The 144,179-nt window shown below is 37.3% G+C and overlaps 3 protein-coding genes across 7 annotated transcripts; 2 read left to right on the forward strand and 1 right to left on the reverse strand.

The window, feature by feature from the left end:
- Nucleotides 1-8,561: 8,561 nt before the first annotated feature.
- LOC150041784 (40-kDa huntingtin-associated protein-like) lies at nucleotides 8,562-10,538 on the forward strand. The gene is made up of 2 exons (XM_090325583.1): nucleotides 8,562-8,747; nucleotides 9,029-10,538. The coding sequence occupies exon 2, from the start codon at nucleotides 9,181-9,183 to the stop codon at nucleotides 10,393-10,395; it is 1,215 nt and encodes a 404-aa protein (XP_090181709.1). The 5' UTR covers nucleotides 8,562-8,747; nucleotides 9,029-9,180; the 3' UTR covers nucleotides 10,396-10,538.
- A 5,033-nt stretch (nucleotides 10,539-15,571) lies between these two features.
- On the reverse strand, nucleotides 15,572-73,618 carry Tmlhe (trimethyllysine hydroxylase, epsilon). 4 transcript variants are annotated; one of them, XM_090326189.1, is made up of 8 exons: nucleotides 73,506-73,618; nucleotides 57,482-57,663; nucleotides 45,065-45,241; nucleotides 27,676-27,955; nucleotides 24,713-24,832; nucleotides 19,550-19,786; nucleotides 16,386-16,524; nucleotides 15,572-15,750 (listed from the first exon to the last, which is right to left on the reverse strand). In XM_090326189.1, the coding sequence occupies exons 2-8, from the start codon at nucleotides 57,660-57,662 to the stop codon at nucleotides 15,619-15,621; spliced, it is 1,266 nt and encodes a 421-aa protein (XP_090182315.1). In that variant the 5' UTR covers nucleotide 57,663; nucleotides 73,506-73,618; the 3' UTR covers nucleotides 15,572-15,618. The 4 variants fall into 4 exon arrangements, with proteins under 4 accessions (XP_090182315.1, XP_090182317.1, XP_090182316.1 ...); XM_090326191.1 differs by lacking the exon at nucleotides 57,482-57,663; XM_090326190.1 differs by lacking the exon at nucleotides 45,065-45,241.
- Nucleotides 73,619-129,242: 55,624 nt separating this feature from the next.
- Nucleotides 129,243-139,145, forward strand: Spry3 (sprouty RTK signaling antagonist 3). Of its 2 annotated transcripts, XM_090327240.1 has the most exons (4): nucleotides 129,243-129,606; nucleotides 130,888-130,966; nucleotides 133,827-133,902; nucleotides 135,312-139,145. In XM_090327240.1, the coding sequence occupies exon 4, from the start codon at nucleotides 135,418-135,420 to the stop codon at nucleotides 136,282-136,284; it is 867 nt and encodes a 288-aa protein (XP_090183366.1). In that variant the 5' UTR covers nucleotides 129,243-129,606; nucleotides 130,888-130,966; nucleotides 133,827-133,902; nucleotides 135,312-135,417; the 3' UTR covers nucleotides 136,285-139,145. The 2 variants fall into 2 exon arrangements, with proteins under 2 accessions (XP_090183366.1, XP_090183367.1); XM_090327241.1 differs by lacking the exons at nucleotides 130,888-130,966; nucleotides 133,827-133,902.
- Nucleotides 139,146-144,179: the final 5,034 nt, after the last annotated feature.

Genomic DNA, 144,179 nt, shown 5'->3' on the forward strand with positions numbered 1-144,179 from the left:
TGTCTCCACCCCTCATTCTGCTGCCCACACAGCCAAATTTCTTGCCTGGGTTGCAAATTTCACTTCTCTTATCTGGAAATATTCATTGAAATGATAGAGTCCTAGGGCTTCTTCATTGTGTTCCTACTAGTTGTTTTTTTATTTCCTGGAAGTGTGTACTGGCTCATATTTTTCTTGGTGTCTGTATCAGGAACAAGAACTGCCTCTGTATTTTGGCTTGTCAACTCTGGGAAGGCCAGAAAAAACTATCCAGACTGATCACTCAGTGTGTACAATATTTCTAGCAGCTCTGTTTTCTGCCTGCCACAGCTGGCAGGGAGAACCTCTGGATCAATAAACCTCCTTGGTGGGAAATATCTCTTCCTGTTTTGAAGCCAAACTGAACACGGACCTACCAATTGGGCTGCATTGTGGCCCTCTTTCTACAACCCTGTGCTCATATGGGCTGTACATGAGCCTGCCATTGTCCCAGTTGTAGGAAAGGAGATGTGGGAAAACCCAGCCTTGGGACGCTTCTGCCTGTTCCAGGCAAACCGTGCCTGAAAATGAAGGAGGTGTTCTGACTGAGAGAAGTACCTGATCTCAAGTGATCTCAAGGGAAAGTGTGCTGGACATCTCTTGAACTAACCTTGAGGGTGAGTTTAGGACTGATTGTTTGGTAGGACCTGGTGACTGCTTTGTTAGTCATAGTTTAGTTTATTCATCTCTTTTCTATCCATCATACTTTACTTACTTCAAAGACTTTCAGTGAATGCCTACTCTGTACCGACATGTACCAAGATGGAAAACCACCACTCCTACATCACTGCTGCCATGACCATTGCCATTGCCATACCCTAACAAGCTCTGGATGGTGGTTCCTCCCTAAGAAATTATCAAAGGGATGTGTTTTTCTCCTTTTCCCTTTGCTTCCGGGGACTTAATAAATCTGCAGGCTATAAAGTTGACGTGATTTCAGTGTACATCTCAAGGACTTTAATTAAATTCATCACGTGGTGCAACCATCACAGCAAGGCAAATGTAGGCATTGCCATCACTTAAGTGTCATCTCCCTTACCTATTTGCAGTCCATCTTTGTTACCACCCCAGCAATCAGACAACCTTAAACTGCGTTTTCTCTCCATGGATTTAGCTATACTAGATTTGGTATGCAAATGGAGTCACACAGTGCGTGGCCTTTTCTGTGTGGATTCTTACATTCATGTTTCCAGGGGTCACTCATGTTATAGCATGAATGGCTGCTTAGTTCATTTCACGGCCGAATAGTTTACCATTACATGACCGGAACACATTTTGTTCATCACTTGACTGACCTGTGTATAAAGCTACTATGAATGTCTATGTACAACTTTTTGAGTGGATCTATGTTTTCATTTCTCTTGGGTAGATGCATATTAGTGGAATTTCTTGGGCATATGGCAATTCAAAGTTTAGCTTATGGGGGAAATCTCAAAACTGATTTTCCACAATAATTGTACCATGTTGCATTTCTAACAGCAGAATGTGAGGATTCCAGTTTCTCCAGTTTCTCACAAAACATTTCTTTTTTAACCCTTTGATTCATAAGAGTTACCTCATTGTTATAAAATATTCTCTCATGATGATTTGGTTTTGCATTTCCCTAATGGCTAATCAGTCTTTCATGTATTGTTGGTCATTTGTATATCTAAACTGGAAAAATATCTATGCAAGTATTTTTCTGATACTTAATTGCATATTTTTGTTGTGGAATTTCAAAAATTCTTCTGAATGCTATACTAATGATCAGATATATGATTTGAATTTGCTTTGGACAAGTTTGTAGTTTGTTAATATTTTAAACCAAGTTACCTATTTTTTTCTTTTATGTCCATATTTTAGTGGAATTTTAAACAATTTATTACTGAACTTAACTTTATGAAAACTTTTCTTTTTCTTTAAAAGTTTCAATAATTTTTAATGTCTCATTTAAGTATTTGATACTGAATTAATTTTTGTTTATAGTATGAAGTAATGGTCTACATTCATTTTTCCCATGTGCAAATCTAATTATTTTGTTATTATATTGTAAATAGAATTGTTTTCTTAGTTTTCCATGAGTTATTAATGCACAGGAAATAGACTGCATTTTGTAAGTTGATTTTGCATCCTTCTACTTTGCTGAGTGGTTATTACATCTGGTCAAATCTTTAGGGGTTTTTGTCTGTAGTGTCATATCATGTGAAAAGTTGAATAATTTGAATGCCTTCTATTTGTATTTCATTCATTCATTTATTTATTTATTTATTTTTGCCAGTCCTGGGATTGAGCTCAGGGCCTGAGCACTGTCCTTGGACTTTCTCAAGGCTAGAGCTCTACCACTTGAGCCTCAGCACCACTTCCACCTTTTATCTATGTATGTGGTACTGAGGAATTGAACCTGGGTCTTCATACGTGCTAGGCAAGCACTCTACCACTAGGCCAATCTCACGGCCCTATTTCTTTATTTTTTTTAGTCGAGTCATGGGGCTTGAATTCTGGGCCTAGCACTGTCCTTGATCTTCAGCTCAAGGCTACCACCCTACCCTTGAGCCAAGCCCCACTTCCTGTTTTCTAGAGGTTAATAGGAGATAAGAGTCTCAGGTCCTTTTGTGGCCAGGCTGGCTTTGAACCTTGATCCTCAGATCTCAGCCTCCTGAGTAGCTAGGATTACAGGTGTGAGCCACCAGTGCCCAGCACCCCCCCTTTTTTTCTCTTCCCCAATTGCTATAAGAATTCAGGGCCTACTTTGAAAAAAGAGTGGTAAGAGCGAATATATTTGTATTGTTTATGATTTTAGAGGAAGTGTTTTTACTTTTTCCTGTACAGCACAGTTTTGTCTATATATTTGTCATATATGATTTTTATTATGCTGAGACATGTATCTTCTACTTCGAGTTTCTTGAGGTTTTTTTTTATCATGAAGGCCTATTGTTTTCGTAGATACCTTTTCTGTAGCTATTTTGTGAATTTCTTCTTGATTTTATTTATATGCTGTATTACTATACAGATTTACATGTGTTGAACCATCCTTGTTTTCCTGGAATGAAATCAAATTAACCACGAGTATGATCTAATTAGTATGTTGTTGAATTTTGTGTCCAAGTATTTCACTGAGGAATTCTGAACCTATATTTACTAAGAAAATTGGTGTATAATTTTTTGTTGTATCCATATCAAATTTTGGTAGAAGAGTAATGCTGCCTTCATAGAATGAGTTTAGTATCATTTCTTTCTTTTCCTGAAATATTTTGTGGAATATTGGTATTAGCTCTTTTTTTCAACATTCTGGTAAGTTTCATCAATGAATCCAGGCCTAGAATTTTCTTTTTTGGGAGATGATTACTGTTTCAATCTCATTGCTCATTATAGATGTTTAGGATTTTTCCCCCTAACTTCTTAGGTTAAATGTGGCAAGTTGTATGTGTCTGGGAAAGTTCCATTTCTCCTACCTTTTCAGTTTATTAGAGCATTACATGAACTGAGGGCCTGGGCACTGTCCTTGGACTTTCTCAAGGATAGCCATTTACCATTTGGACCACAGCACCACTTCTAGCTTTTTCTATGTATGTGGTACTGAGGAATTGAATCTGGGTCTTCATGCATACTAGCCTCTTTTCAAAGAAGAAACTATTTTTTTGTTGTTTTTCCATTCCTTTTATTTTCCATTTTTTTGTAGTATTGGGTTTTTACTCAGGGCCTTGTGTTAGATATTGTACTGCTGAACTATGCTTCAGTAAATTTTTTATCAGTCGTGGAGCTTGAACTCTGTTCCTGGGCACTATCCATTAGCTCTTCAGCTCAAGGCTAGTACTCTACCACTTGAGCCTCAATAATTTTGTGTGTGTGTGTGTGTGTGTGCTCTCCACTTTATTTCAGATAGAGCATTGTTTCCTTCCCAGACATGTGCCTGGACCAAAATCTATTTTAGGCTTCAGGTAACAGTTGGGATGACCTACTCATATCACCATATCAAGTTCCTTCTGTTGAGATGGCGTCTCTTAGAAATTTCTGCCTGTGCTAGCCTGGCACCATTACCCTCTGAATCTTAGCTTCCCACACATCTAAGATGACAGGCATTCATGCACTACCAGCACTTAGCATGTGGTGTTTATCTCTGATTAGCTTTGTTTTGTTGTTATTTTTTGTTGTGTTTGGGATCAAACTAAGGGCCTTACATATGCTAGATTAGTACACTACCACTGATACATACCCTCAGCCCTGGTTTCCATTTCCTTTTTTTTCTTTATGCCAGTCCTGGAGATTGAATTCAGGGCCTGGGCACTGTCCTTGGGTTTTCTCAAAGCTAGAGCTCTACCACTTGAGCCACAGTACCACTTCCAGCATTTTCTATATATATGGTACTGAGGAATTGAACCCAGGGCTTCGTGCTTGCTTAGCAAGCACTCTACCACTAGGTCACATTCCCAGTGCCTGGTTTCCATTTTTTTAAGTTCTGTTATGATCTTTATTAATTTTCCTTCTATTAAATTTAGATATGGAGTCATAACTTATGTTTTTCTATTATTTTACAGTGCATGATTACCTATTGTCAAGGTTTTTAGTCCTTGGTCCCTCCTGACCTGCAGGAGGGATAGAGAGAACAGGCCCCAACCAGGACCAGTTGAGAAAGGAGCGGGCCCACTGACTGCCCGCACCCACCCCCCCCTCACTGGAGGACAATCAGACTTGTCAGGGAGACCCATCAAGGCAGGAGCCCATTTATTGAGGAAGTACATTCAGCAAATATAGGGTGCAGGAGTCTATCAGCATAAAGGTGGGAAGGGCGGGAGATGTCCATGTGTTTACCACCACTATAGGTAAAGAAGGGGAATCATGTGCTGTCCCTGAGGGCGGAAGGGTTTGGGGCCTATCGCAGAGTGGCCTTCCTTTACATCACAAACCACATTCCGACCAGGCAGCAGGCACCATCTCAGCCAGGTGCGGTCCCAAGACCAGGAAGTGAGTGCTAGGCCACGAGTTAGGCCTTTTCTATAGCATAGGTTTCCATTCCCCTGATGTGATGTGCTCCACACCTATTAATTGAAATCTCACTGACTTGTCAATGTAGGTACATATATCAAATTCCCTCATAGAAGTGCCCTTTCTTACATTAAGGTCTTACATTAACTTTGATTAATCAGAACTGTAAAAGGTACAGTTCGGATATCAATCTTATACACATGGACATCCAATTTTCCTACAACCACTTGTTAAAGAGTTTGTGTTTCTTCAAATGTGTTTTTTGTTACCATTATTAAGAATGACATGGCTGTAGCTGTACAAGCTCATTTCTGGATCCTCTATTCTGTTCATTTATATTTGTGTTTTAATACCAGTTCCATGTTGGATTTGTTGTTATAGCTCTGTGGTATAAAGTGTGGTATTGTAATACCTTTAGCACTTTTATTATTTTTTATTAAAGAATTTATTAACATGGATTTTTACATCCTATTTCAAATGTTATGTTTAAGAAACAAGTATTCAAGAAGGGACTCTCTATATACAATCACTGGCACTTAGGTTTTAGAACATAATTAAAATTAAGCTGAGGGTTTGTATGTCATAGATACATATTAATCTGTGTAATAAAATATTATGTGTATAGAGTATATAGCCCACCATAGATTTTTTTATGTCTATGTATAAGTTTATATCTCCAAGACCATGTCCATAATATCGGGTACCTAAATATTGAGTCATCACTCTTGAACTGTTTGGATCTAATATCCACATATTAAGGATACCACATACTTTTTACACCTTTGGTCTTGGCTTATCTCACTCAACATGATTTGCTCTACATTCATCCACCTCACTGTGAATGCCATTATTTTGTCTGTTGGCTATGTAGAATTCCCTTGTATATATGTACCACATTTTTTGTATCCATTCATCTGCAGTAGGGCATGTGGTTGTTTCCATCACTTGGATATTGTGAATAGTGCAGAGATGAACATAGCTGAGCAGGTGTCCTTATCATATCCTGGGTTGATATTCAGGATAGATACCCAGGAGTGGTAGGGAAGGTCTATTAGGGAAGGTCAGTTCTTTAAGAAACCTCTAAAGTGCTTTCCAGAGTAGCTGAACTTGTTTACATTCCAATCAGCAGTAGCACTTTATTTTTGCTTAATATAATTTTAGCCATTTTGCATCTTTTGTGCCTCAATGTAAATTTTAGGATGATTTTCTATTTCTCCTAAGATTGTGACAGAAATTTCTGTAAGATCAAGTTCACAAAATCCCCTCTAATCCCATGGTTTTACAATCAGCTTACTGCAGAGATCCCTACCTGTGTTTACTGTGGCAGTATTTCCAAAGCCAAGTTATGGACTAAGCCTAGGTTAACCATCAATGAATGAATACAGAATATGTGGCATATATTTATAATAGAATTTTATTCAGCCATAAAGAATGAAATTATGTTATTTGCAGGAAAATAGATGGAGGTGAAGATTATCATGTTAAGGAAAACAATCTAGTCTCACAAAGTTAAGTGTTGCACTTTTTTATATGTTGAAATGAAATTAAATGGAAGAGTATTAAACATGTGGAAGAGGGGAACTTTGAGGGGAGATAAGAAAGGGAGCTGAGAAATGAATAGGAATAAAGATCATTATATTCAGGAGCTATTGTTTGAATGTAAAATGTTCCTCACCACCTCATGTGTTGAATTCTTTGTCCTCACTTGGTAGCACTGTTTTGGGAGGTTCTGGAAACTGTAGGAGATGGAGAATAGCTGAAGGAAGTAAGTCACGTCAGGTATTTCTTTGAAGGTTTTCCTGGTCCTTGGTCCGTTCCTCAAACTCTATACTTCATTTCTGCCATGAAGTAAACACATTCCTGTGCCACAAACTTCCATCAAGATAGCATTCTGCTCAAGTATATGGGGACAAGTAACCATAAACTGAACTAAAATAAATCTCTTAGGTATTTTGGTGTCAATTATGCCAAAGTAAATAGCAGAGCATGTTTGGAAATAACATATGCAAACAATTATTTGTACAATTAAGATATGCTAATAAAATGTTTTAGAGAAAATAACACTGCAGTTTATTTATGAAAAGTGGTCTAAGGTTTTTTTTTTAAAAATATACTTTATGGTTTGTTTATAAACGTTTGCAAAACACTTTCTGGAATTGTGATAAAGGATGTGAAGAATATTGCTTCTAATAAACAGACTTTTAAAGTCCGTGCTGGAATTCTCCTTTGGCCTTTCAACTTTTCTGTGCAACAATACATGCTTTACATTGCATAAGTATTACATTTCTTTTAATAATTTGTTCCTAGTTGTTATGGGTTTTTATGTCATAACTGAAAACATTTCATTCACAAAAAGTTTCTGTGCTTGGCACGGTGTGCTCCCAGGCACACTGTCACAATATTGAAAAAGTGACTTTCACCAGCTGCCCATCAGTTTCCAAGTAGACATACAAAATTCATGGAGTGGCTCATGCTGCCATATGAATGCACCATAAGGAAGTCATGATGCTAAAGTGAAAGGAGACAAAAAGAGACATATGCTTACAATATGATTCATCTATAAAAAATGACCAGCACAGGCAGTCCAGTAGTCACAAAAACAGATTAGCGATTGCCAAGGGTGAGGAAAGGAAGGGTGGGTATAGAGATTGACTACATAAACCTTCAGGGATTTGGAAAGATGGAGGAACAGACATACATTTATTTAGGCTACCCATCCCACAGCCTGTATTGATTACTGTATATAGCCCAGTAAGTAATGTGATAAATACCCAAAAGGTCCCCAGCAGAAAAAAGGTTTCCCATCACTGAGCAGGTTGTCTGTGGGGGCACTTTTTGGGTGGGGAAAATGGTTTGGTAGCATTGGTGGTGATGATTGCATGGCAATGTCCCTGACTCTGGCTGACCCTCTCCCAGCCCCCTTCCTCGGCTTAGATTAACAAAAAGACAATGGAGAAAGCTTATAGAATTAATGGTTCACTAACCACCCAAACATTCTACATGACAGGAGCCTTAAAGGAGAGAAAAGGGACAAAGGACTCTCAAGGAAATAATGGCTTGGACCTCCACTAACAGACGGAGGAAATTGGACACCCCCTCTCACAGGTTACCCCGGGAGAGGTCTGTGCTGAGCTGAGAGCTGAGGGTCAGGGCTGAAGGGCAGCCCCGCAGGAAAGGCCGGGAGTCTCCCCTCTGCGGTCCACCACCCGAAAGCCGGCAGTGGAGCTGTGGCTCGAGCGGTGCGGCGCCGGCCTGCAGAGCAAAGGCTGAGGAAAGGACGGGCGTGCAGGCCGTGAGGCCAAGCCCGCAGGCTGGCGCACTAACTTAAAAGCCGAAGTTCACGGGGCTCCATCCCAGCCAATGGCGGGGCACAGTGGCAGACACCAGGGCGCTCAAGTAGGAGTACGGCCAAAGCCAGCCAGGGCTCGCGGCAAGCGCCTAGGGCTGAGGGAACGAGGCTGGAGCCGAGCACTGCGCGGAAGAGGCTCCATGGAGCCCGCCGGAGGGGCTTCCTCGTTCCCAGCATGCTCCGGTCCAGGAAGAGCGTGGGAAACTCGGCTTCCCGGGGACGGCGGGGCGGAGTGACGCCATCCGCGCGCGACGGGGTCTGAGCGCGGAGCGTGCGCCCGGGCTCCCCTCAGCTACGGGAGGCGTGGGGAGGCCATCACGCGCCGCCGGCCCGCGTGGAGGTGGGCGCGAGTCACCGTCGTGGCCGGCGTCCGAGACACTTGGCTCGCAGAGAGCCAGGGCGCCCCTCGTCAGGCCAGGTGAGGTTCCCCGAATGATGGCACCCCGGAGGCCGCGACGGGGGTCCCACGAGGGATGGTGGCCGTAGCCGCCTTTGCTCAGGGGCTGGGGCGGGCCCCGTCCCACCAGCTCGTGCCCCCGGGTGGCTGGGCGTGGACCCCGATTTGCATTGCGCTGGGGGCGGCGCCAGAGCAACCCCCGTCCCGGGCCCGCCTGCAGCACGCTCCCCGCCCGCTCCCCTGCAGCTCGCTGGTCGCCAGGTAACGGCGGGGCGGGGCGTGAGCTGGCGCTCTTCCCACAGTGACGCGGTGACGCAGATCGCTTCGCGGCGGAGGTGACGCAGGGCAGGTGGTTGCTCGGCAGCGGTGACCCAGAGCTCGTGGCGGCGCGGCGGTCCCGCAGGCCTCTGCGTCTGCGCTTGCGCGCTCACTGGGAAGCCACGGGGTGGCGGACATGGCGGCCTCCTCGTCTGGCTTGGGGCTGGGCCTGGGCCTGGGCCTGGGGGGCGGCGGCGGCGGCGGCCTGGGCTCGGCCTCCGAGCCCGGGGACTTTCTGGCTCGGTACCGGCTGGTGTCAAACAAGCTGAAGAAGCGGTTCCTGCGGAAGCCGAACGTGGCCGAGGCGGGCGAGCAGTTCGGGCAGCTGGGCCGGGAGCTGCGCGCCCAGGAGTGCCTGCCCTACGCGGCCTGGTGCCAGCTGGCCGTGGCGCGCTGCCAGCAGGCGCTGTTCCACGGGCCGGGCGAGGCGATGGCCCTGACCGAGGCGGCGCGCCTCTTCTTGCGACAGGAGTGCGATGCCCGGCAGCGCCTGGTCTGCCCCGCCGCCTACGGAGAGCCACTGCAGGCGGCCGCCAGCGCCCTGAGCGCGGCTGTGCGCCTGCACCTGGAGCTGGGCCAGCCGGCCGCCGCGGCCTCCCTGTGCCTGGAGCTGGCCGCCGCTCTGCGAGACCTGGGCCAGCCGGCCGCTGCCGCTGGCCACTTCCAGCGCGCCGCCCAGCTGCACCTGCCCCAGCTGCCCCTGGCCGCGCTGCAGGCGCTCAGCGACGCCGCCTCGTGCCAGCTGTTGGCCCGCGACTACACCGGTGCCCTGGCGGTCTTCACACGCATGCAGCGCCTGGCGCGCGACCACGGCAGCCATCCCCTGCCTCCATCCCCACCGCCGCAGCCCCTGCCGCAGCAGCAGTCGCAGGCCCCGCCACAGCAGCTGCAGCTGCCCCCGCCACTGCCCCTGAGGCCCCAGCAGCAGGGACCTGGGGCGGCCTCTGCTGTGCCCACCGCGCCACTGCCCGCAAATTCGGGCCCAACCGCGCCCTCCCCTGCCATGCTGGGTGCCTTCTCGGATGTGCTGGCCAGGTGCGAGGTGTCCCGCGTGCTGCTGCTGCTGCTCCTGCAGCCGCCACCCGCCAAGCTGCTGCCCGAGCATGCCCAGACCCTGGAGAGGTATTCCTGGGAGGCCTTTGACAGCCACGGGCAGGATAGCAGCAGCAGCCAGCTTCCCGAGGAGCTGTTCTTGCTGCTGCAGTCCTTGGTCATGGCCACCCAGGAGAAGGACATGGAAGCCATCAAGTCACTGCAGGTGGAGATGTGGCCACTGCTGACGGCCGAGCAGAACCACCTCCTTCACTTGGTTCTCCAAGAAACCATCTCCCCATCGGGACAGGGCGTCTGATGACGAGTCACATGAACCAAGATGCCCTTTTGCCACAGACCCCCCCCACCCCACCGCGCACCCCCCATCCCACACCTTCTCCAACTCTGCGCACTCCCCGCCCCCTTTGCTACTGGGGAGAAATAAAAGACAGTCTTTCTGCTCCTGTGTGGTCTGTCATTCCCATCGCCACCGTGGGGGCAGTTCACAGGCTGAAAGTTAGCTTCTAGGTGCCCATTTTTAAGGCAACAGAGTGTGAAACAGGTGGGATAGGTAGGCCGCTTTCATGTATGTGTGTGCTGGAAACCCAGGCCTCTGGCTTTCTTGGCTTCTTCCCTCAAGGCTGATTCTCTACCACTTGAACCAAGGTTCCCCTTCAGACTTTGTGGGTGAATGAGAGATGGGCTCACAGGCTTGTCTACCTGGGCTGCCTTAGAATCCAATCTCTGCCTCGTGAGTAGCTAGGACTTTACAGGCCACAGTAGCTCCTTTGACAAATCAGTACAGTATAGAAAGTGGCTCTGTTCCACAAGAACTATAGCAGGTGAGGTGGGGATTCTTCAGGCCCCTTCCTCCTCCAGTCCTATTTTCTAGCCAGTGGTTGGATTCCTGGTCTTTTAAGTGCATCAAGGCTATGTCCTGTAACTTGTAGCTGCCAGTAGAAGCAGCTTGGCTTTCTTTGTACGGTGGGATCCCTTATATGCAAGTCAGCCTCCCCACCCCACCACCAAACAAGACTTTATCCCTTTGTCAAGTGTCATGCGTTTGTTGACATATCACCTGATATGTCATTATGCACAATTATTAGATGTTCATTAAAAAGTAAACATGTCAACACTTCTTTTGGTCCAAGTGTAAATCAACTTAGCTATTTTCTATCAAATTCGTATTTACACTTTTCAGAGCATTAAAATAGGAACTCTAGAATGTAGCTTCTTTAACTGTCTAGCTTTGGGAACATGCTGAAATCATACCTGGTACTTTTTTTTTTTTTGATCATGTGGCTTGCACTCTGGGCCTGCACGCTGTCCCTGAGCTTTTCAGCTCAAAGCTGTCGCCCTACCCCTTGAGCCACAAGCCCTCTTCTAGTAGTTAATTGGAGATAAGAGTCTCATGTTCTTTAGTGCCCAGGCTGGCTTTGATCCGAGATCCTCAGATCTCAGCCTCCTGATTAGCTAGGATTACAGTTGTAAGCCACCGTGCCGGGCTCTGTTACTCATCTTTTGAGGGTGATATTTAAGAACTGAATTCTTTGCTTTCTAGGGGAGAGGTTATATTAAGTGTCTCAAAATGGATGGACTGCTTTTCTGATTCCATTTCTACATTTATTTTTTATTTTTATTATTTATTCTTATTTTTTGCCAGTCCTGGGGCTTGAACATAGGTCTGGACACTGTCCTTTTGCTTTTTTTTTCTCAAGGCTAGTTCTCTAGTACTTGAGCCACAGCACCACTTTTTGCCATTTTTAAGAAGGTACTGAGGAATGGAAGTCAGGGCTTAATGCATGATAGGCAAGCACTCTATTTCTACTTTAACTGTGAAAGTAACAAGAAGTCCAAGAGAAGCCCCTGAGAGATTGACTCCAGTCATAATTTTCATTCTTCTACTGTCACTTGGATACTTGAAGGGGTCCTACAGAATCCTCAGACCTAATCCAACTGGTTGCAAACGTTGATAAGGTGCATCTTGGTTTTTCTGGAATGCACTTCTCAACTGTGGCTACAGACCTGGGTACTCATTTCTATTTCATGTAGCACAAAGATTTATGGTTATGGTTTGTACCTGGTGATGATGATGTTTGGACTTAGATTTCTTATCTTGCTTGCAAAGCGGGGGAAAGTGAGGAATGAATGCAGGAATTTTTCACAGAATATATGATGTGATTAATGTCATCTCTCTGATAGCTGAGGGTATAGATGTTTCCATCATCTTGGTTTTTCTCTTTCTTTCTTTCCCTCTCCCTCTCCTTCTCCCTCTCCCCCCCATCTCTCTCTTCTCTGGGTGGTGTCCCTGAGCTCTTTCAGCTCAAAGCTTAAGCCCTATTTTTTTGTCAGTACTGGGTCTTGAACTGCCCTTGGACAAATTTTGCTCAAGGCTAGTCCTGGCTTTTTTTCTGTACATGTGGTACCAAGGTATCGAACCCAGGGCTTTTTGCCCACTAGGCAAGCCCTCTACCTCTAGGCCATGCTCCTGGCCCCTTTCTGGACAGTTTTAAGTGTTAAGGCTTACAGCAAAGTAAACAATTGAGTGAATATTAATCTATAATGTTATAAATTATTCATCATGTATACATTTGAAGCAGTGGTGATACTTACAATATGTAAGCAAACCACAGAGTTCAATAAGAACAATATCAGCGATGTCATTAAAAATAAGCAATTGCTGCTTTGGTTATACAGGTCTATAATCCCATTGTGTGGTAGGTTAAGTCAGAAGTATTTGAGTTTGTTTGAGGCCAGGTTGGAGCTCCATAGCCAGTTCACATTCAGTTTTATTTATTTAGTGGGAACTTGTCTTAAATGGGTTATTGAGATACAAAAACAAACCCCAATATCCCTAAAACAAAAACACTAGACAAAAAAAGACTGTAGTCCTAGATTGGCATTTCTTTTTTTTTGCCAGTCCTGGGCTTGAGCTCAGGGCCTGAGCACTGGCCTTGGACTTTCTCAAGGCCAGAGCTCTACCACTTGAGCCTCAGCACCACTTCTGGCCTTTTTCTATGTATGTGGTACCAAGGAATCAAACCCAGGTCTTCGTGCATGCTAGGCAAGCACTCTACCACTAGGCCAAACTCCTGGCCCCAGCATTTCTTTTTTTTTTTTTAAGAATTTATTAATATTGATTTTTACATCATATTTCAAATGACGTGTTTAACAAGTATTCAAGAAGGGAATCTGTATACAACAATTGGTACTTAGATTTTAAAACATAATTAAAATTAAGCTTAGTCTTTGTATGTCATAGATACATATTAATCTATGTAATAAAACATTATGTCTGTAGTCATAAATTTTTATGTCGATGTAATTGTGTTTATATTTCTAATACCACGTCCATAACATTGGGTACCCAAATATTGAGTCTTTGCTTTTGTACTGTTTGGATCTTGTATCTACATATTAAGGATACCATGCACCTTTTGTTCCTTTGGTCTTGACTTACCTCACTCAACATAATTTGCTCTAGATTCATCCACTTCCCTGCGAATGCCATTATTTTACCTTGTCTGGTAGCTATGTAGAATTCCATTGTGTATATATTTTGTATCCATTCATCTGCAGTAGGGCATCTGGTTGTTTCCATGGCCTGGCTATTGTGAATAGTGCAGAGATGAACATAGCTGAGCAGGTGTCCTTATCATATCCTGGGTTATGATGTTCAGGGTAGATGCCCAGAAGTGGTATAGCGGGATCATAGGGAAGGTCTATTTTCAGTTCTTTAAGAAATCTCCACACCGGGGCCAGGAACTTGGCCTAGTGGTTAAAGTGCTTGCCTAGCATGCACGAAGACCCGGGTTCCATTCCTTGGTACCACATATATAGAAAAAGCTGAAAGTGGTGCTGAGGCTCAAGTGGTAGAGTTCTAGCCTTGAGAAAGTCCAAGGACAGTGCTCAGGCCCTGAGCTCAAGCCCAGGACTGGCAAAAAAAAAAAAAAAAAGAAATCTCCACACCGCTTTCCAGAGTGGCTGAACTTGTTTACAATCCCGCCAGCAGTGCAGTAGGGTTCCTTTTTCTCCACAACCCCACCAGCATCTGTCATTGTCTGAGTTCAGAATCTTGGCCATTCAATTGGGGTAAGGTGGTATCAGAGTTGTTTTTATTTGCATTTCCTTTATGACCATGGATGATGAGCATTTTCTCATATGCTTTTCTGTAGATTGGCATTTGTTAAGATGTACAAATTTCCAACACATATATGAAAAATAAATATGAATAATTACCAGGAAGAAAACTAAACCACAACAAGAAATACTCTTTTTTTTTTTTTGCTAGTCCTGGGCTTGGGCTCAGGGCCTGAGCACTGTCCTTGGACTTTCTCAATGCTAGAACTCTACCACTTGAGCCTCAGCACCACTTCTGGCTTGTTGCTATGTATGTGGTACCGAGGAATCGAACCCAGGTCTTCGTGCATGCTAGGCAAGCACTCTACCACTAGGCTAAACTCCCGGCCCATCAACAAGAAATACTCTTAACTTACCTAGTCAGAATGGCTGTTAACAAAAATACAAAAAGTGTTAGTGAAGGGCCAGGAGTTTGGGCTAGTGGTTGAGTGCTTGCCTAGCATGCACGAAGACCCGGGTTCGATTCCTCGGTACCATATACATGGAAAAAAGCTGGAAGTGGTGCTGAGGCTCAAGTGGTAGAGCTCTGGCCTTGAGAAAGTCCAAAGGACAGTGCTCAGGCCCTGAGCCCAAGCCCAAGACTGGCAAAAAAAAGTGTTAGTGAATTATATAAATAAAGCAAGTAATACATATTCTTGGTAGAAATGTAAATTATAGCAACTATTGAATACAGTTTGGGAATTTCTCAAAAATTTAGTAATCTATGATACAATCCAGCTTCTCCTTTCTAGGTATACACCCAAAAGAAATCAGTACATCATAGAATACCTACATACTCTTGTTTATTGATGCATTATTCACAATAGATAAGGTATGGAATCAACCCAAATGCCTGTAAATGGATGAAGCGAACAATACATATTCAGATATAAAAAAGAAAATTGATAACCTGTCATTTGTTGAAATGGATAGGACTGGAAGACATGTTAAGTGAAATAACCACACATAATAATACAATTAGCTTAGGCAAAAATTTATCAAGTTTCACTTTATCAATACTTTTTATTTCTAGAATGCATTGTATTTTAACTGATTTAATTGAAAGAAGTTTTTATTCAGTAATTTTTCTTGGTTTCCTTTCAATATAGATATTATATTGATAAAGTAAAATAGTTATATCAAAAGGTTTATAAAATAAGTGGTCTTAAAACTTGAGAAAACAACTCTTTTACTAGATTGCTGATGTTAGATTAATCAGAAGCTTCTTTAACAGGTATCCTCTGTTAGAGAACTACGTAGCTTCTCTTTTGTTGGATAGATTAAAGAAACCATTTAAGGTAAATTCTGATATATTACTCTGTTGATAGGAAATTCTGGTAGCCAAGATATACATATACATATACATATACATATACATATACATATACATATACATATGCATATACATCCAATGCTGTCAATTTTAAGCCTGAAGCCCCATGAGGCGAGCAGTGTTTAATACATCATCTCGTGTTAAATAGCAGCCACAGAGTTGCCGGTTGCCAGTGAAGGATTCCCTACCATGTAGGACTCGCCAGTTGTCTATGAATAGTACCTGTGAATGGGTAAAAGATAGAAAACACCATCAAAACTCCTTAACCAGGAGAGAGAAAATTAAAGTTGTTCTTTGGTTATACTCAATGAGATATTTTTCTTTTGAGATTATGTAGACTTTTGGAAACTAAGATTTGTATAATCCTGAATATGGTAGTCTCAGGAGAAGCTAAAAAAGCAATTGTTGTTAATAGGCCATACATTTAGAAGCTTATTTCTTGAATAATTTTTCTGTTTTCAAAAGTAAATTATGCAACTGGATTCTGTCATTTTTTTTTGCCAGTCCTGGGACTTGAACTCAGAGCATGGGCACTGTCCTTGGGCTTTTTCCTCAAGGTTAGAGCCCTATCACTTGAGCACCACTTCTGGCTTTTTCTGTGTAGGGGGTACTGAGTAATTGAACCCAGGGCTTAATGAATCCTGGTCGAGCACTCTACCACTAAGCTGTGCTCCTGGTCCATAGCTTTTTAAATTCTTACTCTATACTTTCTCAAAGGGTAAAATACTGTTTATGATAACACATAGGATTTGCTTCTCTTTTCCCTTTGTAGCACTGTGATACATATTAAACAAATATCCCACTTCTCTGCTTTGGTATAACAAATTTACTAGACATCTTTAAAGTTTAGGACCCACCTTTCCAGGTTTTAGCTTGATCCAAAGCTCATTTTCTGGTCTTCTCAACTCAACTGTCAGAGTCCGGTGTGCTCTATACCAACGATGGACAATATCATAAGGTACAGTGTTGATGACAGCCCGGTCATAGTTGTTGTATCTAACATAGAATCATGAGAAAGATCATGAAGACATCATTGGCTTATTGAACTAATTTTTGGATAATATTTCTCTGTTAAGTACTTCTTTCATAGATGATGCTAGAGAAAGTGAACATTCTCTTAGGAATTAAGGATCAGAGAGGACTTTTACTATCTGATGGTCATATTTTGTTTTTCTTTGGAGAATCTTGGCATAGGGAATATAAATTCAAATCCAGATTGTTTCTTCCATCTTAGGCTACTTTATCTAAACAATACTTCATGTAGTAAGTTCTTTTTTGGGGGCCAGTCCTTAGGCTTGAGCTCAGGGCCTAGGCACTGTCCTTGAGCTTCTTTTGCTCAAGGATAACAGTGCTCTACTACTTTGCCACAGCACCATGTCTGGCTTTTTCTGTTTGTATGGTACTAAAGAGTCAAACCCAGGGCTTTATGCATGCTAGGCAAGCACTCTACCTCTACGCTACACTCCCGACCCACATGGAGTAAATTCTTGTTGGTCAAAGTTCATTGAAGCATTGCTAAAAGATTCAAGCTTCTTGTTCATTAAACTGAGGTGGGAAAGGGAGGCTACATAGACAAAGCTTTTTCTTGAACAGAATGTTAAACTTCTCAAATATATCCCTTTATAAGATAACCACAAGTACAAAGTCTTGGGGTGGTAAAGCATTTCATTGTGTTTGCAGAAAAGCAAGAAGGCCACATAGATTGTATCCAGTAAGCATATCTTCTGTTGAAGATATGAAGTGGTAGAAGTAGACAGAGGCTAGACCATATACAGGGCATGGTTTGTACTTTATTTCTGAATACTATTAGAAGTCACTGAAGATCATGTATTATTGTGCATGTACTGGGGCTTGAAGTTGTTAGGAATGCTTGGGATGTTGAGCTTTCAGGGATTAGAACACCCACTTGAAAGGAGATTAGCAAGGCAAAGTTTACTTCTGTAGAAAGGTGTGTCATCTCCTGAAAATCTAGCAAGCAAACAGCTTTATCCCTAAAGCAACAGGCACTGCCTCTCTATTAGGATTCACTTGTCTCAGATTCATGATTGGCCCCAGGACTGGCAAAAACAGAAAACAAAAAACAAAGCAAAACAAACAGACAAAAAACACCTGTCATTGTAAGATTTCAGCTTCCTTAATAGCTAGGATTACAGGCATCAGCCATAAAGTGCCTGGGTAAAAAATCTTGCCTGAGATTTTCCTTAGTTTTAACTAAGGAAAATTAGAAACTATTTTTGCTAGGTGATTACTCTACCAGGAGGATATACTCCCGACCCCAGAAACTAACTTTTCTACTTATACATATTATACCTAGAGAAAAACACAAAGTTTAATGACTTTTCATGATGGAATTACGTCACTGAAATACAAATTATTGCCAGAACTTCACCTATGTACCTTTCACTAGTCATGCCCCTTCCCCTACCCAAGTGAAACTACCATCCTGATTTCTATCACCAAAGATGAATTTTTGTCCATTTATAAAAATCTTTATATGAATAAAATTGTACACTAGCTACTTTTTTCTCAGTACTGCTTTTTTGCTTAGGAATTTACTTAATGCAGAGTAGAAGTCAGCTTAGTGCCAAGTGGGAAGGAAAGTTTATGCAAATACAAAACAGTGTATTAAAAATCCTGGCTGCAAGATGGAAAGTAACTGGCTCTAGAAATCTAAAGCACTGTAGAAAATGTATGGCAGAATTTTTTTTATCAAAAACATCCATTGTAGGGGATTAGATTATATACAGCCTTGTAGGCTGTAAGTCATAAGAACAAAACTAATCTTTCCCTGAAGCATATTGACAATACAAAGGATCTTAAGAAGGTAATTGCAAGCTAAGACTTGTATTTCAGAACGACTCTAGCAACAACACAAAAAGTGGACAGAATGTTGCTCATAGTGGAAGCAAGATCAGTTAAAAGTCTCTAGCAATGGTACAGTAGATAACTAATACTGGTCTCACTAATAAATATGGCATTGTAGATAGGAAGTAGTTGGTGGTTTGGGTAAATTGGTAGATGGTGGTGTCATTCAATGATCCATGGGGAAAAAAGTAGAGGGAAAGACAAAGTGAACAGGGACTGTGAGTTCACTGTGAGGGACTGTGAACAGGGACTGTGAGGGGTTTTTTTTTGTCAGTTGTGGGGCTTGAACTCTGGGCCTGGGCATTGTCCCTGAGCTCTTCAGCTCAAGGCTACCACCCTACCCCTTGAGCCACAAAGCCACTTCCAGTTTTCTTGTGATTAATTGGAGATAAGAGTCTCTAGATCTTTACTGCCCAGGCTGGCTTTGAATCAAGATCCTTCGATCTCAGCTTCCTAAGTAGCTTGGATTGTAGCTATGAGCAACCTGCTTGGTTTTTGTTTTTGTTTTTGTTTTTTTTTTTTGGTCCGTCATGGGACTTAAACTGTGGGCCTGGGTACTGGCCAGTGTTTTACCACGTAAGCCACAGCACCACTTCCAGTTTTATGGTGGTTCGGGATTTTCATGCTTGGGCTGGCTTTGAATCATTATCCTTCTATCTCAGCCTCCTGAGTAGCTAGGATTACAGGCATGAGCCACCAGTGCTTGGCCTTAGTTCAGTTTTTAATATGACATATTTCATGAGTCTCCAAGATTTCTAAGTGCTCGTATCTAGGAGAAAATTGTTAAACTGATCAGAAATTCTTCGTAAATTATTCTAGAGAAATAAAATTTTATCAGGGTTTACTATGTAGTTACTGAGGACAACCAGCTATTTTTTACATGGTTTCATTTTAAGAGTATCATCTCCAGTATGCATCAGTCCTCCAAAGTGTATTATTCACTGACATTGGCCTATTTATTCGTTTTTTTTTTTTTTACTATTTACTGTTATTTGGCTATTTTGGCCTATTTATTAGAATTATACTAAGAATATAACAAAGAGCTATAGAATAACTTACTAAAATATGCCAGCTAGAAAAATTTTAGGAATTATTACATTAGAAGTTTAATATATGGTAAATGCATTATAATGTAGCATAGCTCTTTGGTACTTACCTGATCAAATAGAGCTCTTTGTTCCATGGGTAAATATTTAAGATTGGCCCAACCCCAACCATGTGGTTATGACATTCTCCAACATTTTCAATATATTCATGCTTCAATGGCACTTTGCTAAGGAGTTCAAATTCCTCAGGTGCCTTTTGAAGTACCTTTTCTGCTGCATAGAACCCATCTACTAACAGTGTTCTGCCACCTGTTCCTTCATGCTTAAGACAGTGAAACACTTGAATGCTAAAAAAGGAAAAGAAAATAAAGTATTCAGTGAATAAAAGAGAACACAAAAATTTTTGAATATTCTATTAGAAATGATTACTGAGGGGCTGGGAGTTTGGCCTAGTGGTAGAGTGCTTTCCTAGCATGGATGAAGACCCGTCCTCAGTACCACATACATAGAAAAAAGCCAGAAGTGGTGCTATGGCTCAAGTGGTAGAGTTCTAGCCTTGTGAAAGCCCAAGGGCAGTGCTCAGGCCCTAAGTTCAAGGACCAGGGCTGGCGCAAAAAAAAAATGATTACTGAAACATCATAGTTTTATCTATGTTTTGTTTAAACCACAGCAGTTTAAGTTTTTATTTAAATCATTTAATGATACATTAACTTTAAAACTGTTCAGTGTTATTAGATAACTTTTATTTTACTTGAGTTTTGCATTTAATTTACATGTTAAAATTAAGTCAGTGGAGGGGCCGGGAGTTTGGCCTAGTGGTAGAGTGCTTGCCTAGCATGCACGAAGACCTGGGTTTGATTCCTCGGTACCACATACATAGCAAAAAGCCAGGAGTGGTGCTGTGGCTCAAGTGGTAGGGCCATAGCCTTGAGAAAATCCAGGGACAGTGCTCAGGCCCTGAGCCCAAGCCCAGGACTGGCAAAAAAAATTAAGTCAGTGGAGTTGGCATATCACAAATCTATTTTACCTTCTAAACAATCCTTCTGTTGTTAGATCCTGAATCTAGAATTATTAGATGCCATATTTTATATTTTAGCACAGAATACCCACATATCCACAGAGCTGAAAGCGAACTATGTACATGTTTGAAACTGAGAAGGAACTAGTATTGAGCTAAAGGTCCATTGGGACCAGAAAGCTGCACTGAGAATCTACTGGTAACATATACCATGTATGCAGGAAATTCCCCGAATCCTTGATCTTTGAAGCATGGTTCAAAAGAGAACAAGATGCCTATGTCTCTGTGTGTGTGTGTGTGTGTGTGTGTGTGTGTGTGTGTGTGTGTGTGTGTGTGTGTGTGTATGTATGTGTGTATGCTCATGTGTTCATGTTCTTCAGTTCCTGAATCCCTTGACTCTTGGCACTTGCCAAGGCTCTGGGTTTGATCCTCAAGAAAAGAGGATGGAGTAGGACAGGAAGGAAAACTATTGAAATGTCACAAATATGAGACTCCGGAAGTTCAAGTCTGATGGAACACTATATATTCATTGGGGACATGGGAGCTACTCCCTACCAGAAGGCAATGATTTAAGAAGCAACAATGACAGAGAAGGAAGTAAAAGAAGTTTTAGAAAGTAATTAACCACAAAATACTAATGAAAAAGGTTTGTATCTCAAAAGAAGCTAGAAATAAAATATTCTACAGTAATATAGAAGTCATAAGGCAGAAGGAAGTTCTGAGAGTTGTATTTCGGTTTGTGGTACTTACCCCTCCTCCATTCTGGGGCTTAAACTCAGGGCCTAGGCACTGTCCTTGAGAGTCTTTGTGCTCAAGGCTAGTACTCTACCACTTGAGCCCCAGATCCACTTCCAGCTGTTTCTGAGTAGTTTATTGGAGAGAAGGGTCTTAAGGACTTTTCTGCCTGGGTTAGCTTCAAACTACTGTCCTCAGATCTCAGCTTCCTGAGTAGCTAGGATTACAGGTATGTTCTAATGGCATCTGGCTATTTTAGAGAAATTAACAGATGCTGAAGTTATGAGGTAAAACTACCAATAGGAGGTAGTATTAGAGACAAAAAGGAATATCATTTTCAGAAACTGCTAGGTCAGGGAGGCCAAATTGAGGAACCAGTTATTTGACGAATCATGAAAGTAGAAAAAGTTCTGTCTTGTTCTCCCATTCAGATTATGTGGTTCAGTCATCAATTTGCTTTACAATGTGATCCAAGTAATTCCCCCATATTCAGTCCATTTTCAGTTCTCCAAACTTGAAACAAGTTCTTTTTCATCTACGGCCTTCCTGTATGCCTCCCTTCTCAAAATTCCTCCACCCTTCAGAATGATATTACATCCTCAGGAAATCTATCCCTTTGCCATGGTCTCCAGTGACTCCTGTGATCATCCTATTACATTCCTTCCCCTCCCACTAAACACACACTTCCCAGGCTTTTGTGCAGCACATTGTGCAGCTTTTGTTGGCACATTGTTTTACAGTCCTGGAGCTTGAACTCAAGACCTGGGTGCTGTCCCCTGAGCTTCTTTGTGTTCCAGGCTAGCCCTCTACCACTTGTCCACTTCAAGCTTTTTCTGAGTAGTTTTTTGAAAATAAGGGTCTTCAAGACTTTTCTGCCTGGCTGATTTCAAACCAAAATCATCAGATCTCAGCTTCTTGAGTAGCTAGGTTTATAGGCATGAGCCATGGGGTGCCAGGCTCTTTTTTTGTAAATGAGAATGAACACAGGACTGATCATAAATTGACCATGTGAGGTCAAGGGTGACAGGAAATTGAGCATCAAGTTTTGTGTAGTGTATGTGGCAACAAAGGAGGAGGAAGTGAGGTGAAATAGAGATTGGGGATCATTAATGGAGTCTAAAATAATAACGTTTATAGGAAATGGGTAGCCATAAGAGATACATTAAACTAGAGCACTCATAGCATATTTAAAATTGTTCTGTTTGGAGCCACATATAGTGACATATCGACAAAATTTAGGCTACAAGTCTAAGGAATTTTTCTCCTTTCACTATCATGGAAGCATGAGTCTTGGGTCTTTGAGAGCACATACTTGGCATAGAAAGGGCCTTTAGTTGTTCATAGACTGAATAAAACCTTTTTTTCCTTGTCAGTTGTGGGACTTGAACTCTGAGCCTGGGCGCTGTCCCTGAGCTCTTCAGCTCAAGGCTACCCCTGGAGCCACAGTGCCAGTTCATGTTTCTAGTGGTTAATTGGAGAGAAGAGTCTCGTGGATTTTCATGCCTAGGCTGGCTTTGAATCACAATCCTCAAATCCCTAGCCTGTAGCTAGGATTACAGGCATGAACCACCAGTGGCCTGCTAAACCTTTGATAATTTAAACCTGAGATATATTGGTTATTATGTCAGCAGGATGATGACAGTTCTGACTGATATGGCTGTTTTTAAAATCTGGCCTGGCACTAATTAGAACTCAAGGCCAGAAAGAAAAATTAGGAGATTATTCCAAAAGAGAATTGATTACAGAGAAGGTGAATGCAGTGTAAGCAGAAAGGCAAAAAAACAAAATACAAAAAAGGTGTATTGGTTTTGCTAATTCTCTACTTTGTTCCAGTGCCTGGCACATTTTCTGGAATAAAAGAAAGGTACAGGGGAAACCCTTGTTCTCATTCCCCCAGGATGTGTTTTCTGTCCTTAACAAATGTATGTCCTTGTCTTCTGATACCCTTGAATGTGGTATTATACGGAAATTGTCTTTGTAGAAATAGTTAAGAAGCCAGGACAAGACTCCCAAGTTTATAGAGTAGGCCTTACTTTTAGTGACTGCTGTCATGCCCTGAAGAAAGGGAATTTGACACTGTCAATTGTTAAGTTTACTCCTTGGGATTTCATTCCTGCATACATTAGACTTTAATCAACTTGATTGTGTCTACATGCCTATGGCCCTTAGTGTGTTTTGTATTTGCGATCTAAGATTCACATTTGAGAGAAATATGTGCCGTTTGTATTTCTAGGTTTGAATTTGTCCACTCAGTAGAATGTTTTCCAGATCCAGCAGCAGATTTTCTTTCATGAGATTGTGTTACAAAAGACATTAATGAAGACTAAAGGTCTTTAGATATGAAAGTCCTGGACTTTTTGGCATTGGTGAGGACAATTTTCGGGGCACCATGACAAGGTTGGGGGACTAGGCTGGATGAGAACTGATGTGAAGCAGAGATGGGTAATTGTCTTGCAACTCTGGGCTAGAAGGGATTAGGAATTATAAAAAGAATCAGTTTCTCAGTGGGAATCACAGCCTTACATATTATCCTAGAAGACAGATGTCACACATAAATATTCCATTAGTTTACGTACTTCTAAGGAAGAAAGATAAATTTACATGAGAACAAAAACTTCAAAATCTCATGTCACCTATATTGGCCATACCAGCCTCTTACACTGTTTTAAAAATGATTCTTATCCATTCCAAGGTTTTGGCAAATTATCCTGCCTTGGACTGTCCACTGAATACAAAGATATGACCCCATCAATGTATTAACATCTTCTTAGCTCATATAAAGCACTTGGCTATGCCTTTTTAAGAAAACATGGAAATGTAGTCATTCCTTCTACAATAAGTTTTTCCCCCTCAATGCCAATGTATTATTTAATTAATCACACATGTATACTCCACTTCTCTGTGTCTAGGACTTTCTACAGTTAGCCTTTTATTGAATATCATATTGCAATATTTTTGGTCATAGATATATTTCTGAAATATATATAGTAGGTTCATAAAATGATTTCATTACATGAGAAGGTTAAGATAAAAGTAAGAACCAAGAAAGTTGGGAATGTACTTTACAACCTGGGGGAGGGGTAATAATTGTGGGAAGGGAGAGTGACAGAAAATTGAGGACAGGGGTAACAATGTTTGACAACAAATCTATTCATGACCTTTCTTTTGTGGATCATCTTTAAAATAAAATTTGATTAAAAAAGAAAAATATATTACTGATAAGTATTCACATTTATAAGAGAAAATACTTGGTGTAATATGAGTGGATTCAATACCTATTTAAAATGTAAATTTAAGAAGGTTAAGACGATTTTTGTAGCAAGGTGATTAGTTTTCAATCAGGTAAAATTTTATTACATGAATCTAAAGAAGACTGAGCTATGGTATCTCAAGCTGCTCAGGTTTCTAGGAAGAAAAAGAAAGTCATATGAATTCAAAGCAATTGATATGATAGAATGGAAACTGATTTAAAAACTCAAGACCATTTTATATAAATACTAGAGAAGCCTAATCCACTTACCCACAGGGCTCTTGAAAATAGGAAGTGTCAGTATGTCGGTCCAGAGCTAGCTTGGTATATGCAGTGTCATCTCTGGAAAAGTCTGAAGTAAAATACCACATCCTCCCATAGATGGTTTCTCTGTTAAATGGAATAAAGGAAGACCTATAATAGTATTTGTGGTTCCATCTAACAGGTGAAACTGACAGCAGTTAAGCACAGTTTCAGTTTTGACAACTCTGTCACTGGTTAACATTCTAGAAGTTGAAGGAGAACTGTGGAAGCGGAATGTATTTCAAAAGCTGAGAGAATGATTACACTGTGCTTATACAGCTAATTCTGATTTTATTTTTTGATCTACTGAAGTTTGAATTCAGAGCCTCACATTTAGTAGTCACTCATCACTTGAGCCACAAATTCATCCATTTTTGCTCTGGTTATTTATTTATTACTGTTTCTTTTTTTTGGTGCTAATCCTTCAGCTTTATTTTCCTCAGTCTTGCTTGTGTTCTGCCACTTGAGACACAGCTCCACTTCTAGTTCTCGATTGGTTAACTGGAAATATGAGTCTCACAGATTTGCCTGTCTCAGCTGATTTTAACTGGGATCTCAGCCTCCTCAGTAGCTAGGATTACAGGCATGAGCCATTGCCACGTGGCTTGCCTGGGTTATTGTTGAGATAGGGTCTTTGTTTTTGTTGGGATTTCCCTGGCCTGTGATCCACTTATTTTATTATTTTCACTATATTTGGGATGACAGGTGTCTACTGCTGCACCCAGCTATTGGTTGTGATAGGAGTTTCTGAACCTTTTGCCTGGACTGGCTTCAAACTATGATGTTCTCAATGTCCACCTCCCAAGTAGCTGGGATTATAGGTGTGAGCTACTGGCACTCAAATTATATACTTAGTTTTAATAGACCTCTCATTCAAGGTCATTGTGCTTAATTTAGTTTCACAGGAAAAGATAACATAGCTACTCCTAGAAGCAATGTTACTTAATTTTAATAGCTGTCATCTTCAGTATTATTTTGTAATAGTAGTGCTAATTTTCTAATATCATGGATAATCTGGTCTTTCAAGGCAACTAAACAGTTACATAGAAGTGACTAATGGTAGGTCTTCATTTATCTTTTGGACATGGATGAATAAGGAGAATAAAAAGGGTGCTTTGTAGTTTGGAGGTTCCTGAAAAAAAACTAAAAATAGACACACCTTCCCTGTGACCCAGCCATACCACTCCTAGGTATCTACCCTAACCATCATAACCCGGAGTATAGTAAGGTCACCTGTACAGCCATGTTCATTACTGCACTGTTCACAATACCCAAGGGATGGAAACAACCCAGATGCTCCACTACAGATGAATGGATACAAAAAAATGTGGTACATATATACAAGGGAATTCTACGTAGACAACAGACAAGATAAAATAACGGCTTGCAGGGAAGTGGATGAAACCAGAGCAAAGGAACAAAAGGCACATGGTCTCCTTGATATGTTGTTATTAAATCCAAACAGTACAAGAGTGATGACTCAATACTTGGGTACTCAAGGTCATTGACATGAACTCAGAGATATATAACTATATAGACATCTATGATGGGATAAATATTCTATAGATATAATGATATGTAGATAAATATGTATCTATAACATACAAGTCTCAGCTTAATTTTAATTTTGTTCTTGAATTTATGTTCCAGTGATTGCATGTAGAGTCCATTCTTGAATACTTGTTTATTAAACTTGACATTTTGAATTATGATGTAAAAATCAGTGTTAATAAAATCTTTTAATGTAAAAGGGTGCTTGGTATTACAAGTATTTAGTGAGATTTGCTATATTGTGATTGTACTGTTCTTTCAGGTATGTAGGTATGACAGATTTTGATTATGCACATACTTTTCCAGCTTAGATATACCTAAAGGTCAGTTTAATTTTTTAGTTTTCAGAGTTTATATTATTTTCTTAACTGAAGTGCAAATAGGAAATGTTCTTTTTGAAGAGTTTTAAAGTCCTTTCAGTTTATTGCTTACCATCAGTTAATTTTACTTGAAAATTTTCAATTTGTGTTTCAAACAGAATACTTTGCAAATTATGCTCTACTAGGACAGGGAATGTATATATATGTATATATATACACATACATACGTATGTATATACATATACTTAATACATACATATATATTATGCTATAAAATGTACTAAATCTGGGTCATAATAGATAAAAGACAAAAATTAAAATGAAGTAGGTTTACAGCACATTTAATAACACAGAAGATAAATCTATATACCAACTAGAAATGCAGAATGGTAGTAAAACCAACACCAGGTATCTCATGAGTAAAACAGGAGACAAATCTCACAATTATCAGGATTACTATAGTGACCAAAATAAAATAATAATGTGAATGTGCCGATTAAATTCCACATGATTTAAAGGAGCATAGGTAACAATCAATCTCTGAATAAAGACCTAGTTATCACAGATCAAAATTGTATGATAGCATATTAGTAAATCCTTTTTTAGGGATGGGAAAATAGAGGATAGTATGGGATTGAGTGTGCATGCATGTGTGTGTGTGTGTGGGTGAGAGAGACAGAGAGAGACAGACAGACAGACAGACAGACAGACTTACCTATGGTAACACAACTACTTAAAGGCAGAATTCAAATTACTTTCCAGTTCTCTTTACTTGCAGTGTTCATGCTAATCTAAAATGATAGCTCAACTTTGAGAACCATGATGGTAACAGCTATAAAAATATACCAATGGTTTTAAAGAATTGATTACATGCAGTGTATAAATGCCTTTAGAGATTAGAAATCCAGTCCTTAAAGCTCTGTAAGTGGGAGTCTCCTTATTGAGGCCACAAAATATGTTAGATTGTAAATGAGTGGCCATTCATTTTACTTTATTAAAAAAATGGTGTTGATGCTCTGGAACTTAGTTACTGTACATTTCATAAATCTAATACATTACCTGATTAAGCTGACCCTTTCTGCCAACTTCTCTGTGTGCTCTTGAGTGGGAGGAACATTTTCTACAAATGCAATTCCATACAGCAGAAAGTTTTGTAGAAATGTCTTCAGTCCCTCATTGGTTTCTAAGAAACTCTGGAAATCTACAGATGGAATTTGGGCTCGCTGGTAGATTTCAGCATTCCACAATATTCTAGGTTGGATAACCTTTTGTTTCTGCCCTTCATAGCTGTTTTTCACCAGCCAATCCAAATCGTATCTAGTCACATGATCATCTGGCCCTTTTTAGGAAAGATAAAAAATAAAATAAAATAAAAAGGCATTTAATTTACTGGTTAAGAATGTTGATTCATTTTTTTTGTTGTTGTTGTTGGTCATGGGACTTGAACTCTGGGCCTGGGTGTTGTTCCTGAGCTCTTCAGCTCAAGGCTACCACCCTATCCCTTGAGCCACAGTTCCACATCAGTTGATTTTTTGCCAGTTCTGGGGCTTGAACTCAGGACTCAGGCACTCTCCTTGGACACTTTTGCTCAAGGCTAATGCTAAGCCACAGGGCCACTTCTGGCTTTTTCTGTGTATGTGGTACTGAGGAATTGAACCCAGGGCTTCATCCATGTTAGGTGAGCACTCTACCACTAGGCCATGCTCCTGGCCCAAAAATGTTGATTCTTATGCCTGTAATCCCAGCACTCGATTGTGTGTATGAAGCCATCCTAAAGTATATAATAAATAATAGCCAAGTATGGTCTACATAGGAAGACGAGCTCAAAAAAAGTTCATTCTTAGTAGTTAGTTATAATGTATGGTATTGTTTATGAAACCAAATATAGTAAGTGCCTAAAATGTTTCAGTGATACAAATGATTGTGAGTTGAGTGGCATGTAAGAATAAATGACTTCATAAACAAATAATCTTCCAAGAAGTTAAATAACTTGATGGTTTTATAGTAAAAGATCTTTTGGCACATGCATTAGGTCACCAAAGAATGACAAACTCAGTTTTTAGTGTAATCAATAGAGACACCTGCCATCAATCTTTATCTTCCACTTAAATACCAACTTAGAATCTTTGACCTAAAAAGGACTAATCACAGATGGTGAAAAAGTCAGTGGCTCAAGATCACACTACTAGTAAGTACAGGTTGATTATTGTATGGGATCAGAAGTGTTTGAGATTTTGAATTTTGTCAGACTATGAAATCTGGGATCACTTCAGATCTCAGATTTTCAGTTTAAGGATGCTCAACCTGTCCCACAATCATGTGAAGTAGAATTTTAGATACTTCAGTACTATTCTATATTATCTTCTACATTTCAGTGATTTAAGGTAATTCTAATAATATGAGATCAAAATAACATGATAAAGGGACTTCAGAAGTGATTTTGCTCACTGTGAAATGACACTTAAAATTAACACCAAAATACTCTAGAAAAACTTTAGGATAAGTAAAAGAACAATCAAGAGGGATAAAAGGTATCTTTTCTTTTTCATTATCCCTCCTTCCCTCATTCCCCTTGACAAAAGGTATCATGGGTATTGTAAATGATTTGAAAAAAATAAATATGGGAAATTAAAAGTCACTGGTCTTAGGGCCGGGAATTTGGCCTAGTGGTAGAGTGCTTGCCTAGCATGCATGAAGACCAGGTTCCATTCCTCAGTACCACATATGTATGTATTTTTCTATATAGAAAAAGCCAGAAGTGGTGCTGTGGCGCAAGAGTAGAGTTCTAGCTTTGAGACAGCCCAAGGACAGTGCCCGGGCTCAGAGTTCAGGCCCCAGGACTGACAAAAAATTGTCACTGGTCTTAACTCATGATAGCACCAGTTGAAATTATGGCTGAAGTACGACAGTATTGTTTTCCTATGCATTCCTATACTTTATATACTATTTAATAAAATACATGTATATATGTATATATAAAATTATACCATATCAATAAAACAATACTTAAAATTATCGCATCATTTTTACATGTATATAATTTTAGTGTATATTATAGTATATATTAACTGTAAAGCAATAGTTTCCCTGTGACATTTTCATACATATATGTCTTTTTTTGCCAGTCTTGGGGCTTAAACTTAGAACATGAGCACTGTCTCTGAGATTTCTCAAGGCTGGCTCTCTACTACTTGAGCCACAGCACCATTTCTGGATTTTCCTGTGTATGTTTTACCAAGGAATCAAATCCGGTCTTTGTTCATGGTAGACAAGCACTCTACCACTAGTCAAAACTCACAGCACCATACATGTCTTGAAAAAATAGATTCTATGTAATAAGAGAGAACATGTCTCTCTGCTGTCTTCTTGAGTATGGCTAATTTTACTTAACATGATAATCTACAGTTTCTTCCATTTTCCAGCAAATGTTATGTCTGTTCATTTTATGAATGAACAAAACTCTACATGTATATACAACATTTTTCATGATTATTTCATCAACTGATGGGTATCCAAGCTAATTCTACAACTTGGCTATTGAAAACTGCCACAGTAAATTAGGTATGCAGGGATATTTCATGTATATATATAAACATGATTTTTATTGTAAAGGTGATGTGCAAAGGGGTTACAGTTACATAAGTTAGGTTAAAAAGTACATTTCCTTTTCAGCAATGTCACTCCTTCCCCAACTCTTTCCCAGTTTTTCCCTCCCATCCCCAACCACAAGTTGTATAGTTCGTTTTCAACATAGTATCTAGTGATTTCCACTGCTGCATTTGTGCATCCTTTGTTCCTCCACTTTTGTGCCTCCCCTCCCCTTCCCAAAGACAGATAAACTAACAAACAAGACATAAGAAAAAGAAAAAAAAACAGTAACAAAGAAAAAAAATCTCTTGTTTCCATTTTTTGGAGTTCATTTTGATAAATATTTTATATGATTATGTGCACAAAGATATTGAGCCTTTGTGATAATCTCCTAAGAATATATATATACACACATTGGAATTCTACTCATTCATCAGAAAGGATGATATTGTACTATTCATAAGGAGATGGAAAGATTTGGAAAAAATTATATTAAGTGAAGTAACCCAGACCCAAAGAAACATAAGTTGCATGATTTCCTTCATTTGTAATAACTAGAATGTGCCTATAAATGTACAAGTAGCCATGTGTGGTGGCTCACGTCTGTAATCCTAGCTATTCAGGAGGCTGAGATTTGAGGATGGTGGTTCAAAGCTAGTCTGGGCATGAAAGTCTGTGAGACTCTTATCTCCAATTAACCACCAGAAAACTAGAAGTGGTGCTGTGGCTCCAGGGGTAAGGCAGTATCCTTGAGCTGAAGAGTTCAGGGACAATGCCCAGGACCAAGGGTAGTGCGGCAGCCTTGAGCTGAAGAGCTCAAGGACAGTGCCCAAGCCCAGAATTCAAGCCCTATGACTTACAAAAAAAATTACAAAACAAGTAAACACACTCGACATAAACTGACACTACTGGACCTACATACAGACATTCTCTATTTTCAAGAGCCCTGTGGGTAAGTGGATTAGGCTTCTCTAGTCCTTATATATAATGGTATTGAGTTTTTAAATCAGTTTCCATTCTATCATATCAATTGCTGTGAATTTATATGACTTTCTTTTTCTTCCTAGAAACCTGAGCAGTTTGAAATAGCATAACTCAGTCTTCTTTAGACTCATGTAATAAAATTTTAAGTGATTGAAGCCATGCAACAGACCAAAATATACATGTAGCTCAAAAAATTAAATCTTCCAAAAAACAAAACTTCAGAGAAACAAACACCCCATTAAAAGGTGGTCTAAAGAATTGAAGAGATGTTTCTCTGAAGAGGAAATAAAAATGGCCTATACACACATGAAGAAATGCTCAACATTTTTGGCCATAAAAGCATTGCAAACCTCACTTCTGTTAGAATGGTCATTATTGAGAAATCTAATAAAAACAGATGCTGGTGGGGATGTGGACAGAAGGGATGACTACCGTTCTGTTGATGGGAGTGTAAACTTGCCCAACTACTCTGGAAAGCAGTATGGCAGTTCCTCAAAAGAATAAACATAGAACTCCCCTTTGACCCAGCAATCCCGCTCCTAGGCATTTACCCGAATGTCCACAAACAAGGCCATACTAAACCCACTAGCACAACCATGTTCACTGCAGCATTATTTACCATAGCTAAGATATGGAACCAACCCATATGTCCCTCAGTAGATGAATGGATCAAGAAGATGTGGCATACTTACACCATGGAATTCTGTGCTGCCATCAGAAAGAATGACATCGCCCCATTTGAAAGGAAAATGAAAGACTTCGAAAAAATCATATTAAGTGTAGTAAGATAGAAACATAGGCTCCATGGTCTCCCTCATTTGTAATAATTAGTAGGTATCTAGGATTCTCCTAGCAGAGGATCATAATAGCTCAAAAGCTATGTGCATAAGTCTATATAGGATGAGGCTAAGTGAAATGAACTCCAAAATATGGAAACATGATGTTTATCTTTGTGGTTTTTTTTCTCTTTTTTTGCCAGTCCTGGGCTTGAACTCAGAGTCTGAGCACTGTCCTCGGGGTTTCTCAAGTCTAGAAATCTACCAGTTGAGCCACAGCACCATTTCTGGCTTTTTCTATGTTTGTGGTTCTAAGGAATCTTACCTGGATCTTCCTGCATGCTAGGCAAGCACTCTACCACTAGGCCAAACTTCTGGCCCCATGGGTGTTTTTAATGCAACCTTATGGTTTATCCTCTGTTCTTAATCTATCTGACTTTGTTACTTGGTGCATTGCAGTTACCTTTATTTCTTTATTTGAATCAAGGAAGGGAATGGAAGGGGAAACAAAATGATGAGACTAAGGACAAAGGGTGAAACAATGTAAGCAATATTTACAAGAGGTTATGTTGGAAATGAATTTTATAACTTGGGAGGGGGTGGGGGAAGGAAAGTGGGAGAAAAACATGGGAGGGGGTAACAGTGTTCAAGAAGTAATGTACTCATTACCTTATGAATGTAACTGTAACCCCTCTATATATCACCCTGAAAATAAAATAAAAAAGTACGTGATTGAAAAACAATGACCTTGCTAGAAAATTGCCTTAATCTTGTTAAATTTACATTTTTAGAAAGTATTGATAAAGTTTCTCCAATTCTCACATATTGACAAGAGAATTTACATTGTATGATTTTTTGAGTTCTTTCCATGTTACAGATATTTCATTCTTTTCAGATGAACATCTGGAAAGTAGAATCTCCTCCCAGTTTTTGGTGCTATTACTGGGGCTTAAATTCAGGGCGTGATCCAGTCCTTTAGCTTTATCTGCTCAAGGCTAGTGCTCTAGCAGTCAAGCTACAATTCCACTTAGGGCTTTCTGGTGGTTAATTGGAGATAAAACTCTCATGGTTTTCCTACACAGGATGCCTTTGAACCACAATCCACAGATCTCATCATCCTAGCTAAGTTTAAAGGTGCAAACCACAGCACCAAGCTTCTCCCATTTGTTTGTTTGCCAGTTCCAGTGTTTGAACTCAGGGCCTGAGCATTGTCCTTGGGCTTTGTCAAAGTTAGAGATCTACCACTTGAGCCACAGTACTACTTCTGACTTTTTCTATGTATATAGTATCGAGGAATCAAACTTCGGTCTTTGTGCATGCTAAGGAAGCACTCAACCACTAGGCCAGATTCTCAGCTTCTCCCAGATTTTTATTATTTATATTTGTTTATTTATTTAGCCAGTCTTGGGACTTGAACTCAGGGCCTGAGCACTGTGCTTGGGTGTTCTCAAGGCTAGAGCTCTACTACCACTTCTGGCTTTTTCTGTGTATGTGGTACTAAGGAATTGAACCAGGGTATTTGTGCATGCTAGGCAGGCACTTTACCGCCAGGCCAAACTCCTGGCCTCTCCCATTTTTGAAAGACAATCTTTCTTCTCTGTTGACTGTTTCTTTTGATATATAGAAGTTTTCTAATTAGGTACATTGAATTCTGTCAGTTCTTTGCTTTATTTCCAAACCAATTGGATTCTTATTCAGGAATTACTTGAGCCTATATCCTAGAGTTCCTCCTATATTTTACCCTAGATATTAAAAAGTTCTGTTTTATATCATGGCCTTTGATCCACTTTAAGTTAACATTTTGTATAAAGTGAGAAATAGAGGTTTAGTTTCAGTTTTCAGTCTTACATAGATATCCAGTTTTCATATAATTATTTGTTAAAGAGGCCACCATTTTTCTAATTTATGTTTTTGGCATGTTAAGAGTAAGATGACTATATATAGGCTTCAGCTGATTTCTAAATGTTCTACTTTATTGCATTGTTCTTTTCTAAATACATTATTTCTTAATTTTTGCAGTACCAGAGATTTAGCTGAAGGCCTTATGCCGCAGACCGACTTAGCGGGAGTGCGGGGAGACCAAGTCTGGATTCACAGGTCAGGAATGGATTCGGCGATGACAGACAGACACAAACGCAAGGGAGGTTTGAAGTCTGCTGCGAAGTTTTACTTGTTGAGTGTGAGATTATATACAGTCAAAGTAGGAGTAGTTTCTTTTAGTTGGCATAAGGTCAAAAGATTACAATCACGTTTAAGAATGGTTACAGGGTACATTTTTCTGAGTAGAAAAGAAACTTCTCCCTTCATTTTAAGAAGCCATGGTTAATAAGTCAGACATTATGGTTAGGCGTCATCCGCCTTGGCATTAATCACTATTAGCTTTGTTTACCATCTGTTTTCTAGTTCTTCCTATGATTCTGTTTTTAAGTTAGTAATTATTACCCTGTGCCAGGAATTGTAAAACCTTAAACCTAAGAGTCCATTGTTGCTGTTCAGTTAGAGCACACCACGGTGCTCTAGCCCTTCTAATCCTTTCCCATGTGATTCATTAGGTACTTGTGACATTTACACAAGTAATGCAGACGCATTAAAGGCATATTTAGGTAAACTAACATTTATTACTAATTTAGAGATTATGTTTTCCGTTTAGTTTTTAATTCTGTCTTATTATTAATAGAATGCATTGAGGTCATTAAGGCTGCTGTGGGTATGTCTTGCGCCAGAGTAGCCAGGCATGCACTTTTAGTTCCTGGAGCATTTAGTCGCTCAATTAATTGTTTAGGCCAGTAGCTGGCACAGAATATTACTGCCATACCATCAACTATCAGAAATGAAAAGAGTGATAAAAGAATCCCAGCACCCAGCATTATGAGCATTCCACGCATATGTCCCGGTCTCTGCCAGGGACCTCCAGGAGGCCTGATCACCATTGGTGCGAACCTTAGGACTGGCAGCCATTCAAGCTCTTTCTGCTCCATGCTGCACAGACTCCACTGGAGTGGGTGTGGCAGTTCCCCGTTTTTTATTTTTTAAGTGATATGTGTAGAAGTTATGTTTAATGGTGTGTAGGGAAGTTAAAATAATTTTGAAGATAATAGGAAATATTAATAAAATGATGATTAGGACAGTAATACCTACACTAAGAAAAATAAAATATTGAATTTAATCCAAGGGATTTAAGTTTTTAAGATAAAGTTGTGGAGAGAGTAGAAATGTTCCAGGACTTCAAGTGTTGTTGACTTATGGCTGTAATTTGTTGTTGTAAGGTAACTATATTATAGGTAAGATTTGTATTTTTTTAGACACTTAATAAATGAGACGTTCATACGGAGTTATGTTTTTTAAAGTAAAATAAATAGGTAAAGTATTACACTTCCCCTCATAATTGACGTAAGAGGAGGTATTATGGCCAAAATGAAAAGTTGGAGATTTTTTTAAGATGTTAGAAACATTAATTATAACCTTAATATATTTTGAGTTTTTTCAGCCTACTGGATGTAAAGGCAGAGGCTTTGGAATATAAGTCCAGTAACTTTGTGTTGAGGTCACCGGGGAGTTTACAGTAAGGAGAGATAATAATGTTAAAAGGAGAGTTAATGTAGTCTTTGGCTGATGGGTTGTTTTTAGTAATGTTTTTGTTTTATGTAGAAGATGATGAAGATTTTTTGGAGGGCGAGGTGTGCTCTGTTGTTGTTGGAGTGAGAGACGGGCCATTCACGCATTTGGCGGAAGAGTTGTTTTTGTTTTTGTTTTTGTCTTTGGGACATTTTTAGTTGTTGTGGGCTGGATGAGTCTGTCTGGAATTTAGATGGGAGTCTTGGCATCCTGGGCTGTAGACATTTTGGACCTGGTGTGTCTGTCTTTTTTTTATTTTTTTTTAGTTTTTGCCCCCTATTTTAGGAACCCCAATTTGTGAACCCTGGTTTGTTGCCGGCTGGCCCTGGCAACTGGTACTTGAACAGGGACTTTGTTTTGTCTGGGCAGGCTTAAAGTTGTGGCTATTAGATTAATGAGTTTTACAAAAGGCCATGTTACTCCAATTAAAGTAATAAGGTGGTTAACTTAGAAATAGTCTAAGTATGATTTTACTTGGAACCTGGTAAGAGTCAAAATTACATTTGAATAAGGGTTTTTGACCTTTTTTATGGGCCTGTTGGAGATTGTTATAAAGTAATTTACAAGAGTAAGTTGAAATAGTAATTAAGTAACTATTTTGATAGTTTTAATTTTTTTTGTTTTTTTTTTTTTTTTTTAATTAAAACTTTAGGACAACTTTACTTTTAAATTTTGTTTAGAAACCATTTTTACTTTTTTTTAACTTTTACACTTTGTAACTTAAACTTTTAACACTTTGGTCTTTATTTGCATTTGAAAAACATTTAAGGCTAAAGGAATTTCCTTTGTCTTTAGGCCCCCTAGGGCCCAGGTTACTTCCTTTGTTTTTAGAAGAGGCTTTTTGTTTTATTTTGTAGTTTAGATTATTACTGTCTAGAACTCCATCAACAGTTTAAACTTAAATGACAGTTTTTTTCTAATGTAAGAATTACAAACATTAGTGTACCAAAAGTTATTATTAGACTTCCAGTGTTAGTCTGCAAGAAAAGACAGATAGGCAAAGTTTTTGACATTAATGAACAATTTTACATTTAAATTTTTAATACATGTCTTTAAACTTTAAAGGTAATAAATTTCAAATTCCCTAATACCTCTGGCTTAAACAGGATACAATGTTTACAATGTAAACAGTTTTAAGTATTACAAAACCAGATTTTTTTTTTTTTTTTAGGTCTTTAGAAAAGTACTTTTTACCAATTTTTTTTTAAACCAATGTAATAATCCTTTGAGACATTGTAAAACATTTAAACTTAATATTTTTTTTTGAAGTTTTAAGCTTAGATTTACCCAATTGTCTTTGTGTTTAAGTATAAATTTATCCATTGTTTTATACAGTATGTTGACAATTTAATTTTGAACATGTTTACTTACTCATTCACACATATTTATACTCAAAGATCTTAAAGTGCGTAAAATTAATATTGGCCGTTTATTTTTCGGAAGTTTGTGTTAAGAGAGCTTTGCCAATTTTACTTTTGTAGGTGAGAACCAAGTTTAAAACAAAACTTTTTGTAAGGCAACTTAGCTGGAATTTATTTTTTTAGGGCTTGTTACAACTGCAGACATGGGGGTGTGGCCATGCTAGGCCCAGAAATGTTTAAATAAATAACAAGGATGTGTGCTTGAGTATGCATAGAAAAACCATAAGGATCCATACTTAAAAATGGTACCAATTTTAAAGACAAAACTGGACAAGGAAGAATATGTGACACGAACAAGACAGAGAAACGGAGACTTTTAAATAATCAGACATTGACATATAACAAGAAAATTGGACTTAATTAGATACACTTAACACAAAAAACATGAGCTCAAATGAATGTTTTTACCAAACAGTTATTTTTAGATTTAGACATGTCTTACTGGTGGGACTCTCAAGTATGCCTTGTTATTGACAAGAAACTCAGAAGGGGAGGGGGGGTCAAGGCGTCCCTTGACCACCCAGGCCTCTGTTTTAGGCCCACAGTGCAGCTACTTTATTAAGGGTTTGAGGAGAATTAGGGACAGAATCACCCTGTAACAATTCAAAGAGTGGCTTTAATTCTTCAGTAGATAATTTTAGCTGAGGTCTTATCCAATTGATATTTTTTAAAGCCTTTTGTAAGTCATTTAGAGTAAGTAGAGAATCCCTGTGAATCTGTAATTTTTGTGACGTTATTTTTTGTTTATGAATAACATGTCCTAGATATCTTATAGGTAACTGGTATTGAATTTTGTCAGGAGTGACAACTAGCCCATTATTTTGCAATGATTTTAATAATAAAATTAAAGACTCCTGTAATTCCCCATAAATTTTTGCTGTAAGTAAAACATTATTCATATAATGAATTAGATAAACATTAGGAAATTGTTGTCTTACTGGTTTAATAGCATTGGCCACAAATTTTTGACATAACGTAGGACTATTTTTTATTCCTTGAGGTAACACTTTCTATTGACATCTTTTGTAGGGTCTTATAAAATTTACTGATGGTATACTGAATGCAAATTTCTTACAATTCTCAGGATGTAATTTTATTGTAAAGAAGCAGTCTTGTAAATTTATGACTGTAATTTTCCAATCTTTTGGAATTGTTACTGGATTTGGCAGTCCTGGCTGTAATGCGCCCATGTCATGCATGGTTGTATTTACTGCTCTGAAATCTTGTAATAATTTCCATTTACCAGATTTTTTTTTATGGCAAAGATAGGAGTATTTCAGGGACTAGTAGTCTCCTCCAAATGTCCTGAGTTTAACTGTTTTTGAACAATAGCTTTTATGGCCTGTATTTTTTCTAGGGTAAGGAGCCATTGATTAAGCCATACAGGCTCTTTAGATTTTCAAGATATTTGATCTACAAATAATGTAGCCTCAATGGCCCCTATGAAAAATATTGTTCATCAATGTCTGAGTCTGTAAATAGCTTAACATTCATTTCTGTCATTATGTCTCTTCCCCATAAGGAGAAGGGCAATGAGGGAATGACATAAGGATGGATGGTTCCCTTTTTTCCATCCACTTTTTAGTGTAGGAGTTTTGTACTTTTTGCTACATTAGAAGCCATTCCCAATCCCTGTAATGAAGAGGAAGTTTTTATTACTGGCCAAGCTTGAGGCCAATCTTTTCCTGCAATACAAGTCTTATTTGCTCCTGTATTTAAAATACTCTTAAAAGTTTTTTTATTGATTTTTACAGACAGAAAAGGCCTATCCTTTCCTATTTCCATAACCCAAGCTACTGTATTAGTTGACCCGAAAGAGCCCTGACCTCTTTCCTTTGACAACTCTGGATTAGGTAATTTTAAATAAGGAAGCAAAAGTATTTGTGTTATTTTTTGTCCTTTTTTTAGGACTACTGTTCCTTTAACACTTTTAGCCATGATTTTAATTTCTCCAGTAAAGTCAGAATGAATCACTCTAGGAAGTACTTCAATTCCCAATTTAAAGTTAGAACTTTGTCCCAGTAACAATCCTGTAATTCCTGAGGGTAGAGTTCCTTGAACCGAAGTAGGTACCAGTTGAACCCCATCTTTCACAGACAGGATTACATCCTTGCCCACCGCTACATCTAACCCTGCACTTCCTGGACTGGCTTTAGGCAAATTATGTATTGTGAATTCTGGAGCCTCTGGGTTAAGGGCCTGACTGTTGGCCTTGCCCTCCTTTTCCTCTCTTATATTGGGGCTGAGAGGCTGCCCCTTTTCTAGTTTTTTGATTCCTTGACTTTTTTTTTACTTTACTTCCGTCTTTGTGGAATTTTGATTTACATTCATTTTTCCAATGCCTTCCTCTCTGGCATTGGGGACATATTCCTGGAGGATTCTTTTTGTATGTTCCTCCCTGTTTTTTGCTAGAGCAATCCTTTTTCATATGTCCTGATTCTCCACATTCAAAACAAGTAGGTTGAGGCCCTTTCTTAGGTCCTCCACCCCCATATGTCTGCTTGACATATGACTGAAAAGTTTGAGTTTTCCTAGCTGCCGCGTAGGCCATTCCTTGCACTACTGCGGGGGAGGCGTCAGCACATGCTTTCATATAGTCTTGCAATGAACCTGTTTTTCTTAAAGGACGAATGAGGTCTTGGCAGAGTGTGTAAAATTCTCTGCCTGTAGCACCCGAGACTTTTAGACCTCGTTCTGTTGACATGTGCTTGAGAACTGAAACAAAAAGTTTCTGTCCTTTAGTTCCTGATCGCCCCATGATTAATCTTGCTCACCCTTTACCAGTCTCCCTTGTTTTACTGGCGGGACTGCAGTTCCCTTGGTGAGAGCCTATCCACTCCTTGGAAAAAGAGAAAAGAAAGGATAAAGTGTTACCTGTCCAGTCAGGTCCCTGTTCGGGCGCCACTTGCCGCAGACCGACTCAGCGGGAGTGCGGGGAGACCAAGTCTGGATTCACAGGTCAGGAATGGATTCGGCGATGACAGACAGACACAAACGCAAGGGAGGTTTGAAGTCTGCTGCGAAGTTTTACTTGTTGAGTGTGAGATTATATACAGTCAAAGTAGGAGTAGTTTCTTTCAGTTGGCATAAGGTCAAAAGATTACAATCACGTTTAAGAATGGTTACAGGGTACATTTTTCTGAGTAGAAAAGAAACTTCTCCCTTCATTTTAAGAAGCCATGGTTAATAAGTCAGACATTATGGTTAGGCGTCATCCGCCTTGGCATTAATCACTATTAGCTTTGTTTACCATCTGTTTTCTAGTTCTTCCTATGATTCTGTTTTTAAGTTAGTAATTATTACCCTGTGCCAGGAATTGTAAAACCTTAAACCTAAGAGTCCATTGTTACTGTTCAGTTAGAGCACACCACGGTGCTCTAGCCCTTCTAATCCTTTCCCATGTGATTCATTAGGTACTTGTGACATTTACACAAGTAATGCAGACGCATTAAAGGCATATTTAGGTAAACTAACATTTATTACTAATTTAGAGATTATGTTTTCCGTTTAGTTTTTAATTCTGTCTTATTATTAATAGAATGCATTGAGGTCATTAAGGCTGCTGTGGGTATGTCTTGCGCCAGAGTAGCCAGGCATACACTTTTAGTTCCTGGAACATTTAGTCGCTCAATTAATTGTTTAGGCCAGTAGCTGGCACAGAATATTACTGCCATACCATCAACTATCAGAAATAAAAAGAGTGATAAAAGAATCCCAGCACCCAACATTATGAGCATTCCACACATATGTCCCGGTCTCTGCCAGGGACCTCCAGAAGGCCTGATCACCATTGGTGCAAACCTTAGGACTGGCAGCCATTCAAGCTCTTTCTGCTCCATGCTACACAGACTCCACTGGAGTGGGTGTGACAGCCTTATATTTTGTTGTCAAGCTCTCTACCAAGCAGGCTATGCCCCTAGCAGTTTCATTTGTTTTTCAGATAGGGTTTCACACTAATTTTTTCTAAGCTGGCTTCAAATCCCTTTCCTCTTGTTTCTGGCTCCCAAGTAGCTAGGATTACAAGCATGTACCACAGCACCTGACGGTTTGGCCTTTAAAAAAAGTTAGTGGTGGCTGGGCGTGTAACCCTAGCCATTCAGGAGGCTGAGATCTGAGGATCAGGGTTCAAAGCCAGCCTGGGCACAAAAGGACCTGAGACTCTTATCTCAAATTAGCCTCTAGAAAATGGGATATGTTGCTTGGCTCAAGGGCAGTAGCCTAGAGCTAAAAAAAAAAGCGCCCAGGCCTAATTCAAGCCACATAACCCACCAAAAAAAAAAAAGCTGGTGGTATAGGGGATCATGCTGGCTAGGCACTCTTTGGCTTCAACTTCAACCCTTATTGCTGTGGTTTCTTTTGTGATAGGGTCTTGCTTTTTGCCTAGACTGGTCTGAACCACAATCTTCTTTTTAATTTTTATTTAAGAATTTATTAGCATTGATTTTTACATCAAATTTTAAGTGCCATGTTTAACAAACAATTATTCAAGAAGGGAATATCTATATACAATCCCTGGCACTTAGATCTTAGAACATAATTAAAATTAAGCTGAGGGTTTATATGTCATAGATATATATTAATCTATGTAATAAAACATTATGTCTATAGAGTATATAGCCCATCATTGGACCACAATGCTTTTATTTCCAATATATATGTGATAACAGATACATACCACCACACCCAGCACCTCTGGTTCTCACCAGCTTTTTTGCCCAGGCTGACCTAGAACCACAATCCTCTTGATCTCAGCCTCCTTCATAGAGAAGTTGACAAGAGTTTACTATAGTGCCCAGATATTGGTGGAAATGTGAGCTTACAAACTTTATGCTTAGGTTACTCTCAAAATGTAATCCTCCTAAAAAAATGTGATCCTCATAATCTCTGCCTGGTGAGTATCTAGGATTAGATGTGAATCACCAGCACCAGGGAGGTGTTGTGTCCCACAGATCTTGTATGTTTTGTTCATATATTCTTCTTACCTTGTTGTGGTCTGAATGTTACAACATACCTACCTTATCCTCAAGTCCTATTATTCTTTTATATGATCTAGTCTTTTGATAAGGCTTTCAGTTTTAAAATATGACCTATTGAGCTTTACATTTACAAAATTTCAATTTGAAAATGGGTACCAAGACATGTGAAAGGGTATCAATGTACGTGAATTAATGCACCTTCTATCTGGCAAATATCATGCAACCCTTTTACTAATTACAATAAAAGCAAAAAAACCCCAAAATTTCAATTTGAGTTTTTGCTAAGGTTTTATTTTTATTGAGTGACTCTCACATATCCTGTATTGTCTTCCCTATTTCATTCAGTTGTTCATTTTTATTCTCTTTGAATTTATTTCAGTGTTTAATCATGTTTTCTTTGATTTTATCATTTTTACAATTATTTGAATTATTTGGGCTTTTCATCCATTTCACCATTAGAATCTGTCTGTGTGGAATAGCTGACTTTTGTAGGACTTTTACTGTATTGAGATTTGAACATATAGGCCAAATTATTAGAAGATTTACTAGCTTGTAATTTTTTAGTTGAAATATTTTCAAAGATCAGGTAGGACTGGGTAGTGGCAGAGTCAAAGTGCAGGTTCTTATAGTTGGAGTTTGTGAATAGTTTAGTAATCAGATTTTCATAAAAGATGCTGTAGTCACTGGGGACAAAACTAACTGCACTGAGAGGAGAATATTAGTTTCAAAAGCAATCACAATGATAGACATATTCAGTATAGACATACAGCAATATCTATTTGAAAATGAGTACCAACATAAGTTCAATAACATAGAGGAATAAAACATTAAAAATAATATTACTTGAGAAAAGATGCTACTAGTTAGTGAAAACAGCAATGGAATAAAAATGAAAAATAATACTATTGAATAGTATAAAATAGATAAGTATAAATGAGACAAGAAAAGAAAAGAAATAGAGGAGGCATCAAGAAAAATAAAATTAGCTAATGATAAAGTGGGAAAGAGATCATATTATTATTACTATTACCCAGAAACAGCAAAACAATCCCAAACTACAGTAGTAAACAAGAATTGTAGAAAGGGGAATAAGCAAAAGAAGAAAAGGCAAGAACAAGACGAACTATCTAACGAGAATGAAAGAGAATTGAAATGGAGATCAGAAGACAGGAAAGAGAAAGGAGATAGTTGAAAATGAAATTGGTAGCTCACATTTACAATTCCAACAATTGGGAAGCAATTTTCTTGAAAAAAAAAAAGAAAATGCTGTCTATATACACAATGGAATTTGACTCATCCATTAGAAAGAATGATGTTGCATCATTTGCAAAGAAATTGAAGGACCTAGAGAAAAATCATGTTACATCAGGACCAGAGAGACAAAGGATGCATGTTTTCTTTCATATATAGAACCTGCAATTTAGAAATATATAAGTAAACATTTTGAGATGGTATTTAAGAGTACATAAATGTATTAACCAAAATACGTTAGATTCAGGAGAGAACTCAATGTAATTCCTGAAAAGGCTAATTCATAGTCCAATAAAATAAACACAAGGAAATGGGTTCTTGAAACAGGGAGGAGATACTTAAGAAGGAAAGTAGATGAAATAAGAGAGAATGCATACCATACAAAATTAAGAAAATTTAAGGGAAAAGGTAAAGAGGGATGAATAAGAAAAATGAAAGGGTTTGCATTGATCAAGATGTATTGTACTCATCAACTTTATTGCTGAATGGCAACTCCTCGGGATAGCTACTTAAAGGTAGTAAAGAATGAAATCATAGTATCAAGGAAATATTTGCATTTTCATATTCATTTCAGAACTATTCATAAAAGGAAAGACATGGAAACAATAATGTCCATAAACTAATGAATTAAGAAAAATATGGTACATACATGCAATACAACATTATTTAGACATAAAAAGTAATGAAATAGTGTCATTAATGTGTAGATGAACTTGGATACAATATGCTAAATACAACAGATATAACATTATCTTACATGATTTTAGTTATATGTGGAAATTAGTAGCCCTATTTCATAAAAGCAGAACCACAGCTTGGAGAGGGAGGGTAGGAAGAGTTTGGTACAAAGTTATAGTTAGAAGGTATAAGTTTTGGTGTTCTATTGCATAAGAGGATGAGTATAGTTAGTAAAAATAATAATGCATTATATATTTCAAAAGATCTAGAAGAGAGTATTTGGAATATTTAACTATAAGCAATGATACATGCTTGGGTGGACAAACCCAATCTCCTATTTGATCAGTACACATTGAAAACATCACATTGTACCCTCAAATTTGTATAATTAGGTGTCAATTAAAAATAAAAATTGACAACAAAAATACATCTAAATCCAAATGTTTGACATTTACACTAAACGTTAGACTATGCTTGTTTAAAATTATAGAATACTTGCTGAAACCTTTATAGTAATTTCATTAAAGTTTTAGATCAATTTGAGGAGAAATGATATCTTCGCTGTATGGAGTCTTCCAATCTATGAAAATGGTTTACAACTCCAAGTATTTAGGTCTTTTATTTTTTCTAATTTCCTATACATATTTTGTAAGACCCATACAAGAGTAATTTTATTTTTTTCCCTTTTTTATTGTAGGGATAATGTGTAGAGGGGTTACAGTTACATTCATCAGGTAGTAGGTGCATTACTTCTCAAACATTGATACTCCTCATATTTTTGTTCCCATTTCCCTCCTCCTAACCCCTCCCATCATCTTGTTTCCCACTTTACTATTTCAAATAAATAAATAAACATATATATGATATACCAGGTAAGGGTAATTTTCTTCAAAACAATTGAAATGGTAATTTTTAATTTTAGTATCTGGATGTGCCTTGCAAATATATAGGATTACAACAGTTTTCTGCTTTGATCTTTATCTTGTTACTCTAGCCAAGTTTCTTAGCATTCTGTAAGATATTATTTGTGGAGAGAAAAACAAAAGATTCTTCAAATTTCATCTAAAAGGGAAAATTAACTGAGAGAACATTCTATTTTGGAAAGGACTAATTTTTCTTTAGATTACAACAAATAAGAGTAAGTCTCCTATCTACTTACAAGTGAAAAAGAGTGTAGTCTCATCCACATGAATGGTCTTTGGCTTGATACATAAATCCACACTAGCAGTGTCCAAGCTGCGCTGGTGAGTCTTAGAGTTGTAGCATGATGCTGAGCGGCAGTGATCTCGAAGCCAGACATAATCAAAGTGCATCACAGTATTAGCATATTGCAGTTCTAAGGAAAAGATTACATTCATCAGAAATATTTATTTAGGAAAACTGAACAAATTAATAGCCAGAAAACATCCTCTAGATGACTTATACCAAGAGCAAGGACAATAAAAAATAGTCACTTCCCAATTATTAAAACATACACACCTCCTATGATTAAAATGGTGTGTTATTGATAAAATAATTGACAGAATAGTGGAAGAGTATAAGAAGCCAGAAATACACTTAAATGGGTGGACAGTATACAGGATGCCCTTGTACAATGCTAACAACTCTTTTGTTAAAGTGAAGTTACATGAAAATTAAAAACTCACAAAAAGTCAAATATTTTCCTATGAATCAATTTACTCATTTAGAAAAAGTAAACAGAAAATAAATCAAATCTATAAAAGCAACAAAACTATAAAGTACCTAGGAATAAATGAAAACATGGAGGAAAGCTATGGAGAGATCCATAAAACTATGTTGAAAGACTTGAAAGAAAGCTATGAGAAGTACCATGTTTAGAGAGGCAGTTTCAGTAGTGAAAAGAGAAAAAATTCCTCTACAAATTAAACCCTAAATTCCATGTAGTTGTGATCTGTATCCTAGTGAATTTTTCATGCAATAGATGTTAATTCCCAAATTCATGTTGAAAAATAATAGATTCATAATTTTGAGAAAGAAGAAAGTTTATTATAAAACTATAATTAAAAAAATATCAGTACAGAATAAATAAATAGATCAAGGGAACAGAGTTACATTATAAAAACTCATTCATAACATGAAAACATAATACATGAAAAATGTGGTATTTCCTAACAGTAGAAGAAAGATGGGCTCTTCTATAAGTGGTTTTGGAAAATTAATATTTCAAATAATAAACTGTCTTTGTACCATTTAAAGAAGTACATTTCTGATAGATTAAACATATAGATAAAACATTGTATGTCAACCTCCTTGAGATAGAAAAGGCTAGCTGTTTTATATACTACAAAAAGCATAAAAGATAAAAAACATTCTATTTTGCAAACACCATAAAAACCTTGAAGAGAAGTAATGAGAAAATATTTGTAACATGAAAGGATTAATATCTAGGCGTAAGGACCCAGTTGAAGCAGTAGAGTGTCTGCCCACTAAGTCTGAGATCCTGAGTTTAAACCTCAGTATGACAAACATGGGTTAATATCCAGAATTAAATGTCTGAGCCTAATTAGAGTAAGAACCAAATGGACCTGAAGTGTGTGTAGGTGTTAAAAAGTGCTTGAGTGGCATGTATGAGACCTTGGTTTCAATCCCTAGAATAAAATAAGATAAAATATAGTACAAATGATAAAAAATGAACAGAAAAAATGAGTAAAGGATATCAATGGGAAAGTAATCAGAACTGATCAGTAAAAACACAAACACTTTTATAGTAACCAAGTTAACTAGCATTACAACCAAAATGGGATACCATTTTATTGCTGACAGAATAACAAAATTGTAGAGAGGTTTGATTAAATGAATGTTTTCAAGACATGTAGAAATTCATTTTCTGAAACATTAGTTGTATTATAAAATTTCAAGGCCATACTGGACAGAAGCTTGAAACTTTCTCTGAAAATAATTTAAAATAAATGTATCTATTGCATGATCCAGAAATTCCCCTCTAATAGCTTCATATTCTAGAAACTGTCTTATATATGGAAGAATCTAAAAAGATATACATTAAGTTTTCTATTGTTGGAAAAAATAGAAAGTGAGACAATATTTAGCAGTAGGTTCATTTTTCTTCACACTTGCATCAACACTCATTATCTCTTGTATTTTTCATAGCAGCTATCTTAGTGGGTGTTAGTATTTCACTGTAGTTTTGTTTATATTTCCCCTTTCATAAGTTATGTTGAGTATCTTGGTGTGTGTGTGTGTGTGCGCGCGCGCGCGTGCACCTGTGTGTGCCGGTGCTGAGGCTTGAACTCAAGGCCAAGGTTCTCTTCCTTATCTTTTTCACTCCAGGTTGTACCCTTACGTGTGGCACACTTCTACTTCCAGCTTTGTGCTGGTTAACTGAAGATAAAAGTCACAGACTTCTTGTACAGGATGGCTTTGAATTGGGATCCTCGGAACTCAGCCTCCTAAGTAGCAAGCATTATCGGTAGGAAACATTGGTGCCCAGCCTTTTTATATACATGTTGGTCATTTTTATGTCTTTTTTTGGGGGGGGGATGTTTATCCCAGTCCCTTTTCCACTTTAATTGCATTATTTTGTTGCTCGAGTTATTGCAAGTTTTTAAAACATGTGTTCGGCATTAGCTTTCGTTAATGGCTTGCAAATATTTTCTTCCCAATCCATTGGTTGACTTTTCATTTTTGTGATGATTTCCTTTCTATGCAGAAGCTTTCCAGTTTGATGTAGACCCATTTATTTTTGCTTTTATATCTTGAAACATTATTCTTAAGACCAACATCAAGGAATTTTCTTCATGTTGTCTTTTAGCAGTTTCATGGTTTCAGACCTTATACTTTAGCTTGATTTGTTTCCACTTCTAGCAATGGTAATTCTACTAGAGCAAGTAAACCAAGACCCATTGAACTAACTTGATTTAGAGTAGAGGGTTTGTTTGTTTTTTTTGCTGTTGTTTAAAGCATGCTGTAGGTATTGTTGGAAACAATCAAGAAGTTGTACTGGTTGAAGCAAGCACTACATTAGAATAGCCAGAAATCTAACAAGGTAATCCAGAGAATGAGAAGGATACAGATAGTGCTTGAAAAGCTCTTACATAACTTCAGTGTTTAGAAGGATGTGTGCCCATGCAGGGATGTGTCTGTACAAAAAAGACACTAGAAATGTCCTTACTTATCTACATGTCCCTGAAAGAAAATGAAGCTCTGCACAGGCACAAACAAGACATTAAAAAGTCCATTATACATAGTGATTACTGAACTTTCTGAGGATTCTTAATTTTAACATTAGGAATATAAAAGATAAATAATGTTTTGGTTGCAGGGTACTATTTTGTGCATTTTAGGATGCTTAGTAGCATCTCTGGTCTCTGTGCCACCAGTAGCATGTTCCTTTCCAGTGTGACAACCCAAAATGTCCTTAGATATTACTAAATGTGATACAGTGGGAGGGTGGAAAAATTGTGCTAAGTTGAGAGGCTCTAAGCTATGGTGACTCCCGAACAATGTCTAGGGATTCATAGTTAAAAAAACTAAAATAAAATTAAAAAAACTGAAGTAGAGACATTGATTATACATTCAACAGAATTACTTAAGGTAAATCAGTAAACAAGCAAATATAAAAGGCATAGCAGCAATCTCGTTGATGTCAGAATTCAGTTACTATAAGATGTCATCTAAAATACTGAGACCTTTAACAAAAAATCATAGTAGGCAATATACTAAAAATACAGATATTGAAGTCACAGAGTCTGAAACAACTGTTGTACTGTGGAACTGCTGACATTACAGGATGAAGTTGTTTATTTGGTGATGCCCTTTTGAAGCTGCATTTACTATCTTAGGAACAAGATTGGAATGATAAGCAAAATTATGTGTGTTCATGATTAATTATTTTGTAAACTTGATTGGGCCATAGGAGTGCTCAAGCATCTGGCTAAATATTAATTTTGAATATGTTTATGAAAGGTGTTTCTGGAAGTGATTAACATTTGAATCGATAGTCTTCTGACCTTAGACTGGAGATTATACTATAAACTTTTTATATAGGACCTTTAGACTTTGACTATAACTTATACAATTAGTTCTTTCATTTTCAGGCCATCAGTTGAAACTGAAACTACACTGGTGGTTTCATGTGTCTCTAGTTTGAAGATGAGATTGAGGTGCTCCTTAGCCTCTACAAAATGGCATGATCTAATTCCTTGTCTGTGTGAGTGTTCATATTACACATACTCATACAATTTACCAGTTGATTCCATTCTGTTTCTCTGGAGAATCTTGACTATTGTGAAAATTGGTACTGAGAAGTAAGGTGCTGCTGTAACAATCATTTTAATATGTGGAAGTGGCTTTAGAACTTGGGAACAAAATCATGACAAGGGGTATCAATGTGTGAGAAATAATGCACCTACTATCTGGTGAATGTAACTATAACCCATAATAAACATAAATAAATAAATAAAGCTCAAACCAAAATATCTAACAAGTATGCCCCAAAGAAAACAGTCATTTTGTTTTTGAAGAATTCCCTCAGTGAAACTTAAAATACATTTTAAACTAAAACAACAACAAAACTTGGAAGTAGTAGACACTGGAGATGTATGTTAGAAAAATCCAATATTATCACAAATGAAATGAATGCTAAAGGTGATTTTGGGGAAAGCTCAGAAATATAAGGGAGAGCTGGAAAAAACCCTGCATTTTCTTAGATAATACATAAATAATCATAAATAGAATTTTTGTAGAAGTGTGTATGGTAAAGGCCTTTCTCATAAGGTGTCAGAAATGAATACCATACCATTGAACAATGGAAGAAAAAAGTGACCCTTTTAATAAAGGGCAAAAAACTAGGCTGAATTGTAAAAAACAACTTGAGAACAATTGAGGATATTTAGCTAAGATGATTTCTAACCAAACACTAAAGAAACATGGGCTCCTTCTTCTAACAATACAATATAGGATGAATGAAATAAGGAATTATTAAGTAAAAAAGGAAACAGAACTTAATGACTTGGGCTTTTATTTATCTTACTCGTAGAAAGAGAAAGCATGTTCTGAAGACAACAGTAAACTGTGGCTGACCCAGCATTTGATAAAGAATTAAGTATAGGTATGAACCACTCTTCTAGTCAGTCATCTGTATAGAAGCCAAGAACAGAGATAGGATTAATCCTGGAGACATTGCTGGTATGATGTTAATTGAATGTTTTTGTTTTTTTTTAATAACATATCTTTATAGATTAAGGAAGTCCCCTGCTATTGCTAACTTAGTCTTTTATAATAAATGAATATTAAACCTTGTTATATAGTTTTTTCTGATTCTAATGATAATCACATAGTACTATAAATTTATTATTTTCTTATAGTATATTACATAAATCATCACTTAAAAAATTAAACCAGACTTACATTCCTGAGCAGACTACTTGGTCTTGGTATGTTCTCCTTCTTATATTGTGGAATTCAATTTGTTCATATTCTGATAAGGATTTTTGTGCCTATGTTCATGAAATACTACCCTACAGTTACCTTTCACTGTCCTTTTTTCTGGATTTGATATTATGAAAGAACTGAATAATAAAGTGAGTCATTTATTTTCTGGAAGAGAATGTATAGATATAGCGATATTTCTTTTTCAGCAATTTGGTACAGTTTCCAGTTAAACAATCTGTGACTAATGTTTTCATTTTTGGACTATTTTGACTAGTAATTGTATTTTATAACATACACAGGACTACACAAGTTATTTATTTCTCCTGGAATATATTTTGATAATTTGTGTGTATCTTGGATTGGTTTGACTTTCATAACAAAATATTATAGACTGGGTAGCTTAACAGATATTTATTAATCACAGTTTTGACAGCTGGATATCCAGATCAAGTTCTAATTTGGTTCCTGGTGAAGGAGAGGAAGAGATCTCAACCATTCCTTCCTCTTTTATAAAATACAGTTTTATTTTTTCAGGGCTCCACCCATGTAATCTCACTTAATCTTGATTATGTCCTTCAAAGAACTTTCACAGTACAGTTATAAAGGGACTATAGTGCTTCAATAAATGAATTTTTGATGGTACAATTGAGTCCATAATAGGAAGTTGTGTCTTTCATTTCCTTTACCAAATTTATGGGCACATTTTATTTTTTGTAGCCCAATTTTGTCAGGGTAATGTATAGAGGTGTTACAGTTACATTCACCAGGTAGTAGGAGCATTACTTCTCACACATTGATAGCCCTTCTCATGGTTTTGTCCCCATTTCTCTCAACCACCCCTCCCAATCATCTTGTTTTCCCCCCTTCCCTCCCCTATTTCAAATAAACAAACATATATACAGTACACCAGGTAACAAAGTCAGATACAGTAATGATATGAAATTAACCAAAGGGCAACAAAAGAGAAATAATATAGTACATTAAGAACAGCAATCACACAAGATAAAGCTCTTCTTTTCATATCCAAGAGATTCTTTCATTTAGTGTCATCCTATATGACCTTTTGAGCTATTGTAATCCTCTGCTAGGAGAGTCCTAGATGTGTACTTATTATTACAAATGAGGGGAAACCATTGAGCCTATGCTCCTTTGGGTCTGGCTTACTTCACTTAATATGATTTTTTCCAAGTCTTTCGATTTCCTTACGAATGGGCAGCCAAATTTTTTATTGTGATTAATAGAAGGGTTACAGTTATATTCACCAGATAGAAGGAGCATTACTTCACACACATTGATACACCTTCTCATGTTTTTGTCCCCCTTTCCCTCCCCTTACCCCCCTCATTTTGTTTTCTCCCCTTCCCTTTCCTATTCCAAATAAAGAAACATATATACAATATTCTAGATTACAAGGTAAGATACTATAAGAGTATGAGAATAACCAAGGGAAAAAAAGAGAAGAGAAATAATATAGTACATTATATAGCTCTTGTTTCTATATCCTGGAGGTCTTTTCAATTAGCTTCACATTATATGGCCTTATGTATCAAGGTTTTGCTCTATTGTAAATCTCTGCTGGGAGAGCCCAAGGTTTCTACTGATTATGACAAATGAGGGAAACCATTGAGCCTATGTTCCTTTGGGTCTGGCTTACTTCACTTAATAGGATTTTTTCTAAGTCTTTCCATTTCCCTACAAATGGGGCAATATCATTCTTTCTGACAATAGCATAGAATTCCATGGTGTAAATATACCATATCTTCTTGATCCAGTCATCTACTAAGGGGCATCTGGGTTGGTTCCATATCTTTGCTGTGGAAAATAGTGCTGCCATGAATTGTTGTGCTAGTGGGTTTAGTATGTCCTTGTTTCTGGACGATTGGGTAAATTGGGCACAGATTTTTTTTGTAATATTCCCCTTTTTGTCCTAATATTCTTAAGATCAATTAAAATTATTAATGCTCGTGGTTTGATTCTACCTTTTTACTTGGTTAACCTCACTGGAAGTTAATTTTATTTCTTTCAATGAAACAGATTTTGGATCATGGATTTTCTTCTCTCCATTTTCAATGTCACTGGTTTGTGGTCTAATTGTTGCCAGTTCCATTTCTTTTGCCAGTTTTAAGTTTAATTTGTTCCTATCTAGTTTCCCAATGTAGTATGTAGCTTAGGTTATTAATTTATTTATTTTATGTTCTAATATATGTATATATTGCATGCATTTCCTTCTAAAAATGCTTTGGCTGTTTTCTCATTTTTGCTTTCGCTGAAGACCAGTTACTCATATTTTTTAGGGGTTTATGGCTTAATTTCAAAATACATGGGACTATTCTATTTTGTGTGTGTGTGTGTGTGTGTGTGTGTGTGTGTGTGTGTGTGTGTGTGTGTGTGTGTGTGTGTAGGTCATAGGGCTTGAACTCAGACTGGACCCTATCCCTGAGCTCTTCAGTTCAAGGCTACTACCCTACCCTTGAGCCAAGCCAAGCCACACTTCCTATTTTCTAGAGGTTAATTGGAAATAAGAGTCTCGGGTCTATAGTGACTGGGCTGGCTTTGAACCGTGATCCTCAGATCTCAGCCTCCTGAGTAACTAGGATTACAGGCGTGAGCCACCGTGCCTGGCTGGGACTATTCTATTTTTAAGTTTTTATTTCAAATTAATTACAGGATGATCAAAGAACATACTTATTGTTAGATTCTTTTAAGTATTTTTTAAAGATTTTATTAACATTGATTTTTACATCATATTTCAAATGTCATGTCTAACAAACAAGTATTCAAGAAAGGAATCTCTACACATAATCACTGGCATAGATTTTAGAACATAATTAAAATTAGGCTGAGGGTTTATATGTCATAGATACATATTAATCTATGTAAAAAAATGTCTATAGATTATATAGCCTATCATAGATTTTTATGTCTATGTAGTTATGTTTATATCTCCAAGATAACTTTTTTGTTTTTGTTTTTTTTAACCTGTCCTGGGCTTGAGCTCAGGGCCTGAGCACTGTCCTTGGACTTTCTCAAGGCTAGCACTCTACCACTTGAGCCTCAGCACCACTTCTGGCTTTTTGCTATGTATGTAGTACGGAGGAATTGAACCTGGGTCTTTGTGCATACTAGGCAAGCACTCTACCACTAGGCCAAACTCCAGGCCCCCAAGATAACTTTTTTGATCTTTGTTTTATGACTCAGATTGTGATCTTTCTTAGTGTATGTTTCATGTGCACTTCAGAACAATGTGTAGTCCACTACTGTTGAGTGAATTCTTTTATAAATGTCAGGTTATGTTTGCTGACAATGCCATTCAAGCTATCTGTACATTTACTGATTTCCTTCATATCTAATTTATCAATTACCAACAAAGAAGGAATGACAATTGTGATTTTGGTTATTTCTCTCTTTTTTTTTGCCAGTCCTGGGCTTGAACTCAGTGCCTGAGCACTGTCTTTGGACTTTCTCAAGGCTTAGCACTCTACCACTTGAGCCTCAGCACCACTTCCAGCTTTTTTCCTATGTATGTGGTACCGAGGAATTGAACCCGGGTCTTCGTGCATGCTAGGCAAGCACTCTATCACTAGGCCAAACTCCTGGCCTGATTTTGACTATTTCTATCAGTCTTTACCTGATGTATTCTGATGGTCTATTTTCACATGTTTTCTTGAAGAAGTGATCCAATTACTGCTACCTCATGTGCCTCTTTTTCTTGTCCAGAAGATTGCTTTGTCTACAGTTAATATAGCTACTACTGTTACTACTACTGTTGTTATGTTTGTGTGGAATTTTATTCTTCATTCCTTAACTTTTAATCTGTTAATTTTTTCTCACTGTTTGTTCTTTACACCTTATAAAAACTAGTGGCTCATAACTATATGTGTCTTCCCTTTTCAGTTACCGTGTCTATTAGCAGTAGCATGCAGTTATAATTACTACTACTTTGTATTATATTTTGAAATTAGGCAAATCAGATAGTGTGATGCATCTTGTCTTCCTCTCTCCAATCAAGATTGCTTTGGCTATTTGAGAAGTCTAAAGTTGAAAGCTTTTCCCCTAAGTTCACAATAGGAGAAGATATTCACATTTGATATTTCAAATCAACGTAAGACTAGAAGTTATAGCCAGAGTAATTAGGCAAGATAAAGAAATTAAATGAATGCTTTTACATTTAGAAAACCATAAAGATAAAAAAAAGAAAACCATAAACATTCCAGCAAAACTCTGAAATAATTAAGAAATGAATTCTGTAAAGTTATAGGATATAAAATCAGCATGTAAACATTAGTTTATTTCTACACATTAGCAATGAACTATCAGCCAAATTAATAAAAATCATATTTGCATTTGTAACAAAAACAAAATACTTAGGAAAACTAACTAATGGAGTAAAGAAATCTATATACCATAATACATATATATACAATGTACATATACATGTACTATATATATGTACTATAATATATACAAATATAATATATATATATTTGGTGAAGGAAATTTTAAATATATTCTGTGTTCATAGATTGAAAAGTTAATGCTGGCAAAATGTCCATACTACTTGAAGAAATCTATGATTTAATGTAATTCCTTTAAAATGCCAACAAAGCTAGATTTTTAAACTTATAAACTAGATTTTATAAACTTATAAGTAAATATATTGTGTGATATGCCAGTATACAAATGTATGAACTGAAATATAGTAGATTCAAGGGAGAATTCAAATATTGAAATTCCTTAGAGAGGCAAAGTCAAATTTGAACAAAGTAAACACCAGGAAGTGGGTACCTGAAAGGGGTGGGGTGTGCCAAGGGAAAAAAGTAGACTTATGAAGAGAAGAGGGATAGAATGCAGTCAAGAATTCAGTGTCAAGTTTACAAAATTAAGAGTGACAGAAAGGGTGGTGAGGGATGGGTGAGAATGTTGAAAAGGGTAACATTGTGCAAGATGCATTATATTCATAAATTCTTTTGTTAAATGGCAACTCCTTTGTACAGCTACTTAAAAGATAATTAAAAAAAATTAAAACTTCTCAAAAATATTTTTTCAGTAGCTGGGCATGGTGACTCACGCCTGTAATCCTAGCTACTCAGGAGGCTGAGATCTGAGGATCAAAGTTCAAAGCCAGCCCAGGCACAAAAAGACCTTCAGTTAACCTCTAGAAAACAGGGAAATGGGGCTTGGCTCAAGGGTAGGGCGGTAGTCTTGAGCTGAAGAGCTCAGGGACAGAGGCAGGGTTATATATATATATATATATATATATATATATATATATATATATATATATATATATATATATACGTGTGTGTATTCTACATGACCCATAGAGTTTTTATAGTAACAAACTATAGAAATGATCCCTGAAAAGATAGTCTTTCAAAAATATTTTTAATCCTAAATTATCTGTTAGGACAGATAATTTTAATGCCTATGTTATGCAAATCTGATTTTGATTTGTTTTCAGTTTTGTTATTTCCTATTTACTTAAGCATGCTTTATAATTTTGCTATTGTTGAAACCATAGCAAGTAGATACTGAAGCAAATAGGACTTGGTCATAAGCATATTAATTTGGTGATGAATTTGGTCATGGTTTCCTGCTTACTATTTTTATGACTATCAAAGGCATTACATTTCTCTAGTTATCTTTTCTTCCTCTGACCTCTTAGCCTTGGACCTTCCCTTGTGTTGCATCTCAGTAGTAATTTGTATGTTGAAGCTCTCCTAGATGTAATCTACTGCTATTTTAACTCACTATCTCTTAGATTGTCATAATTTAGGCAAGGAAAGCACTTTATTTTAGATTAGAAATGCACAGTGGGATTGTGCTTTGGGAGTGTGGCCTAAAGAATTCCTTTTTAAAATCTCTGTTTTAGGTGTTTAAGATGGAACTGTATCTGCCCAAATGATGTATTCTGGTCCTAACTCCTAGTACCTATGAAAATGTCCATATTTGGAACTACAGATGTACTTGACATGATTTTTTTGACTTTGATAACACAGGAGCAATATAATACTGAGCAGTTTATATGTGGTTAAGCTATGATTTATGGTAGGTTAAATGAACAGAATGCACCTTAACTTATGAATCCTCGACTTACAGTGGGTTTATCAGGATGCAATCCTATTATAGGAGGATCTGTAGAGTTGTTACAGATGTAATGAAGTTAAAATGAAGCCCTAGTGAGTTAGGATGGAATTCAAACCCAATGACTGGATCTTTAAAAAGGAAATACATTTAAAGAAATAAAGAAGACAATGCAGAGAGGATATGTGAAGATGGAAGTAGTGATTGAAATGATGCTACCATAAGCAAAATACTCACTTTTTTCTAAATTATTGTAGAAGCCCTAGTAACTTTATACAAGGGATAAACTTCCCCATCCCCTACCATATAAAACTTTTGTGGTTATAATATTCCTAGTCTATATGTTTGAAACATTCTTTCATTCTTTTTCTTCTTTCCATTTTCTTCCTTTATCTTTTCCTTCCTTCCTTCCTTCCTTCCTTCCTTCCTTCCTTCCTTCCTTCCTTCCTTCCTTCCTTCCCTCCCACCCTCCCTTTCTCTCCCTCCTCTCCCTCTCCCTCTCCCCTTCCCTCTTCCCCCCATCCCTCTTCCTCTCCCTCCCTCCCCCCTCTGTCTTTCTTTTTCTCTCTCTCTCTCTCTCTTCCCCCCGCCCTGCCTTAGGTGATAGAGGGAGATGGAATTTGGCTAGAGGAGGACATATGCCCAACTGGTTTGAGAGTTCATTGTTGCTCTGCATTTTTTTTCTTTTTGCAACTTCCAGAAAATCTTCTAAATAAATTGCTAGAGGTCCTTGCAATTCTGTAGGAATTATTTTTAGGACATATAAAAAGTACTTATTGGCCAATAAAATGAAAATTTGTTTTTTTTTTTTGCCAGTCCTGGGGCTTGAACTCAGGGCCTGAGCACTGTCCTTGGACTTTCTCAATACTATAGCTCTACCACTTGAGCCTCAGCACCACTTCAGGCTTTTTCTATGTATGTGGTACTAAGGATTCAAACCCAGGTTTGTACATGCTACACAAGCACTCTACCACTAGGCCAAACTCCCAGCCCCAAATGAATATTCTTAATACTACTATATTATACATTTAAATAGACAATGTGGTAGATGGTATGGTATGTTATGTAGAAACTGTCTTACCAAAGTGATCTTCATGTTGGTGCCAAGTAAAATTCTGAGTCTTGGATGCTGTGTGGTGCCAATGGGTGGCTAAAGGAAATAAGGTTTTGAAGTTGGACTGTTGAAGGGCTTGAAATATGATCCTTGCCTTCAGCAAATTCTTGAGCCTGCTTTGCAGGTAGGACATCGTGTGGTACCACATCCTATAAGGATGGACGATAAAAGGAGATAGTAGCATTATAAAACAACTTTTATGAAGCTATGAAAATAACAATATGAGGCCATGAGTTTGGCCTAGTGGTAGCGTGCTTGCTTAGCATGCATGGAGACCCAGGTTCAATTCCTCAGTGGCTCAAGTGATAGAGCTCTAGCCTTCAGAAAGCCCAAGGACAGTGCTCAGGGCCTGAGTTCAAGCCCCAGGACTGGAAAAAAAGTAACCAAAATACAAGCTAAACAAAACTTCTATTATTAATACATTTATCCCTGCTGTGAAATGCTCTTACAGCAGCAGAAGACTAAGGTCTATGGTCATTAAATTTATGAAAGTATGTTCAACATAATCATTTGCAGGGAAATTTAACCAAGCTATAACAAGATGTCACTTAATATCCCTTTTACAAAATTTAATGCAATCATATGTTACTTCCAGGAAAATAAGTTTCATATCTTCCTTTCCAGACCTTTGTATCTTGTATTTTTGTTTCTTGATGAACAGTTAATAAGGAGCATACTTGCCACATTTCTGATCTTGAGGAAAAACATTTAATATTTCATGATTACTTATGATTTTGTTATGTTCTTTTATGGTTGTTGTTATTTTGTCATTGGTGAATGTTGTCAGGCTAGAGAAATTCCCTTCAGTTTCTAGTTTTATGAAAGCATTATGACTAAGTGTTAAATTTTTTAAAACGTATTTTCTACCTATATTGAGATAACTGTGGCTTTCTGCTTTGTTCCAATAATACAGTTTATTATGTTAAAACAACTTAGCATTTCTGGGATAAGCCCTGCTTGAACTTGATATATTAGCTTTTTATATGCTGCTGGATTCAGTGTGCTTGAACATTCCTTCTTTTTTGTGCTCAAAATGGAAATCAGGGCCTTGTACATGTTAGGCAAATGCTTACTGGGCTACATTCTCAGACTAATATGCTGAAAAATTTACATAGATACATAAGGATATGTCTTCACCAGGTAATTTATCACATTAATGCTGGTTTTACAAAATAAATTATGAAGTGTTTCATCTATCTACTGTTTGAAAGTAATTAGAATTCAACAGAGAAGCTGAGGCAGAGGTAGGAAGAATGACTGGAATTTTATTTGAGGGTAGTATTTTTCCTTATGAGACTCTGCTAGAATTTTTGCCTGTTTCATATTTTTCTTATATCACAGTTTCAGAAACCCTGATGTCTTCTTTCATCTTATTTTTTCTTCAATTTTTATAATTGTTAATTATTGATCATTTTACTATTTTGTGCTTGTATGCAGTTAAGGTAGTTGAAATAATTTTTTATTTTATTTGATAAATGTCACTTTTAAAAATTAATACTTACATTTAGGCCTTATTTAGAAATTTTATGTGTCCTGGGACTGGCAATGAATGAATGAATGAATGAATGAACAAAAACCAGGAAGTGTATATAGAAATTTTATTTGTCTTCTGAAATTTCCCATCTGTTCATCCAGTTTATTCATTTTCCTCTTAAAGTCTGCTACAATATTACAGTAACAGCTTAACATCCCTCTCTAAGTGTCAAACTAGATCATCTGTGCAGTCTGCATTCATGGACTATTTTATCCCTTCATAGACAGACAAATTAAAGATAATTCATTTCCAACTAATCAGCAAAAAAAAAAAAGCTAAAAGTGGACATGTGGCTCCAGTGGTAGAGTACCAGCTATGAGTAAAAAGTTAAGCAAGAGCATGAGGCCTTGAGTTCAAACCCTAGCTCCACGCTCAAAATATAATATTAAATGGACAAATGTGTTTTCTATTTACATCGACTATTTAACAATGCATTTAAGTTCAACCCTAATCATATCACTTTTTGTTTCTATTTGTCTTGTTTATTCTGTTACCTTTTCTTACCCTTCTTGTTTTCTTTTGTATTAATTAGAGTAACTCATATTATTCTATTTTTATCATTTTTAGTTAATTACATGATAGCCCCCTTTATTTGTGAGTATCATATTCCTGGACCCCAATGAATACCCAAAACTGCAGATACTATTCAATCCTATATTGTGTGTTTTTTTTCCTATACATACAACTCAGTGATAGTTTATAAAGTAGGCACAATAAAATTAACAATAATTAATAGTAAGCAATCTTAACAACATTGTAATAAAATTATGGGAATGTAGTTTTTCTGTCTCTCAAAGTATCTTATTGTATTGTACTTATCCATCTTGCTGGCACAATGCCATCTACCACCTGGTCCTGAGATACATATCAGCCTCATTTCTTGCTATTTATCTATTTATCTATCATTGACTTTCTTCACTTTAAGGAACTTATGCTTATGCTCATTGTTCCTACCAAGTGAAAGTCCAGCCATATTCATCCTTCAAGGATCATACTACATATCATTTTATCTAAGAAGTCTTTCCTAAATTCCCAGAGTTCTCTTGCCATACACTGCTTGTGTTCATTTGTCCTAAAACAAAATAAAAATGAAGCTGGGTGAGGTCGTCCTAATACTCGGTTGGCAGAGATCAGGTGGATTATAATCAAAGATGGCGTGGGCATAAATGCAAGACTTTAATCAGAAAATAACTAAAGGAGCCTAGCATCAGTTGCTCATAGTTGTAATCCTAGCTATATAAGAGAGAGATCCAGATTGCAGTTCAAAGCCAGCCAAGGAAGAGAAGTCAGAAAGACTCTATTTCCATAATAAACATTTAAAAATCCTTGGGGTGGAGGTGTGTTTCAAGTAGCAGAGCACTAGTGTAAGAAGCAAGCCCTACAAGTAGGAGGCCTAGAGTTCAAACCCTGAACATGTGAAAAGAAAAATAAAGAAGGGCTGAGGTGTGGCTTAAATGGTAGTGTATCTGACTCTCAAGTACAAGCCCCTGAGTTAACTCAAATACTACCTAAAACTCTAAAATTAAATTAAACTAAGGTTTTTGTTGAATGTGTTGCTAACTTGACAAATTTCTAAAGACTCACTTGAAAATCAGTTCTTCAAGCGAACTCAGGAGATATTAACTCTTTGATTAATAGACTGAAAAGTCCTCATTCTTTCTTAATGTATTTCTCCTATTGTACTTAATTTGATGACAATTGTTCAATTGTATCATCTGAATTAAATTTTTGCCATGTCAGGATACAAGTACTTTTCTTTTGTGAAAATATAATTAAAATGGTATTCTCATCATTACAAATATGAATTTCTATAGCCTGAGGTAATTTGGGACCTTATTCTTCCAAATACAAATCCTTTAGGTACATACCATGTACCGTATTTATCCTTTATTTTATTCTCTGTTTCATTTTTTTTTGGAGGGATGGGTCATGGGTCTTGAACTCTGGGCCTGGGCGCTATCCCTGAGCTCTTCAGCTCAAGGCTACTGCCCTACCCCTGAGCCACAGACCCACTTCCTGTTTTCTAGTGGTTAATTGGAGGTAAGAGTCTCAAGGTCTTTAGTGCTTTTGGCTTTGAACTGCGATCCTCAGATCTCAGCCACCTGTCTCTTTTTCATCTTTTATGTAGAATATTTTAAAAAGGAACTATAAGTTCATTGTGAACTTCCCATGAAGCCCTATGATTTTCCTCTTTTTTTTTCCTTTAATAGAATGATTTGCTGTTTCATAGTCAAAATGTTTTTGAGAATTTCCCAGCCTTTGAACTCTAACGTCATCTTAAATGTAAATTAAGGTCCAAGTATCAATCAAAATAACCAAAACGTTTGGAGAGCAGCCATAGCTAGAAATTCTAGTCAGGGAGGAAATTACATAATAGGTCAATTTGAATCTTTTCATGGTTATTACTAAGGAAGAAGCATTACCTCCTGAAAGGCTTCAAGCCAAGAAGCCATTTAGCTTCTGTCATTTTTTTCATCCAAATGTCTTTCAGTTTTGTCCTTCTCTTTCCATTCCTATAGATACCTTCATCATCTCATACCTGGACTGTTGCCATAGATTAGATGGCTTCCTTGCCTCCAGTGCATCCATTTTCCAATCCATTTTCCATATTATTGCCAGATTAATCTTCTTAAAACACTTTCATCATTTCTCTCTTCTGCCTGATACCTAACTTAAATGTCACCTTTGTAACATATTCCAGCTCTCTTCAAGAGTTAGTACTTTCCCACTCGGTGTTTTGATGTGTTTCTGTGTCTATCCTTGTTATTGTACTTACTTTGTATAATAATAACCTGTTTAATTATCTTTCTCTTGACATTTGCTGTAAGCTCCTTGAACACAACAAAAGACTTGAGTCATCTCTTTACAATGCACTTAAGGCTTTACATAATTGGACCTTTCAATCTGGCCACACTGCCTCAAGGCCATCACACATAGTCTCTTCTACCATTCTCTTTCTCTCATTTTTCCTACTTATTGGTCATCTCTCAGATTAAATATCAATGCATTGGGAAATCTTTCCTAATACTGTCTTATTAACTAATAAACTGAGGATATATTTTTTCATTTGATTATACAATGTATACATGTATTGAAATATCACATAGTATTGCATTAATATGTATAATTTTAAGCTAAATAAATTTAATTTATGCATAAAACTCTAAAGTAATACTTTAGCTAATAAATTTAACCAATATTTATTGGGAATTGACTTTGTGCCAAGTACAATCTCCAGAACTTGGCATATATCAGTAAACAAAGAAAAAATAATTACTGATTTCACTGAGCTTATTTTCTAATCAGTGAAAATAGTTTAAGATAAGCATAACAGATAAATGATATAGTATAATAGAAGGTCATAAAAACTATTAAAAACTACCTGGATAAAAAAATAGCTACCTGGGCAAAAGTATGCTAGAGGTTATACTTTTAAACCACTGTATTCAGATAGACTTCATTTACGAAGGTGACATTTGATGAAAAAGATGACTAATCAAAGGCTCAAAGCTGCAATTATGTCTTTTGTGAGCAAAGAACAGCAAAAGTCAGTATGGCTTAAGCTCAGGATGCAAGGGATAAATGAATAGGAGACAGTTAAAACGATGAAGGTTAATGGGTCAGATCCTGTAACGTTACTTCAGTTGTTACTTGAATAGACATGATGGAACATTGTAGGGTTTAGAAAGAAGTAACACAGTAACACATTTAAGATGGATTTTTATGATTGCTTTAATAAACTGTAAAGGGGCCAAGTAAAGAAGGAGGAAGACCTATTAGTAGGTATTATATTGGAGATACTGCAATTTGTGGTCCCTAGAATTTAGTAGTGCAGTTATATATTAACTCAGTTTCATGTAAAGGGAATTTGTAGGCAACTCCAAAGACTGCTACTCCCAGGATATACATAGAAGTTCATTATATTGTGGATAGCACTAGAGTGGACACACTCAGCCACAGTCATCCTGACACAAGGCCAAACTTCTTTATCTGTTTGCCCTGTTTTACTGGGACTGAAAATGAGCAGGTCTAATTCAGCTTCCATCCACTACCTTCCAAGCCTGGTAAAGTCCAAACTAGAAGTCCCAGAAAGAAGCACTTCCATTTCAAATGTCTCAGCAAGGAGGAACTTTTGACCTTTTTCAGTTGCTGTTTTATCTTCCCATTTTATCATATCTTCATCTAATTATATCACCTATTTTAAATATTTCATTGGATCTTTTCTCTCATCTTTCTTATTTTAGCTCCCTTTTAAATATTAATTTTACTTTCATGAATAGTTATCTTTTAGTCTGTTCTGTAATATCTCTCCCCCCTTTTGTCAATAGTATTGGTGTTGTAGACGCTGTTATTTTATATTGGTCTTTACTGTATGTCTATATTTGGTTTGTTTTTAAGTGGCTGATGTCAATGTTGGTTGTATTTTCCCAAAGTAGTGTCAAGAATCAAGCACTGGACTTTGAAAATGTACGGTGGAAGGCATTTTGAAACTCTGCTATCCCAGTTGACAAAACTGAAAACATGAAGAACAGGAGAGAGAAGATGGCATTCATCAAAATATATTGTATTCATAAACTGCTTTGTTAAGTAACAACTCTTTTGTATAACTAAAGATAGCAATAATAGTAATAATTAAATAATTAAAATTAAAAGGAGAGAGAAAAGTTCGTGTGACAACCTGACTCTAAACAAGCACAGATTGGGGAACCTGAAGACTCATTAGTGGGATTTTATTCATTTACTAACAACAGAGAAAAATAACACAACTTTTGTAGTCATCTCACCCAGAAAAAGGACTCTAACCCAAGTCACTTTCATTTTCAGATTTCACACTGCTGACAAGGGTAGAGGAGTAATTACAAAAAATATACCTCATACAATGTGTGAACTACCAGAGACCTCACCCATCACAGCCCAAGATGCCACAAGGAAGGTGCAGTACATACTCCAAGGGAATTAAACCCAGCAATACACAACAAAGCAATATCACAGGGCATAAAATCAAGAAAGGCTATTCTATAAGAAGCCCATACTTAAAGATAAAAAATATATAAACCAATAAATGTGCAAATCGTAACATGGAAATACAAGAAATATGAAAAATAAAAAGGCAACAGGACTGCTCCACAAGTTCATTACTCAATTAACTTCCTCTAAATATATGGAAAGAGATATAAATTGGATAAGCAATTCAAAAGATAAGCGAATAAAAAATGTTTTATTTTTGCAGGTACTGAAGCTTAAATTTAGGGCCTTCTGCTTGCTGCAGCCATTTTTTTTGTGGGCCATGGGGCTTGAACTTGGCCTGGGTGCTGTCCCTGAGCTCTTCAGCTTAAGGCAACCACCCTACCCTTGAGCCAAGCCCCACTTCCCAGTTTCTAGAGGTCAATTAGAGATAAGAGTCTCAGGTCCTTTTTCTCCCAGGCTGGCTTTGAACCTTGATCCTCAGATCTCAGCCTCCTGAGTAGCTAGGAATATAGGCCTGAGTGACCATGCCTGGCTTTCTAGCCATTTTTTTGCTGCTTATTTTGAGGTAGTGGTGTCTCACTTTTTTCATAAGTGTGGTCCTGGATCAAAAATCCTCCTATTTTAGGATTCCCCTCATAGTTGGGATAGCAGATATCTAGCTATTGATTATGAAGGGGTCTCACAGGGGAAATAAGTATGAGAGAACTAGAGAATTGGTGACATTTTCCAAAAAGAAATGTGCTCATTACCTGACTTATGTAACTGTAACCCATATGTACTTTAACTTTATAATAGCAATTTAAAAATAACGATTAGGAAAAAAGAAGTGGTCTCATGTATATGCTTAGACTGGCTTCAAACTGCAATCCTCCTGATCTCAGCCTCTCAAAAATAACAAGAATCACAGATGTGACCCATTTGTACTCAGTCAAAATATAATTGTTTTATGTTTGTTTGTTTTTTGATTTGGTGGTACTGGAGTTTAAACTCAGGGCCTTGTGTTTGAGAAATAGGCACTTGACCTCCTGAGCCATAGCTTCAGTCCTGGTTCAATTTTCTGCTAATTTCAGAGATGGAATCTAGCCAACATGTGTTTCCCCCCCACACAAAGTTGGCCTTGCATCATAAACCCCCAAATCTCAAGTCTATGAGTAGTTAGGATTTTAGTAGTGAGCCATAGGTGCCTGGGCCAAAAGGATTGTTTAAAAATGATCGCTAATGAGGTAAAGGACAAAGAGTGTAACAGTGATATTCACAGAGGAAGTGGGAGAAGGAAGTGGAGAAAATCATGGGAAGGAAAGGGTATCAACGTTCAAGAAGTAATGTACCCACTACCTGATAAATGTAACTGTAACCCTCTATATGTCACCCTGACAATAAAATAAAAAAAAACAACTTCAATGTAGATTCAAATAGATAGCAAGTTAAACAAGCATAGTACCCTCGATTTAAATCCCACTACTGCTAAAAATGAAAAAAAATCAAAGTAAATTATTGCTAAACTGAAAAGGCAGCCTACAGGATGGGAAAAAACATTTTCTAGCTAATCTTTGGACAGTGGTTTAATATCCAGAATATATAAAGATCTCTCAAAGTTAAGCAACAAAAGAACAAATAATCCAATTAATAAATGAGCTAATTAATTGCAGACAGTTCTCAAAAGGAGAAGCAAAATTGGCAAATACATTAAGAAAATTTCAAGATCTCCATAGACAAAATGCAAATAAAAATGTAATTGAGAATGAAAAATAAAGATGAAATTCTAGGTCATCCTAGTCAGAATGATGATCATCAAAAAAAAACCCCAGCAACTGGTAATAACAAATACCGGTGAGTATGTGTACCTGCACATGTGTTTGATGTGTTTGTTTGATATGTGTGTGTGTGAGTGTGTGTGTGTGTGTGTGTGTGCGTGTGTATGTGGGTTAGGGTTAGGGTTAAAAAACTTTATACGCTGTTGGAATGTAAATTAGTTCAGACAATATGGAAATAAGTATGAAAGTTCTCCAATAAACTAAAAACAGAACTAACATTTGATCCTGCTATACTGCTCCTGGTTATATGTCACAGATCTATTTATAGGTTTATAGCAGGACTGGTCAAAATAGCCTATGGGAATCAATCTATGGAATCAGTCTAGGTACTTATGAACTGATGGATATATACACATACACATATACACTATAATACAGCATTAGTGATCCACTAATTAACTAAGTGATGAAATGGCAGATCATCATGTTTAAGTATAATAAGCCAGATTTAGGAAGATAAGTATTAAATGGTTTCTCTAAAATGCACAATCTAGACCTTAAAAAATGACATGAACATACAGAAATGGTGGCTCACATGTGTAATCCTAGCTACTCATGAGGCTGAGATCTGAGGATCAAGGTTCACCCTTGAGCCAAGCCCCACTTCCCATTTTCTAGAGGTTATTGGAGATAAGAGTCTCAGGTCCTTTTGTGCCGGGCCGGCTTTGAACTGTCATCCTCAAATCTCAGCCTCCTGAGTAGCTAGGATGACAGGTGAGAGCCACTATGTCTGGCAGAAAATTTTAAATATTTTTTCTGTATTATTTTAGTTAACTCTATATCATATTTTAATGATCATATACAATTCTATTGTATGACTATACCATAAAAGATTGAACTATTCACTTAGTTGACATTGACAATATTTCTATATTTTCCTTGAAGACAATGCTGTAAGGAAAAGATTCAGTACCAAAGTACAATAAATTACTCAGGATGTCAAATATGATCTGACAATAAATACAGAAAAGGGGAAAAGGAGCATATGGGTCTCTTTTTGTTGATCAAGGTGAAGCAGGCCTGTGGAGAGGATCGTTATTACTATTGTCTTTTTTTTCCCCTCAAGATTAGTGATCTACCATTCGAGCCACAGGTCCACTTCCAGATGTTTGTGGTTAATTGGAGAAAAGAGTCTCATGGACCTTTCTGCTCTGGCTGGCTTTGAATTGCAATCTTCAGATTTCAACTTCCTGAGTAGCTAGGATTACAGGCATGAGCCACTGGACCTCAGCTGGATCACTATTTAAAAAAATAGCTTTATTGAGATAAAACTTACTAATTTCTGTTGGTAGATCACAGAATGGATGTAGAAGATAGACTGAACACATAGCTGGAAAAGTAGACACAGTAGATAAATGGCACATGGTTTCTCTTATATGCGGAAGCCAGATCTAATATGGAACATAGTTAGTTATACTGTAGACATTCACACACAGTGGGAGGATACTCTTAGGTGTATCCTAAAGGCATAATGGCAGATAACATGAAGGCACAATGCCTACGTGCATCTCAACATATAAAATGATATTTATTGAAATGAGCTCCAGGAAATGGAAGCAAGAGGTTTTTTTTCTTTGATTCTGTTTTTGTTTTCTTTTCTCTTGGTATTGTGTGTTCATTTATCTGTCTTTGGAAGGGTCAGGGAGGAACAGAACTGGAGGGACAAAGAGTGAACAAATATAGCAGTGGTATTCACTATACATTATGTTGAAAATGAACTATACATCTGTGGGCAGGGATGGGGGGAAACTGGGAGGCAGTGAAGGGGTGACATTGTCCAAAAGGAAATGTACTCTCTACTTGATTTATATAACTATAATCCCTCTGCATATCACCTTTATAAAAATAACAAAAAAGTGAAAAAAGCAAGGTAGACACAAGTCAGGTAATGATAGTAACTGAATAATTTTCCTTGTAGGGCCTTGAAAAGAAGTGTGACTGCAAGAAGTTAAGTGACTTGCAAGTAATTAGGCAAGAAATGCCCAACATCTTTGGCCATAAAAGAAATGCAAATCAAAACAACTCTAAGATTCCACCTCACTCCAGTTAGAATGGCCAGGATTAAGAAAACTAATAACAACAGATGCTGGAGGGGATGTGGCCAGGAGGGATCACTACTACACTGTTGGTGGGAGTGTAACCCCTCCACACATCAGCTTTATAATAACAATAAAATGTAAGCTGGGTGCCAGTGGCTGATGGCTGTAATCCTAGATACTAAGGAGGCTGAGATCTGAGGGTTGCAGTTCAAAGCCAGCCTGGCCGGGAAAGTCCCTGTGAAACTCTTATTTCCAATTAACCACTCAAAAACCAGAAGTGGTGCTGTGGCTCAAAGTGGTGGAGCACTAGCCTTGAGCATAAAGATGCTCAGGGACAGTGCTCAGGCCCTGAGTTTAAACCTCACAACACACACACACACACACACACACACACACACACACACACACGTATGTATGTATATATACACATACATACATAGGTATGTTTAAAAATAACATCTATAAAAACACATCTAGTATCACATTTAATAAAAGATGAAGGACAAAATTAATATGTTAATTTTGCCACATCTAACATTTTACTGGAGATTCCATCTAGAAAATAAAAACACAAAATAAAAGGCTTTCAGATGTAGTAGGGGTAGGATGAATTTGCAGTATACTCAGATGTAATTCTGTATATGAAAAGTCATATGAAATATATCAACACATAAGATACTATGTGAACTAATATACTGAGTATTGCCATAGTCTACAGAATCAATATACAATGGTCATTTGTAGTTTTATATACTTTAAATTGGAAAAATAAAGAAGTGATGTTATAAAAATAATTCACAATGACATCAACAGGAATAAAATAAGATTCTAGCATTGATGTATTACATCTGTGATCCTAACTACTCAGGAGGCAGAGACCTAAAGATTATAGTTCAAAAACCAACCCAGACAAAAAAATCCATGAGAATCTTATTTCCAAAATACCAGCAAAAATATTGAAGGAGAAGTGTGGCTCAAGTGGTAGTGTGCCAATCTTGAGTGGAAAAAGCCAAGCAAGAGCATAAGGCCCCAAGTTCAAGCCCAGTATTGGCACTCATACACACACAAATAAATAGAAATACATTTAACAAAAGTGACTTTCTCTATAAAAACTACAAAACATTTCCAGGAATATTAAAGGAGCTATAAGTAAATGAAGAGGCATCTTAGATTCATGGATTGAAAGTTCAATATTGAAAATGTCAATTCTTCCAAAATTATGTATATATTCAATGCCATTTCCATTAAAGCAGGACCATTCATAGAAAATAACATACTAGTGGTAGGTGCAGTAGCTCATGCATGAAGATTGGGAGGATCACAGTTTAAGGTGAACCCATACAAATCATTTATTAACCCCATCTCAACCAATAAAAAAAATGGACACATTGCTGTGCACCTGTCATCCCAGGTATGCAGAAATTATAAAAAGAGGATCATTTTCCAGGCCAGCACAGATGAAAAATCAAGACCCTATTTTTAAAATGAAAGCAAAAATGGCTGAGAGGGCAGGGTTCAAATGGTAGAGCATCTGCCTTACAAGTGCAAGCCCTGGGTTAAAACCCTAGTACCTTCAACCAAAAAAGAAATAGAGATAGAGAAAGAAAGAAAGAGAGTAGGAAGGAAGGAAAAAGGATGTAAGGGAGAGAGGGACAAGCTGACCCTAATACTTATAATAAAATGTAAAGAACTTAAGTTCTTTACATAATAACTATTATTATTAGAAAAGGACTATCAACTTAAATATTTACTATAAAGTCATAATATTCTAATATACAACTTATACAAGGATAAAAATATAGAAAAACTGAACATAATTAAAAATTTACATATAAACACTTCTTCTATGATTAGTCTGCATAAGAAGGTTCCAAGGCAATGTAATGGTATTTCTACAAATAATAATGAAAAATCCATATAGAGAAAGATGGATGGATTTCATCACTTAAGATATTCAAAAGTAACTAAAGTATGTCAGAAAAAAATGGCATAGGTAAAACTTTTAGAAGTAAAAGAAAATCTTTATCAACTTGGAATTTTAGTCTATAGATAAATTGAAAACAATATGAAAAGAAAATTATAAAGTGAGTCCTTTGTTGTTGTTGCTTTTTTTTTTGGCCAGTCCTGGGCCTTGAACTCAGGCCCTGGGCACTGTCCTTGAGCTTTCTCAAGGCTAGAGCTCTACCACTTGAGCCTCTGCACCACTTCCAGCTTTTTTCTATGTATGTAGTACTGAGGAATTGAATCTGGATCTTCGTGTATGCTAGGCAAGCACTCTACCACTAGGCCAAACTCCCGGCCCCTAGTGTTGTTGTTGTTGCTTTCTATGTACTGTGTGAATTTTATTTTTTTTCCTTTTATCCCCTGTTGGCACTGTTTTTTTATTTTGGTACCCTGTTGTCTTTCTTTTTTGCCATTCCTGGGCCTTGACCTTAGGGCCTGAGCACTGACTTTGGGTTTTATCAAGGCTAGAGCTCTACCACTTGAGCCACAGCACCACTTCTGGCCTTTTCTGTATATGTGGTACCGAGGAATCATACCCAGGGCTTCGTGCATCTGAGGCAAGCACTCTACCACTAGGCCTTGCTCCCTGGGCTCCCCTCCCATTGTGTATATTTTTATCTGATTTATGGAAGGGAAGGGGAACAATAAAATGGTGAGACAAAGGACAAAGGGTGAACCAATGCAACAGCAATATTCACAAGACACTATATTATAAATGAACTTTACAACTTGGGGGCGGAGAAGTTGGGGGGAGAAAAAAAGTGGGAGCAAAATGAGAGAGTAACAATGTTCAACAAGAAATGTACTAATTACCTTATGTATGCAACTGTAACCCCTCTGTACATCACCTTGACAATAAAATTAAATTAAAAAATAAGCAAAAATTCAGCATGCAAAATAAAAAATTGCCCATCAAATGAAATGATTGAAAAAAAAAGAGAAGCCAAAGCCTGGGATAAAATATTTCCAAATCATGTATCTGGTAAGGACGTTATCTAGAATGTATAAAAAGTTTTCACAATTAATCACTCAAGTAAAAGCTCAATTTAAAACAGATGTGATATTGTCTAAACATTTCTTGAAAGAGCATGCACAAAGAGCCAATAAAGCACATGGAAAATGTTGGGCTAGTCATAAGGAAACTACAAATCTAAATCCCAATAAGATAATAGGTCATACCCACAAGGAGAGTTTGAATTTTTGGAAAGGCAAATAACAAGTGCTGATGAGGCTTTGTAGTTATTACAAGCCTCACATTTTATTAATGGATCCTGTAGATGTACTAAAAGTAAAAGAAAATAACTTTGCTAAAGATTAAACATAGTCATAATATGTCCAAGAAATTTCACTAGTATGCACCTATCCAAGAGAACTGAAAACATAGTTCCACTCAAAAAGTACATAGACATTCATAGTAGCTTTATACACAGGTCAGTCAAGTGATGAACAAAATGTGTTCCGGTCATGTAATGGTAAATTATTCGGCCGTGAAATGAACTAAGCAGCCATTCATGCTATAACATGAGTGACCCCTGGAAACATGAATGTAAGAATCCACACAGAAAAGGCCACGCACTGTGTGACTCCATTTGCATACCAAATCTAGTATAGCTAAATCCATGGAGAGAAAACGCAGTTTAAGGTTGTCTGATTGCTGGGGTGGTAACAAAGATGGACTGCAAATAGGTAAGGGAGATGACACTTAAGTGATGGCAATGCCTACATTTGCCTTGCTGTGATGGTTGCACCACGTGATGAATTTAATAAAAGTCCTTGAGATGTACACTGAAATCAAGTCAACTTTATAGCCTGCAGATTTATTAAGTCCCCGGAAGCAAAGGGAAAAGGAGAAAAACACATCCCTTTGATAATTTCTTAGGGAGGAACCACCATCCAGAGCTTGTTAGGGTATGGCAATGGCAATGGTCATGGCAGCAGTGATGTAGGAGTGGTGGTTTTCCATCTTGGTACATGTCGGTACAGAGTAGGCATTCACTGAAAGTCTTTGAAGTAAGTAAAGTATGATGGATAGAAAAGAGATGAATAAACTAAACTATGACTAACAAAGCAGTCACCAGGTCCTACCAAACAATCAGTCCTAAACTCACCCTCAAGGTTAGTTCAAGAGATGTCCAGCACACTTTCCCTTGAGATCACTTGAGATCAGGTACTTCTCTCAGTCAGAACACCTCCTTCATTTTCAGGCACGGTTTGCCTGGAACAGGCAGAAGCGTCCCAAGGCTGGGTTTTCCCACATCTCCTTTCCTACAACTGGGACAATGGCAGGCTCATGTACAGCCCATATGAGCACAGGGTTGTAGAAAGAGGGCCACAATGCAGCCCAATTGGTAGGTCCGTGTTCAGTTTGGCTTCAAAACAGGAAGAGATATTTCCCACCAAGGAGGTTTATTGATCCAGAGGTTCTCCCTGCCAGCTGTGGCAGGCAGAAAACAGAGCTGCTAGAAATATTGTACACACTGAGTGATCAGTCTGGATAGTTTTTTCTGGCCTTCCCAGAGTTGACAAGCCAAAATACAGAGGCAGTTCTGGTTCCTGATACAGACACCAAGAAAAATATGACCCAGTACACACTTCCAGGAAATAAGAAAAACAACTAGTAGGAACACAATGAAGAAGCCCTAGGACTCTATCATTTCAGTGAACCTTGTGTTAATGACACTGATTATGAAGGTACAATTTGTTTAATTGTTTTGGTAAATCGCCATATTCAGCAAAACGTTTTCTAGCTCACGTGGTTGTCATTATCATTACCATCACCTCCTTAATGAGGAATTGGAAGGTGACATCAAAATATGGAAGCATGTACTTTTTGTACATTTTTAGTTAACTTGTGTAAAATGAATTGTATGTTTTTATTATGGTGTTCCTAAAAAGATGATGAGATACTAAGTAGCAATTTTGCAAAAGCTCCATATGAGAATGGATTACAGAAATGTTTGTAAAATTGAAAGCAAAATTTTTTCATTCTATGAAATCATTCACCTTTTTCCATCATGTACTTTGTCAGCAGTGGCCCATGTTAATTCTATTGATCATTCTGAAAATCACATATTTGTAATTGTTAATAGCAAAGTGTTTAAATTATTCGGAGTCAATATTCAATTAAGGTAGTGAATGAATGTGGCTTCCTAATGTCCCCACAGAAAGCATTATTAGACAAGTGACCAAAAGAAGGCAGAGCTGCGAGGTCTTACAAAATCAGACGTCCCCCTTCCACTCCATAGCAGAGCAAAGTGAAGCATGCTGAAATGGAGACACTGAGTGACAGATCTAGAGCTTGAAGGTCTGATCGAGTTTGAAACAATGCACACTCGGCGTCATTTCCAACCCCAGATAGCTCTAGCTGTTCCAGAGCACTAGGCCCAATCGGTCTCATGAAGATTTGTAGGTGAGCCAAGTGGTGCAAGTGAAAGCCTGGCGGTGAGGCAGGGCTGTTGTTCTTCTCTGCGTGAATTCGGGTGAGTACCTCCACCACAGGACCAAGCAACCACGGTGGGAATCGCCACCGCCACCGCCACCCATTGCAGCAGGCCTGAAAATGACAGACTGGCCATACCATCCCCGGTCTAGCCACACAGAAACCCCTACTCAACCCGAGGGGCAGGACCTACCTGCACCGGTGGTCGCTACTCCCAATTCGGAAATGCTAGTGAGAAAGGCTTTTGGATTCAGCCTTTACACCCGCTTTGCTTTGTTCCGCCCCTCCCCCGCCCCAAACTGTTGGTTCGGCACCCCTCCTCCAGCCCAGGAGTCTCCTCTCAAGCCTGGAGGCCCCGCCCCGCTCCTGCCATAGGGCTGAGTGATTTGCATGGGAGCAAGGTTCTCCGAGCCTTAAAGGCTTGGATCCTGCAGTTTTATGTCGGTATTGCTCGGTCGCCTTCTCGGAACGGATTTTGGGGAACAAGTTTAAGGAGAACAAAAGGGGCCCATGGTGAATGTAAAGCTCGGGTGGGTTGGTTGTCTGGCTGCCATTTCAGTGTTTCCGCGGAAATGCTATGCTTTTGTTCATGGTGGCTTATTGAGGTTTGTTGGAACTAAAAGTTCTCCACTATCCGTCAACTCCCTTTTTCACCTGACACACATCATATATTGGACTTTTATTGATTCCGTTGAGCACCTTGCACCTAAGGTCTACGCACAGTGCTAAATACAGTGAATAATAAAAGAAGAAAACATATTAGAAATACCAAGACGCATGTACTTTAATAGTATGTATAATTGAAATCCAGGGCACAGGGCAAATATTGAAAGCAAGTAATATAGACCCAGGCGCTGGTGGCTCATGCTTGTAATTCTAGCTACTCAGAACAGACTGGAGAATCTATGAAACTTGTGTCCCCAATGAACTACTAGGTTTTTTGACATTATAACCATTTTCACAATATTACTTCTATCATTCCATGAACTTGGAATGTTCTTTATATTCCAACATCTTCTATCAATGTATACTTTTCATTGTGTAGTTATAATTTTATTTGATTGAGTTTATTTCTAGGTACTTTTTTTTAAGTTACCATGAATGAGATTGCTTTCCTGACCTTTTTTTTAGTACGTGTGTTGTTCCTGTAGTGCAAAGTGACCAACTATTGCATGTGTATTTTTTAAATCCTTTCCATTTATTTCTCCTGATTCATTGTCCTGGTGGAGAATTCAAGCTCTTTTATTAAATTTAGTATTATTAAATGAAAGTAAGACACGTGAACCTATTTGTTTCACTCCTGACTTTAGAGGAAATATTGCACTTTTCTCTGTTTGGTATAATGTTGGCTATAGGTCTATATATACAGCCTTTTTATATTATATTGAGGTATAAATCTTCTATTCCTAGTTTCACCTGGCCCTTTACCATGAAGGGATGTTGGATTCTGTGAAAGACATTTTTCTGCATCTAACAACACAATCATGTGATTTCTGTTCTTGTTCTGTTTATATGCTTTATTACATTTATTAATTAACATGTGTTGAACAACCACTTTGTTCCTGGAATTAAGCCAAGTTGATGATTATATGTGATCATTCTAATGTGTTGTTGATTTTTCTTTGTATTTTACTGAAAATTCTTTGGGCTAATTTCATCAACCAACTTGACTTATACTTATTGTGTGTTTATCTGTTTCTTATCAGGGTAGTATTTACTTTACTGTATGAGTTTGGAAATGTTGCTTCCCTTTTTATTTTGAAGAACAGTTTGTGGAAGATTGCTATTAGTTCTTCTTTAGAGCACTGGTAGAGATAATCAGAAAAATCCACCCAGTCCTAGACTTTTGTTAATTGAGAAGCTTAAAAAATTATTATTATCTTCAAGTGATTGTATAAAGGGGCTTCAATTCAACATGACAATGTGTGAGTACAAAGCATCTTGGTCAATGTCATCCCTTCCACCGTTCTCCCCCATTTCTCTGTTTGGAAGTATTTAATTTGTATTTCAATCTCATTATTCATTATGGATCTGTTTTACTCATATAGCCTTGGTTCGGCTTTTGTAAGTCATATGTGTCTCTAAATTTGTATGTGTCAGTCAATTTTTCCAAATAATCTCTGCAGGGCCAGGAGCGCTGCCTAGTAGTAGAGTGCTTGCCTAGCATACGTAAAGCCCTGGGTTTGATTCCTCGGTACTACCTACACAGAAAAAGCCAGAAATGGTGCTATGGCTCAAGTGGTAGAGCTCTAGCCTTAAGAAAGCTCAAGGACAGTCAGTGCCCAGGCTCTTCAGCTCAAGCCTCAGGACTGGCAAAAAAATATCAAATAATCTCTGCATTTACAAAAATTGGTTATTAACACCTTATTATCTCTAAATTTCTAGTAATTTTGTCTTCTCTATAATTTCTTTTTGTTAGTTTAACTAACAAAACTCTCAGTCGTTTTATTCTTCTCCTCCTCCTCCTCCTCCTCCTCCTGCTCCTACTTTTCCTCCTCTTCCTCCTCCTCTTCCTCCTCCTTGTTCTTTTTTCTTTCATCTTCATCCTTCTGTTAGTACTGGTTTTTAAAATTAGGGCCTCTTGCTCTTTCTTGGCTTTGACATATTCACTCAAGGCTGGCTCTACCATTTAAGTCATCCTTCCATTCTTTCCAGCTGATGATCTACTCATGGAGTGGAGTCATGCATCATTTGTTATTACTCTGTTACAGTTTGTCTGTGTTGTTGTATTCCAATAGTGCTTGCTTTATGAAATTAGTTGTGATAGCCTTCCATGCATGTATATTCACAATTGTCAAGTCATTGTGATAACTTGTTCCCTTTATAAAAAAGAATTAACCTTTTTTGTCTCTTCTGACTAGTTTCATTTAATGTCACCTGTGTCAAATATGAGTGTAGGTACTTCTGCTGGCTTTGGACTCCAGTTCCCATCATTTCAATTTACTTATTTACTTTGGTTCCAGTCTTAGGGCTTGAACTCAGGGTCTGGGCTCAAGACTAGCACTTTACCATTTGAGCCATAGATCTACTTTTGTCTCATTTGGTAGTTTAATGGAAATAAATCTCACAGACTTTCCTTGCTGGGCTCTGATCCTCAGATCTCAGCCTTCTGAAGAGCGAGCTAGGATTACAGGTGTGAGCCACCAGTGCCCTGCACTATCATTTCATTTTATACCTGTGTCTGTCTTTGCCAGTGAGGTGCTTTTCTTTTCTTTTTTTTTTTGCCAGTCCTGGGCTTGAGCTCAGGGCCTCAGCACTGTCCTTGGACTTTTCTCAAGGCTAGAGCTCTACCACTTGAGCCTCAGCACCACTTTCGGCTTTTTTCTATGTATGTGGTACCAAGGAATCAAACCCAGGTCTTCGAGCATGCTAGGCAAGCACTTTAACCACTAGGCCAAACTCCCGACCTCGAGGTGCTTTTCTTGTATGCAAAAAAATGTCTTACTTCTTAATCAAGTCCTCCAATATAAGTTCTAAATGGAGATGGGAACTATAAATACTCAGTTATTGAAAATTTGCACAAATTTCAGTAATTTGGTTTATTTCTCAGTTCTGTGTGCATCTTCTACAATGCTAATTTAAGGGTCATGAATTGCTTTTGTTTTTGCACACTAATGTAACTTTTTATTTCTTTACTAATGAAATATAACTGGTAGATAATAATAATAATCTATATTGAAACTCATCTTTTTCGGGATTTGAAATTGTAAATTCCATGCTCCTGGATTTAAAAATTCTGTTGAGAAGTTATTTATTCTGATGGCTTTGCCTTTACATGCAACTTGCTATTTCCTTCTTATAGCTTACAATATTGTTTCCTTATTCTGTATACCTAATATTTTTTTTTCCAGAGTGGAGGACCGAACTTAGGGCCTTAGACTTGCCAGGCAAGGGCTCTTCTGCTGAGCTAAATCCCCAACTCCCCTAATATTTATTTTACTATGCCATTATGTGCAGAGATTATTTTCTGATTTTCTATGTTTGATATTACAAAAGCCTCCTGGATAATCATCTCCTTCCTGAGATTTAGGGAATATCCTGGTACAATTTAATTGATTTCTTTCCCCGTTTCTTTAGCTTGTTCCTCTTCTATGCCTATGATTGCTTCAGAAGCCAAACAATTAACTACCACAGACTCAACAGCAGTTAAGTCTCCACATTATTCAACAGTCATCCTCTTCACCAGAGAGTATAGCTATTGACCACTGAGCCCTCCACATCGCAACCCCCTTGATGTTTAAACTTCTCAGGGGTCCTGTGTCTGAACTCACCCTTCCCCCTTAAGCACTTATCCTGATCATCTTCCATCTCACAGGCTACAGTAACAAAATATCCCCAGGTTCCTTGACTTGGAAATGCTCCTTATTTGCACATCCCATAGTATCTCAGTCTCAAGAAATAAATTCCTCCCTCAAGATGCTGTCTGGTACAGCACTCTGAAATATAGGAAGTGATAAAATGGACTTTTTGTCTAATATTAGCTTGCTAGTCAGCAGGAGGCTCTGTCTCTCCAAATCCCCATAATATATTTGAGGTTTGTGAGAAAAAATATATATATATATTTATCTTACAGCTAGGAATATCAGTCTTTTCCCATCAGGTCTGTTTGGCTTACCTTGTGTCTATGGCTTCATATCTCATATCTCCTCCAAAGCCAGGACTGGAGCTGTGGGCAGTTTTATTTGCATAGGCTTTGTGTATTTAGCCTGTTTTCTCTGTGTGTTTCAGCATTCCTTTCATCCCTTTCTCTATTTTCAATGCTATTCGCTTTCCTGTTTTGAAATACATTTTCTTTTTCATTACCATGACTGTTCTCATTGAAGAAGTTTCTACTACCCCATAGTACTCCTCAAGTTTCTCAATCATAGTATTTGTGTGTGTGTGTGTGTGTGTGTGTGTGTGTGTGTGTGTGTGTGTGTGTGTGTGTGAGTCGTGGGGCTTGAACTCTTCCCTGGGTGCTGTCCCTGAGCTCTGCAGCTCAAGGCTACTGCCCTACCCTTGAGCCAAGCACCACTTCCCGTTTTCTTGAGGTGAATTGGAGATAAGAGTCTCATGTCCTTTTGTGCCTGGGCTGATTTTGAACCTTGATCCTCAGATCTCAGCCTCCTGAGTAGCTAGGATTACAGGTGTGAGCCACCGCACACGGCTAATCATAGTATTTTTTTTAAAAAAACATACATTTTCATTTTGTGGAGATAAATTCCCAAGGGTGAAACTTCTAGAGTGTATGGTTATTGGAATTTTATTTATTTTTCCTGCACTGGGAATCAAACCTGGGGCATTGTGCACACTAGTCAAGCACTCTAATCAAGCACTGTAGCTCTGCATGTTTATTTTTAAATGAAAAAAGTCAATACATTTTCCATAGAGAATGTTCCACTTTAAGTTCTGGTTGTTAGTGTATCCATGACCCAGTTTATCTGCATCCCAGCCAACACTGGTGCAGACTGATTTTAATTCTACATCCTCTAGTTTATGAACACAACTCATCTTTCTACTTTAAAAACTTTTATTTTTAATTGATTTAGTGCTAACATTGTATGCAGTTTTCTCCTTTTTTCCCTAACCCTTTAAGCTTAAAATTAATCAATTTGAGATAATTTTTGATGTAATCATTTAAAGATGTAAATTTCCCTCTTAGCAACACTTTTGCTGCATCTTATAGAGATTTTGGTATGTTTTTATTTTCATTCTTCACAAAATATTTCTAATTCCCCTTGTAGAACTACTTTGAGCTATAGATTATTTAAAAGTATGTTATTTAATTTAGACATTTATGGATTTATTTCATGCAATTGATTGTTCCACTTCATATTATTTCAGTCCTTCAAAATTTGTTGAAATGTGTTTTTTCAATTACACATATACAATATTATGAATAATGGTTCATATGTACTTTAGAGAAGTGCATTCTACTCTTTTTGAATGAAGTATTAGGTCTCCATGGTTTGTAGAGCTCTTAAAGTCTTCTTTTTCCTTCTTGCTTTCATGTCTGTCTATTCTCATTATTAAAAGTGAACAATTAAAATATCCTATACACACACACACACACACACACACACACACACACACACACACACATATATATATATATATATATATATAAAAGATTCACAAGACATACCATCCCCTCTTCTCAACCCACAGTTGGATGGCACTTAGGCCAGACCAAGTGCATATCAATGTATGTGAAGAGGTGGTATCAGGGCTGGAGAGAATATACACCCAGATACTGAGCCACAGGCATACTGACTATGCAGAAATTGTGCTGTATTTGGGCAAAGAATATAATACTAACAGACTTTATGAAACAGAGAAAGGAGAAGAGCATTACCAAAAGAGCAATACGTGCTCCATGCAAAGGCTCTACATATTTGCTGCAAAGGTTAAGTCTGAGGAGTACTGAGTACTCTACTGTCATTTCCCATACCAAGGCCCTTCCAGTCATCCAGGGACAAGAATCTTCCTTACTTCACCAGTGCCCCCACTGTCCTGCCCCTGAGACAGAACCAGACCAGTCCTCACACTGTCTCATTAGTGTAGTGCATAACAGCATTAGCAAATTATGCTCTTTATTTTTCCTGAAATTAGTGAATAAACATCACCAAAAATATAGCCTTGACTCCAATAAAAGCTAGCATCTACAAAGGATCCTCCCATAGTATTACGACACTAACCTAGCATAGTCTGACCCTTTTGTGACCCCCTTCACAAAGTATCCTCACTCTGCATTGGGTTGAAAATGTTGCATTAATTGTTTCTTCTGAGGTATATACACACATTTATATATAATATATATTCTTGATAAAGATTGGTATTTAGAATATATGTATAACACTTAGATTAAATCAGAAAAGACAAGAACTTAATTAATGTGAATAAAAAACTATCCATCCAGATTCTTCACAAATGTCCATATGGAAAGTACTCAGTAAACACATCAGTTTTGTCAAAGTCATTGAAATATTGAAATATTAGTTAGAAGATTAACTGGAACAACTTTATACAATTATCAGTATCTACTTAAGGGAAAGTTTGAATATCCTACAACTTAGCCATTTCATTTTTTTCTTTTTCTTTTTTTCTTTTCATTTTTTTGGTCCTGGGGCTTGAATTCTGGGCCTGGGTGCCCTTCCTGGGTTCCTCAGCTCAAGGCTAGTGCTCTACTACTTTATTTGTTAGCCCTAGGGCTTGAACTCAGGGCCTGAGCATTATCCTTGAGCTTTCTCAAGGCTAGAGCTTTGCTATTTGAGCCACAGCAACACTTCCAGCTTTTTTTTAAATGTATGTGATACTGTGGAATTGAACCCAGGTCTTCGTGCATACTAGGCAAGCACTCTACCTCTAGACCAAACTCCTGGCCCTGCTCTCTACCACTTGGAGCCACAGCAGTACTTCTAGTTTTCTGGTGGTAAATTGAAGATAAGAGTCTTACAGGCTTTCCTGTCCAGGCTGGCTTTGAACTGTAATTCTCAGATCTCAGCCTCCTGAGTGGTTAGGATTATAGGCATGAGCCACTGGTACCTAGCTGCCATTTCATTCTTAAGTACATAATTTACTTAAGTGAGTAGACAGAAACAACTCAAAAGGCTATTGATAACAGAATGAATAAGACTCTTTTCAAACTATTGATACACATGATTCTCAGAAATCATTACACTAAATGATAGAACCACAAGAATATACAATGTTTTATTGTAGTTAGATGAAGAATTTTTGAAAGATTAAACCTTTGCATGTAATATGAGCAACTACTCAAGTCAGAGATTGAGAAGCTCACATTTTGAGTATAACCTGGGTAAAATGGTAGCTAGATCTTAACTTACAAACTAGCTGGGTATGATGATACAAGCCTGTAATCCCGTCTATGTCAGACACATAGGTAGAAAGATGGCAGTTCATGGCCAGCCTAGGGAAAATAAAGTGTGAGACCTTATTGACAAAATCACCATAAAGTAGAAAGATATGGAGGCATGGCTCAAGTGGCACAGAAGCCTACATAGCAGATTCTAAAGTTGCAAGTTCAAACTATCACCGAAAAAGGGGGGGGCAAATCTTAACTATGGTAAAAAAAAACAAAATATAATCTATTTCTTAGGAAGGAGTGCATAGAATTATACAATAGGAAAGGCATGAAGGCCTTTCTAGGATGCTGGATGTATTCTGTACCGTCATTAGAGGTTACACAGACATATGTCTACATGTGCAACTTTATTCAGCTTTATACTTAAATTTTTGCTTTTTATCTACCTTATACATATGTTAATAAAAATTCCAAGGCCTCTAAATAATTCTTATTTTCTATCTCTCTTTACTCTTTTTCTCAAAACATTAGCATTAGCATGAATCTCAACCACTATTGTGGGATTCCAAACTTTGGGGGAAGGGTGGGTCATGGGGCTTGAACTCTGGGCCTGGGTGTTGTCCCTGAGCTTTACTAGGTCAAACCTATCACCCTACCCCTTAAACCACGGCACCACTTCCTGTTTTCTAGTGGTTAATTGCAGAGAAGAGTCTCACGGACTTTAGTGCCCGGGCTAGCTTTGAACCTTGATCCTCAGATCTTAGCCTCCTGAGTAGCTAGGATTACAGGCGTGAGCCACCTGTCCGGGCCTCCTTTGTCTTTTTACTTAGGCTTGCCTTATAGGCTATTCCAGTCATTGTTTTCAAAGACATAATTATCAGCTCCTAGGAAATCCTATTTCTCCTCTCATCTGTGCTCCATGAATTAAGACTAAGTTGTTATAATGGCTCAAGTGCCCAAGGGTACTGCTTTCAAATAAAAATAAAGCAATCAACGACAGCAAGCTATTAATCCATTCTAATAATTTGCTGTTGGAAACAACTTTGGTTGGAGGAGTTCTTTCTGGATTTTAAGTATCCATTGAGCAATTTCTTTTTTTTTAATATATTAAAATAATGCATTCTATTTTTTTTTTTGCCAGTCATGGGCTTGAGCTCAGGGCCTGAGCACTGTCCTTGGACTTTCTGCAGGCTAGAGCTCTACCACTTGAGCCTCAGCACCACTTCTGGCTTTTTTCTATATATGTGGTACCAAGGAATCAAACCCGGGTCTTCGTGCATGCTAGGCAAGCACTCAACCACTAGGCCAAACTCCCGGCCCCTGCATTCTATTTTTTTTTGTCAGTCGTGGGGCTTGAACTCTGGGCCTGGGCACTCTCCCTGAGCTCTTCATCTCAAGGCTACCGCCCTACCCCTTGAGCCACAGTGCCACTAACTAATGTATTCTTTTAAATGTGATTATCCTTACATAGTTGTACAAAAGGGTTTCAGTTTAAAATGTTAGTTTGTAAATTCAGTGTATCTTGATCATGTCACTCCTTTCATCATTCTCTCCCATACTTCTGGCCCTACCCATCCTCTCAATTTACTAAGTTCTAATTTTACATGTACATATTGAATATTATGACTGCACCTTCCCATCTTTCTAGTCTTCCTTGGTCTTCCCCTTCCCATAAAACATGTTCCAGGTTCCTATATTCATTTACTAAACTGTAAGTTATTGCTCGATTGAATTGCACCATTGGAATCTTCCCGTGAATATACCATACTTAAGTTAACATGATTGTATGTACATGCAGCTGATCCTGTGCGTTTACCTATGTGTTTATAATTTACATCTAAGTTTCACTTGGGAGAAAATAAGTATCCTATGTATCTCTGAGCCTGACTTACTTTACTTAGCATATTTTTTTTCAAGTTCATCTATTTCCCTGCAAATGACATAATATTTTTTGATGGATGAATAAAATTCCATTATATAAATAGACCACACATTCATCTATTGAAAGGCATCTAGCTGGTCTGTTACCATCACTTGGTTATGGTGAACAGTACCCTATAATCCAGCAATACCACTCTTGGACATTTATCTATTGAACAATTTCTAACCTATCTGCAAATATTCATTTGTGACTTTCACAGGTCTTACATTTAAAATGAATTCTTCTTTGCCTGACTTTCTCATCCTTCATATATTCTTTTGTTCCTATTCATCACACAATCCACTTAAAATACTGGACACCAGTGGCTTATGCTTATAATCCTAGGTACTCAGGAGGCTGAGATCTAAGGATCACAGTTTAAAGCCAGACTGTAAAGGAAAGTCTGTGAGACTCTTACCTCCAATTAACTACCAAAAAAGCTGGGAGTGGTGTTGTGGCTCAATTGGTAGAGTACTAACCTTGAACACAGAAGCTCAGGGACAGCACCTAGACCCTGAATTCAAGTCCCAGGACTGACTAGTATATTCTTAGTTATCTATACGACTTCTTTAAATTTATCATTGAACCTCTCCTGCTACCCTTAAAAGTGTTATATTATATAAATTATACAAAATAAATCATATTTTCTACCACATTTTGCCTAGATTTTCAAGAAATTAAACTAAAATGAAAATGTCTTGCTTTCTGGAGAGGTAAATCATGAGCATATATCTGCTCATCATGACACAGACCATGATATTATTTCAATTTGTAACTAGACACATTTAGCACCATGGACATTTTTCTAAATAAAAATCTTACAGAAAATGCTTACATTTATAAGAGATGATATCTAAACATTTCTCAGTAAATGTGAATGCAATGTAAATACAGATGCATGGATTATCATTCTAAATGAATTAGCTACTTCATGTTTTCATACAGAACTTTATATTTTATAGTAACTACACACAATTTACCTAATAACATCCTGCAATACCAATGAAATTCATCAATAAAGATTTCACCCACCTAAACTGATACTATCAAGTAAATAAAATCACTTGGCTCCAGTGGATCACACCTGTAATCCTAGCTACTCAGGAAGATGAGATCTGAGGATTGTGGTTCAAAGCCAGCCTGGGCATGAAAGTCCATGAGACTTATCTCCAATTAACCACCAGAAAACCAAAAGTGATGCTGTGATTCAAGTAGAAGACTGCTAGCCTTGAGCTGAAGAGCTCAGGGGTAGCATCCAGGCTCAGAGTTCAAGCCCCAGGACTGACAAAAAATCGAGTAGATAAAATCCTAAACTATGTAAAATTGTCAGCCAAATAACACTATAACACATTTCTATTTTTCAAATTATTAATTACTTCTAACTTTAAAGCATTACCATTAAGAAGTTATTGGTGGAGCTACCAATAATTCCTTGGTCTTTAAAATATTTATCTTATACACAGAAACCTTCTTAAATTCTCTTATTATGTTTAATAGTTTTACCATTAATTTGGCCAAATATATCTGTTCTTATGGTGATAATTTCTAGAGCACAAATTTTCCCAACTTTGGTAACAAAGTTGGCTACTGTGAATGAAAAACCTAGAGTAAAAAAAATCCTCTATAGTTTGGTTTCATTAATATAGTTTTCAAAAACTATCATGCATTAGATGGTTGAATCAGTATATTATAAAATAATATACTATAACTAAATAGAATGTGTTCAAATTTAGAAACTGCATTTTGTTTACCAATATAATGTTTTATTTTCATCATAACAAATACAAAAAGTCATCTGGTGTAGTAAAAACATCTAATTCCTGATAAACATTTCTTAGTACCTTAGAACTGACAATAAAGTATCCAACTTGAAAAAAGATATAAACAAAGTCAATGATTTAAGTACTAAAATCGCTAGCAAATGCTAAAACAACAATAAATAGCTGTAATTTTTCATATCAAATGTAGAAACAAGACAAGAGTGGCCAATAACCAGTTATCACTGCTTAAGGAGTAACAAGAAAAGATTCTTATGACAAGAAGAGTAGGATGTGATAGTTAGTATCTAACACCTCTAACTAAAAAGGTAATGTATAAGTTGTTTATTTCTAAATAGCTAATTTTAGAGAAGACCTGGTTAGCAATGAATTCTTCACCTTGCTACAAGAATGTCAAGATTCCAGAAGGAGGAATAGTGTGCCCCAGCAGTCTGCCTCTATTTTTTTCAGTAAAATTGTTTTGCTTGCCTGAGATTGTGCATGTTGCTTCTGCCATTTTATTTTTTGGAATGCAAAATACATATTTTTGTATGCTTTGTGGCACAACAAACAAGTGCTCTAGCACTAAGCTACACCCTTAATCTTTAGTTACTTTAAATACTGCTACATGGAACGTGCTAATATACACATGATTGTAGCCTCCTCTCATAGTGAAGTAGTATCCCTGAGTAATTTTTTTGCCAGTCCTGGGCTTGAGCTCAGGGCCTGAGCACTGCCCTTGGACTTTCTCAAGGCTAGAGCTTACCACTTGAGCATCAGCACCACTTCTGGCTTTTTCTATGTATGTGGTATCAAGGAATCAAACCTGGGTCTTCGTGCATGCTAGGCAAGCACTCTACCACTAGGCCACACTCCTGGCCCCCTTTCCCACAGATTTTCTGTTTATTGTTTTTCTCATTAAAATGTATCTGGGGCTGCATGCAGCTTACTGGTAGAGTGCTTGCCTAGCATGCATGAATACCTGGGTTTGATTCCTTGGTGCTACATACACAGAAAAAGCTAGAATTGGTGCTGTGGCTCAAGTAGTAGAGTGCTAACCTTGAGAAAGCTCAAGGACAATGCCCAGGCCTGAAGTCAAGCCCCAGGATGGGGGAAAAAAGAAAACAAAAGAAAAGAAATGAAATGAAGCAGGGCACAGTGGCTAATGCCTGTAATCCCAGCTACTCAGGAGAGATCTCAGGATCTCTCAAAGCCAGCCCGGGCACAAAAGTCCATGAGATTCCTATCTCCAATTAACCTCTAGAAAACAGGAAGTGGGGCTTGGCTCAAGAGTAGGGTGGTAGCCTCGAGCTGAAGAGCTCTGGGACAGCACCCAGGCAGATCAAGCCCCAAGACCCTCAAAAAGAAAGAGAAAGAAAAAAGAGAGAAAGAGAGGAAGGGAGGAAGGAAGGAAGGAAGGAAGGAAGGAAGGAAGGAAGGAAGGAAGGAAGGAAGGAAGGAAGGAAGGAAGGAAGGAAAAGGAAAGAAAAAAGGAAAAAAAGAAAAAAAGAGATAAGAAAATCCAGTATCTGGGCTGGGAGCGTGGCCAAGTGGTAGAGTGCTTGCCTAGCATGCATGAAGTCCTGAGTTCAATTCCGCAGTACCTACATACACAGAAAAAGCCAGAAGTGGTGTTGTGGTTCGAATGGCAGAGTGCTAGCCTTGAGCAAAAGAAGCTCAGGGACACTGCCCAGACCCTAAATTCAAGCCCCAGGACTAGCAATAAGGAGGCTCTGCAATTGAAGAAACTAATTCCCTGGAAACTGGCATTGACTTAGCAAGTGATTGAGGACAACTCATTTTGCCTATGGTCAATTACATTATCAGTTCACAAAGGCAAAATTTATCTGCCATGTACAAACCCATTATAATGTTAACTTATTTCTTTTATTGCTTTCTTTGTGTCAAATACTATACTGAGTATCTTTATTTTGCTTCAATTCCAGATTCCTTTGATATGTTACAGTGTATTGTTGGTGCTTAAATTTTAAAATGACCCTGGACTAATTTCTAGCGAAAACTCTGACCTTGACTCATAGTAGTTTAAAAAAAATCAGAGTTCATTATACACAGTGGTACCACATCTTTGTCACATCTTATACAAAGAAATGCTAATAATTGCATATTGTACTGGCACAAATAGGTAAGGCTGCTTGCAGCTAGAAAAAAACTTGCCTAGCTGTTCTAGCTAACTACATCCCTAACTGGTCATCATGAAAGCTGAAGGAATCAATGTCTTACTGTGTATTGAAATCAGTGTGACAAAGACAACATACCAATTGGGATGCTACAGGATTTCCTTTAAAAAAAAAGTCAAGGACATATTTCCTGTAGTATCTTTCCATGTAGATTTTCATTTTATTCTCTTCTTGAAAAATTCTAATATTGGGAAATGCATCACCCTTAAGAAAGGAAGTATGTTCTCTTGTTTGCTAAATGTAATAGTAATATAATTCTATTTGTTATAAAAAAATAAATGTGCTTCTCAGAACAGCCCATTTCTTTGGGTGGGGTTTCATCAGAGCAAGCTTATGTAGGATTTTTATACCTTTCTTCCTTGTATACTATATCATTATTAATGACAACTGATATTTACTAGCTTTTAAAGTAGTGACACAACATGGGAAGGGGCATCAGTGTTCAAGAAGTAATGTACCCATTACCTGACAAATGTAGCTGTAACCCCTCTATGCGTTACCCTGACAATAAAATGCAACAAAAAATAGTGACACAATATTAACTCATATGTACTCTGTCTCCTAAGTCATTTTCACATATTATTTGCTTAACTCAAGATCACTTCATCCTGTATAATTGAAGAATTTTTCCATTGGTCATCATCACATTTTAAAAATATTGAGTATATTTCAGCCCCCTCATCCTTGTACAAGTCATCATAAGCAATATTGAACAGGACAAGTTCTATAGACTCACTGTATTTAATACCTTGTATTTCTTCTATTAATATTTTGACCACTTTTTAAATATGATAAACAAGGTAGCTATGGCTTTTGTCCTCATGTAGTTTGTGGTCAATCTACTAAGGAAAACTTTTTGGGAGGCTGGGGGTTTGGCCTAGTGGTAGAGTGCTTGCCTGGCATGCACGAAATCTCAGGTTCCATTCCTCGGTACCACATACATAGAAAAAAGCTGGAAGTGGTGCTGTGTCTCAAGTGGTAGAGCTCTAGCCTTGAGGAAAGCCCAAGGACAGTGCTCAGGCCCTGAACTCAAGCCTCAGGACTGGCACAAAATATTTAATTATTCTGCTAAAATCATTATTGGTCTTTTTTTCATTATTGGTCTTACATATTAGTTCCTGGTAATTATCACTTCTTTTCCATGATTTATTATGTAGCTTTTTTTAGTCATACAAGGAAGATTTCATTGTAATAGTTCTATATGTGCATACAAAGTGCCCTGGCACTTTGTTGCTTTTGCTCTCCCCTACTCCTTCCTTCTTAAAATAATTGCAACAGGTAATATTGTTTTATCTACACACATGCATATAAATTACGTTGACCATATTCACTGTTTCCCCTCATGCTGGCACCTGTTTCCTAACTGAGCATGTTTTACTTTCTTGTTCATTTTTAACCCTTTCAAAAACGGTGTGGTAATGGTACAAAGGGATTTCCCCAATGTGCTCCACATGTGCATGTATGATATTTTAGTCGCATTAACTTTCTATAGTAGTCTCTCCTTCTTTTCCCTTATCCTCATATTGCATACCATATTTTAGTGAGATTCCTTGATTTTGTAATTAGTTTAAAATACTTGACTATGTTTTATATGTAGGTGATGTTTTATAAATTCTGAAAATTTTCATTCTTTTGAAGCACAATTTATTTTTAATTTTGAAACTAAATCCAAAAATATAGTCCCTTATAAACAGGAAGTAGAGTTCCTACAAATCTGCAAGTTTTGTGGACTTCAGACACTTTCCAATTGTGTATCTGGGGAGTCATTCCAATAAATGTCTTACAGAACAAAAAAAAAGTCTATTTTCTTGGCCAAGATTTCATTACCCATTGACAGACTGAAATATGCACTGAGTGACTATTGGGTATCACACAATCCAGTAACCTTAGAAAACTCCCAACAAGAATGAAACATACTAGATAGGGTTCTTAAAGAAAATTTTCAGATCCATGTTAAGGTACACTGGCACTTTTCACATATGCTAATAGAAATTTTAAACAAGGCAGAGATATTTCCAAACATATTTCAGCACTCTCACATTGAATAAGATGGTCTGGACTAAAAATTTGGGACTTGTACAAACAATGTTGAAGATCTTTATGTCTTTAAAATTAAAGTCAGATTTTTTTCTCACATTATGATCAATACTAAAAGAGATATTCAACAAATATCATGTTTTATTAACCTGTGCCAGACACATCTAAAACTTTAAAAAATTTCTATATGTGAATCTTAGCCTGCTTGTGATGCTGTATCAAAACACCTAAAACTTAGTGAGTTAAAAACATTTGTTATCTTATAATTCTGGGAGTTAGAATCACAAAATAAGTCTTCTGAGGCTAAAAATCACATTGTTGATAGGACTGTATTCTTTTTCCAGGGAATAATCTTTATTTATTTATTTAGTTAGTTTTTACTTTTCCACCTTCTAGAAGCCACTTTCATTCTTTGTCTCATTACCTGTTCTTCCACCTTCAAAGAAAATCACTCTAACTCTTATTTCCATTGCCATAATTGTCATACTTCCTACTTCTATATTATTAGGACCCTTATAATTATGCTGGGACTATTAGTATGATTCAGCACAATATCTGTATTTCAATATCCTTAATATTCACTATCCTAGGAACATCATGTTGACGTATTTGCAGGACCATTCTTCAATGTATCACAGCCACACAGTTTTTCTTCTATTGTTTATTCTAGAAGTCTTATGCATTTCATTATTTTAAGGCTGTGATTCATTCTGAATTAATTTTATATGGTGTGAAATATAGTTATTATTTTATAAAGAAGCATTCACTTACTGTAGCACAGTTTACTGAAAGGACTATTATTCCTCTTCTCACTACTGTATTGAATTGTCTTGGTAAATTGTCAAAACCCAGTCTGCCATATATATGCAAGTCTATTTTAGGATTCTGAATTCTGTTCTACTGATCTGTAGGTCTATATGTATGTATGCCAAAAGCATAGCTTTTATTTATATTTAGATACTACTATTATTTATTTATACTACATAGACTTTTCTATACTATAGATTTAATGTTAGTCATAAAAGTAGGGATTGTTATTCTTAAACATTTATTCGTTTTCATATATTTTTATTGTAATTATTAGAAGGGTTACATTATATTCACCAGATAGAAGGTGCATTACTTCACAAATATTGATACCCTTTCTCATGTCTTGGTCCCCATTTCCCTCCCCCTACCCCAGCCCCTCATCTTGTTTTCCCCCCTTCCCTATCCTATTTCAAATAACCAAATAAACATATATACAATATATCAGATAACAAGGTAACATACTGTAACAATATGAGATAACCAAGGGAAAGCAAAACAGATGAGACATAACGTAGTACATTAAGGACAACAATCACTCATTACATGGCTTTTGTTTCTATATCCTGGAGGTCCTTTCATTTAGGGTCATCCTATATGGTCTTATGAATCTACATTTTGTTCTATTATAAATCTCTGCTAGGAGAGCCCAAGGTTTCTACTGATTATGACAAATGAGGGAAACCATTGAGCGTATGTTCTTTGAGTCTGGCTTACTTCACTTAATATGATTTTTTCTAAGTCTTTCCATTTCCTTACAAATGGGGCGATGTCATTCTTTCTGACCGCAGCATAGAATTCCATTGTGTATAAATACCGCATCTTGTTGATCCACTCATCAACTGAGGGCCATCTGAGTTGGTTCCATGTCTTTGCTATGGTAAATAGTGCTGCCATGAATTATACTGACTTCTCCACACTAACTTCCAGAATTATTGCACTAAATTACATTCCTACCAACAGTGTGTGTTAAGGGTTCCTTTTCTTCTGTATTCTTGCCAGCATTTGTTGTTGTCCATATTCTTAATGATGACCATTTTGGCTAGAGAGAGATGGTTTGCATTTCCTTTATGGTTAGGGATAATGAGCATTTCTTCGTGCATTTATTTGCAAGTTTTACTTCTTAGAGTTAAAATGATTTGAGTTCATTGTATAGTCTGGTTATCAGGCCCTTGTCAGATATATATACCTTGTCAGATATATACCTGGCTAATACCTTCTCCCATTCTGTAGGCTTTCTTTTTAACTTAATTGGTATCATTTATCCTTCAATGTGCAGATCTTCTGAGTTGGAGTCAATCATATTTTTTTTTAAGAGCACAAGAGTCTTTATTGCTAGCTGGAGCCTGGACTCACATCCGACATCCACACAGCGGGTCTAGGTTGAGAGTCCTGACCTCATGTTGTACAAGGTTTTTATAGGGCTCTGGGAACTTTTCAAGCATAGTCACAAGTTTGAGTAAATCAGAACACACCGCGGGAAAAATCAAAGAACAATACTCCAAGTTAATTTGTGCAGCTAGTGGCAGGCAGGTATTTGGCTGGAAGAAAATCACTTCCCATTTTCTAGAGGTTAATTGGAGATAAGAGTCTCAGGTCCTTTTGTGCCTGGGCTGGCTTTGAACCTTGATCCTCAGATCTCAGCCTCCTGACTAGCTAGGATTACAGGTGTGAGCCACCGTGCCGGTGCCCCGGCTGTCCAATCCAGTTTTAATTGATATTGGTGAGAGGCATGGGTCCAGTTTTCATATCACCATTTTCAGCATATATGTTTTCTTCCTTTGTCAAAAATCACATGGATAGAAGTGTGTGGGCTCATTTCTGTATTCTGATTGTCATCAGATCTCTTTTTGTTCCAGTACCTAGCTGACTTTGTTACTATGTTTCTATAGTGTAAAGTCTGGAATTGTGATACCTCTAGGATTGTTTTCTTTGCCAGTCCTGGTCTTGAACTCAGGTCTTGAGCACTGTCCTTGGGCTTTCTCAAGGCATTCTACCTCTTGAGCCACAGCACCACTTCTTGCTTTTTCTGTGTATGTGGTTCTATGGAATTGAACCCAGGACTTTGTGCATGCTAGGCAAGCACTCGACAACTAGAACATGTTCCCAGCCCATAGCATTGCTTTTTAAAAATTATTTTTATGCTGCGTTTGAACTCAGAGATGTCCCTGAGGTTTTTCTTCTTAAGGCTGAAAATCTAACTGGTGAGCCACAGCACTTTTTACTGTATATTTTGCTTACTATTAAGTGTGCTTCCTACAAAGAACTAACAGTTGAATCTTACCTTTTTTTACTTTATTTTTTTATTGTAATTAATAGAAAGGTTACATGATATTTGCCAGATAGATGGTGCATTAATTCCCATACATTGATACCCTTTCACATGTCTTGGTCCCCATTTCCCTCCCCCCCACCCCCACCCCTCATCTTGTTTTCCCCCATTCCCTATCCAAATTCAAATAACCAAATACAAATATATCCTCTATATCAGGTAACAAAGTGAGATACTGTAACAATATGAGATAAGCAAGGGACAGCAAAAGAGATGAGAGACAACATAGTACCTTAAGAACAACAATCATTCATTGTTCATTGCAGCAATATTTACCATAGCAAAGATATGGAACCAACCTAGATGTCCCTCAGTTGATGAGTGGATCAACAAGATGTGGTATTTGTACACAATGGAATTCTATGCTGCTGTCAGAAAGAATGACATCGCCCCATTTGATAGGAAATGGAAAGACTTAGAAAAAAATCATATTAAGTGAAGTAAGCCAGACTCAAAGGAACTTAGGCTCAATGGTTTCCCTCATTTGTCATAATCAGTAGAAATCTTGGGCTCTCCTAGCAGAGATTTGCAATAGAGCAAAACCTTGATACAAAAGGCCATATAGTAGGATGCTAAATGAAAGGATCTCTAGGATATAGAAACATAAGCCATATAATGAATCTTACCTTTTTATCTAGCTTGATTACTATCTTTTGACTATAATGTCATTCATCCACTTTTTTTTTGTGGGTCATGGGGCTTGAACTCTGGGCCTGGGCATTGTTCCTGAGTTCTTCACCTCAATGCTACCACCCTACCCTTGAGCCACAGCCCCACTTCTCGTTTTTCTAGAGGTTAATTGGAGATAAGAGTCTCAGGTCCTTTTGTGCTCGACTGGCTTTGAACCTTGATCCTCAGATCTCAGCCTCCAGAGCAGGTAGGATTACAGGTGTGAGCCACGGAACTCTGCTTCATTCACTCACTTGTAATGTAATTTACATACTTTATAAAATACAAAAACTTTGCCAGAAAAACCACGGGACATCCAGGACAAAGAACTAAGAAACAAAGAAAGGTTTTATGGAAGCAAAGTACCAGGCAAAACCCCTTCTCACAAGAGAACCTAAGCTATGAGAGAGGCGCCACTTGCCCCCACACCATTACATACAATTGAACTTAATGTGTGATATTTGCTGATACTTTTGTTTTATATTCTTTTGCTTCCTTTAGTGCTTCTTTTTTACTTGAGAATATACTCTTACAGTTTTAAGTCTTATGTTTTTAACTCAATTTTTAAGCTACTTTTTAATGGCTGGTCTAGGGATCACAATATGACTCTTAGTTTTACCACAATCCATTTCGAATAGCAATCTGGTGTGATATCCTTTAATATTTCTTGAGAAAAGTCAGTTTTAGTCTGGTGCTGAATTTATTTTGCCTTCATTTTGAAAGATATTTTTGTAAAACAAAGAGATTTTGGTTGACACTTTTTTTTCTTTAAGAATTTTGCATTTTTTTGGCTTTGTGGCTTCTAGTGATTGTGGTAAAATATAAACCATTAATTGAATTAATATTCTTTTATATACATGATGATACATGTTTTTCTATTTTTACTTTCAATACTTTTTTCATTTTTAGCATTTTTACTATGATGTTTATAAATCTCTCTCTCTCTCTCTCTATATATATATATATATATCTTACTTGATATTTGCCATGGTCTTTAGAACCATAGATTAATGCTTTTCATTAAAATTGAGAACTCGGGGGGTTATTTTTCTATTCAGATGTTTTCTCTGACACATATTATCTCCACTCATGTATCTGTGCATGCTGTTGATAGTGTTCCACAGGTGTCTGAAATTCTGTTTTATTTGTTTCAGTTTCTTTGCCATTCTTCATATACAATAATTTCTGTTCCTCTGTTTTTAGGTATACCGATTCTTTGCCATCCCTAAGGTGCTGTGAAACTATTTTAAGAGGGCTTTCCTTTGTTTATACTTTTCAAGCAGAAGGTTTTCCCCTTGTATGCTACTTTTACTGACAGATTGCAAAGGGTAAGATTTCCCTCTGCTCTACCTAGAATCTCTGAAAATGAAGCTGTGGTTTCCCAGGAAGTCATCAACAAAGTACTAGTAGACTTGGCAAATCCATATTGAGTGCCATCTAGTGCTGAAATACTAAAGTGACTAAAGTCTCAGAGAAAACCAAACTGCTTAGAATTTCTGGAAAGATAGGTACAAAGTCAAGGTACAAAGTTTGGAATTAATACCAGACTCTTTAGTATTTAAATGACATTGCATACCAAAAGAATAAAGAGCTTTTGGTTTTTATGACAGTCCTGGGGCTTTTGAACTCAATGCCTGAGCACTGTCCTTGGGTTTTCTCAAGGCTAAAGCTCTACCACTTGAGCCACAGCACCACTTCCAGCTTCTTCTATATATGTGGTACTGAGGAATCCTGAGGAATCGAACCAGGGTCTTTGTGCATGCTAGGCAAGAACTCTTACCACTAGGCCAAACTCCCAGCCCAATAAAGAGATTTTTTTGGCAGTTCTGGGCTTGAGCTCAGGCCCTGAGCACTGTCCTTGGACTTTCTCAAGGCTAGAGCTCTACCACTTGAGCCTCAGCACCACTTCCGGCTTTTTTCTATGTATGTGGTACCAAGGAATTGAACCCGGGTCTTTGTGCATGCTAGGCAAGCACTCTACCACTAGGCCAAACTCCCGGCCCCTAATAAAGAGCTTTTAAAGAACATTACTTAATGCTGAAAACAAAGTGCCAGAATCTGATTAGGCAGTAATATATACTGGAAAACTCTCAAACAATATTAAAAAGTTATTTTAAGGAAGCTCAGTGAACTTTAGGAAAACACGCAGAAATGTTTCAATACCCTAACAAATAAATTTAGCATATATGTTGAGTAGAAGAAATTTTAAATGAGATTCTTATGTAGAATATTAATACACTTAGGAAAATTAAAAATTAAATAGAAACTATTAGTTGCAAGACAGACAAAAGTACACTGAATGAAAGAGAAAAAAATAAACAGAAACTTTGTCTGAAGTGAAAACGTTTATAATCACATACAAAATAAACAAATGACACAAAGATTCAAATACTGAGTTTTTGAACAGCCTGTGAATCAAGAAAGAAGAAAAAAAGATTTTTTTGAAATAAATGTAAAATTCTATGGGAGAGATTAAAAGCAAAGAAGTTCATAGCAAGTTATACCCATGTGGCTTAGTGGTAGAGTGAATGCCTAGCATGCATGAAGCCCTGAGTTCGATTCTTCAGTACTACATAAACAGAAAAAGGCTGAAATGGTGCTGTGGCTCAAGTGTTAGAGCTTTAGCCTTGAGAAAGCCCAAGGACAGTGCCCAGGCCCTGAGTTCAAGCCCCAGGAGTAGCTAAAAAAGGGAGAAAGAACAGAAGACACTGTATGAAAGGAAATGTACTTATTTCCTGACTCATTTAACTGTAATCCCTCTGTATATCACTGCTAAAATAACAATAAAGTAAATTAATAATAAAAAGCAGAAGGGTTTAAGATAAACAATTGACTGATATAGCTCAAGAAATTAGAAAAATAAGAACAGAATCAACTCAAAATCCGAATGAAACAATATAAATCAAAGAAAAAACTAAATGAAATGTATATTAAAGGTCAATAAAATAAAGCTGGCTATTCAAAATACAAATGAATAAAATAGACAAAACTCAGGTAGACACAAAAGGAGAGAAAAGTTTACTTGTAAAATTAGAGTTAAAAAGAAAATCATTGCAACTGATGTACAGAAACACAAATAATCATCGGAGATTATTATGAACAAATTTGATGATCTTAAAAATATACATGGCTGGGCACAGTGGCTCAAGCCTGTAATCCTAGCTACTCAGGGGGCTAAGATCTGAGGATGTGGTTCAAAGCCAGCCTGAGAGCTAAAGTCCATGAGATTCTTATCTCCAATTAACCACCAGAAAACTGGAAGTAGCACTGTTGCTCAAGGGGTAGGGAAGTAGCCTTGAGCTGAAGAGTTCAGGGACAATGCCCAGGCCCCTCAAGCCCCACGACTGACAATATATATATATATATATATATATATATATATATTACCAAGACAGACTCAGAAAAAATTGGAAACCTGTACATATCAATAACTAATAATGAGATTAAATCAGCAATAAGTCAGGTCCAGTGACTCATACTAGTAATCAATTCTTAAATTATAAAAAATAAATCATTCCAAACACATTCTACAATGGCAACATTACTCTGATAACAAAACTAATGGAGATATAACAACAAACAAAAACACAGGCCATTATCTTTGGTGATGATAGATGCAGAAGTCCTCAAAACTACTAACATATATAATATACTAACATATCATTTAAAGACACAGTAAAAGGATCATTCACCATGATAGAATAGGATTCATCGGAGGGTTACAAATAAGGCTTAATAACCCAAATCAAGAAGCATGCTACAGGACATCAATGTAATGATGAGCGAAGACTATGCAGTTACCTTTACTGATGTAGAAAAGACATTGAATAAAATTCAGTATCTCGGCATGATAAAATTGATTGAGAATTCAGGTATATAAGGAATGCACCTACAACAATAAAGTCCCTTTATAAGTCAACAGCTGACATTATATGGAATGAGGAAAAGATGAAAGTTACTTACTTTCTAAGATCTGGAATAAGACAAGAATGACCACCGTAATGACTTGTATTCAACACAGTGAGGGAAATTCTAACTTGAGCAATTGGGTAAGAGAAAGAAATAAGAACATCCTAATTAGATATAGATCTACTCAGAAAACCTATTGCTTTTTCAGATTTTGGTAAGTTATATTTTCATTTCAATTTACCTAAAGTATCACACTTCTTGTAAGATGTTATGTGTGTGCATGTGTGCATGCATGCCTGCCAGTCATAGGACTTGAACTCAGGACCTGGGCACTGTCTCAGCATGTTTCCTCAAGGCTGTCCCTCTACTAGTTGAGACACAGTTTCATTTTCAGCTTTTTAGTGATTAATTGGAGATAAAAGTGTTATGGTCATTCCTGCCCAGGCTAGATTCAAACTGCAATCCACAGGTCTCATCCTCTGGACTAGCTACAAACACACACACACACACACACACACACACACACACACACACACACACACACACACAGTGCAAACACACATTGGGCCAGGAGTCTAGCATAGTGGTAGAGTGCTTGCCTAGCATGCACAAAGACCCAGATTTGATTCCTCAGTACCACATACACAGAAAAAGCCAGAACTGGTGCTGTGGATCAAGTGGTAGAGCACTAACCTTGAGGAAAGCCCAAGGACAGTGCCCAGACCCTGAGTTCAGTTCCTAGGACTGGCAAAAAAAAACCCCACATACACATACATATATATATATATATATATATGAGCCACAAGCACCTAACAGATTTCATTCTCTACTTATGTGTGGTTTAGGATGGTATTGTTTAATCTCTAAGTACTTCACCAATTTTCTAGTCAACAAGCTAAATTACAGTATATCTAAAGTGGCGCTTTGATGGTTGTCTTTTCAAATTTATTACAGTATATCTAAAGTGGCGCTTTGATGGTTGTCTTTTCAAATTTCTTAAGGTGTATTTTATGGCACATGATAGGATCTATATTGGTAAATGTTTCATGTGAACTTGAAAAGAATGAGTTTTCTGCTATTGTTGGGTAAAGTGTTCTATACATGTCATTGAGAACAAAATTCAATCTTGTTTACTCTGTTAATTTTCTGCCTGTTGTACTTGGTGATTTTTGAGAAAACAATGATGTTCCTAATAATGGATTCTATCAGTTTTAGCCTTGTGCATTTGAGGCTATTTTTAGATACATACACACGAGGAGTTGTTGTGTCTTCTTTAAGAATTAATCCTTTTACCATTATGTAATAGCCTTTTTTCAATTAAAACATTTTTTATTATAAAGATGATGTACAAGTGTTACAGTTACATAAGTCGTTATGAGTACATTTCTTTTTGAACAGTGTCATTTTTCTCCCAGTGTTTTCCCCTTTTAGATTTCCTCCCCCCTCTTTGGTTTACTACCTTTTGTCACTGTTTTTGATTTCTGTACCTTTTGTTTTGTATATAATTTTATCTAATCTGGGGAGGAGTAAGGGAAGCACAGAAACAGTGGGACAAATGATGAACCAATTCAGCAGTGAAACATACTAGATGCTATGCTGGGAACAGGTCATTTTTTTTCCCTCCAATATTTCTCTGCTTTATTAGGGTTGCCCAATACAGTATTTTTGCACCTAAACACTGAAAGTTTTCAGTGATGTTTAGATTATGAGTTATTTTTCTATAATTAATATAGGCACATTGGTTTGTATTTCAAAGAAAATAATTATCTTTAGGACACAGATAGGAACAAGAATACAATTTGCAAATGTTACAAAGATGGTTCCAAATCTCAGCTGCCTCTTTTCTGAACTGCAACTACTCATTTAGTGCCCAATGACAAGAGACCAGAAGCAGCTGTTTAACATATCTGTGATATTCTGGTTACTCAGAAATCCCTGAAAAAACAGTAAGCTGTGATTACTGAAAAGCTCAGAACACTGGCAAGGCTTAATTGCAAAGTATTTGACAGAAGGCCACATATGTCATTTTCCTATGAGGAGCTAGGAACTACAGGTATTACTTAGTAATGCATTGAAATGGCATTCGGGCCATTTTTGATCCCTGAAAGATTTCCTTGCTTTGAAGGCTGCTTTGTTAGAAGTCCATATTGTTATGTCCATCTGGGAAAAATAGACCCTTCCTTTGCTCTCTCTCCCTATACCCTGGAGATCCCTACTGAGCACCTGAAAAACTGGTGACTAGCATGCCTGTGGGTAGTGGGAGGTCCCACAGACTGTGGTATTGTCCCCCCTCTCTGAGGTCACCTCTACTTATGCTGTGGTCACACTGCCTCCCCTTGTGTAATCTCTCTCCTCAGCCATAAACTCTCTTGCTCTGCCCCACACCATCTTGTGAAGTGGGTACTTTGGTCTCTCTCTCCCTCCCTCTCTCTCTCTCTCTCTCTCTCTCTCTCTCTCTCTCTCTCTCTCTCTCTCTCTCTCTCTCTCTCTCTCTCTCTCTCTCCCTCTCCCTCTCCCTCCCCCTCCCATTCCCCCTCCCCCTCCCCCTCTCTCTCCCTCCCTCTCTCTCTCTCCCTCTCCCTCCCCTCCCATTCCCCTTCCCCCTCCCCCTCTCTCTCTCTCCCTCCCTCTCTCTCTCTCCTCCCTCTCCCTCCCCTCCCATTCCCCTTCCCCCTCCCCCTCTCTCTCCCTCCCTCCCTCTCTCTCTCTCCCTCTCCCTCCCCCTCCCATTCCCCTTCCCCCTCCCCCTCTCTCTCCCTCCCTCCCTCTCTCTCTCCCTCTCCCTCCCCCTCCCATTCCCCTTCCTCCTCCCCCTCTCTCTCCCTCCCTCTCTCTCTCTCTCCCTCTCCCTTCCCCTCCCATTCCCCCTGCCCCCTTTCTCCCTCCCTCCTTCCACCTCCCCTTCCCTCTCCCCCCTCTCTCCCTCCCTCCCTCCCTCCCTCTCTCTCTCCCTCTCCCTCCCTCTCCCCTTCCCCTCCCCCCCTCCTCCCTCCCTCCCTCCCTCTCTCTCTCCCTCTCCCTCCCCCTCCCGTCCCCCTCCCCCCTCTCCTCCTTCCCTCCCTCTCTCTCTCTCTCCCTCTCCCCCCTCCTTCCCCCTTCCTCCTCTTTCTCTCTCTCTCCTCTGTCTCTCTCTCTGTCTCTGTCTCTCTCTCTGTCTCTGTCTCTCTCTCTCTCTTTCTTCCTCTCCCCACTCCCCTCCCCTTCCCCCCCTCTCTCTCCCTGAACTACATGGGTGTGTCCTTTCAGCAACCTTTACATATACAGATACTGTAAATTTCTTTGGATGGGTGTTAACATGCTATATGTTTCTCTGAACCTTTCTTTTAACATATCCATGTTTGTACTCTTGTGTAGTTATACTTTGTTGTAGATAATATAAAGTTATTTTTTATCTACTCTGATAAGTTGACTTTCAAGATACATGATTTTAATTTAAAATCATTATCAGTATATTTGGGTTAATATATATCTTATTTTCAATCTTTGTTCTTGCTCATTATTTTATCATGAATTTTTCTTTCATTTTTTTACTTTCCCTCATTTTAATCGAGCATCATATATGATTTTATTTCCCCTTTTAGCATATAGATTATGTCTTTTTAAATCTATAAGCAATTGTTCTAGAATTTGCAATGTATAGTTTTAACTAAGTTCATTTTAAAATAATATGTTTGTATACTGCATCAAGAAGGTGTAACACAGCATTTCTGTCATCTTTTGTAACATTTCTACCATACACTTTGTTTATTGATAGGCTATAACTATCCAATATACTATTGCTATTATTAGTTTGAACACACTTTTCTGTGTTAAGTAATGTAAAAATAAGAAAAAACATTTATGAATTTTTTATGTTTTCTCAAAAGTTTTTAGCTATCCAGGGAGTTATTTAAAGTACATAAAATTTAGAATTTTTTATTAGTTCTATTAAAGATTCTATTAGTGTTTGATGAGAATCACATCAAATCTTCAAATCACTTTGAATATTATGGATATTTTAAACTATTGTAATTCTTCTATTCCATGAATATGGAGTGTCACTCAAATTTTTAGTGTTCTCTTCAAGTTCTTTCATCAACATTTTACAGTTACATTACAGAGAGAATTCACTTCTTTGATTAAATTTGTTCTGGAATTTCCATCTTTTCTAAATAGGATTGTTTTGTAGATTTCTCGTTTAGGTAGTTTGTTGTTGGTACATAGCAACATATGTTGAACTGTATACCAAAACTTTACTACATTTATTTATTAACTTTTCATAGTTCTTCCAAGAAAATTTGAGGTTTTCTGCGTATTATCTTCGTTTTATCTAATTCGATGTCCTTGAATTTTTTTTTGCTCAACCTTAGCACTGTACTGCTAACGCCACAACTCCATTTTGGCTTTTGGTGGTTAATGGACTTGAGTTTCATGTACTTTCATGCTCAGTTTGGCTTTGAAATAAATTCTCATATCTTAGCCTCTTGAATAGCTAGGATTATAGGAGTCATCCTGATTATTTAATATATATTTAATTAAATATACTCAATAAAAGTAATAACCAATTAACAATTGATAACCTTTCAAAAAAGAAATTACCAATCCAGATGATTTCATAAGTTCTATCAATATTAAAGGGAGAAGTTATACCAATTTATTCTGTGAGGACAGCATTCCTCTAACACCAAAATCAGAAAGAGATATTGCTAGAAGGAAATTTACAAGACAATGTCTTTTTGTGAAAATAAAGTTTCAAACCATCCCAAAATACCAGCAAGTCCAACAATGTATAAAAATATTGTCATCATGACTAAGTGAGATTTGTCCAGGTAGCATGACTAGTTCAACACTCAAATACAAATTTATAGCAAAAATTAGTAGTCTTTTGGTAAATGGGTTTACTTGTTTGTTCTTATTCTCTTCCATATGTTTTTTTACATTAATATCATAGTGTTTCAATTACTACAGCATCGTAATATGCTTCAAATGCTGCTTTATTTTCATCTTCATTTATGTGTTGTCAAATACTCTTCCTTTTAAAATGTATAGCCTTAGCTGGGCCCTAATGGCTCATGCATGTAATACTAGCTACTCAAGAGGCTATCTGAGGACTGCAGTTCAAAGCCAGCCAGAGCAAGAAAGTCCATGAGACTCCTACCTCCAATAAACTACTCAGAAAAAGCTTAAAGTGGCGCTGTTGCTCAATTAGTAGAGCATTAGCCTTGAGCAAAAGAAGCTCAGAGAGAGTAACCAGGCTCTGAGTTCAAGTTCCCAGACCTGCACAAGAAAGATGCACAGCCTTGTTTCTGGTCTACATGATTTTCTTTTTTTATATATATTTTTATTGTAATTAATAGAAGGGTTACATGATATTTGCCAGATAGAAGGTGCATTAATTCACATACATTGATACCCTTTCACATGTTTTGGTCCCCATTTCCCTCCTCCCACTCCCACCCCTCATCTTGTTTTCCCCCCTTCCCTAACCAATTTCAAATAACCAAATACAAATATATCCAATATATCAGGTAAAAAACTATTTACCATAGCAAAGATATGGAACCAACCTAGATGTCCCTCAGTTGATGAATGGATCAACAAGATGTGATATTTGTACACAATGGAATTCTATGCTGCTGTCAGAAAGAATGACATTGCCCCATTTGTAAGGAAATGGAAAGACTTAGAAAAAATCATATTAAGTGAAGTAAGCCAGACTCAAGGGAACTTAGGCTCAATGGTTTCCCTCATTCGTCATAATCAGTAGAAACCTTGGGCTCTCCTAGCAGAGATCTGCAATAGAGCAAAACCTTGATACATAAGGACATATAGTATGGCACTAAATGAAAGGACCTCCAGGATATAGAAACAAAAGCCATATAATGAATGAATGTTATTCTTAATGTACTATGTTATCTCTCATCTTTTTTGCTGTCCCTTGGTTATCTCATATTGTTACAGTATCTCACTTTGTTACCTGATACATAATTTTCTTACTATTTTTTAACATTTCTTTTTTTGTGGGTCATGGGGTTTGAACTTGGCCTGGGCGCTGTCTGTGAGCTCTTCAGCTCAAGTCTATCGTCCTACCCCTGGGCCTGGGCATTGTTCCAGCTCTCTTCAGCTCAAGGCTACCACCCTACCCTTGCGCCAAGACCACACTCCCTGTTTTCTAGAGGTTAATTGGAGATAAGAGTCTCATGCTCTTTAGTGCCCTGGCTGGCTTTGAACCTTGATTCTCAGATCTCAGCCTCCTGAGTAGCTAAGATTACAGGCGTGAGCCACCCTACCTGGCTAATATTTCTCTAGTGACATATTCTCTGAGTTTCATTTGTCTGAGAAAGTATGTCTTTTTGCTTTCATAGTGTTTGAAGAGAAGTTCTGTAGTTCTCATCTTTGTTTTATAAAAATAAGGTGCTTGTTTCCTCTGACTTTTTTCAACATTTTCTTTCTGTTTTAGATTTTGGGTAGTTAGATTATGACATACTTAAATATATTATTTGTCTGCTTATTTTGATATTTATCTTGTAGGATTCGCACTGTGTTTACTTGTGTCTGTGGTTTGATATTTGTTAAATTTTGAGCATTCTCAGTAACTGTTATTTCAAATGTGTTTATGTTCATACATATATATATATATATATATGAGATTCCTCTTTTAGTTACTCTATAGATACTTTATTGTAAGTAGCTACAGAAAGAGGTTTCAGTTCAAGAAGTTGGGTTATGAGTATAACACACTTTGGTCAGTGTCACTCTTATCACCATCCTTTCCTTTCCTTTCCAATCCTGTTTAATTGTATTTCAACGTTTATGTAATATATGTGAAATAAGATGACTTTATTTGTCCACCTTTCCTCTTTCTATTTGTCTGACCCCCTTGCCCTCTCCTGTGTTCGATAATTTTTGCACATTCTGTTCAGTTTGTTTTTCAGTCATTTTCATTTTGCTTTTCAGTGTTGAGTACTAATACTGCCACATCTTCAAGGTTATTAATTTTTCCCTAGGTAGTATCTAGTCTACTAGTAATCCCACTGAAGATATTCTTTTTTATTGTAATTAATAGAAAAGTTACACTACATTCACCAGATAGAAGGTGGATTACTTCACAAACATTCATAACCATTCTCATGTTTTGGTCCCCCTTTCCCTCACCCCACCCCCACCCTTCATCTTGTTTTCCCCCTTCCCTATCCTATTTCAAATAACCAAGTAAACATATATACAATATATCAGATAACAAGGTAAAATACTGTAACAATATGAGATAACCAAGGGACAGCAAAAGAGATGAGAAATAACATAGTACATTAAGAACAACAATCACACATTATATGGCTCTTGTTTCTATATTTTGTAGGTCCTTTCATTCTTTTTTATATCATTTTATTTCATATCATTTTAATTTTGATTGTGTGTGTGTGTGTGTGTGTGTGTGTGTGTGTGTGTGTGTGTGTGTTCAGACAGTTTGAAACCATCCAGGTCAGGAAAGTCTGGGTGACTCATTTCCAATTAACCATCAAATATCCAATAGTGAGCCTGGGAGTTTGGCCTAGCGGTAGAGTGCTTGCCTAGCATGCACAAAGACGCTAGTTCAGTTCCTTGGTGCCACATACATAAAAAAGCCAGAACTGGTGCTGAGGCTCAAGTAGCAGAACTCTAGCCTTGAGAAAGTCCAAGGACAATTCTCAGGCCATGAGCTCAAGCCCAGGACTGGCAAAAAAGCCAGTAGTTAGAGATGTGACTCAAAGTAATGGAGTACTGGCATAGAGCAAAGAAGCCCAGGAACAACATCCAGGGCCTGAGTTCAAGCCCCAGGACTGAGCAAAAAGAAAGAAATGAAGATTTTATATAGTGAAAACCAAGTAAAATCCAGTCACTATTAATAACACTAATGTACCAGTGTCAACTGCTTGACTCTAATATTGTATAACAACATTATGTCACCATTGAAAGAAACTCTGTGAAGGGATCACAGGATTTTGGGGGCTATTTTGCAAGTTCTTATTTAAAAACATTTAAAAATGAACTTAAAAGGAAGAGTGGGGGAAAATAGAGATAGAAATCAATAAATGTGAAAAAATTAATGTTGTACAAAGTGTGCCAATACATTTACCCAAATGTCCACAAATAAGGACAAACTAAAGCCACTAGCACAATGATGTTCATTGCAGCATTATTTACCATAGCAAAGATATGGAACCAACTCAGAAGCCCCTTAGTAGATGACTGGATGAAGAACATGTGGTTCTTATACACAATGGAATGCTATGCTGCCATTAGAAGGAATGACTTTGCCCCATTTGTAAGAAAATGGAAAGACTTGGAAAAAATCACATTAGTGAAGTAAGCCAGACCCAAAGGAACATAGGCTCAATGGTTTCCCTCATTTGTAATAGTACAAACCAAGGATTCTCCTAGCAGAGGATTACAATAGCTCAAAACCTACGTACATAAGGTCATATAGGATGAGACTAAATGAAAGGATCTCTAGGATATGGAAACAAGAGCTTTGTGTTGTGTGATTGTTGTTCTTACTGTACTATGTTATTTCTCTTATCTTTTGTTGCCCTTTGGTTATTGTTACTCTATCTGGCTTTGTCACCTGGAATATTGTACATATGTTTGTTTATTTGAAATATGAAAGGGAAGGGGGGAAAACAAGATGTTTGGGAGGGCGTGGGGGAGTGAAATAGGGACAAAACCATGAGAAGGGGTATCAATGTGTGAGAAGTAATGCACCTTCTATTTAGCAAAGTAACTGTAACCCCTCTATACATTAACCCAACAATAAAAATATAATTAAATAAAATCTAAAAATATAAAAACGTGTGCCAATATAAATATAGAAAGAGAATTAAGACAGATTTAAAATTTCATTTTTAGCACTATTATTGATTTAATTCACTTTATCTGTACCAACTGCTGCTACTTAACTGCTGCTACTTTTGTGTGTATTGTATAATTCTCTTGTTTTATGCATATATATAGTGTACTCATAAAATATGTAATACCATTTTGTGTGCTTGCTTTTTTAAAGAAGGGTTAACATTTCCTAAGTCAGGTAATGAGTATATGTCTTTAGTTTTCTTTCATTTTTTATTATTACTAGTATGATTATTAACTATTCTTAGTGCCAGTTGTGTGCTTCTTTTAACACTAATGTTATATAGTGTGTGTGTCATTTTTATTCTATTCCATTAAAAAATACGAACACTGACACATACAGTTCTAATCTGTTTTGTGGTTGTTACACAGGATTACTTTGGTTAGAAAAATGTTGAAGTTTATTTCTTTATTATTGAACATTCAGACCATTTTAAAGTTTTTTTTCAGTGGTTTAGAAAACATTGTAGACATATGAAACATGCATGCTTTTTCCTAGGGAAGAAATGAAAGTGGTGTGTCACAGGTTATTAGCATTCTCATTTTAGCCAAGGTGGAAAATTTTACCCGAAAGTCACTATACCTTTGTACTCACATAATTTTTCCAACACTTCGGCTAAAATTAGCTTTTATCCTTCAAGTGTAGCCTTTACAAAGTCAATTTATCTCATGGCAGCCTCAGAATGGGGTTATATCCAACTAAGCACTCTTTTAGAATAGAAAAAGAAATTTACAATAAATTCACATTTTAAAAACTCTTTTTCAGCTAATGTCCACATAGCAAAATATGAGTCAAAAAATTTCACCCACTTGCTTTCCTAAATTCCTACTCATTGTAGCCTAGAAGTCACCCCAATCTACATCTCTGTCAAAATTATCTAAAACACTTATATCTAGCTTGCATGTTTTCCTTCCTTTTGTAATTGTTTGCTCTTTCCAATGTAAATTAATCAAACAAATCCTGGCTTGTTTTATTTTTCTCTTAACCGTTGTCCTGATCTTTGGAACAAAGTCCAGGAACAGAGTGTACAAGGACAGAATTATCTCTAAATGGATATATGAGGACTAGAGGTTAGTAATGCTTTTTATTTTCATTCTTTTTCCTAACATCATACATGGAAGGAAAGTAGAAGTTTTAAATTGAAATTTTAATTATGTGTATCCTCTCAAAAGGAGCTTTAAAATTGGTCTCCTATGCACACAGTACACAGAGAAATGTGTATGCTAAAGGGAAAAAAAGACAAAAACAAACACAGCCTCCAGGAAGAAAACAGTTCTCAGATCAGAGTAACTGGGGCTAGCAGTTTTAGTAAAATTCTTTCTAATTGTAATTACTCGTATTATGTCTTAGTAATTCTTCTGTAGGGCTTTAAATATTTCCATGATTGGTTAAAAAGGTATTTCTATAGTTCTTTCTATATATCACTTAGTCTGTGAGTGAGGTTAAGATAAGTACAGAATGAATAAGAGGTATGATGCCTCATTTTAGAAACTTTAGTTTAATTTCAGAGTGTCACTGCAGCTTGTGTCTAAAAGTACAGATGCTAAATCAAATAACATAGGTGATATGACTTCACTACAGACGTTTTTGATCTTGGATAAGTCATTTTCACTCTTAGAGTCTCTATATCCTTATGGATCATATGTGAAGAAAAAACAAAAAATATAATTGAATTTACTCCTAATCCTCAGTCCTCCATCAGGAAAACACAAACCAAAACTGTAATGAGATATGGCCTCCAACCTTTTAGAGTAGCCATAATTTTAAATTTTAATTAATAATTGATGTTATTTAATTTTATTTAAGAATACTGATAATCTTTAATATGATCATCTCACACATACAGCTGGAGTTATCAAATCAAGATAATTAGCATTTATTTAAAATCTATTTTATTTTTAAAATTTTTTGTTATTATAAAGGTGATGTATAGAGAATTACAATTCATAAGTCAAGTAAAGAGCAAATTTCTTTTTGGACAATGTCACCCCTTCCCTTGCACTCTCCCAGTTTTAAATTTTATTTTTTAATTAATTAATTTATTTTTTTGTGTTGGGGATGAAACCCAGGGTCTTATATATGTTAGGCAACTGCTTTACCACCATTGAATCAGCTCCTTATCTTTTTAAAAAATATTTGGAGACTTTTAGCTCTTCTCTTTTACTAGCAAGTTATTGTCAACTATCATCATCCCATTTTGCTATGGATCACCAGATTTTATTCCTTCTATTTGACCTTGTTTTTCTTCTTGTTGTCCAACTTTCCTCTGTTCTCACCCAGCCTCTAGTATTCACTATCCTACATTACAGTCGGCTCAATTTTTAGGAAGGGAAATTGACAAGCATTGGCAAATTTGTGTCAATATTGGAACTCTCATTAGAATTGGTGAGAATGTAAAAATGTGGAAAACATTTTCGTAATTCTATTTCAAAACTGATTTCATGACCAAGTAATAGTATGTATACAAAAGATGGAGAAATAGGTTTTCAAACAAACAAAAAAAACTTGTACACGAGTGTTCATAAGTGCCCTATTGCAATAGGGGGAAATAACACAAATGTATGAATATATTTGTAAAAAATATTATTCATGCACAAAAGAACAAAGTTATGATATGTGTACAACATAAATGAATCTTAAAACATTGTAAGGCAAAGAAGCCAAACACAGAATACTTAATACTGTATGGTTCCACTCATATGTCATGTACTTATATTATATTAAGAAATGTATTTTTTGTGGGTCATGGGGCTTGTACTGGCCTGGGTGCTGTCCTGAGCTCTTCAGCTCAAGGCTACCTCTCTCTCTACCCCTGGGCTTGGGTGCTGTTCCTGAGCTCTACAGATGAAGGCTACCACCCTACCCTTGAACCAAGCTCCACTTCCCATTTTCTAGAGGTTAACTGGAGATGAGTCTCAGGTCCTTTTTGTGCATGGGCTGGCTTTGAACCTTGATCCTCAGATATCAGCCTCCTGAGTAGCTAGGATTACAGGCGTGAACCACCGCACCCAGCAAGAAGTGTATTTGTATCGCCGAATTTTTTCTTCTATTCTTGGAAGCCAAAGGAACCATGAAATGTTGCAAGGTAGGCAATTTACTGTGGATGGGAAATTTTGGCAAGAGAGAGTACATGCAGAAGGATACAGGAGAGGGAACAGTGTCCAAGACTCAAGGCATTGTGCCACACTGACCTTGCTACACTGAGACTTTGGAGGTAAGCCCATCTATGAGCTAGTGGGTATTTGGAGAATGAAACTGTGAATGTTTAGAAACAGGTAACTCAAGGCAACTCTGTCACTTTGCGGGGTGTTTTGGGTGTATATGTTCCATGGTTACCCTATAGCAGAGACGTCAGCCAATGAGAGCCAGTGAGAAACAAAAAGTGTAGCCATCCTAACATGGCATCATGACACATGCTTTTGTACGGACAGAGAGGTCAGTGAGATCCACAAGCTCCCCCAAGGCAGTTTGTGTGGAAGAGGGGAAAACTGGAAGTGAGCCACAGTACAGGACAGAAGTAAACAGCAACAAAAGAGCTTCTGCTTCCTGGGGCTGCTGAGGTGACGTATGTCTGCGGTCACCCAGCTGACTGAGGTCTGCAAAGTTCGGTGTCAGTTTCACTGAAGATTCCAAGTGGGAAGGGACTTATTTGGCACATGCAGTTTAACATATTTCTCTCCTGTTATCATTGTATATAAAACACCGACTATATAAAGAAAATTAGTCACAGAAATAGGGAAAGAAAATATAATGTGAACAGACCCAAGGCACTCAAGTCAAAGGGAAAGAGCTATAGCCTCACAACAGAAACAAAGTCTTCCACAAAAACCTGCTGCACCACTCTTAGTAGTGGACTCCTTTTGCTTTGCTTGAGGCCATTCTATGTGTGGATGTTTTGTAGCAGCCTTTCCAAGAGATACCTAAATTTTCATGCTTCTCCATTTCATTAATTTGGGGCCCAGGGGCTCTTTCTGATGGGTCTGATTCGAAATTTACTTTAGGAATATGTGGGATCAAAGAAGAGTAAGACAAAATGTTTTGAGTGCAGATCCCCTTTACTAAATTCCAATACTGTTTGAATTCCTGTCTGAGGAATATAGAAGCATTTTTCAACTCCTACCCTCATTTCCCCACCACTCTACTGTTCTTCATGGAAGATATCTGATGCAATTCCAGTTTTAAGAAAAGCTCTAGAGAAAACAGTATCCTTATTTAACAGAAATTTATCTTAACATGGACATGTTTTTATCCTCTACAGTTTAATTACGTTAAAGACAGGTAAATAAAGGGAGTAAACTAGTTGGTGTTCCAAGGATTAGTTTTCTTAAAGCAATGGAAAAGGTCTGTTATTCTGTTTCTGTCACTTAATGGTGCTTCACAAAAATTACTGTGATATTAACATACATGACTAGGATACTTAGAAGCTCACAAAGTTGAGATTGATATAAGGATCATCAGGGAGAACAAATATTGACAGATAATGACAACCTTTTAGAGGTGTCGCTGCAAGTCAACAGCAAGAATAACATGCAAAATTTCATTGAGACCATTTACCTTTGAGGGCAGCAGCAAGATGTCCAGAATTAGGTCTCCCTGCTGCAGGATACTTATCCTTGTGTTTCAAAACAAAAATTATCCTTAATATCAGAAGACTATTGTTTTCTCATAGGTTTTTTTCATTGAGAACATAAAAGTTTGACCTTCAGTAATTTCTTTAAGCTAATCAAATTAATTGAGATTAAAAGTATACCTTATCTTTAATATTTCACCAAATAATGTTATCAATAATAGTATTTTCATTAGTAAACCTAGTATGTTTTGAACTGAAAAAATACTGGGTAGGAATCTGAGCAAACCTTGAATTGTAACTTGGCCTTCAGAATTCCTCATCAGAAAGGTGGGACCAGGAATAAGAGCGTTTCACTTGGCACAAGTCCAGACTGCATGACTGCACAAACACTTCAACTGTTCTATATTCAAACACATTTGAAAGAATTTTTTCCAGCATAAATTTCTAAATGTGCTGTTTGTTTTTGTAATTTAATCTAGGGCAGCAATGGTGCTATCATTATTTACATTTCCACCACTGAATCTTGGATTCAAGATATTTGAAGCAGTAGGAATTGGCTACTAATAAAATTATTCTTTTTTCTTAAAAATGCAGTTCATGTAATTTACTTTTGTACCTGTAATAAATATTAATAATTTTTACTTTGAGTTGTTCCTGGGATAGTTGATCAGAAAAAAATTCATAGAAATAAACTTCTTAATTTAGTGTATTATATATAATTTGACAATAAATTGTTTGCTTTGGTTTTGAGAAATTATTTCAATGGAAGAAAAACCTTATTAGAAACACATCAGGTTTCTAATTTTTAATTTTTTTCCATTTTAAAGAAAAAAGTACAAATACCTTATTAACAATGATAAAAATCTCACTCTCAATTAACTTTTTTTTCTCTAAGATTTAATATTTCCAGCAGTAAGCTGGATAGCTGTTAATCCTCAATTTATAAGTATAAAAAGGGAGAGAAATTTCATTTTTTGCCAGTCCTGGGCTTGAGCTCAGGGCCTTAGCACTGTCTTTGTTCTTTCTCAAGGCTAGAGCTCTACCACTTGAGCCACAGCACCACTTCCACCTTCCAGAAATTTTCTACGTATGTGGTACCGAGGAATTGAACCCAGGTCTTTGTGCATGCGAGGCAAGCACTCTATCAGTAGGCCAAACTCCGGCCCAGAGAAATTTCATTTTTGTATATTTCAAATCATAAGTTAATTTAGTAGTTCCCAGTTCAGAATTTATTGTCCTGATTGTGTTTAGAGTCAGTCTTTCCCTACAATTAATTACATGCGCATCAGGATTAGTCTTTCTTCATTATAGTACCCTTAGCAGGTTGGAAAGACAAATAAGCTGACATGTAGTAGAGTTCTGCACATTACTATAATAAATTAACTCTTACATGGAACTTTTACATTATCAACTGGTGTAAATGTAAACATGGGATAAGATGATCATTGAAGGATTAATGATTGAATCAGAATGGTTGTTACCTGCAAGAATGCTACTGGGAGTGTTCACTCTATACAAAAGGTTTCTATTCACTCCTATTGCCTCCAAATTGTGAATCTGTAACCATATAATCTTTCAGTACTCAAACAACCTTGGTATTATATACTTTTTGAAGTATAACAGATTATTTTTTCAAAAATAAAGGGGAATTATAGGGCTTCACACTTAATAGCTGCTGATTTTAAATTAATTTTCCTTCCCTAGATGTCTAAATTTGCCTCAGGGAATAATTGCAGAACTTTGTTTTGAAAGGAGCCCTACAGCTTCATGGCTAATTTTCAACTTATTGCAGCATTCATTTTTAGAGAATCAATTGATAGTTTGTAAATCTGTCGTTGATTAAGCATTTTCTTGAAAAAGAAAATTGCTTCATTAGTAGTTACAAAGATGTTTCCTAAAATGATCTAAGGTCTACCTTTTCCTACCAAATAATCTATAGGTAGATCAAATATACTATATTTTAACAAAGTATTCCTATTGGTTCTATCTCCACGAATTCACATTCTAAAATATTGCACACATTTGTAAGCTACTAGACCTAATGAAATATCCTAAATATCAGTGCCAAAACCAGAAATGCATTCTCCTATTACATTAATAATAATTTTACAGTATGGTGGGAGGAAATGTACTTTCTGGTCACTGGCTATAGCAATTAAACTATGCGGAAATGACTGCCTGGAAGGCAGCCAGGTCACTTGGCTTAAAGGCCAACCCTAAGGAAGACAAAGGTAATATAAGAAGAGAAAGAATACCAAGTATTATTGAGATACTCTGGAGCAATATTGTTCAACTATCCGTGATAAAGCTTCATTTAAAAAAATTTCCAGTCTGTCCTGGAATTTTATAAAATAGGGAATTGTGAACATGGATGTGGCAGTAATGTGAAATAATTTGAAAAAATTCTGAATACTTAATTAACCATTATGACTATACTTATCAATACACTTGCCATACGTTTGTGATTTGTGTGGTTTATTATATTTACTTCATTATGGACTATTCTCCAGACTCCCTATCACTGGTATTTACCCCAGGATGAAGATTTTCAAAGAAAGAATTCTGAAAATGAAGGCTATCAGATTGAGATGATTGTGTCTTAGAGAAGGATGTTAGCAGTGTGGATAAAGTTGTGTGTCTGAAATATATTTGAAAGGAACTATGAATAGGATTTATGATGGATTGAATTTTGGGCAAAAGAGAGAGAAGAAAAAGCCTCTAGAAAGAGACTAATTGAGGCATTATTTATTTAGTGGAAAGCGTAGAATTGGTTAATTTTGTTGAAAAATGAAGAGCAGAAGTTTTGGGCATATTAACTAAGAGATAGCTATCAATCCAGTGTAGATATTGACTAGTCAATGGAATAGATTATTCTAGGGTTCAAGAGAGGGATCTAGTATATAGATATTGCAAGTCCTCTACATGTAAAGGGCATTGAAAGTCATGAAACTGGATTAGATTAACTAGGAAATAAACACAGAGAAAAAAAGAATAGTTTTGCATTACTTTGGTATTCTGAAGTTCAGAACTAAAATATCACCAGAGGATCTTGAAAAGTGATAATCCATCAGGTAATGTAGTATAAAAAGCCAGCCTGTAAGCCAAGCAAAGAAAGCATTTCAAGATGGAGACAGTAATCAACTATGTAAATGATACTTCAGGTCAATTAAAATGAAGATAATAAACCTTAATTTTAACAATACAGAGGTCATTTTAATGTTAATAAGAGTGGTTTGTAAAATACGATCATCAGAGAACTGAGTAGTAGATATTTAAGGTTTAGGAAAGAGTAGATTGTATAAGATAGTCATCAGGGGAATAGGTTATGAAAATGACAGCATTGACAAGCAGCACTAAAAGCCCACTTGAGATTAATGATCATGAATTTTAAGAGATTAAAAATAAATGAGGATCAAACCAGTCACACACACAAAAAAACCGGAATAGAATGAGAATTCAATTTATGCAGCCTCTGTTTTGTTTTTTTGTTGTTGTTGCTGTTGTTTTGTTTTTGGTTTTGTTTTTGTTTTTGCCAGTCCTGGGGATTGTACTGCGGGCCAGGGCACTGTTCCTGAACTTGTTTTGCTCAAGGCTAGCACTCTACCATTTGAGCCACAGCACCACTTCTGGCTTTTTCCGTGTATGTGGAATGAAGGAATCAAACCCAGGGCTTGATGCATGCTAAGCAAGCACTCTACCACTAAGTCACATTAACAGCCCCCAGGCTCTGTTTTTTTTTAATCATGTGATTATGATGAATTGACAAAGGTGAAAGGGGGTTACTGGTATATGTCTGAAAGTGATTTCAATTATGGGAAATGAAATCCAAAGTCAAGTAAGGAGAGAAGTGTGAATATAATATGAGGGGAGTGAACAAGAGTAAAAGCAGTAGAGGCCAATTTGTTAGAACTCGTAGGGTAAATAAAATATGGAAATTTGGGGCATTATCAGGAATGAGCAAAAAATGACAGTAAGAGATGATTTGAGGAGGGGATACCAAAATTGAGATTATACATACAGTGCAGTTATTTATAAAAGGAAAGCTAAAAACCTATCTTGAGGATCACCCTCCACAAATAATGTCCAAGACCAATGCTACTTTCCTGATAAGAAAAATTATTGCTCTTGCATTACTTGCCAAGAAATTTACTTTACTGCAACAGCTCTTGCTGCCAGTACTGGTGCTACTACTTTATTAAAAACTTGACCTTGCAATCTCTGCCATACCCATAGCCAAGTTCTTTGCTACTACCTATTCCAACAAAATATGGAAGCCATACAGTAACAGTTTATGCATCTCATCAGTCTAAATTTTTTAAAAATATCATGTTAGGGATAGATTGATAGAACCTAAATAATATTCCTATGTTGTAGTTTCAAAACATGACTAGAAAAAGTTTCTGGTTATTTTTTTTGCCTTTTTTGTTTGTTTTTGTCAGTTGTGGGGCTTGAAATCTGCGCCTAGGCTCTGTCCCCGAGCTCTTCAGCTCAAGGCTAGTGCTCTACCACTTGAGCCACAGAACCTCTTCCAGTTTTCTGGTGGTTAATTGGAGATTTGAGCCTCACAGACTTTCATGCTGGGCTGGCTTTGAACCGCAATCCTCAGATCTCAGCCTCCTGAGTAGTTAGGATTATAGGTGTGAGCCCTAGGGAACTGGCTTAGGAGATTATATTTTTGCTTCAGTATTTAAAGTGGCACAAATAATTATGCAAAACTTTCCTGAACATCAAAAGTATTTAGAATAAAAAATTATTTGACACAAGTATTTATAAATATCCTACCATCTATTGAAAAGGGGAAAAAGGAGCACTGAATTGAAAAAAACTCTTTGTTGAGATATAAATTACTTCCAGATACGCGATCTGTAAACTTTATCTCCCTTTATGTTGTATTTTCACTTTCTTCATATTTTTGTTAACAAATGGTGTACTTCATGTAATTTTCTTTGTCAAATATGCTAGTGTTGTATATGACAAAATTTTGCATAGTCCAAGGTTTTAAAAATTTATTCATATGACCTTTTCAAATAGTTTTGTAACATTAGCTTCTGAATTTAGGTACATCATCTATTTTGAGTTAATTTGGGGGGGGTATGTGGTTCAAAGTAGGGATTGAAAAAATTCTTTTACATGTGGTTATTCAATTTCCTACCATTTATAGAAAAGATTATTCTTTTCTCATTAAATTATACTGATATTCTTATAGAAGATCAATTGTCCTATTGTGTTACTCTACATGTATATTCTTATGCCAGTACCACATAGCCCTGATTACTGTAGTTTTGTAGGGTATCGAAAATCAGTAAGATCAAATACTTCTGTTTTATTTCTCCATTTCAAGATTGTTTTAGTCACTCTGTGTCCTTGCATTTCCATTTGAATCATAGAATTTGATCATTAATTTTTGCTAAAAATTCAACTGGAACTTTAGTAAGAATGATGTCAAATACAAAGATAATAAAATAAATTTCAATTTATTGAGAGACTAAACTACTTTCTTTCAAAATTGTTTTATAGGAAGTTTAGGTATGGCTCATGTGGTAGAGGGCAAGCCTTGAGTGAAAAAGCTAACACACGTTCAAGGCTCTGAGTTCAAGCTCTAGTACTAACACACACACACACACACACACACACACACACACACACACATATGCGGGCGCACGCACAAATGTTTTGTAATTTTCAGGTTGAATGTCGTCTTCAATTTTTAAAAAAATTGTCTCCAAATATTTGATTCTTTTCAGTGGAATTTTATTTTCAGTTGTTTGTTGGTAGTGTATAGCTATGTGGTTTATTATTGTATATTGATCTTGTATTTTGACATCTAAGCTTATGATACCTATTTTCTCCAGTTTTCCCCATTTCTGTGAAAAATATCATTTCTGTTTTCCCAAAGTGATGTACATATGTGCATATGAATGTGTTTTTATTCCAAATAAGGAGTTGCTCAAGAAGTTTATAAATAGATAATAAACGATGGCAAGTAGTCTTCATTGTATGGGAGAAAACAACATGTATGTATTCATAGTCTCAGAGCTCTTGACATTCATGATAACTTTCCCTAGTTTGTCTCCTTGTCAAACCTCTGATGAATGTGGAGATAAAAAAATTACACATTTGACAAATTGACCTTAGAAAGATTTCCTGCTAATACCAGAATCCAAACACCACATAGCCAAACATTTAATATAATTTTTACCACCTTCTTAGCATACATGTGAATTGGACAAAGGGATCAACAAGATATGTAAGTGTGAACGATATAATACAATGTTTATACGTGTACATGCATGTGTATAGACATATGTATGCACAGTGTATATAACCATACACATGTGTACAATTGTATATATGCATACATATATGTGTATACACATACTGCATATAGGCATACATATGTATATATGTACAGATATGCTATTTGGTGGCAGAGGTGGAGCAAAAGAAACTTTCTATTGTTGAGTGATAATTCATTGTATGAATATAACCTCTTCATTGCCTACTACCTAAAATGGGTGCAGAATCTAAATTAGCTAAAATGACCTCCATGTATCTCTATTGGTCTCTGTTCCCTCATCCTAAAATGAAGATTATTTGATTACTTCCCTTTAAGGATATTCATCTATATAATATTTCCTTAAATATATAATATGTTACTTAAAATACCCAACTAAATACCCAATAATGCAAAGATGTCATGTCAACCAACTGACACACAAGAAGTCAGCCATAAATATATATCTTCAGTCTGGAAAGATTTTTAATAGAAACAAACAAAATATCTCATTTTTTGCATTGAATATCTGCCTTCTTTTCTAAGAAAGAAGACAAAAGAATTAGAAATAAAAAGACAATTAGAAACCAAGGAGGCAAGGGAGAGGAAAGTAGATGTGGTTAAGGAGAAAGAATGTAACAAGAATAAAATTGATGATGGTAGGAGGAATGGGGGAGACCTTATAACACAGAGCTGAGAGCTTAATTGAAGTTTAACAGAAAAAAAAAACACCTTGTTTGGAAGGGAAAGACAGGCTATATTTAGTACTGGGTAGGATGTCAGTTCTGAAAATAAACTGCTTCCAGAACCAAATGCAATCTTCAGTGTTGTTTTCACATACACAAGCTGGCCTCCTTTTATGGGAAAATACAACATGCACATATCAGCTGTCTTAAATCTGACATTCACAGGAACTTGCCCCACTTTGCCTCCTTGTCCCATTCTTAACTTTAAAACTTCTGATTAGTGTATAGAAGAAGTTATGCATATCACAAGTGATGTGTATTTATATGTGGAGCAGGAAGGTAACCAGCTAAGTCAATACCAAAATCTAAACACTAGTATGTAGCCAGATAATATAATATTCACCAATTTCCTAGTACAGTTCTGGCACACAAATGTGGACAGAGAGTCCCAAAAGGAATATAAAAGACTAAATGAAAATAAATCAAATAAATATTTGAAATGCCATAGAGGTAAAATCCCATGGGAATGTCATATTTATGGGATATATAGAGCTCACATAGGACATGCAGGCAGGCCCAATTAGGACACATCAGGAAAATTCGTGCTTTGGGCTGTCAAAAACAAGGAAGCTGAAAGAGGATAGAATATTTTCCTTTCCTTTCCAATATGAATAAATATGATAATATTCTTAATTGCTATCTCCTTCCCCTTGAAGATACTTAAGAATTATGGTATACACACATGCAAACCCTCTCTCTCTCTCTCTCTCTCTCTCTCTCTCTCTCTCTCTCTCTCTCTCTCTCTCTCTCTCTCTCCTTCTCTCTCAAGCACAAGTGATGCTTTTTACTAAAATGGAAAAAAATAAGTATCATATAAGTATCATGATAGAAAATATAACTAGAATATCTGAATTCTAGCTTTCAATTCTACTTGTTACTTGCACTTATACTAATTATTTCCCTACTTCTAACAGGCCCCTCTCCTGAATACATGTACTTCAAAGGACAGACTTATAAAATTATAAATCCTATTATACCTCTCCTTAGCACTAAAAGATAAAGTATCTTCTCAGATCATTCTGTATAAAATATAAAATCTTTAATACGATGTTCAGGTCTTCACATGACATGGCCCTCTCCTACCTCTCATTTCCTACTAGTCTTTCCTTATTCCTTCCACTGTATGAATAGCATGGTGACCTCTTCACTCTTCCCAGAATATGCCAAGTAATTCTGTCCTCAGAGATTTACTATTCTCGTCATCCCCATACAGCCTGATGCTTTGCACCCTTATTTTTTTTATGTTACTGGGGATAGGATCCAGGACCTTATAAATGCTAGGGAGTACTCTATTACTGAGCAGAACTACATCCTCAATCCTCATTCTATCACCTTTTTGAGACCTAGATGAAATCAAATGATCAAATCTAACATTAAATGACAGGCATAATAACAACCATGTATTAACCAGAAATGATCATCATCTTCCATAATTTTTGATGAAGGAAGATAGTGAGTGAAGGCATCTGATAAGCAGTTGAATGTATGGGTTTATAGTTTAGCTAGGAAGTCTAAGCCAGATTTGGGGAGTTCCATTGATTTAAGCAGAGAGACTAGTGTTTATAATGGAATAAAAGTAAGAGAAGCACTGACAGAGAGCAAAAGAAGGGGTGGCATTGTCCAAAAAAATTGTAATCACAGGCCAGAAGTGTGGCCTGGTGGTAGAGTGCTTGCCTAACATGCACGAAACCTGGAGTTCCATTCAAAAGTACCACATACATAGAAAAGCCGGAAGTGGTGCTGTGGCTCAAGTGGTAGAGCACTAGCCTTGAGGAAAGCCCAGGGACAGTGCTCAGGCCCTGAGTTAAGTACCCAGGACTTACAAGCAGAAAAGGAAAAGAAATAAATGTACTCACTATTTGACTTATGAAACAATAACCTTTTACAATGAAAAAGAAAAGAGAAGTCAGAGTAAGCAAGGCACATTGAGGGATTGTGTAGGATTTTTTGAAAGTGAAAACTGTGGACTCTCACAATTTCTTGATAAGAACCTCTGAAGGTGGGGTTTGGGAATATTTAGTCTGATAAACTGCCACATGAGTTTGATGTGCATCCCCAGGCTGAGTGCCACTCTATAAAGATGTGTGTGCCTCCATGAAATTTACTAGTAATTTTCTCTCACATCAAGCACATTTGCTGTTAAGTATGATGGTCGTATTTCATTTCATTGAATTATAATGAAACTAAGTCACAGATGAAATAAACAAGGCGTAGAGTTGGAAATTGACCTGTAAAGTCATACAGATTAAGAAAATATACTTTACATTTTCTTATACTTGGTTCAACTTTTTTTCCACAAGACTATTTCCTCTTCCTCGCACACGTCCTTTATTGATGATACTGTTCCTACACTGTTTGCCATCTTATGTAGAAAAATACTTATTACCACCCCTATAGAGTTTTTGTTGTTGTTAAGAATTTGCATTTCCTTGGCATTGCTGACGTCTTCTGGTGTCATCACTGATGAAATAAGATGACCACAGGTTTCATCTGGCACTTTTAAAGAGCTTCTCTTGACTTTAACAAAGTGCAGATAAAGCTATCTCATATAGGAATAGTTAGACTCGCGAATGGATGTGAGCTACGTCCTGCAAGAAAGAGAATGATAAGATACTTTTAGTGTTTATGCAGACAAAACAAGGGAAAATGGGTTATAAGTGTTTGATTAGCTTTGTGGATCATGTTCCTGATAATACTTATTTTAGACTTATAAAGTATTAGACGTTCATATAATGTTAACTGTAAAGAAGTTCAGTGCACACTTGGAATATGAATGAGACATGCATTATGGAGCCTTCTTAACAAGTTAGGCTCTAAAAATAGGGATTCTTATTAGAATGATTTTTAAATAGGTATCTTTTTCTTGTTTGTGTCTTTATTCATGCTGTTACCTCTGCTTGCAACAGTGTTTATTCATTCTTTTTATTTATCAGGCATTTTGTGATCATCTCTACTCTCTACGAGGCAAAAATTTTGGAGGGTATGTGATGATTCTTCTTAAGGTTCTTGCTTATGTGCTCTTTTAAAGTCTTTGGAATTGCTACTCTCTCTTGTAATGACATCTTTTTTGTTGTTAAATTTTTATTACATATGACCTCTCCTAGGAGTATTCCATAGCACTCTCAATAGAGGATTAAATGTATGTTTTGTGGGTCCTGGGGCTTGAACTCTGGGCCTGGGCATTGTCCCTGAGCTCTTCAACTCAAGGCTAGTGCTCTACCCTGAGCCAAACCTCACTTCCCATTTTCTAGAGGTTAATTGGAGATAAGAGTCTCAGGTCCTTTTGTTCCAGGGCTGGTTTTGAACCTTGATCCTCAGATCTCAGCCTCCTAAGTAGCAAGGATTATAGGTTTGAGCCACCAGACCCAGATTAAATGCATCTTTATCTGTTCCTTTTCAAAATGTTTGTCATTCTTTAGTGTATTTATCTATTGAACAACCTTTCCTATTAACGAATCTCTTGTAATCAAAGATTCCTATATTATTTATATTCTAACAAATAATATATAATTAAGTGCAATATATCCATGTTATAATCTATCACTAATTCATTTGCTATTATTCTATGATTTATTCCCTAGCTTGTTCCCTAGCTTCTATTACAAAGTTGATTCTTAGTATATGTTTGCTGATTGTTATATTACAGTGTAATGAGGGAAATATGTTTGCCAGTTGGGTATATTTGTTAATGTCTTTTTTACCCTCCATTAAACATTTACAGAAGATCTCTCTTACAAAGTACACTCTTCCTTCAAAGAGCTCTCCAGTCTATGGGGAAACATAGATAAGTAAATAGACCATTTAAATACAGTGTATTAAGTGCTCTGACAAGAGGATGTACATCTTCTGTGACTCAGCTGAGGAAAACTCCTCCAGGAAGTCTACACTAACTTTTCCAAATAGAATTTTATATAGCTCATGCTCTCATGAATTTATATCTAAACTTTCTTTGTTTTTTTGCGATACGGCATTATATTTGCTATAGTTTTTAATCACTGGATTAGGTGTCTGTTTTCTCTATTGTCCAAGAACCTCTTAGGGCATGGCATTTTAATTTATCTCTGCAGGATTCCTGGTGTAGATTCTCAGAAAATAACAAGAATGAATGTATCCACACACTCTTCTGATCCTTTTCCAATATCTGATTGCTTCTTCTTTAGCTTCTTCACTGTTTTTCTTTCCACATCTAACTTTCCACATGGTACTGTAGCCTCTTTCCCTGTTAGAGGTTTCAACCATTTTCAAAACTCCAGTGATCTCTTCTGTGTTAAGAGGCTCTACAGTCCCTATTACAGCCGATCTCTAAATTCTAGTTCTGTATTTGTAACGTTGCACTAAATGCCCCCACTTGAAGATGTCTGATTATCAACTCAAATTCAACACTTCCTAAGAATAATTGAAAGATCTCATTGTCTCTGTTTACTGAACAGTAAAAAGAGTGATGAACCAAATATGAGGAGCTCTAAGCTCTACTTCTGTCTCTGCCATCAATTTGACATACATGTTTCAACAACTTTATTGTATGTAAATCACAGTAAAACTACCTTGGGGGAGCAATATGGATCTTTGAAATATTAATTCTAGTTGGAAAGGTAAAAATAAGATATATATATATATATATGCTCAAGTTCAAAACAATCTGAATAGCTCTTTTAAAATCTTCGGTCCAGGGCTGGGAGTTTGGCCTAGTGGTCTAGTGCTTGCCTAGCATGCACAATGCCTGGGGTTCAATTCTTTGGTTACCACATACATAGAAAAAGCTGGAAGCGGTGCTGTGGCTCAAGTGGTAGAGCTGTAGCCTTGAGAAAACCCAGGGACAGTGCTCAGGCCCTGAGCTCAAGCCCAGGACAGAGAGGGGGGGGAGGGAGAGAGGGAGAGAGGGAGGGGGAGAGAGAGAGAGAGGATAAGGGAAGCATAATTAAGACATTATGAGAGTATAGAGGTTTCATTGATGGAATGAAAAATGTTGTATATGAAATATTTGACATAGTCTTTAAGGTTAAGATGTGTAGTGTAAAAGCAGTTTAGAGAAATCAAAACAAGCACGTAGGTTAAAGTTTTGAATGCAAATTTAAAATAGAGAATGATAGTACTATTTCCAAAGTTTTTTCCAACTCTAATATTGCAGTTTGTTCCTGTAAACGGTGTGTTCCAGTCTCCATGCGGTAGTGGCATCATTGCCATTGTCAGATTGAATAGAAGACTTCTCATTCGAAGTTGGCATTCTCACGGCCAGTCCTAATTAGTCATTCGCTGTTTAGTTACTCTAAAGTACTCTATATTGTCTGACCTGTCTCAAATATCTTTCTTTTTTTTTTTTTGCCAGTTCTGGAACTTGAACTTAGGGCCTGGGCATTGTCTCTGAGCTTCTTTTATTCAAGGCTAGTGCTCTACGACTTGAGCAACAGCGCCACTTCTGGGTTTTTCTGTTTACATGGTGGTACTGAGGAATTGAACCCCAGGGCTTTGTGCATGCTAGGCAGGCACTCTACCAGTAAGCCACACAGTACATATCCCATTCTTTGCTTCAGTATACTTCTTTAAAAATTTTTTTGCGAGTTCTGGGGCTTGAACTCAGGGCCTCAGCACTGTCCTTGGACTTGATCCACAGCACAATTTCCGGCTTTTATATGTGGTACCAAGGAATTGAACATGGGTCTTTGTGCATGTTAGGCAAGCACACTTCTACTAAGCCAAACTCCCACCCCTCAGTGATACTTCTTTTTTTTTGCCAGTCCTGGGCTTGAGCTCAGGGCCTGAGCCCTGTCGTTGGACTTTCTCAAGGCTAGAGCTCTACCACTTGAGCCTCAGTACCACTTCCGGCTTTTTTCTACGTGTGGTACCGAGGAATCGAACCCGGGTCTTCATGCATGCTAGGCAAGCACTCTACCACTAGCCAAACTCCCGGCCCCTCAGTGATACTTCTTAAGACAGTTTGAATGCTTACTCTTTTTTTTGTTTCATATATTTATTATTGTAATTACTAGAAGGGTTACATGATATTTGCCTGATAGATGGTGCATTAATTCCCATACATTGATACCCTTTCACATGTCTTGGTCCCCATTTTGAATGCTTACTCTTGTGCATTGCTACCAATGTAACTTTCCACGCATATTCTTCACATGAAATATGTGTGTATATACATTATATATATATATATATTTTCTGCCCTGTTTCTAATACCTTTGTGAATCCTTCTGTAAGTGCCCAATTTATTTTAACATTTGTGGCTCCTTTAACATTTTTACTCACTGTCCTACGTTTTTTATTCAGAATAGTGTTAAATATACTTGCCCTTCTTAAAAAAATATCTTTGCCATATCAGAAATGACTTGAACAACTAATTACTATAAAGTATGGAAAGATGTGATTAATGTATTAGAAGAACATAATTTGTGGATTTCTAAAATAGTATTTAACTGGCAATATTTAGATGATAGTTCATTTTTTCTAGTATCCTTTAAGATTACTTAGTTTCTAGAAATCACTGGCTTGCAGAAATATATTGGTTGATCTGTGCTAACACAATTCTCCAAATTTATTTGTGATTCAATCAGCCAAGTGTCTTAAAACAAAAACAAGGCATTAAGTATGAACACAGGAGAATCGTGTTTGTTCCTAGACCCTACAATGTCACTAACAAGCTGGATGAACTTGGACAACTCAATGAATCTGCCAAGTCATATATATATATATATATATATATATATATATATATATATATACATATGTATGTGTTTGGGGAGGGCTTGAACTCTGGGCCTGAACGCTGTCCCTGAGCTCTTCAGCCCAAGGCTCCCATCCTACTTTGGAGCCACAGCGCCACTTCTGGTTTTCAAGTGATTAACTGAAGATAAGAGTCTCACAGACGTTGGTGCCCAGGATGGCTTTGAACTGCAATCTTCAGATCTCAGCCTCCAGAGTAGCTAGGAGTATAGGCGTGAGCCACCACGCCCGGCTTTTTTTTGAAAATCACACTATTAACTAGAGCTAAAAAAATAGATTTCCTGAAATACACTATTAAAAGAATCTAATGGGGGGCCGTGAGTTTGGCCTAGTGGTAGAGTGCTTGCCTAGCATGCACGAAGACCCAGGTTCAATTCCTCGGTACTATATACGTAGCAAAAAGCCAGAAGTGGTGCTGTGGCTCAAGTGATAGAGCCCTAGCCTTGAGAAAATCCAGGGACAGTGCTCAGGCCTTGAGCCCAAGCCCAGGACTGGCAAAAACAAAATAAAAAAAAAAAAGAATCTAATGGGTTTGTAAAAGATGTCGTGTAATGCATAGTGAACTTTCTAATGTATCAACCTGAAATATATATATAAATTATAATTGCATTGTCCCAATGATCTGTCAAAACTCACAAAACCACAAATAGTCTGTTGAAAGCACAATAGTTTAAACTACAAGTGAAGATATCTATCCATGAGATTTCCAAGAGTCTTCCATTTTCTATTCCTTCAGCATGCATTGAGTTGATAATTACACCAGTCCCTAGAAAAATAGCAGTGAAGACAAATATAATGAACATTGTCTCTTCAAAGGGATCGCTGTCTAATATGGGAAAAAGAAAATTATAATAAAGGATTAGTGGTGTGACAGTTTTGGAGGAAGAGGAAGAAGAGGAGATGGAGGAGGAAAAGGAGGAGGAGGAGATTGGATATAGCTCAGTGGCAAAGCACTTTAGCAAGTTCAACATTCTGAGTTTGATCCTCAGTACTAGAAAAGACAAAAATACACTTAAAAATAGAGAGGGGGAGAGAAAAATAAGAAGAGGAAAAAGAGGAGGAAGAGGAAGAAGAAGAAGAAGGGGGAGGAGGAGGAGGAGGAAGAGGAAGAAAAAGAAGAAGAAGAGGAAGAGGAAGAGGAAGAAGAAGAAGGATGAGAAGGAGAAGGAGAAGAAGAAGAGGAGCAGGGGGAGGAGGAGGAGGAGGAGGAAGATGATGACAACAAAAACAGCTAAACTGGTCTGTTGGAGATAGAGATGATTTTGAAGGTTTTTCTCATAGGAAATAATTTCTGGACCTCAGTCTAAAGGCTAGAGATTAGGGAAGTATTTCAGGAAGGATGAACAATATTCAAATACAAAGAAGTATGCAACATAGAATATTCAAAGACATTATCTTTGTTTTGGCTGCTTTAATAAAATATCTTAGACTAGGTAACCTATAATTAACAGAATTTATTTCTCACAGTTCTGGAAGCTGGGATCAGGGCACTGGCAGTATCTAGTGAGTTCGTGCTTCCTGATTTATAGATGAGGCCTCTCACCAAGTTCTTACATGTATAAGGAACAAGCCAACACTTGGTATCTCCTGTGTAATAGTGTTCTACATCCATTTAATAAAGCCTCTATCTTTAGGATCTAATCGGCTTTCAAAAGCTTCATTCTTAGTGGATTTAGTATGTCCTTGTTTCTGGACAATTGGGTAAATGCAAAGTAGTGGAATTGCTGGGTCATAGGGGAGCTCTATGTTTAGTCTTTTGAAGAACCGCCATACTGCTTTCCATAGTAGTTGAATGAGTTTTTGTTCATTGCAGCCCTATTTACCATAGCAAAGATATGGAACCAACCCAGATGGCCCTCAGTTGATGAGTGGATCAACAAGATGTGGTATTTATATACAATGGAATTGTATGCTGCTATCAGAAAGAATGACATTGCCCCATCTGTAAGGACATGGAAAGACTTAGAAAAAAATCATATTAAGTGAAGTAAAACAGACTCAAAGGAACATAGGCTCAATGGTTTCCCTCATTTGTCATAATCAGTAGAAACCTTGGGCTCTCATAGCAGAGATTCACAATAGAACAAAATGTAGATTCATAAGGCCATATAGGATGACTCTAAATGAAAGGACCTCCAGGATATAGAAACAAAAGCCATATAATGAGTGATTGTTGTCCTTAATGTACTGTTATCTCTCATTCTCTTTTGCTTTCCTTTGGTTATCTCATATTGTTACAGTATGTTACCTTGTTATCTGATATATTGTATATATGTTTATTTGGTTATTTGAAATTGGATAGGGAAGGGGGAAAACAAGATGGGGGTGGGGGTGAGGGGAGGGAAGTGTGGGCCAAGACATGAGAAAGGGTATCAATGTATGTGAAGTAATGCACCTTCTATCTGGTGAACACAATGTAACCCTTCTATGAATTACAATAAAAATATATGAAAAAAAGCTTTATTCCTTAATACTATCATATTAGCAATTAGTTTTCAACTAAGCATTTTGCAGAGACATAAACATTCCAATCACAAAAAAACCAAATAGTCTGGAAGAGTTAAAGGAAAACTCCTTTAAAGGATTTGTATGTTTGGATATTGTACTATGGTGGCTAAGGATGTAAGCACTGGAGTTGGCTTGGGTTAAATCCCAGATTTTCAACTGGCCAGCTGCATAACTTTGGATAAATTAATTTCTCTGCTCCTTTATTTCATAGTTGTAAAATCATTAAATGTTGTAAATATACCGCATAAACTATCTTTGAGAATGAAATAAGTTAAAACACATACAATTCTTAAGACAGTATCTTTGTGTAGAGCAAACATGTCTATTTGCCCAAATGAATGGCAATTCCAGGAGAACAAAAAATTTATCTTTGTTGAATTACCAGAACTGAGTAATTGGCTCATCATAGACATTGTTGAATGAATGAGGATGATAAACATATTTTTGATTGTCATAGGTAATCATCTTAAGAGCTCAGTTTGAATCATCTGTTATTTTAATTGTTTCATATAGGTCCACAGAATAAAGTAAGGAAATGGGATTAAGCAACCCACCTTTTAAAATTATAATAATAACTTAAAACATAAAAGAACTTCCAGTTAAAAACATTTCCATTTCTTTGATGTCTTTTGGGCTAAATTAGGATAAGTTTTTAACATTCATAGTTACTATTTGTTGAGAGTGTTCTATGCCAAGCACATGATAAAACTACTAATGTAAGACGTAATAGAAACTACAGTACAACAGTAATCTTGTGCTACAGGTACTATTTTTAATAAGTCCATTTTAAAGATGAAGAAGCAGTTTCAGAGAGTTGAGATTAATTGTTCAAAATCAGATAGCTATCGTTTGAGGTGCAAAATGAAATGGAACTTGACTTTGATTAGTAAAATATAATTACACACACCCAAGCACACATATTTGTATCAGCAGAACAATTTAGAGTACCTTTAACACACAGCACATACTGACCCACACAACCATACATTATTTTTAATATTTCTGCTTTTTTGACACCTCTAAGAGGGTGTAAATAATAGAATGCCAAATCTAGAGGGGATTTAAGCAATTATGTACGCAGAGCTCCCTTTGTTAATATAGAAATTAAGGCTGTGGAGGGGAAATAAATTGAAAAGGTCACACAAGAAATTGGAATAAGATGATGAATCTGAGTTTCAATTGGGGTCTAGTTGCTTATGCCTGTAATTCTATTTACTTAGAAAACTGAAACCTTGAGAATCATGGTTCAAGGCCAGCCTGGGCAGAATAGTTTGCTAGACTTTATCTCCTAAATAACTAGCAAAAAGCAGGAATGGGGACATGGGTCAGTTATTGGAGCATCAGTCTAGCAAGGATGAAGCCTTGAATTCAAAACCCAAATACTACCAAAACAAAATGTATTTGAGCCACACAAAATGTGTTTCCAGACTCACAAGTTTTTTAGTCTGAACTGTCACCATTGAATTTACCAACCTAATTTTGTTGACTGGGTAACAGAAACATCCTAAGAATGTTAATGTCCTAGCTCCCTGCCACTTGTCCATTGAAACAGGACTTGAAATCAGATCTCATTTTAAATATGAGGCTTGCTTTTATCAAAGTGCTTCTGTCTGGATTCCCAGAAGGAAAACCTCTTTCCTTCGAAGAGTAAATTAAGGCTTCTTTATTTTCAGAACCCTGGCAGTACCAAGGAGGCTGCAGGAAGGCAGGAATCCACATCTAGCACAGAAGAAGGCCTTTTTTGTTGTTGAATATATGGCATACTGAAGGAAGAAAGGAAATGTAGGGTTAGTAATGGTTTCCCAGTAGAAGATGAATGGACAATCATTGCTGTTGAAAAGGTGGGAGGATGAAGAAAAGATATTGGAGAAACCCTTAAACAAAGGAGAAGCTCGATCTGTTTATCTGATTGAAGCTGTAATCACTCAGCAAGGGCTAAATGGCTTGGCCGAGATATTTAAGTAAGGCCTCTTTAAAATCGTTACTCTCCACCCAACCCTACTCCCCTTTAAATTTTGTTTCAGTCATTAGCCAGGGACTGGCTACAGAGATTCCTATGGGGAGTTCTAATGGGTCGATTCAGTTTCCACTGGATGACGCCACTTAGCCAAGCATTAAGAGCTACAGCTCCGGGAAAGCAAACGACCCAGAAAGGGGGAGAGAAAGAAATAATAGCAAGAGCAATAAATCACTTCTCATCCTTCTCTATAATCCATTCACAAGACCTGCAGAAATGATCCACATTCACAAAACAGCCAGCTAGCTGAATCGAATATAGTGCAGCCTCACCCCACCCCCTCCTCGCACAGATAATATACTAACACACCCGGAGGTATATAAATAATCGCATTCTTGCTGTATCTATTGCTCTGTTAAGATATCTTGTGTCTACAACTGCAGTTTCTGCTGCTTAGATTCATCTGACAGATTGGAGGAAACGAAGGCGGTGGTGGAGGCAGAGGCAAAGAGAAGTGCAAGAGGTGAGGGAGGAGGGGAAATGCAGAAGGAAGGGAGGGGGAGGGGAAGAGGAGGGGGGAAGGAAAATACTGGAGGAGAAGGGGGGAAGAAACTGGTGGAGGAGGAGGAGGAAAAGGGGGAGGAGCAAGAGGCGGAGGAGGAGGGGGAGGAGACAGAAGAGAAAGAGGTGGAGAAAGAAGAGGTGGTAGAGGAGGAGGAGGAGGAGGAGGAGGAGAAGGGGGGAGGAGGAGGAGGAGGAGGAAGAGGAGGAGGAGGAGGAAGAGGAGGAGGAGGAGGAGAAGGAGGAGGAGGAGAAGGAGGAGGAGGAGAAGGAGAGCAACTTACCCTGCGGAGCTTTCTTTGGGGAATACGTGCATCAAGATTTAGATCTGCATGTAAAATCTATACAAAGTATCTGCCACTACGGATCTGATCCCCCCCCTTTTCCTCTCCCTCCCCCCTTGCTCTCTCTGTCTCTCTGTCTCTCTCTGTTTCTCTGTCTCTACCCCCTCCCCCCTTTCGTGTTTTTCTGCTGTAAGGGCAAGACAGAACTATATCTGTTTCTGGTTTCACTGCCAGTAAAGGAGTTTTCATTCAGATTTTCCGAAGAGGGGTGAAGAAACCTACAGACTCTGGTGAAGAGGTTCTTTGAGCCAGATGGAGCATTTTTAGTTCTGCTTTTCTCAGCATGGATAAACCCTTTTCTCAAGGTAAGCCAGAGAGATTAGCTCTTAAAGACGGTACAATTCAGTCTATGTAATGCACAGATTGCAATTCGTTGCAGATATCCTGGTGTGTGTGTGTGTGTGTGTGTGTGCGCGCGCTCACACGCGTGCGTGTGTTTGTGTGTGCTCAAGCACCAGGGTAAAATAAAATGAAAATCTTTTAAATGAGATTTAAATGAATCAGCTCTTGTAGAAAATTATATGTATTAGACATTTGTAAGCCACATTAGGAATGGAAAATGATTGCTTCTTAGCCAAATGTCAATTTGATGTCTAGCTTGTTAACCTTTGCATGCATTTTGTTGCTTACCTAAACCCAACGTAGTGCAGCATAACCACCCAAGGTGAGGATTTAGGAAGAACCCTTGCTGAGGCCAGTCTGGCTGCCCAGCGGGCATCCTGTTAGCATGAGACTAGTCATCTATTGGTTTATAATTCTGGGCTGAGCATCGTTCAGATTTCATCACATCACCTTGCCCTGGGTAGAAATGGCGCAAGCTGACACGGCATAACTCTCTACTTACATTGATTGAGAGCAATGATTTAGAAATTTCTGGATCTGTGACTGTGTATATGTGTACATGTCTCTATGTGGCATATAGAAATTTAGTCAAAAGTGAGAGCCTAAGCACATCTACTTAGCCATTAGGCGTTTGATACGACCTAGGGCTGTGGTTTACAGCACACTCCCTTCCACATGTCTAACTAATCATCACTCACCTCTGCATGCTGTAAACCAAGTCGGATGAACAGTAAACATATCTTAAACTCCTAAGCAGAAAATAAATTTCAAAATACAAACTGGTTGTTTTTCTGGGCATATTAAAACCTCACTGTAACATGATGTGTTATTGCATGAATTTAGCTATACCAGGTGTTCAATCAGGTTTCCGACTAGTCAGCTCATACATAAATACAAATAACGCACAGACTAGCAATTTATCCACATTGAATATATTATTCTTGTCTTTTTGATTCTAAGCAAATATATATCAAGGTTTAATGGTAACATTCTACACATTTTGGTTCTGCCTTCTCTTTTTAGGTTTCTAGTGGCAAAACATAGTTAAGATAGTAATCTGAGTGACTTGTATTTGAAGGTGTTTACAGAGTTGAGTGGTAAAGAAGTAAAGAACCCAAAGGAAAAGAAAATTAATTCTTTATGAAAGACTTTTGACACTAAGAAGCTAACAAACCCAGCATAAAATTTAACACATTCAAGAAAAGGAATTGTTTTAAAGCCCCTTTTTGCATGCCCCTTTGCAGATGAAGAAACTGAGGCCTGGAACAGAGGTCACTTGCCTCCAGTCACACAGCAAAGTAAAGCTAGCCTTAAGACTAGAATGTAAGTTTCTTGTGTCTTATAAAAGGATTGGGACTTAAAAAAAAAGATTCCAACTTCTTAAATGAGCAACTAGCTTCTTAACATTTTCCCCAGGATTAGAGGTATGTAAATTCATTTGTTACTACAATTTTTGTCTGCATCACTCATTACTAAAATACCTACATCTTTAATAAGGTCTTAAAACTGTGACACCCTGGTTTGAAATAAACTTCTATGAGTCTTAGTGGAACTATTGAAGTAATGAATAGGACTTGGGTAGCAAAGTGACAAGTGAAGAGTTAAATGTGGTGAGAACCTGGCAGCTCCAGTGAGATGTATGCGGTAGGAGGGAGGCCCAGTCAGTGGCTGAGAGGTTAGTAATGTAAACTATATACAACTTGGTATTTGTAAGGGGGGGTATGCTTTGATAGAGATGCAAATGCTTTTGCACAGAGAGGGATTTTTAGAGAGCAGACTTTGGAACAGTAGAACTAAGAAAACATATAAAGCCATAGCAGAAATTCCCTCATGTTTGCTTTAAGTTATTCTGAGAACTGGTGTATGTAACAGCAGAGTACAGGAAAAAAGCAACACACCCGAGTCGTTACACAGTAAGGTATAAAACAGCATTGAACGCATGAAAGTGGCAGAAAACAGGAGCCAGACCCTCCTGTTTCTCCTTTTTTGTAATTAACATCAAGTCATATTCTATCAGAAAGAATTTATAGAGAAATCAGTAATGCGTTAAGATGTTACCATAGAAGAGCTTTAGACAGGAAAACTCAGTTTTCATTTCAATGCCTCTCAGGGAAAAAATATGTGTTCTTTCATCAAGAAACATGAACATTTCTTGAGGAGATTTAACTTTTGAGTCCCTAAATTGGCCTAAGAAAACAAATTTCTGTTTAGGTTGAGCATAGCAAATTTCAGGGCTACAGAAAAACTGTTGAGAAAGCTAGAGCACCTGGCCACCAAGACTGAGATGGGAGTGGGCTTACAATGCATCATTCATTACTGCAGAGGTACTACGTGACAAAAATCACTAGATCCTATCAATAAACAGTTGACAGTGACAATCCTCTCAATTCCTATTTAATAACATGTGATGTATACTCTCATTTAATAGAATATGGAATGGACCAACAGCACAGCTTCTTAACTGTTGGTACTCACAATGAATGGCTCTTTAATGGTGGATGTCTGGATCATAAGCATGCATGCAGTGGTAGTTTTTCATCTAGTCTCATGCTGCAGTACTTTTTGCCTATTCCATTTTCAACATTTTTCCCTTCTGCTGGATATGCATCTATTTTATTTCCTATCCAAATAAGATTTAGCAGGTCCAGAATGACAAATAATACGTTATTATTAATTCCATTAAAATTTCACTCAAGACCCTGTTTTATTCTGTTTCTATTGTCCATGGTATTACAGATCTTCTGCATTGAAGTCAGAGTTGATTCCAAAAAAAAAATAAAGAAAGAAAGAACAAACAAACAAACCCTAAGAGCCTAAGAGCAGGAAGAAACTGATTTCATACTGTGGACCACCTTATCTGCTTCATCTGAAGGCAAAGACAGTGCCTCATTATTTCAGATTGATCCCAGAGCTTCCTTTAATCATCCATGTCTCCCAACTCCTCAGTCTTGCAGACATCTAATCAATATTCTAATATGCCTTCTTAACCTAAACACCATGTGCCTTTCTGCTCCTGGGGGGGGGGGGAAGCCTTGAACCCGGTTTTCATTATTGCTTCAGAGTCATTTGTATTATGACCTAGATTACTCCAAGCTTAGCTTCAACTTTCTGAGCATGTCTCTCAGGTACCTAGTGACATCCTTGGAATCCTGTCTTTGGAATATCGCCTAATTACCTCCTGTAACTCTGGAACCTGTATACATTCTTCTGAATCATTCTTTTTTGAAATTTTGCAATTAGTTTGAAAGTAGCTTGCTTAGGTAAATCAAGCAGTATAAACAGCATTTAGCATGTATGTATGTTGTACTTAGTGTGGAAAGGATTTGAAGGATTCTCCACATTCTTTTTAGTTATTTTTTTATAATTTTTTTAAAAGACGTTCCACAGTCCAAAACTACTAAAAACCATCTGAATAATGTGCCCTTGTTTATCTGAATGTCCAAATGAAAATTGCCTGTTCCTTTTTACTGCTAAGATTATGAATGTATAAAGATATAGAAGAAGGGGTGAGAAGTTTCAAAGGCTTTGAGTATATGCAAAAAGAGATATATGCTTTTGCTTTTGACTGTAGGAATAAACAAATACACATTGACTAAATTACTCTTAAGGACTTGGAGATGTAGGAAATACAGATGTAAAGAATTATTTGATCAAATTACATACCTATAAAAATGCAGACAGACCATCATGGGGTAATATCCTGAAATATCACCCAGTTCACTCCTATAGTTATATAGATAAAGCAAGTGATTTGACACAAATGTCATAGATACTTGAGTCTTAGATTCTACATCGTGTTTATCTGTATTTTTTAAACAAATATAAATTCAGATAACCCTTAAAAGTCACATAAGTATGGTTATTACTAACTACTGAGTCCTTTATAAATGGCAGCATTATTTTTCCTATTGTTGTTACAGAACTTTGGAGCCTATTTCAGTGTTATGTTTGCTTAATTGTGGAAACCTAATCAGGTATCCCCCCCATTTTTATTACTCATTCAAGCTATCCAGCCCATACAATAGTATGAGTAATTGGTTTATTTTGAGGAAGCCTGAAGTCTGATGAATTTCAAACATATAATTTATTTACGCTAATACTCCCTAAATTCTGATGCCCCCATGTTGTCTCTTGGATATGTGTTTAGGTGGCTTTGTTTATACTTGTCTTTTTTTTTTTTTAGCTGTTCAGTCTTCTAGGTGATGTGATAAAGCAGTCTGCTCTTGGTATAATACTTTCCTCATGGTCACCATTATCAGGTCTGTTGTGTTTTTTTTTTTTTGCCAGTTCTGGGGCTTAAACTCAGGGCCTGGGCACTGTCCTTGAGCTTTCTCAAGGCTACCACATAGCCACAGTACTACTTTGGGCTTTTTCTGTGCATGTGGTACCAAGGAATAGAACCCAGGGCTTCATGCATGCCCGGCAAGCACTCTACCACCAGACCACATTCCTAGCCTGTTCTTGATTAAATCCTTTAAGAGAATGACTGTACAGCTCTTTGTGATACAATGGAGATGTAAGAATATGCTTTTCTAGTCAACTTAGCTTAGATGTAGTATAAATTATTGCTACCCTTTAAGGAAGCCAGATTTTAGTGTATGGTAAAGGTCAAGAAAAGTGGCCTATGGAGAATCTTCCAGGTAAATGCTATCAATATAGAGTTTGCTTAGGGTTGTAATGGGTAAAATTAATTATAGGTGGTGATATTTTAAAGGGCTTGTCTCTTATAGTTTTCCATATTTTGTCTATTTCCAGTGTTATTCATCTATCTCTCTATCTATTTATCTATCTATCTATCTATCTATCTATCTATCTATCTATCTATCTATCTATCTATCTATCACCTTTGAATCTAGACGCCAGGTGTGATAGCATATATCTGAAGTCCCAGTTATTTTGGAGGTTGGAGGATCATTTGAGCCCAGGAGTATGAAATCTGTCTGGGCAACAAAGGGACAAGTCCAAAAACATTATTTAAGAAACACCACCTGTTCAATAAGTTAAAAAGAAGTCCATAAGTTCAAGATGATGAGTATTGACTTTCTGTGCTCTTAAGAGGGCTCCCCCCATATTAGTCTACTGACAGGCTAATTCCAACTACATGTGTGTTATTCTGTGCTTGCTTTCTTGACTGTTTGTTGAATCAAGCAGTGTATTTTTCTCATCTGTTTGTTTTTGCTTGTCATAAAGTGCTCTGAAAGGAAAGCTTTGGTGGGTTACATACACACATACATATAATCATATAAGCAACTTTTCAAGGGAAACTTGAGGGTTTGTCTTTTGCTTCAGCATTACTTTAAGTAGTAACCTTTGCATTCAACGTTTGGTTCCATTTATTATTAGAATTCTGATGCTCAAGGCTAAGATTTAGCTGTTCCTATGAACTTAGTTATGTGATAGAAAACAAAAAGAATCAACAATCTGATAATTGCTCCTAAACTTGTTTATAGTCTGGATAGAATGACCAGAACTGCCTGTACAATAAGTAGGTGTTACAAATAAAGTACAAATAAAGTCATAGCTTTATTTACAGTTACAGATAAAGGAATAACTTGATGGCTAAGATAAAGTGATTGAAGGTAACAGTGGTAATATGTTCTGATAAGTTCACTGCAAAACACGTATGCATCTGTGTTCTCATTTATTTTTTCGATTCTTTCTCTCCTAGGATTTTCTGATGTGCCCTGAGGTCCATGTAACTACAAGGGCTCCTCTTTATCACCACAAGTGCCACTCTGACCCTTTATCATTCAGAGTTCAAAAATCAAGGCAAAATGGATGCCACAGTGATAGATGATTTCCAACAAATTCTGCCTATTGAACAGCTGCGCTCTACTCATGCTAGCAATGATTATGTGGAACGGCCTCCAGCTCCCTGTAAACAGGCCCTCTCCAGCCCTTCCCTTATTGTGCAGACCCACAAATCTGATTGGTCCTTGGCTACCATACCTACTGGTCTCCCCCGCAGTCTCAGCCAGTGCCATCAATTGCAGCCCTTGCCTCAGCATCTGAGCCAATCTAGCATTGCCAGCTCAATGTCTCATAGCACCACTGCCTCTGATCAAAGGCTTTTGGCCAGCATTACACCCTCACCTTCAGGCCAATCCATTATCCGAACCCAGCCTGGAGCAGGGTCCCACCCAAAGGCTGATGGTGCTCTGAAGGGAGAAGCTGAGCAATCTGCCGGTCAACCCAATGAGCACCTCTTCATCTGTGAGGAGTGTGGGCGCTGCAAGTGTGTTCCTTGCACCGCAGCTCGCCCTCTCCCCTCCTGCTGGCTGTGCAACCAGCGTTGCCTTTGCTCTGCTGAGAGCCTTCTTGATTATGGCACTTGCCTCTGCTGTGTCAAGGGCCTCTTCTACCACTGCTCCACTGATGATGAAGACAACTGCGCTGATGAGCCCTGCTCCTGTGGGCCTAGCTCTTGTTTCGTTCGCTGGGCAGCAATGAGCCTCATCTCCCTCTTCCTACCCTGCCTGTGCTGCTACCTGCCTACCCGTGGATGCCTCCATCTGTGCCAGCAGGGCTATGATAGCCTCCGGCGACCAGGCTGCCGCTGTAAGAGGCACACCAACACTGTGTGCAGAAAAATCTCTTCTGGTAGTGCATCCTTCCCCAAGGCTCAGGAAAAATCTGTATGACCTTCCCACAAGCCAGATCCAGAGCTTTCTCCTTCTTATCCCATCAGTAAAGCATAGGCCTCATGTTTGGAGACAGGGAGGAGTAGTAAAGTAGCCAAAGTTAGGGCCTCACCTCTTTTGTTTTGAAGCATCAGGGGAATGGCAAAGTACATCCTGGTGCAGGATGCCTTGTTCTTTTTCAGTTATCTACCCCACACTTGTTCCACTTTTCTATACCCCACCACCTCAGCCCTTATGGCTGTCATGGAAAATTCAGGTGATACATGAGCATGAGGTTGGGTCACTGAGGACTGACAGAGCCAGCAACGTAGAGGTTTAGGGGCTCCCCAATTTGATGCCTCTCGGTGCAGGCTCTGATTGTCCCTCTGTTTTCCATAGGTACCTTTGGAAGCTTTCTTATAAGGTAGTTTTCACAGGTGCATGTGGAACAGCATTCAACCTTCCAGGGAATATTGACCCCATTTCCTTGTTTACCACCCTTCTCAATTCTTTTCTTCTCTCCTATTCTTTCATTATCTGCTTCCAATTTCCTTCTCTTTCATTTTAATCTCTTACTTCTCTGCTTTTATTTCTTCTTTCCTTTCTATTCTTTTGTTTCCTATCTCAGATTAATCCTTTTGTTGTCTTATTTTATCTTGTTTTATATATGTTTGTCTCTATCCATTCCTCTTTCTCTAACACATCCAAAAGTGCTGTTTTTTCCATAGGTGTTTCCTTAGACACCAAACTTTCATATGCTATACTACTTACTAAATTTTGTTAAGGGAAATGGATTACTACATTGAACTGATCATTAGCAATAGTCTGTATCCCAATTTCTGTATGCACTCACAGCCACACTCACCTGTTTGTGAGCATATGAAATTCAGTTATCTTATATTTCCAGATTTAATGAATTCAGATTTATTTCCCTTTCCCAATAATCAACTTATAGTATTGACAGATTCCACTAGCATGCTGAGTAGGATAGTAAATCAGGATGCTCATAACTTTGTAGTCTGACCCAAGTGCCAAAGGCAGACGTGCTTTATAGCTAAATGAACAAAGCAAAGGATATTACAGAGGTATATTCTCTCTTAGAAGCTAACTGCCCTGAGACTGCATGGCTCAGGCCTTAATAGTGGACATAAAAAGTCATAAAACACTAGAGCTGGAAGGAATCTTAACTGTCAGTCTAGTTCAATGCCCTTTTTTACAGATGGGAAATCTAAGGCCTGAGGTAGTAAGGGACTTGCCCAAGACAACACTCACTAAGTTCTTATCACAATTTGGGCTGGAATATAGGTCTTCTGACTCCTAGCTCGATATGTTCTCCCTGTACCACATTGAGTCATTGGGCTTTATCGTAGAATAGGGACAGAAAGCCATTCCCTTCTGATTATTTTTCAGAAATCATGTCAAGTTAGTATGGTAGTCTTTCTGCAGTACATGGTGAGTGGCTAAGTAACAGGTATTGAGGCTGCTACCATTGGACATCACCTTTGCTTGTGACCTTGTAGAAGCTCATGTGTGGAAAAGAAAAAAAAACTTAAAGAAGCCCTAACCAAGCTGTATCTTCGCCATTGCACCGATCTGCTCTCTGCTGCACACTTCGTGCTCACCCCCGGCTTTGTCTGCAATGGCAGCTGCCTGAGAACCTAGATTTCAGCAACAGTGAAAAACTGAGACGAAAGAGATATAATGCAAAGAAGTGACCTTGCTCTTAAAAATACAGAGAGCCTGTGCTGGGAAGCTCTTACTAAGAGAAGGCTACAGTGATGATGGCAGACCGCTAACGACTGCTGTTGAAAGACACAGGAATGCATAGTTTCCCTCTGTAAGTGAATCCAAAATTCACCAAGAAATTCAGAAATTGAGGGCACTTGCTTGAAATCAAGGTGCTCCAACTTAGTTTAAGACTTCCAGACTCGTAACTTTATCCATCATCTGTTTTAAAGTGTGCATGGATATGTGCTGCAGGGTGGAGAAGTGAGGAAACATATACAATCATACATAGGGGGAAGAAAGGGACATTCCTGTTCAGCTTGTTGGATCTATACACAGAAAAATGTGCCACTTAGTCTTTGTTGGTTCTGAAACTTCCTGAAGTGTGTTAATATTTGCGTTGCACACAGCCCCATACCTTCACTTACATCTGTTGTAGAATTGCTTTGCTCTATTTTTGTATATACAAATATGTTACAATGATTATTAATAATGTTAATGATATTGCTGCAAATGGTGCCATATATAAGGTTAGGCTTCTTGGAACATTTATAAACCGAAACCAGTACCTGTAATCTATGTTACTTTTAGATTCTTCAATTTTAAGTAACTTGTTTTTAATCTTACAAGGCTGCTTGATTGTACTTTAAACTTATCTACTCCTAAAAGCTGTGTCCAGTTCTCTGGGTCAAACTGAATGGTGATGAGTAGCAACACACGCTTCTCTCTGCTTCTGCCTGAAATTTGCTTAGAGCTCAGATATCTAAGGAGTCTCTGACATTAGTGCATTGTTATGGAGCTAAAGTTATTCTATGGATGTTTGCTTATTAGTTTTAACCCTCAAAATAACAAGTCCCTCCTTGATAGCTCCTTGATATCCCAATCCCGCAGTCCTTACTCAGGCAAATTGTGCACTGCCAGAGGGGCCCTGGGCTCTGCCATACACCCAGAGGAGCTCTTCACAGTGTATTTATAAATGGCCTTATACTTGGTAGAAGAAACTGAAGGGTTACTCAAATATAGTTGCAATCCGTAATGTGCTGCCGAGTCAGGGCTTTCACTTGTGTCCAAGTTGGCCTGATATGGACTGCATCTGGTTTACATATAGATGGGTCCTGTTGGGTGGGATAGGCGCATGGACATGTGAGTTTGCATATGTATCCCTTCTGTGGTTTTATATATATATATATACATATAAATGTATATATATATGTGTGTGTGTATGTGTATATATGTGTAAATATATTCACACATCTCTATATTTTAATGTATTGCACATGTATATTTAAAATATATACAAATGACATCTAAATCCTTCCAAGTGGCTCCGTTTTCATTATTTTTCTACTTTGGGTCATAGACTATATAAACAAGAATATTCAGAGGACGCTTCCTGCCTGACTTTGTAGTTAAGTCATCTGTTGCCACTAATTCTACTGCTTTTTACATATTTTGGTCCTTTAATATATTTCATAGGGTATCAGCCAATAATTTTTCTTTGGTTCCAGCACACTGTCACCATAATAGCTATAATAAATGTAATAAACCCTTATATAGTGTTTACTATCACTGAGCTCTGGTTTTAGCATGCGATCTTTATAATCCTGGTCAACTCTAACAAGAAAATCTAAGAAGTGGTCCTATTTCCTTGTTTTCAGACAAAAATTATGAAGCAGAAAGTTAAATGACTTGCCAAGAGTAACAATAATAAATACTAAAGCTAAGGTTTGAACCTAGCTGTCTGACTCCTAAGTCCATGGTCCAGAGTCATGTTTAGAAATCTGGAGCACAATGTAAACAATTTCAGAGTAACAAACATCAGGTGGCAGATAGTCCTGTCCCTAACTCTTCCACTTGTAGCCTAGGTGTTGAAGTTAATGTGTGTGTGATTTTATTAGGAATGAAGTAATGATTACAGACATGTTACCAGAGTTCATGTTTCTCAAGATGGTGAGGTTTTTAACTTGTGACTTGGAAAGAAAATAGTTCTTTATGTTATAGTTTCTCATTTTCAAGTGTCTTAGCTGGATTTCCTAGAAAATAGATCTGGAAACACAAACTGATGTGCTCTCCAGCGAAAAAGAAATGAGGAAAAGGGTAATGAGTTAGCAAAGAAAAAAAGATCAAATATTAAGGAGTATTTCACTGAGTTGACTAAAATCTGTTCCATCACAGGCTAATTTCTCAATCTCTTGTGAGAGTATTTATAAAACTACTTTATATCTATGAAGCCCAGCTAGTGGATAGAAGGAGAAAAAGATAGCTCCCATTTCATTAGTTAAATACATTCCCCCATTAACTCCTCTGTACTTGTAAGAAATGCACATGTGGGCACCTAGGGTTATATTGCTGTTCTACAAAAAGCAAGAAAGTGAATGAATGTATATGTAGAAGAATATAAATGTAAATGCTACATCAGTCCAATGCTTACATCTTTAACCATATCTTTAAAAACAGGTTAGAGACAAACTACCATTTGTTAAGTACATATACTTAGGTTTTCTCCCTACCTGGAAATGAAAACCCTAGATCAACAAAAGGAGTCATGAAGTCTCAAAATATCCTATTCTTAGTATAAAAGTATTTTATCGTAACAACATCCTCAAGAATGTATACATAAAGTGTACAAGTGCCAGTTTAGATTAAGTATATGCACAACAGCAAAAAATCTTTTAAATAAATTCAGGAAAATTTGGCTTTAAAAGGTCTTTTGCAAGAAGAAAATAAATTTTGTTTTTGCCAGTCCTGGGGCTTGAACTCAGGGCCTAAGCGCTGCCCTGGGGCTTTCTCAAGGCTAGAGCTCTACCACTTGAACCATAGCAGCACTTCTGGCTTTCTCTATGTATATGGTGCTGAGGAATCGAATCCAGGTCTTCATGCATGCTAGGCAAGCACTCTACCACTAGGCCAAACTCCCAGCAAGAAAATAAATTTTTTGATTAATATGCTAGTAACCTTCCCATCACTGTGACAAAGTACCTGAGATAATCAACTTTAAAAAAGAAAGGCTTCTTTGGGCTCATGTTTTTAGAAGTTTCTGTTTATAGTTGTTGAGCTTGTTGTTTTTGAGACCTGAAGCAAGGAGAACATGTAAGAGAAGGTTGTTCACCTCATCATTTGTGAACTCTGTGAAATTTTAAATAAATGGACCTCTTCCAAAGAAAGTGAAGTGCTCTCTCAAGGAGAAATCCTAAGCCCATATTTACACATAAACTATATCAAAAGAAGGAAGTAATACTAAGTATGGGTCTTGGAAGAAAAAAATGTAAGAAAATGACATGTGAAAGAAAAAAATACATTTTTCTCAGACATTATTTTACCAATTCCTTGGCAACAATATACCCTTGAATATCATTTTGTTCTTAACTTATATCAGAACTCTCCCTTATCAAACTCTTACCAGTTCTTAAGCTCTCTCCTAGAGATTCGAAGTTAGAATATACCACTGACACTATCATTTGTCTTTCAAACTCCCTTCTTGAACATGCTTCATAGTACTTGAATCTTACACTCCATGACAAGGTTTCTCCTTTGGAAATAAATTTGTGGTTTTCCCTTGATTGGTTTCTTCTGAGTGTTACAGAAATCATAGCATATTGAAACCAAATACATTAGAATATTTGGAGGTAGAGCTAAAGAATGAATTTTTGAAATTCCCAGGAATAATGTACGAACAGATTTAAGAAAGTAAAATCATTCTATAAATGCAGATAATGAGGCCAAAAGAGGGAAAATGACTTGGTCATAACCACACATTGAGTTAGTGACTAAGGCCTGTTAAGATTCCAGGTCTGTAGATATCTAGTCCAAAGTTCTTGTCTTTACACTGTGCTGCTTTTATCTCTAATCCATACTCTCTCTGGATCTTTGCTTTCCTCATCTGTAAGATTAAGATAATATTGAGAAATTTTTGTAAGAATCACTGGAACAGAAGCACTCTACCACATAAGCCATTCCTCCGTCCAGTTTTGCTCAGTGGCAATAAAAAATTATTAGCAGTAGATAGCATGCTTTCCTTTCTTTGCTGGGATACTGACTAAGGGAAATAGTACAGTAATAGGATACATGGATTTATACTCACTGAGGCATTAGCACTCCACCCAAAATTTGTATGAACCTTGTACGTCTCAGTTCTACAGGCTAGTCTAAGTTTTGGGTTGGGGGCTTAAGTGCATCTTCAGAAAGTCAGCACCCCCAGAAAACCAAGGGAGAAACCTATGGACTAAGAAGAGCTTCTGCTGTAAAATTCAGAAAGCTGGGAGGAGCTTTTAGATTTGGTTAATATAAGGGAGTATCTGACAATCTAGTACTCTCATCTGGGAGTCAGAAACACCATCCTTAAATTACAGAGTCCAAGAATAGGATCCATTTTTATACTAGCCATACTGGATATTAGGAAATTCCAGGGAGGATCTCTTCTATTACCCTAGAACTCTAGGCACTTACTGGAAATTATATATCATTTATGTTATGGACCTTTTATATATTCTTTATTTTGATACTATAATGCATATTTTGAATTCAACTTTCATTTTTGCAACAGCATTTAAATATTTACTTTCAAGTTATTTTAGATACAATATTTTAACAAAAGGCTCCTTTATCTTCCTATTTGAGCTAATAATTTTTTAAAAAGCCATTAAACCCTGAAATAATTCTATGTCACATTACAAATGAGTTTTTAAAATCTATTCAGGAAACATATCCTTATTTTATCTTCTTCCTTTTAAGGTGAGAAGTAGAGAGAAAAGGAGTAAGTGAAAATGAAGTTGAATCTTAGAAGGCTACATGTGCCTGGAAATGAATCCATTTATTTTAGTTTTTCCAATTTATTAAAATATAAGTTTTGGGGCCTGGAGTTTGGCCTAGTGATAGAGTACTCACCTAGCATGCACAAAGACCTGGGTTTGAGTCCTTGGAACCACATACATAAAAGCTGGAAGTGGTGCTGTGGCTCAAGTGGTAGAGTCCTAGCCTTGAGAAAGGTCAAGGACAGTGCCCAGGCCCTGAGTTCAAGCTCCAGAATTGGCATATATATATATGTATTTTTTTCAAAATACTCTCTAATAATCTTCTTTCATTGTTATCTCTGGTAACATCCATTACCATCTCTAATTTTAATAATTTGGGTCCACCCTGCTTTGTTAGTTTGGCTAACCATATCTATCTATCATCTATCTATCGAATACCTTTGTGAGGGATTATTTCCTTTATTAGAATGTGATGACCCACTTTATCCTTTCTGAGTAATTTTAGTTTCAATTCGACTTTGTCAGAGGCTACTATAGATACTCTTGCTTCCTTTTGGCTTCTATTTGCTTGAGAATTGTTTTCCATTCTTTTACTTTCAATCTGTATGTCTTTGCCAGAGAGATGTTCTTCATTTGGACAAGAAACAGTTGGAGCTTGTTTTTTTTTTTTAATCCAATTAACCAGTCTTCATCTTTTAACTGGAGATTTAAGAACTTATATTCATATTTGCTATAATTTTCTGGTTCCTGATTCAAGTACTATCTGGTTTTTTTTCTTTCTTCTGTATTTGTCTTGGGAGTTTATTGGTTTAGTGAACATGTTCGCTTCTTTCCTAATTATCTTTTCTTCATCTAGTCCTTTCATGAAATTTATTTTCCTGATCACTTATATGCTTGACTGTCTCATCTATATGGAGGAATATTTTAAGTGTGTGTGTGTGTGTGTGTGTGTGTGTGTGTGTGTCTGTGTGTGTGTGTCTGTGTCTGTGTATGAAGAGAGAGTGGGAGAGCAACAGAGACACATAGAGAGAGACATACACAGAGAAACACAGATATACAGAGAGAACAAGCATAATGATTTTCAAAAGAAGGGAGAGAATGGAAATATAATGATATACTCCAAGTCTACTATGTACATGTATACAATATCACAACCATTAAATATTAATCTAAACTTGAAACAAAAATTTAAAGTAGGGGCTGGGAGTTTGGCCAACTGGTAGAGTGCTTGCCTAGCATGCACGAGGACCCAGGTTTGATTCCTCGGTACCACATACATAGAAAAAAGCAATAAATGGTGCTGTGCCTCAAGTGGTAGAGCTCTACCTTGGGAAAACCCAAGGAGAATGCTCAGGCCCTGAGTTCAAGGCCCCAAGACTGGCAAAAAAAATTAAAAGTAATAAATAATAAAAAGATGAGCACTGGTAAAAAAGAGAAAGG

The sequence above is a fragment of the Megascapheus bottae genome, chromosome X (genome assembly GCF_031878675.1).
Source record: "Megascapheus bottae isolate mThoBot1 chromosome X, mThoBot2.hap1, whole genome shotgun sequence".
Classification (NCBI taxonomy): Eukaryota; Metazoa; Chordata; class Mammalia; order Rodentia; family Geomyidae; genus Megascapheus; species Megascapheus bottae.

Excerpts from the sequence above, each read along its gene's own strand:
- LOC150041784 (XM_090325583.1), top strand. The coding sequence starts at position 9,181 with ATGGCGGCCTCCTCGTCTGGCTTGGGGCTGGGCCTGGGCCTGGGCCTG.
- Tmlhe (XM_090326189.1), bottom strand. The coding sequence starts at position 57,662 with ATGTGGTACCACACGATGTCCTACCTGCAAAGCAGGCTCAAGAATTTG. Across the intron at positions 45,242-57,481 it reads CCAACATGAAGATCACTTTG|AACTGCAATATGCTAATACT; the intron begins GTAAGACAGTTT and ends TCTTTTCCTTAG. Across the intron at positions 24,833-27,675 it reads GAAAGGGTCAGCTTAATCAG|AGAAACCATCTATGGGAGGA; the intron begins GTAATGTATTAG and ends TCCATTTAACAG.
- Spry3 (XM_090327240.1), top strand. The coding sequence starts at position 135,418 with ATGGATGCCACAGTGATAGATGATTTCCAACAAATTCTGCCTATTGAA.